Source organism: Hemitrygon akajei, chromosome 22 (assembly GCF_048418815.1).
Source record: "Hemitrygon akajei chromosome 22, sHemAka1.3, whole genome shotgun sequence".
Classification (NCBI taxonomy): domain Eukaryota; kingdom Metazoa; phylum Chordata; class Chondrichthyes; order Myliobatiformes; family Dasyatidae; genus Hemitrygon; species Hemitrygon akajei.
The window spans coordinates 54509178-54631073 of NC_133145.1; the positions used below are offsets into that span (position 1 = coordinate 54509178).

General features: G+C 45.0%; 2 protein-coding genes across 6 annotated transcripts in view; one reads left to right on the top strand and one right to left on the bottom strand.

Annotated features, from left to right (window-relative positions):
• Positions 1–8912, top strand: part of tha1 (threonine aldolase 1) — a 121984-nt gene extending 113072 nt beyond the window's left edge. For both annotated transcript variants that reach the window (XM_073026254.1, XM_073026255.1), the window contains one exon: positions 4915–8912. In XM_073026254.1, coding sequence (XP_072882355.1) covers positions 4915–5207 — 293 coding nt within the window. In that variant the 3' untranslated portion in view covers positions 5208–8912. The remainder of the gene's footprint in view (positions 1–4914) is intronic.
• Positions 8913–14699: 5787 nt separating this feature from the next.
• Positions 14700–121090, bottom strand: tmem235b (transmembrane protein 235b). 4 transcript variants are annotated; one of them, XM_073026260.1, is made up of 5 exons: positions 120801–121090; positions 63020–63100; positions 56537–56674; positions 36265–36365; positions 15913–16029 (listed from the first exon to the last, which is right to left on the bottom strand). In XM_073026260.1, the coding sequence occupies exons 1-5, from the start codon at positions 120982–120984 to the stop codon at positions 16021–16023; spliced, it is 513 nt and encodes a 170-aa protein (XP_072882361.1). In that variant the 5' UTR covers positions 120985–121090; the 3' UTR covers positions 15913–16020. The 4 variants fall into 4 exon arrangements, with proteins under 4 accessions (XP_072882358.1, XP_072882361.1, XP_072882357.1 ...); XM_073026257.1 differs by lacking the exon at positions 36265–36365 and having other exon boundaries at positions 14700–16029; positions 120801–121085; XM_073026256.1 differs by lacking the exons at positions 15913–16029; positions 36265–36365 and adding an exon at positions 52753–53073.
• Positions 121091–121896: the final 806 nt, after the last annotated feature.

Sequence of the window (121896 nt, forward strand, 5' to 3'; positions counted from 1 at the left end):
GGCGGGTCATTTTGACCATTTGCCCATACTGTCTAGTTCCAGTGGAGCGCTCCATTTGAATCCTCCAATACTGCCCCGTCGATCCATTCCAGATCCGAATCTGGGTGAAATAAATATACTTACTGTTATTTTCAGTTGCAGTCACGGAGTCACACAGAATGGGAATGGGCCCTTTGCTCAACTGGTCTCCGTGCCAACCAAGCTAGTCCTATTTGCCCACGTTTGGCCTCTAAATCTCTCCTATCTAGATACCTGTCTAACTGGCTTTTAAATGCTGTTGATTTACAGCACTGTGCTGAAGTCTAGGACACATTAACTGTATATAGCAAGGGTACGTAAGACTTTTGCACAGTACTGTATTTGTCAATGTGGAGTGGGGAGCGAGTTTGTAAATCTGCCGGGAACGGGGGATGTTGGTAATGGCGAGGGTGGAACGCCGCAGGTGGGTGTGGGACAGGTGGTAGAGAATGAGTGCCAGTGCAGGGGGGTAGTCTGGGTGCAGACACACCCAGCCATAAGACACCAAGCAAAATCATTTGATTCCAAAAGATTAGTTTATTGATCATTACACAATGTCTCTCTGGTGCTTCCCACTCCCTCCCCTCTCCCTTTCCCTTTTCCCAACCATGATTACTCTCTTCCTGCTCCCTTCCCACTCTCAGTCTACAGTAGAGACCCATTTCAGAATCAGGTTTATCACCATTCATATATGTTGTGATATTAATTTTTGTTTGCAGCAGCAGTAACAGTGCAATACATAAATTTTACTACAGTACTATGCAAAAGTGTTCGGCATCCTAGCTATACAGTTGAAGTCAGAAGTTTACATACACATTAGCCAGATACATTTAAACTCAGTTTTTCCACAATTCCTGACATTTAATCCGAGAAAACATTCCCTGTCTTAGGTCAGTTAGGATCACTATTTTATTTTAAGAATGTGAAATGTCAGAATAATAGCAGAGAGAATGACTTATTTCAGCTTTTATTTCTTTCAGCACTTTCCCAGTGGGTTAGAAGTTTACATACACTTTGTTAGTATTTGGTAGCATTGCCTTTAAATTGTTTAACTTGGGTCAAACGTTTTGGGTTGCCTTCCACAAGCTTCTCACAATAAGTTGCTGGAATTTTGTTCCATTCCTCCAGACAGAACTGGTGCAACTGAGTCAGGTTTGCAGGCCTCCTTGCTCGCACACGCTTTTTCAGTTCTGCCCACAAATTTTCTATCGGATTGAGGTCAGGGCTTTGTGGTGGTCACTTCAATACCTTGACTTTGTTGTCCATAAACAATTTTGCCACAACTTTGGAGGTATGCTTGGGGTCATTGTCCATTTGGAAGACCCATTTGCGACCGAGCTCTAACTTCCTGGCTGATGTCTTGAGATGTTGCTTCAATATATCCACATAATTTTCCTTCCTCATGATGCCATCTATTTTGTGAAGTGCACCAGTCCCTCCTGCAGCAAAGCACCCCACATGATGCACCCCCACATGAAGCATGATGCCCCCACCCCCATGCTTCACGGTTGGGATGATGTTCTTCGACTTGCAAGCCTCACCGTTTTTCCTCCAAACATAACGATGGTCATTATGGCCAAACAGTTCAATTTTTGTTTCATCAGACCAGAGGACATTTCTCCAAAAAGAAAGATCTTTGTCCCCATGTGCATTTGCAAACTGTAGCCTAGCTTTTTTATGGCAGTTTTGGAGCAGTTATGTCCATATGTTCAGGTTATGTCGATATAGGACTCGTTTTACTGTGGATATAGAAACTTGTCTACCTGTTTCCTCCAGCATCTTCACAAGGTCCTTTGCTGTTGTCTGGGATTGATTTGCTCTTCTGCGCCAAAATTACGTTCATCTCTAGGAGACAGAATGCGTCTCCTTCCTGAGCGGTTTGACGGCTGCGTGGTCCCATGGTGTTTATACTTGCGTACTATTGTCTGTACAGATGAACGTAGTACCTTCAGGTGTTTAGAAATCGCTCCCAAGGATGAACCAGATTTGTGGAGGTCCACAGTTACTTTTTCTGAGGTCTTGGCTGATTTCTTTTGATTTTATTTGTAAACCTGACCCAGTGGAGTTGTGACATAGTCAATTAAAAGTGAAATAATGTTTGTAAACAATTGTTGGAAAAATTACTCGTGTCATGCATAAAGTTGATGTCCTCAACGTCTTGCCAAAACTGGTTTGCTAATATGAAATCTGTGGAGTGGTTAAACAATGAGTTTTAATGACTTCAACCTAAGTGTATGGAAACTTCTGACTTCAACTGTATATACGAGCCTAAGACTTTTGCACAGTACTATACCCTGCCTCAACCCAATCCTCTTGACAGCTCATTCCATATACTAATCGCTCTCTGTGTGAAAATGTTGCCCCTCAGGTTCCTAATAAGCCTCTCCCCTCTCACGCTAAACCCATCTCCTTTAGTTCTTGAGTCTGCAACCCTGGGAACTACTGTAGACTGTGTAGATTCACCCTATTAAAATGATTTTATACACACCTCATTCTGCTATTCTCCAGTGTAAAAATATCCTACCTATCAACCCCTCTCTTAAGCTCAGTCCCTCAATTCCCGGCACCATCCTCATACTCCTACCATCATTCTGTACTGCCTAGTTCTTGATCCCTCGTCCAATGTGAACAGCTTCTACCTATGCTTCTTCCAGCCTTCACGATTTGAAGCATCTCTGCCAGATCTCCTTGCAGCCTCTGCTTGTCTGGTTTATCAGCATTACCGCAGTCTCTCATCCTGACCTGCTGAGTTCCTCCAGCATTATGTGAATGCTGCACCTTCAAGCTTTGCAAATAGTGCCTTATACACAAACCCAAATCTTTGATGAACGTTAAGAAAACACAGGACCAACACCCGATGAAACTTGAAGCCATGCTGCCGTGGACAGATTTAAAGGACAGAGTGGTCCCTTTTCTTTTGCCGAGTTCTGGAATCTTTCCTGCACCCTTATCAACTCCTTACACCTTTCCTGAAGTGTGGCACCCAGAACTGGACGTGGTACTCCACTTGAGACCACACCAGTGTTTTATAAAGGGTCATTGTGACTTCAGTCTATTGAACAGGCCTGTGTTAAGGGCAAAAAGTGAAAACTTTAAAGGCAACATGAGGGGAAAACTTCTTCACTCAGAGGGTCGTGAGAGTGTGGAACGAGCTGCCAGCGCAAATGGTGCATGTGAGCTCGATTTCAACATTTAAGGGAAGTTTAGATAGGTATGTGTTTGGTAGGGGTTGGAGGGCTGTGGAGGTGCAGGTTGATGGGAGGAGGCAGTTTAAGTGGCTTTACATGACCAGATAGGCGGTAGGGACTGCTTCTGAACTTTTTTTTTCTATGAACTCTATTGAAATCCCAGGATACCATGTGCTTTGTTTAACACCCCCTCCTCCCAATTAAAACAATCTATTCACATATATCCCAGATTTCCCTCCTGTCCCCTTCCAAAGTGTCCCCTCTGCTCATTCCTCCTATCAGATTGGAAGTATGTTATGTTTCTCAGTATTAAATTTCATCCACCACCTATCCACCAACTGCTCAGAGTCTATTACTGACCTTCTCATAGCACCCTACCCCTCCAAGATGATAAATACAAGAGATTGTCCAGATGCTGGAAATCCAGAAAAACATGCACAAAATGTTGGAGGCAGCAGTTAAGGAGAGGAATATGCTGTCGATGTTTTGGGCTGAGACCCTTCATCTGGACTGGAAAGAAAGGGGGAAGAAAAATATGTTGGAAATTACCACTTGTTCTCCTTATCTGCTCATCATCTCTCTCTGGTGCCGTCCTGCTTCCCTTTCTTCCATAGACTACTATGCTCCCCTATCAGATTCCTTCCTCAGCCTTTTACCTCTTCCACCTATCACCTCCCAATTTCTTACTTCATCCCACCTACCCAGCTTCCCCCTCACCTACTCTCACCTGCCAGCTTGTATTCCTCCACTTTCTTATTTTAGTTTCTTTCTCCTACCTTTCCCGTCTGTATGAAGGGGTCTCGGCCCAAAATGTCAACTATTCATTCCTCTCCTCAGTCCTGTCTGACCTGCTGAGTTCCTCCAGCGTTTTGTGAGAGGTACGCTTTCAAGATTTGGAAATAGTGCCTTATATACCAAAATCCAAATCTTTAATGAACATTAGGAAAACTGGGACCAATTCCTGATGAAACTTGAAGCCATGCTGTTTAGGAGAGATTTAAAGGACAGAGTGGTCTCTTTTCTTTTGTTAAGTCCTTACTGCACCACAGTACTTACACCATTAGACTGTAAGACATCGGAGCAGAATTAGGCCATCTGGCCCATCGAGTCTGCTCCACCATTCCATCATGGCTGATTTATTATCCCTCTCAACCTCATTCTCCTGTCTTCTCCCCATAACCTTTGACACCCTGACTAATCAAGGACCTGTCAACCTCCACTATATACCCAATGACTTCACCTCCACAGTCGTCTGTGGCAATGAATTCCACAGATTCACCACCCTCTGGCTAAAGAATTTCTTCCACATCTCTATTCCAAAAGAATGTCCTTCTATTCTGACGCTGTGCCCTCTTGGTCTTGGCCTCCCGCTCTGAAGGAAAACTTCTCCAAGTCCACTCTGCTTAGGCCTTTTACTATTTGATGTGTTTCAATGAGATTCTCCCCGTCCCCCATTCTCCTATACTCCAGTGAGTACAGGCCCAGGATTATCAAATACTTCTCATCTGCTAACCTTTCATATCCGGGATCATTCTCATGAACCTCCTCTGGACTCTAATGCCAATACATCCTTCCTTACATAAGCGGCCCAAAACTGCTCACAGTAATCCAAATGTAACCTAACCAATGCCTTATAAAACCTCAGCATTACAAGCATTATTTCTTTGCTTTTATATTCTGGTATTTAATTGGCCTATTTTGATTTCAGGTATTAAGATGTACGCTACACCCTTCTGTGAGGTCGATGTGGATACTGTGGAGACAAACATCCTAATGTTTACCATCAAAGACCCCAGAGTTTCCCCCGAGGAATTCTGCAGCAAGATGGAGGAGGTGTCCAAGGAGGAAGAGGTTGTGACGGGACATGGTGTGCGGGTGCTAATGCTGCCAGTGTATGGACGCACGCTGCGTGCTGTGTGGCACCTGGATGTATCGGAGGAGGACACCAGCCTGGCCTTGGGGAAGCTGCGTTTTGTGGTCAAGAAACTGGAAGAACAATAAGCCAAAGGCACCACATTTTAAGCGCTCCATCATGGGAAAGAGTACTGTATGTCTGTTTTAGTTATCAAGTCTGGCACTCTGTGTACGATGGCAATTGTTGTCGAGGATCACATTGCAATGTGAACAAGCAACAGCTAAATCGTGGTAATGTGAAAGTACGTGAAGTAATCACTGACATTTCTTGAATTGAGCTCAGTGAACTTTTAAAGTTCAAATTAATTTATTATAAATTAGTAAAGTACATGCGTACCATCCCAACCGCTCAACAGACGACGCCATTGCCACCACCCTCCACCTGGACAAAAAAGACACATACGTACGAACGCTGTTCATAGACTTCAGTTCAGCATTCAACACAATCATCCCTCAGAAACTGATTGGAAAGCTGAGCCTATTGGGCCTGAACACCTCCCTCTGCAACTGGATCCTAGACTTCCTGACTGGGAGACCTCAGTCAGTCCGAATCGGGAGCAGCATCTCCAACATCATCACACTGAGCACGGGGGGGCCCCCAGGGCTGCGTGCTCAGTTCACTGCTGTTCACTCTGCTGACCCACGACTGTGCTGCAACACACAGCTCGAACCATATCATCAAGTTCACCAATGACACGACCGTGGTGGGTCTCATCAGCAAGAACGACGAGTCAGTTTACAGAGAGGAGTTGCAGCATCTAACGGACTGGTGCAGAGCCAACAACCTGCCTCTCAATGTAAACAAAACAAAAGAGATGGTTGTTGACTTCAGGAGGGCACGGAGCGACCACTCCCCGCTGAACATAGACGGCTCCTCGGTAGAGATCGTAAACAGCACCAAATTTCTTGGTGTTCACCTGGCGGAGAATCTCACCTGGTCCCTCAACACCAGCTCCATAGCAAAGAAAGCCCAGCAACGTCTCTACTTTTTTCGAAGGCTGTCCTGTCCTGTTTATTATTTATTGTAATGCCTGCACTGTTTTTGTGCATTTTATGCAGTCCAGTGTAGGTCTGTAGTCCAGTGTAGCTTTCTCTTGTTTTTTTTTTATTATGTAGTTCAGTCTAGTTTTTTGTACTGTGTCATGTAATACCATGGTCCTGAAAAACGTTATCTCATTTTTACTATGCACTATACCAGCAGTTATGGTCGAAATGACAATAAAAGTTGACTTGACTTGATATGTCACCATATAGTACTGTGAGATTAGTTTTCTTAATCCTTCTCAGTAATATAACAGAATCAGTGAAAAGCTATGCACAAAGACTTACAAACAACCAGTGTGTAAAAGAAGACAAACTGTGCAAATACAAAAATAAATAATAAACAAACAATACTGAGAATGAGAGTTGTAAAGTCCTTGAAAATGAGTCCATAGGTTGTGGAATCAGTTCAGTGATGAGGTGAGTGAAGTTATCCACGCTGGTCCAGGAGCCTGATAGCTGAAGGGTAATCACTTTTAATGAACCTGGTGGTGTGGGACCTAATGCTCCTGTACCTCCTTCCTGATGACAGCAGAGAGTATGGACTGGATGGTGGAGGTCCTTGATGACGGATGCTAGTTTGTTATCCACCCTTACCTTGTAGATGTTCTCAGTGGTGGGGAGGGCTTCTCCTCTGATGGACTGGGCTGTATGCTTTGACAAGAACGTCTGTGCTTTAGCTGTGTCAGAGAGTTCCAAATGTACAAGGGTCTCACTCCAAGATGCATGAGGTTTGACTAGTAAATCTGAAACACACTTACTTATTTCAGTTTATCTGAAATAAAACTGATTTTATAGACTCGCTTCGTACTTTCGCAAAGCCCACAGGCTGAAGATCGCTGCAGTATGAGGATCACAGTGTCCAAATCAATACAGTGTTGTGCACCGTTGTGATGAGTCATCATACCCCAGGGTGTAGTCACACAGAATGAAGAGTCCTTGTCTCTCTGCTGCACATCTAGTACTGTACTGTGTTTTAAAGTTAAATCATTCATCTCCCCACTTTGCAAGATGAGAAACTGAAAGGAGTCAATCTATTACTGACAAAAGTACATAAAATATCTAAAAGCCTAGTTTAAGTACTGTTTTTTTAAAAATCAATTTGAAGCCTTCTTTAAAACATTTGAACAAAGGGAACAGAATCATATTCCTCAGACAGAAGAGATTCTGCAGATGCTGGAAATCCGGAATAACACACACAAAATGCTGGAGGAACTCAACAGGTGAGGCAGCATCTGTGAAGAGGAATGAAGTGTTGATATTTCAGGCCAAGACTGGAAAGGAAAGGGGGAGAAAAGCAGAATAAGAAAATGGGGAATTACGGTGTGAACTTTCAAGTTAATGTCTAATGGTGCTCGGGTATCTTCTCATCCCGTCTGTTTTTATTTCAGCTCTGTGAACTTCCTGCTGTCCCTACACTCCTCAATTCCTCTATTAAAATGTTTATTTATCTGAATGAGGTGAATTAGTCAGGCGGTGTGGAATGTTCTGACAATCTGGAGCAGTTGCACCAAGCTCTGCCTCTGTGTGAGCACCACACATTATCATTTTGACCAGCCCCTTCTACAGTCATGTTACTGCCTGTGCTCAGTATGGTCAGTAATCTGCTTCATTACATCAGTGGCCAATTCATTAGCTACACCTGCTCGTTAACGCTTGAATTCTGCATTTTGAAATTTGCAGGATTTTTATGAAAACCCATCTGATTTGCTAATGTTCTGTAGGGAAGGAAATGTGATGTCCTTACCCAGTCGGATTTGTCCTCTTGAAGTTGCTGCCCAGAGAGCCCACTTTAGGGCAGTTAAGAACGGGTCACTAGCCACTGCAAATGCTCATTGGGGAAGGGAAGGTCTACAGTTCAGGATCCTGTTCCCACTGGACACTGAGGGAGCAGGCCCTGTGTAGCATGTTCTCCATTGCTTCATGAATCCACTGTTTAAGGAGGAAACGGTTATAATGATATATCAAAGGACAATGCATTGAATTCATAATACATTGAATGTAGAGAAAGATGTGCCTCAGTTGTATTTACCTTATATATTATGAATGAAGTTCTCTTTTAAAATTGAGAAATTTCAGAAATATTGGACCTGCCCATGATGCCCATATCCTAAGTGTCTTGTTTGTCTTGGTAATGGCAGGATTCTTAGTAGTGTGGAGGGCCAGAGGGATCTTGGGATACATGACCATAGATCCCTCAAGGTTACCATGCAAGTATGGTGTATTCACTGAGTTCAAGAGCCATGATTTAATGCTACAGTTCTGTAAAACACTAGTTAGACCACCCTTGGGGTATTGTGTTCATTTCTGGTTGCCTCATAATAGAAAGGATGTGGAAGATTTAGAGAGGGTGCAGAGGAGATTTTCTAGGTGTCACAACCATGGACTCTGCTGTACGTTTAACGCGCCCATAAAGCCAGGCTGTGGAAAAGATTCAGCAATCTCGCTCATGAGTATGCAGATTCCAGCTAATTACTGTTCCATTCTGGTGGTATTTAACTCCCTCCTTTTTGTTCCAGTCCTATTGAGACTTGACCAAAAGCACAGCAACATTTACGCTCGCTGCTTACCCTCATCCTTGTCCATGAAAGAGGACTACCATTTCGACAGGTACTGTAAAGGAGCAGTTTCATGTAGTATTTAGTTATTACTTCCAGCCGCAGTGTTGGCAGTTAACTTTCAGTTTGAGAGCTGGCTGCCCGGTTAGCCTAGCATTTATTGGTTGTCTCATTAAAGTCAGTGAACTGTCAACCCGCTTCAGTGTCTCTCTCTCCACGCTTGGCCATATCCAAAAGTTTTGACACCAGGATGCTGCCTGGACGAGACAGCATGTCTCTATGAGAAGAGGTTGAGCGAGCCCAGGAGCGAAGGAGGATGGGGGGGAGGGGGTGACTTGATAGAGGTGTATAAGATGATGAGTTACATAGATAGAGTGGACAGCCAGAGACTTTTTACAAGGGTGGAAATGACTGATACAAATAGGCATAATTTTAATGCGATTAGAAGAAGGCATAGGGGGAATATTGGAGGCAGGTTTTTTGAACAGAATGGTGGGTGTGTGGAATACTCTGTCGAGGTGATGGTAGAGGCAGATACATTAGGGAGATTACAAAGATTTTTAAGTAGGCACATGGATGAAAGAAAAATGGAAGGCTATGTGGGAGGGAGGGGTTAGATTGATCTTGGAATAGGTTAAAGGGTTAGCACAACATTTTGTGCTGAAGGGTCTGTACTGTGCTGTACTGTTCTGCGGTCTATATGTGCACCATTCAGGATGAAGTACCTTATAGCTGGTACCATCATGCAAAGATTGGGTCGGAAATAATATTAATGTTACTCTGTCGCTTCCCCACTGCGACGCTTTGTTTTGACCAGGTGGTTCTTTCTTTCATCCTTCCAACAACTGATTGTAACAGAGAGCAGGCACTCATTAACCCAGCAGTGGGGGTGCTGGATTTGAACGTCAGAGTTAATCAGTGTGCTACCTCAATAATTGCAGTGCTAGTAACTGCAGTCCTAATTGTACGTCTGTGGTTGGGTGTTCCTGCCTTTGATCATTGGTGGTTAGAATAATTGACACTGCTCGTGTTCTAAAGCAGGCAGTGTGGCATGCACATCGTGCTCAGGAGCGGCTGTGTTACACAGTGACGAAACATCCATTGTTCCTCACATTCCAGAATCGTAAAGTAATGCAGCATGGAAACAGGGCCCTTCAGCCCAACTCACCCATGCTGACCATGGTACCCACTAGGCTAGTCCTACGTGCCCACATTTGGCCCCTAATCCTCTAGAGCAGGGGTACGCACCCCTGGGATCCATGAACCCCTTGCTTAATGGTATTGGTCCAAGGCATAAAAAAAGTTGGACCCCCTTGCTGTAAACCCTTCCTGTCCACACACATTAAATCTTATTGTACCACCTTCTGGCAGCTCATTCCATATATGCTCCACGCTCTACCTGAAGAAGTTGTCCCCTACTTAAGTCCTTGTAAAATTTTCCACTGCCCACCTTCAGCCTACTGTATCCCCACTGGTTTTTACTTTACCTTCGCTGGAAAAAAGACTGTATTCACCCTATCTGTACCCATCATGATTTTATACACTTCCATAAGATCACCTCTCAATTCCCTACATTCCTGGGATTGAAGATCTAGGCTGCCCGACGGCTTCCAATAACAGGCCCTCGCATCCTGGTTGCATCCTCCTAACTTTTCTCTCCAATCTTTCTGGTCCTTCCTATTACAAGGCATCCAAAACTGTACACAAACTGCCTGGCCTGCTGAGTTCCTCCAGCATTTTGTGTGAGTTGCTGGGATTTCCAGCATCTGCAGATTTTCTCTTGTTTGTGTTCACAGTACTCCCAAGTGCGGGCTCATCAACCTCCTGTATAACTGTGGTGAACTAGATATACCTGTCTGACTGCTCCTGTGGCTCCTCCCACAGACCCCTGTATAAAGGCGACTGTGGGCTGCTGCTCTCCCTCATTTTCCCCCAGGATGTAGTGTTGTTTATTCTTCCAGTCAATAAAAGCCGATATCTCGCTTCCTAAGTCTCAGCGTGAGTTATTGATGGTGCATCAATAACTGTAACACAAACACCAATATGGTCATTGCTCTGACTCAAACACCTTCTTCACCAACCTTTTGTGACATCTATTTGTTAAGCAGAACAACAAATTACTTCCACCTGTCTAGGAGCTTTAGCACAAACAAAAACTGCTTTAAGGCTCTCAGAGTGATATTATCATCAAAAGCTAAGCTGGGGCCTAGCTGGAGTTTGAGGCCCAGAGTTCAACGTCCTGAGATTGGCAAGGCCTGAAGTCGATACTGAAGGTCGAAGCCCGAAAATCAAACACCAAATTCAGTGAGGCCGGATGGTCAAAGTCCCTGGGGTCAGCATGTCTGGAAGTCAGAGGCCCCGACGTCTGTGAGTTTAGCCAGCCATTTGAGGTTGGAGGCCTAAAGGCGCTGTGTGCTGGAGTTGGAGGCCTCTCTGTATATGTGAATGTGTGGGTGAAAAGGAGGAAAATAGCCTTTTTTGCTAATGTCTTTCATTTTTATTGCTATTTTGTGTCACTTGTGTTGTTCTGCTGAACTTGCTGTGTTGGCGCCAAAACCGTTGTGGCTTCCCCCAGCACGTCCTCAAGTTGTGTTGGTAGTTAATGTAGTTTCACTGTATGTTTCTGCGTACAGGTGATAAGTAACTGAACCTAAATCTGAATCTGCAAAGTTGATACTGACCCACATAAGGAGGAGTGAGGGAAGATGACCAAAAGCTTTTTGATCATCTTTAAAGGATTGAGAGCTGGGATAGAGTAAGGTTTATGCGGAGAAGCCTAAGGCCAAGGATTGTGTCATCCAAAAGAATGTTCTCCAAAGGAGGTGCATTTAGATCTGGGAATGAAGGAGAGCCTGGAAATACGAGACCAGAGAGATCTTGGAGAGATATGGGGTTGACAGAAATTCCAGAGGTAGGAAAATCATTACGGGATTTGAGACATTACTTAACCAGGAGTGTCTGTATGTGAGGAAGTACAGATATGATGGGGGCAGGGGTTTTAGATCCAGACACCAGGAAAGTTTCCCATCAACACAAGATTCTGGAGGCACTGGAAACCTGGAACAGCAAAATGCTGGAGGAACTCAGCAAGTCAGGCAGCATCTTTGGAGAGAAATGAAGAGTGACTGTTTCAGCCCCAGGACCTGCTCCCTTCCAGATCTGATGAAGATTCTAAGCCCAAAACATCAGTTGTTTATTTCCCTCCACAGACTGCTGAGTTCCTCCAGCATTTGATGTGTGTGGTGCTCTTTTTATGCTCTTTTCATTCTTTGGTGTTTCCAAATCTAAGCAATGCCCATCTTCCAGCAGATGGCTGTGTGATGATGCAGATCTTTTTATTTTCCTTTCAGCCAGCTGGTGAATACATAGGGGAATCTAACCGTCATTTCATGTGGATGAATATCTTCTTCCAAGATAGCAGACTGTGTTGTTTATTGGTGCAAAACAACACATTTCACTGTATGTTTTGGTGTACATGTGACAAATAAAACTAATCTTTATCTTCGTTATGGGTTTATCAAACAACAGTCTTGTGCAATTTTGTAAAGCTGTTTGGGAAGTATGTGTCCAAAAGGCAAAAGAAGGTTCGGCCTTGGCTCATAGAGGGTTAGGAGGACAGATGAGGCATCGTTGGTCAGCCAGGTACATGACCATTCTTCTCTGGGGTTCGTTGCCTTGTCATGGTGGAAAGGCTTGTGAGTTCCTGAGATCCCAAGAGAAATTCCATCTGCTGCTTAGCTCTCAGTAGGGTCATCCATGGGAGTAAGGTAAAGGGAGAGGTTCCAGACAGAGTGATCCAACCAAGACCTTAATGGTGGGGCTGGAGGACAATTATGACACATCACAACGGCAGTCAAGAGCATGAAGAAGACCAAGGAAATCATTGTAGAACTCAGGAAGGTACAGATGAACCACCCCCCTCTGCGAATGTGTGGCTCCTCCATAGAGAGGGTTAAGTGCACCAAGTGCCTGGGAGTTCACATCACTTGGTCCCTTAATAAGACCTCCCTGAACAAGTAGGCACAGCAGCATCTCCAGTCCCTTAGGAGACTGAGGAAAGCAAGGCTCTCCCCGCCCCCATCTTAACTGCATTTTACAAGTGAACCATTGAGAGCATCCCGATAAGTTACATCTCCACCTGTTGAGGGAACAGCCGAGCATTGGACCAGAAGTCCCTACAAAGGACTATGAGAACAACTGAGAGGATCATAGGGGTCTCCTGACCATCCATCAGGGACATTTATCAGGAATGCTGCACACGCAGGGCCCTTAATATGCATCCATCCTGCATCCTCTTTGACTTTCTACTATCAGGCAGGAGACTCCGATGCATAAAAGCAAGAACAGTTTGGATGGGAAACTGTTTCTTCTCTCCTTTAAGCTTCTGAACTCCCTGCCACGTCACATTCAAAATGTCTCTAGTTAATCTGCTCTGTACCTTACAATATTTAATTTATGCACTTTGTTTATCTATGCGGGATCTATCTGTAGGTTTCATCCTTACTTTCATAAGTTATTATGTGTTACAGATACCACATTGCTTTTCACCCTGGTTTGCAGAAACATTATCTGGTTTGACGATATGCATGTATTTAGTTAAAGAACAATAAACTTGACTTGACTTGACTTGATAAAGGAGCAGAGATACAGTAAATGGACTCAAGTATTGACCTGGCTCTGCCAACTAGCCCCCAGAAGGTTGCAGGAATAATGTATCTTCAGCCTTACCTACCTTTGGTGATAAAGGTGACGGTTACCCAATTCAGATAGTAATCTAAGCTCTGCTTCCTCATAAATTATGCTTCACAGTACTGTTGTAATTTTATGTATTACTCTGTACTGCTGCCACAAACAAAAATGATTTTTGTGAGATATGTGAATGATGATATGGGTCACAACTGTGGACTGTTTGTTGGAAGGGGCAGGGAGGTGGGGAGTCATGGTGGGGAAAAGGGGAAGGGAGAGGGAAAAGAGTGGGAAACACCAGAGAGTCATCGTGTGATAATCAATAAACCAATTGTTTGGAATCAAATTACCTTGCCTGGTGTCTCAGGATAGGGTGTGTCTGCACAGATACCAACCAGTAACCCCCCCCCCCCCCAACTGCTCCAGCACTCCTTCTCTGCCACCTGTCCCACTCCCCTCCCTGCGGCGCTCCACCCTCACCATTCCCAACATCCTTTGCTGCCGCCAGATTTCTAAACTCACTCTCTGCTTCAGTACTGCCTTATGCATCCGAGCTCTATTATATATGTATATATGTGCCTGGGACTTTTGCACAGAACTGTACTCGGAATGCTCGTCAATGCAGAATGGCTACACATCCACGAGGAAAGTCACCAATTTGAGAAAACTTCCTCTGTTGCTTCTTGTACCCACTTCTTCCAAGCTGATGTCGGATGTATGGAACAACCCCTTGTTGGAATGTGGACAGTGAAAGTTCTCTTCACAAATCACCTTTCCTAGCAACCACAGGAAATACCAGATTCTGCCATGGACAGTCCCAAGCCTGCCTGCGAAAGGAGGTGGGCCAGGCATGGGGCCAGCAACCCCATCCCGTAAAAACCCAGTGCTACAGAAACGCCACCAGAAGCTCCAAAGACCTTATTCCTAGGAGAGGAAGGACCTTCACCTAGAAGGGGTATAAAGTGGTACGGTAAAGGCCGCAAGTTCATGGAAGCCACAGGGCTAATCACTTTCTGTCATCCAGTCCACCACTGTCGACTTGGTTTTTTCCACGGGGAAAGACCGGTAGACTGAGAGTCTTCTTCTGTGGAATATTTCCCATTACTGTGGGAATATTTCCCATATTAGAGTATGACCCTCATATTCTGGTCATTAATTACTTAAATCCTCTATCCCACACTCTGCTGTTAGCCTCCTACACTGTTCCAATGAAGCGCAGAACAAACTTATGAAGGAGTTCATTTTCTGTCTAGGGACATTACAAACTTCCAAGCTCATTACCAATTTCACAGTTTCAGTTATTCTAATCTCCTGCATTTTTTAATTTCACATTTCCAGCATTCACTGTAGTTTCATTTAATAATTTCAGACAATGATTTTTCTTTCTTCCTGTCCACCTTTTCCAGACTCTTGCCTTACACAGCATTCAAGAGGCCTTTAGGTGGACACATGAAGATACACAGAACGGAGGGATGAGGATCACGTGCAAGCAGAAGAGATTAATTTGGCATCGTGCTCAGTATATACATCGTGGACTGAAGGGTCTGTCCCTGTGCTGTCCTGTTCAATGTTCTGTGTTCTTGTTCAGCTTCCTTCACCTTGTCCTAACATGACTTAATCCCTCCTTCCTTCCACCCAACCATAATCTCTCCTTCCTCCAGCAACAACCCCTCCCACAACTACTCCCCAACTTTTCTCTAACTTCTATAACCTGTTCATCGCTGAACTGATGAGGAGTCAACAAACTGAAGCATTAAATCTGTTTTATATACAAGGATGTGACCTAGGAGCGAGAGTAGTCCTCTCAGCCTCTCAAGCCGGTTCTGCCATTCAACAAGGTCACGGCTGATCTGGTTGTAACATTAACTCCGTAACCTTTCACCCCTTTCTACCCTCCCTCAAGTTATTTCAGAAGTTCTGCTTACACTGCCTTTTGAGGAAAAGAGTTCCAAAGACTCATGAGCTTCAGCGAAAGAGACGATCCCTTCTTTTTAAGCAGGTTTGCTCCCCCACAGATGCTGCCCAGTCAGCTGAGCAGTTCCAGCAACTCCAGCGACATGCTTGCAGCCTCGTCTTTCTGGGAATGAAAATTCCTGCCGCTGTGACTAATTCCCAGAGCAGATGGCATGTTCTGAACTCAGTTATTTCCCCTGTCTGCCCCCGTACAATCCTGTTCAAACAGCTCTCCGTAGGCCTGAACAAATACTGCTCTAGCAGTCTTGTTATTATTTGCAAATTTCTGGTTTCACATTTGAAGGGGAGGGGAGAGAACAGCAGCATAAAAGTACAAGCAGTGCTGGATGCAACACGTATCCTGAATTTAGCTTATTATACACTGAGGCACAATAACAATACAACAACCTACAGCATTGCCGTACAATAACACTGAGTTCATATGACTGCAGACTGGTCTGGTTGCTCTACGGTGGTGAGTTTGGCAGCCAGAAGAAACAAAGCGCCAGACATCACTTCTAGGATGCAAGAGAGGCAGGCCAGGACCATGGACCAGCTGAAGCCGATGTGAACGTTGTCGAACACCTTGTCTCCGTAGATGTGCTTCGCGATGGCAAAGGCAGCCTTAGAGTAGGCGACGTAGACACAGATCCCAGCCAGGGTCAGCGCACCTGCAACAGAAAAGGACAGGTGAGGCTCGGACTCCAACCTTGGGCTTCAGCGGGTGGTGTTCTCAGCATTCAGCCAGAGGCTTGCCGGTCTGAATCTGTCTCCAGGTTCTGGTGCTCAGTGGTCCTGGCTTTTGGGGCAACACACCATCTGCTGGAGGAGCTCAGCAGATCGAGCAGCATCTGTGGGAGGAAAGGAATGGTCAACACTCAGGTCAAAACCCTGCTTCAGGACCAAGTTGTTGCACAGGGTGGAGATTTCTTTTGAGGGGTTGACCTGTTGCTCCCTTTAGTGAATGTAAAGGATCTTTTGTGTAGCTATCCCCAGTGTCCAGGTCAATATTCTCTTTCATCCATCAGTGTCACTGAATTCTGTTCTTGTCAACACATCACTGCCGCAGGATGAAGAGTCCTGGGAAACAGAGCTATTTTGAAATACTATCTGTTCAATTTACTCGGTAAAGCACTTTGGAATTGTAGGATGCACCAGCCAAATAAGACCATTAGACACAGGAGAAGAATTAGGCCATTCGGCCCATTGAGTCTGCTCCACTATTCCATCATGGCTGATTTATTATTATCCCTTTCATCCCCATTCTCCTGCCTTCTCTTCTTAGCCCTTGACACCCTTACTAATCAAGAACCTATCAACCTCCACTTTAAATATACCCACCGACTTGGCCTCCTCAGCCATCTGTGGCAATGAATTCCCCAGATTCACCACCCTCTGGCTGAAGAAATTCCTCCTCATCACTGTCCTAAAGGGGCGTCCTTGTATTCCGAGGCTGTGTCCTCTGGTCCCCGACTATAGGAAATATCCTCTCAACATCAACTCTTTCAGCTAGCAAACAAAGAACATTGGTGCTAAAGATCATTTGCCTTGGGCTGGCTTAAAAAGAGTGCGTTCCAACTTTTGCCCTGTAACATTAACCACACATAGGTATTCCCTCTTCTCCCCCTCTCTCACTGGGCAGAAAATACAAAAGCCTGAAAGTACCTGTCACCAGGTTCAAAGGCAGCTTCTATCCCACTGTTATAGGACTATTGAATGGTCCCCGTTATGATAAAATGGACTCTTAACGTCACAATCTACCTCATTATGGCCTTGCACCTTATTGTCCACCTGCACTGCCCTTTCTCTGAAACTAACACTCTTTTCTGCTCTCTCTCATTGTTTTCCCTTGTAGTACCTCAAAGCACTGTTGAAATGATCCCAATGGATGGTATGCAAGACAATGTTTTTTGCTTTCTCATGGTACATGTGTTGACAATTTACCAACTGAGTTCACCACCTCAGCATAATCAAACACTAGAAGTGGCTGTTGGCTCTCTTTCTTCAGTCTCCGAAGGTTCAAGTTCCATTCAACTAAGCACAGAAATCTTTGGGATGAGAATCATCTTCTACCTCCTCCCTAAAGGTAGTAACAAGAAGAGGGCATGCCCTGGGTGGTGGGTATCCTTAATAATGGATGCCACCTTTTTGAGGCATCGCCTTTTGAAGATGCCCTTGATGGTGGGGAGGCTAGTGCCCATGATGGATCGTTACAGCCTCTCCTCCATCTGCCCATCGTTCCCCCTTCCCCCAATCCCATCTGGTTCCATCACCTTCCAAACTCTGTCACCCCCTTCCTCTCACTATCTACTCTCTGCCCTCTAAGTCCTGATTCAGGGTCTCGGCCCAAAATGTCATCCATCCCTTAGTCTCCGCAGATGCTGATTGGTCCTCTGCGTTCCTCCATCAGCTTATCTTTTTCTCTCACTCAGCATCTGAAACAATATCTCCACCTCGCTGACAATCAACACTGCCACATCTCAGGGATGCCCACTGCTCTATTCTCTCTGCACCCATGACCGTGGGGCTAAGCGTAGCTCAAATGCCATTTATACATTTTTGGCTGATACAACTATTGTTTGCAGAATTTCAAATGGTGATGAGAGGGCAAACCGGATATTGAAAGGACTAGATAGGAGGGGATAATTCCTATGGGGGGTTACCCAGAACTAGACAGCACAGCCTCAAAATAGAGGGGTGACCTTTTAGAACAGAGGCAAGGAGGATTTTTTTTAGCCAGAGAGTAGCGAATCCGTGGTATTCTCTGCTACAGACTGTAGTGAAGGCCAAGTTCGTGAGTTTATTTATGGCGGAATATGATAGCTTCCTGATCGGTCAGGGCATCAAAGGATATGGCAAAAAGGTAGGTGTATGGGACTGAGTCAGATTCGGGATCAGCCATGGTGAAATGGCAGAGCAGACTCAATGGGCTGAATGGCCTAATTCTGCTCCTGTGTCTTATAGTGTAGAGGAGCAAGATATTATCAGCTAGTTGAGTGGTGTTGCAACAACCACCTTGCGCTGGATGTCAGTAAGCCCAAAGAACTGATTGTGGACTTCAGAAAGGGTAAGGAGGGGCACACACACTGGTCCTCATAGAGGGATTAGAAGTGGAAAGAGTGAGCAGTTTCAAGATCCTGGTTGTCAATAATTCTCAGGATCGAACCTGGACCCAACATACTGAGGCAGCTACAGCTGCGGCTATATTTCATCAGGAGCTTGAGAAGATTTGGTATGCTCTACAAAAATGCTCAGAACTTTCTGCAGATGTACATTCTGACTGGCTGCATCACCGTCTGGTATGGGGGGGAGGGGGCAACTGCGCAGGATCGAAGTCAACTGCAGAGTTGTAAACTTAGTCACCTCCATCACGTCCACTAGCCTCCGCAGCATCCAGGACATCTTCAAGGAGTAGTGCCTCAGAAAGGCAGCGTCCATCATTAAAGACCCCCCTCATGCAGGTCACGCTTTGTTCTCACTGACCATCAGGAAGGAGGTACGGGAGCCTGAAGGCACACACTCAGTGATACAGGAACAGCTTCTTCCCCTCTGCCATCTGATTTCTCAATGGATATTCAACACATGAACACCACCTCACTACTTTTTTTTAAATTTCTAGTTTTGCACTACTTATTTACAAAGTAATTTAACTATTTAATGTAAATACACTAGCTGTAATTCAGGTTTTTTCTCAATTATTATGCATTGCACTGTACAGCTGCCACAAAGTCAACAAATTTCATGACATATGCTGATGATATTAAACCTGATTCTGGCTCTCATCTCTGTTTCCTTGTTTCTACTTTTTCCTTTGTTACCCTGCCAATAATGAAGTGTGACAGATGTTTGCTTTATTCAAATGCTGTTACAGTGCCCTGTAGAGCCCTTCTGTAACACAGTATCTGGGAATTCATGAAACCTATCGGGTCAGAGACTCTCCCTGAATTTTGAGGCCTTTGTAGGGATAACCAGCCAGGGCCTGTATCCAGAGAGAGGTCAGCACACTTGAAAAGTTCCCAGTTTCGTGATCTGGGAAATGCCAAATCCTTGCTGGCAAATCATAGGCTTTACTTGGAATCTTTGGAAATGTTTATGAAAGATTTTCCAGTGGCTTTGATAACTGGAATCTTCTGAGATGAATGTTGAGGGAAGGAATTTCCAATGTTACATCAAACTTTCTCCGTAACCGGCTGGAGATGAGCAGAAATCTGTAGCAAGTGTCTGCGAGACTGACAACAATTCCACCCCCCCCCCCATCTGCCTCCACCCCACCCTTCCTTCCCTGCAGAATTCCCAGAATGAATATTAGGGATTCTCCAGCCAATGAGTGAAACCTCACAGGCCTGCAGTGTTTGATTTAATCTAGCGCTTCAACCCGTGACTCACTGCCTACAGTTTCTCAAGAATTTCTTTGTCTTTTGTGTATCTGTCTCTCTTGTTCTATCACTCCCTGCTGTTTGTCACGTGGTGCCCCTGAAAATTCTCTCCCTCTCTAATCCTCCTTCAATTCCACACCACTCAGTCTCAAACTTCTCCCTCGTTCTCTCTCTCCACTTCCTCTGCCTCCCTCTCTCTACCCTCCCTCTCTCCCCTCTCTTTGCCTCTCTCACTCCCCTCCCTCTTTCTTTCTCTCCCCTCCCTCTCTCTCCCTGCCCTCTCTCTCCCCTCGCTCTCCTCTCTCCTCTCCCCTCCCTCTCCTCTCTCCCCCCTCTCCTCTCTCCCTGCACTCTCCTTCTCCCAACCTTCTTTCTCTTCCTCTCTCTTCCCCTCCCTCTCTCTCCCTTCCCCCTACACACACACACCTTGCAATAAATCATACTAAGACTACGGATGCTTTTGCCGTTTGTGACGTTACAGATGTTAATTAGGCAATAAGATCAGTTGTTTGTGGACCATAATGTCTGCCTCCACCTATTCCCCTTCACCCACCATAGCACTTATGGACTGAGCCCGAAGATTCGTAGAGTGCAGAAACAGGCACTTCGGCCTACTGAGTCTATGCCAACTATCAGGCAAACATTTACATCAATCCTTCCCACATTCCCAATTTGCCTCAGATTTTACCGCTCACCTACACACCCAGGGTAATTTACAACATCCCAGTTAACCTACCAGCCTTCACCTCTTAGGGAGTGGGAGGAAAATGCTGTTTCCATGGGAAGCCCATGAGGCCTTTGCGAGAGTATGCAAACTCTACACAGACTGCAAACAGCAGCACTACAACATGAAAAAACACACACAAAATGCTGGAGGAACTCAGCAGGCCAGGCAGCGTCTAGGAAAAGAGTACAGTCACCGTTTCGGGCTGAAATCCTTCGGCAGGACTGAAGGAAAAAGCTGAGACGTGTGGTGATATCACGTGCAATGATGTGCCAGTACATGATCGGACAGAGCACTATGAGCAGGATTGCCAGAATGTTCCAGCACATGGCTTGGTTATGACGTGTTTGTTTATTACTGTAGATAAAAGTTCTCTAATTCTTACAGAATATGATTCTTTACTGTTAATCCACGGTACGTTTAAACAGAAGTAACATAACAAGGAGAAGGTTTAAAAGGTGGGGGGAGGAGAGGGAGAAACACAAGGTGAAACCGGGAGGGGGAGGGATGAAATAAAGAACTGGGAAGTTGATTGGTGAAAGAGATACAGGGCTGATAGGAGAGGACAGAAGGCCATAGAAGAAAAAAGGGGAGGAGCACCAGACAGAAGTGATAAATGGGCAGGGAGTTAAGTGAAAGAGGGAAAAGGGGATGGGAAATGGCGAAGGAGAGGGTGTGTGGGAGGTGTTACAGGAAGTTCGAGAATTCATGGATGGACATGTCGGAATGGGAATGGGAAGTGGAATTAAAATGGGTGGCCACTGGGAGATCCAGCTTCGTCTGCCGGACTGAACATAGGTGCTCGGTGAAACAGTCTCCCAATCTCCGTCAGGTCTCATCGATGTACAGGAGGCCACACTGGGAGCACCAGACACAGTAAATGACCCCAGCAGACTCACAGGTGAAGTGTCGCCTCACCTGGAAGGACTGTTTAGGACCCTGGATGTTAGTGAGGGCCCTACAAAATGGATAGGTGCTGAAACAGTGGGCCAAATGGCCTATTCCATACTGGATGACTCTATAAGTTACAAATTTAATGGTAATCGGGGACGGAAAAGTAATGGCAACCTTGTTAGTGATGTTCAGACAGTGTGAAGCAACAACCTTGCTGACCCCACTGTTCCTCCAGCAGATGGAATTGAAACCTCTTGGCTTTTGATGGTGGGGACGCTTGTGCCCATGGTAGATTTCTCCCACCTCATCTGGTTCCACCACCTCCCAAACTCTGTCCCCCCTCCCTCTCACTATCTTCTCTCTTGACTCCAAGTCCCGATTCACAAAGCATCATCCATCCTTCACCTCCACAGATGCTGCTTGGCCCCCTGAGCCCCTCCAGTAGTTGAGCTTTTACTCTCTTTCAGCACCTGCAGTTCTTTGTGTCTCTGTCTTCTCCATTGTTACACCATCAAATAACGACCCACCGAAGTTTGGTAGATGCTTCAGCCCCCACGTCCCATCACACTGAAATTCCGAATTCCCTTTCCCACTTTCCCATTTTCCATTCTTCCTGTCTAACCCCAGTCTTACCCCCACACCTTAGGTTAGTAGTCCCCTCCTATCCCGAGTTAGAGAAATTTTCAAAGCCTCACTCTCGAGACTCAAACCACGCAATCTACTTTAAGCTTCTCTGCAGCACCTTTGAAGCAGTTGTTTTTCAGATAACCTACTCATTGAATCATACAGTAGGGAAACGGGCCATTCAGCCCATCTTATCAATGCCAACCAAGATGCCCATTTAAGCTAGCCTCATATGCCTGCGTTTGGTCCATATCCCTCGGAACCTGAACAAAGTTCAAAGTAAAATTTATTATCAGAGTACATACATGTCACCACATATAACCCTGAGATACTTAGCAGATCTATCGAACAGTAACTGTAAACGGGATCTGTAAACTGTAAACATCAGGAACTGAAAACTGTAAGCAAACTGTGCAAAACCAGATAATAAATAAATAGCAATAAATAATAAGCATAAAATAACAAGATAATAGAGTTCTTAAGTGAGTGTAGCTATCCCCTTTTGTTCAGGAGTCTGCTGGTTGAGGGGTTGTAACTTTTCTTGAACCTGGTGGTGTGAGTCCTGAGGCTCTTGTACCTTCTACCTGACGGCAGCAGCGAGAAAAGAGCACGGTCTGGGTGGTGAGGATCTCTGATGGCAATGTTTCATGTAGATGTGCTCGATAGTTGGGAGGGTCTTACCCATGATGTACTGAGTTAAATCCACTACCTGTTGTAGGATTTTCTACTCAAAGGCATTGCTGTTCCCATACCAGGCCATAAGTCAGCACACTTTAACCACACATCTGTAGGCTATTGACAACATGCCAAATCTCCACAGACTACTGAGGAAGTAGAGGCGCCATGTGCTTTCTTTGCAACTATACTTATATGATGGGTCCAGGACAGATCCTCTGAGATAGTGACACCCAGGAATTTAAAGTTACTGACCCTCTCCACCTCTGATTCTCCAAAGATTACTGGCTGATGGACCTCTGGTTTCCCTCTCCTGTAGTTCACTATCAATTCCTTGGTCTTATTGACATTGAGTGAGAGGTTGTTGTTATTTCATCACTCAGCTGTGTGCAATAGATGTCGTAACTACAGAGCTGCCCAATTGTCTTTTAAGATTTAGATTTGTCGTTGTACTTTGTCTGGCAGTCCGTTCTATATACTCGCCTCTCTCTCTCTCTCTCTCTCTCTGTCTATATATATATATATAGATAGATGGGGGGGGGGGGGAGGAGGGAGGGAGATAAGGTTCCAAAGACTTTTGCACAGTACTGTAGTACTTTTATGTATTGCACTGTACTGTTACCACAAAAAAAAACCAAAATTCATGACATATGTGAGTGATGATAAACCTGATTCTGATATGGGTCTCTATTGTGGACTGAGAGTGGGAAGGGGGACAGGGAGAGGGGAATCATGGTTGGGAAAAGGGGAAGGGAGAGGGGAGGGAGCAGAAAGCACCAGAGAGAGCTTCTGTAATGATCAATAAACCGACAGATTGGAATCAAATTGACCTTACCTGATGTCTCAGAGCTGGATGTGTCTGCACCCACACTACCCCACCTCCCTGGCACTCCTTCTCTGTCACCTGTCCCACACCCCTCCCACAGCACTCATCCTTTGTTCCTGGCTGATTTACAAACTCACTCTCTGCTCCACGTTGACAAATGTCTAAGGCACCCCAGCCATATACGTATATGTGCCTAAGACTTTTACACAGTACTGTATGTACATTATTGATTACTGGTGCCCAGGGAAAAGTCTGTGTGCATTCACATGTTTAAATGAGACCTTTCCTGTTCTCTCTGCTGGATGTAGGGAAAGACCAAACAAATTCTATCCATATCCTTCGAGCGAAATCCTAAAGCCAGTGTGGTGAACTAGATATACCTGTCTGACTGCTCCTGTGGCTCCTCCCACAGACCCCCTGCTGACTGCTCCTGTGGCTCCTCCCAAGACCCTGCTGACTGCTCCTGTGGCTCCTCCCACTGACCCCCTGCTGACTGCTCCTGTGGCTCCTCCCAAGACCCTGCTGACTACCCCTGTGGCTCCTCCCACAGACCCCTGTATAAAGGCGACTGTGGCCTGCTGCTCTCCCTCATTTTCCCCAGGATGTAGTGTTGTCCTTCAGTCAATAAAAGCCGATATCTCACTTCCTAAGTCTCGGCGTGAGTTATTGATGGTGCATCAATTTTATTGACTGAAAGTTACAACATGGAAACCGCTTTACGCCCAGAACGCCTAGACTTGGACCCCCGAGACCCTGGAGCAGCTCTTGCCTTTGATCACTGGCTGGTGTGCTTCCAATCGTACTTAGAGGAGGTTCGTGCCACCGATTCGGCTGTTCGGCACAAACTTCTCTTCTCGAGGGTCGCCCCAAAAGTTTATTCGTTCATCAGGGACATATCCACCTACGAGGAGGCGCTTGCCGCCCTCCGAAGACAGTACCTGTGGCCAGTAAATCCAGTTTATGCACGGCACCGCTTGGCCACGCGAAAACAGCGGCCTACGGAGTCGACTGCTGAATTCCTCAGCGAGCTACAGATACTGGCGCGGGACTGTGACTGCAAAGCGCTCACAGCGGAACAGCATAAGGAACTCTTGGTCCGAGACGCTTTTGTGACTGGGGTTCGGTCAGTGTGTATCCGCCAGCGGCTGCTGGAAAAAGCTGATCTTACCTTACGCTCTGCGATAGAGACGGCCAGTTCGATAGAGGCTGCGCAACTGTACGCCGAAGAAGTCCAACCGAGCCATTCCCCGGTTCCGAGCGAATTCGCCAACGCCGCAGCCAGTCGCGGTATCTCAAACCCCACGAATTCGCCAGGTATGAAACTCTGTTACTTTTGTGGGCTTCGGAAACATGCCCGGGAACTCTGTCCGGCGCGCGAAGCGACTTGTTCCAGCTGTGGGAAGAAGGGCCATTTCGCCAAGGTCTGTAAATCTAAACCGCGCCCGGGGTCGAGCAGCGCCACGTCTGAGACCTGGGGGCCGCCATTTTGCATGACCGGATGTGGACAACCATCTTTGCCGGCGCCACCTGGCCCCGCCCCTACCTACCCGTGTGCGACCTGGGAGCCGCCCTCTTGCATGCCCGGATGTGAGCGGCCATCTTTGCCGGCGTCACCAGGCCCCGCCCCCGCCTCGCCATCTTGCATGCCCGGATGTGAGCGGCCATCTTTGCCGGCGTCACCTGGCCCCGCCCTCGACACGCCCCGTTCAACGCTGGCTTCCGTGACCCTCGATCAAAGCGCTCCGCACCAGCTCGCAAGGTCGATGATGGACATCCTGGTGGAGGGGCACAGGACTCGCTGCCTGTTTGACACGGGCAGCACTGAGAGTTTTATTGACCCGGCCACAGTGAAACGCTGCGGACTCGTGACACGGCCGGTCCGTCAGAAGATCACCTTGGCTTCAGGGTCGCATTCCACAGACATCCGGGTGGGTTGTGTAGCGACATTGGTGGTGCAGGGCACAGAGTATCGGAACTTTGCGTTCCTGGTCATGCCTCGACTGTGCGCACCTGTGCTATTGGGGCTGGACTTCCAGAGCCATCTCAAAAGTGTGACTATGGCATATGACGGGCCCCTCCCACCACTCACTGTCAGGAATCCTCAGTTTGGTGGGACTTCGCCATATACTCCGTTACCACACGCACATACACCCCGAACCCCACATCCCGCCCAGCACCATGCCGATAGCTGTGCTGCTGACACTATTTGCAACCTCTCCACCCTCAAGATCCCTCCCCCATCGCTGTTCACCAACCTGACCCCCGACTGTAAACCTGTGGCAACTAAAAGTAGGAGGTACAGTGCGGGGGACAGGGCCTTTATTCATTCAGAGGTGCAGCGGCTGCTCAGGGAGGGGATCATTGAGCCAAGCACAAGCCCATGGCGGTCCCAGGTGGTCGTTGTTCGGACTGGGCAGAAAAATAGGATGGTTGTGGACTACAGCCAGACCATCAATAGATTCACGCAGCTTGACGCGTACCCCCTACCCCGCATCGCGGATATGGTCAACCAGATAGCTCAGTACAAGGTGTACTCGACAATTGATCTGAAATCCGCTTATCACCAGCTCCCCATCCGCCCAGAGGACCGCCCCTACACCGCCTTCGAGGCGGGTGGCAGGCTCTATCACTTTCTGCGCGTCCCATTTGGTGTCACAAATGGGGTCTCAGTCTTCCAGAGGGAGATGGACCGGATGGTGGACCAGTACAAACTGACGGCCACATTTCCCTATCTAGATAACATCACCATCTGTGGTCGCGACTGGTCGGACCATGACGCCAACCTCCAACGTTTTTTCCAGGTGGCCGATGCTTTGAACCTCACTTATAACAAGGACAAGTGTGTGTTCAGAACCACACGGCTCGCTATCCTTGGGTATGTCGTGGAGAACGGGGTCATTGGCCCTGACCCCGACCGTATGCGCCCCCTGTTAGAACTCCCTCTTCCCACTACTCTCAAGGCCCTCCGGCGGTGCCTGGGTTTTTTTTCCTATTACGCCCAATGGGTTCCCCATTACGCAGACAAGGCCCGCCCCCTGGTCGAGTCTGCCACCTTTCCCCTCTCTGCCGAGGCCCGCGCGGCCTTCAGCTGCATTAAAGGGGACATTGCCAAAGCAACGATGCATGCGGTAGACGAGACCATTCCCTTCCAAGTAGAGAGTGACGCCTCTGACGTCGCGCTGGCTGCTACCCTCAATCAAGAAGGCAGGCCAGTGGCGTTTTTTTCTCGTACCCTTCAAGGCTCTGAACTTCGGCACTCCACGGTGGAGAAAGAAGCCCAAGCCATAGCGGAAGCTATTCGGCACTGGAGGCACTATCTCGCCGGCAGAAGGTTCACCTTGCTGACCGACCAGCGCTCGGTTGCGTTCATGTTCAGCAGCCAACAGCGGGGCAAAATCAAAAATGATAAAATTTTGCGATGGAGAATAGAACTCTCCACCTATACTTACGATATCCTGTACCGGCCTGGCAGGCTCAATGAACCGTCTGATGCCCTATCCCGGGGACCGTGTGCTAGTGCCCAGCTCGACCAGCTGTATGCCCTTCATGCCCAACTTAGCCACCCGGGGGTCACCCGGTTTTATCACTTCATTAAAGCCCGGAACCTGCCATACTCCCTGGAGGACATCCGGACGATGACCAGGGACTGCCAGATCTGCGCTGAGTGCAAACCGCACTTCTACCGTCCTGACACTGCGCAGCTTGTCAAGGCCACCCGCCCTTTTGAGCGACTGAGTATTGACTTTAAGGGCCCCCTTCCCTCCACCGACCGCAATGTCTACTTTCTCAGTATTATTGACGAGTACTCGCGATTCCCCTTTGCCGTTCCCTGCCCCGACACTACTACCACGTCGGTCATCAAAGTCCTGCGCCAGCTCTTCACACTGTTCGGATATCCCTGCTATGTCCACAGTGATAGAGGGTCCTCCTTTATGAGTGACGAGTTGCGCCGGTTCCTGCTTGCTAGGGGCATAGCTACTAGTCGCACCACGAGTTATAATCCCCGGGGGAATGGCCAGGTGGAGAGGGAGAATGCCACAGTGTGGAAGGCCATACTTTTAGCCCTTAAGTCACAAGGGTTGCCGGTCTCCCGATGGCAGGAGGTCCTCCCTGAGGCACTCCACTCTATCCGCTCCCTGTTGTGTACGTCCACTAATGCCACCCCTCACGAACGCTTATTCTCTTTTCCCAGGAAGTCTGTCACTGGGACCACCCTGCCAGTTTGGCTGACGTCCCCGGGGCCAGTGCTGCTGCGTAAACATGCGAGGAGTAATAAGTACTCACCACTGGTCGAGAAGGTTCACCTCCTGCATGCTAATCCCCAGTATGCTTACGTGGTCTTGCCTGATGGGCAGGAGGACACGGTCTCTGTCCGCGACCTGGCGCCCGCCGGAGCAGCAGACCACTACCCCGAGCACTCCACGGTAACTATGCACCCTGTACCCGAGGTGACTCCGCACGCACCGTGCCCCACACAGACTCCGTATGCGTCTGTTCCAGGGCCCTCGCTCACACGCGAGGGGTCCCTGACACCTCCTGTTGGGACAGAATTAACCCACTCTCCGCCTTCGGAGCACACACCACCTCCGGCACCTGTGCCGTCATCACCTCCGGCTCCTGTGCAATTGCAGCCGGAGCTACGTAGATCGCAGCGAACGATTCGACCACCTGATCGACTTAACCTGTAAATATGCTTGGGAATTTTTTTTTAAACAAAGGGGGGGTGAATGTGGTGAACTAGATATACCTGTCTGACTGCTCCTGTGGCTCCTCCCAAGACCCTGCTGACTACCCCTGTGGCTCCTCCCACAGACCCCTGTATAAAGGCGACTGTGGCCTGCTGCTCTCCCTCATTTTCCCAGGATGTAGTGTTGTCCTTCAGTCAATAAAAGCCGATATCTCACTTCCTAAGTCTCGGCGTGAGTTATTGATGGTGCATCAGCCAGATAATCTGAAAATCGGGAAACCTCAGGTGCTGGATGTTTGAAATAAAATTGAAAATGTTGAATGCGGTTTGCGTCAGACAAAATCTGTAGGAAAAGAGACCAAGCTAACCTCTGAAAACATTAACTCTTTCTCTAGCCACAGAAGCTGCCTGACCTAAGGAGTGCTTCCAACATTTTAAACCACAGAATTTATAGTTCATTTATTTAGAGATACCGTGTGGTAATGGGCCCGTCCGGCACAACGAGACCACACTGCTCGATTACACCCGTGTGACCAATTAACCAACTCACACTTTGGGAGCTGGGAGGAAACCGGAGCACTCGGAGGAAACACATGTGGTCTTGGGGAGAACGTACAGACTCCTTACAGGCAGTGGCGGGGAATGAACCCGAGTTGCTGGCGCTGTATTAATTTTACGCCACCATTATCACTTATCACTTATCTCACTGCCGTTTATAGACCCTGCACCACACACAGATCAAGTGTCGGAATTCTGTGCCTCACGGTAGCAGTGAAGGTGTGTGCGTCTGTAAAAGAGAAAGGTGGGGAAGAGAGGGAGAGAGAGGGAGAGAGGGAGGGAGAGGGAGAGGGAGGGAGAGGGAGAGGAGACAGCAATGAGGTATGAGCCAAATGTAGTTGACTATGTGTATCCGAGTCGCATTGTGTGCCTGTAATGATAAAGCTGGTGGTAGGGCATTAAATAATAGGTTTAATTCACAGTTGGCATTCAAATATTGAAATCTGAGATAAAAACAGAAAACACTCAGCAACTCAGGCATCATCATTGATGCACCATCAATAACTCTCTCTGAGACGTGAAGTCGAGATATCGGCTTTTATTGACTGGAAGAAAGAACAAGCAGTAGTTGACCACCATACTACATCCTGGAGAATGAGGGCCGGGCCCAGGCCTCAATCGCCTTTATACCGGGGTCTGTGGGAGGAGCCACAGGAGCAGTCAGCAGGGGGCATGTCCAGACAGGTATATGTAGTTCACCACAATCATAATTTTGGAACAGTGAGAGTGACTGTAACAAAATTAGCAATGGATGCAAGCTGACAACTCTCCAACTGAAGCTAGTCTAACACTAAGGATGATTAAAACAAAACACAAAGCCAACAGCTGAAGATGGAATATTGTGAGAATTTTGTGGGTTATTGGTTACAAATTCACTTAATTACAAATGATAATAGTTTTACAAATGAGCGTGACACTTGAAGATTTTGCTGACAAACCTTGTAAAGCATCATATCTCATCTGTGTGAGATAAATAATTGCTGCTCACGGCGGCTTTAATTGCTAGACGTGGCGATAACATGTAATGTACTGGGACAGCAAATACACACCAAGGGCTCTCGAATGCATTGCCTCAGTCCCCATAATCATGTCAGAGTATAAACATCTGCGCAGATAGTCCTACAGTGATTTTGAAATCACTGCCCAATGTTCAGTGTTTTTGGACATCTATGAAACTGAAAACAATTCACCATCAAAGTGGAGTTTTTAATATATAATGATTAATAATATATTAGTGGTAGCACAGAAAGATGCCAAGTACTGTAAAACAATAACCTGACATTTCGGTCTATAGCCTTTTCTACTGCCAGGATGAGACCAGTGTCAGGATGGAGGAGCAATGCCTCATATTCCGTAAGACCATTAAACATAGGAGCAGAATTAGGCCATTTGGCCCATCAAGTCTGTTCTGCTATTTCATCATGGTTAATCCATTTTCTTCTCAGCCCCAATCTCTTGCCTTCTCCCCGTATCCCTTCATGCCCTGACCAATCAAGAATCTATCAACCTCTGCCTTAAATATACATACAGACTTGACCTTCAAAGATGCCAATGGCAATGAATTCCACAGATTCACCATTCCCTGGCTAAAGAAATTCCTCCTCATCGCCATTCTAAAAGGACACCCCTCTATTGAAAGGCTGTGTCTTCTGGTCTTAGACTCTCCCATCATAGGAAACATCCTCTTTACATCCACTCTATCAAGAGCTTTCACTGTTCAATGGGTTTCAATGAGGTCACCCCTCATTCTTCTGAATTCTAGTGAATACAGGCCCAGAGCCATCAGACACTCTTCATATGACAAGCTGCTCAATCCTGGAATTGTTTTCATAAGCCTCTTTTGAACACTCTTGAGTTTTAGCACATCCTTTCTAAGATAAGGGGCCCAAAACAGCTCACAATACTCCAAGTGAGGCCTTACCAGTGCTTTATAAAGTCTCAATATTACATCTTTGCTTTTATAGTCTAGTCCTCTTGAAATGAATACTAACTTCACATTTGCCTTCCTCACCACAGGCTTAACCTGCGGATTAACCTTTAGGGAATTCTGCACAAGGACTGTCAAGTCCCTTTGCATCTGTTTTATTTTGTATTTTCTCTCCATTTAGAAAATAATCAACCCTTTCACTTCTTCTACCAAAGTGCGTGACCATACACTTCCTGACACTATATTCCATCTGTTATTTCTTTGCCTGTTCTCCTAATCTGTCTAATTCCTTCTGTGGCCTCTCTACATCCTCAAAACTACCTGCCCCTCCTCCTATCTTCACTTTATCTGCAAACTTTCAACAAATTATTAACATATAACATAACGTAAAAAGATTGGTCCCCACACAGACCCCTGTGGACACCACTAGTTACTGGCAGTCAACCAGAAAAGACTCTCTTTATTTCCACTCTTTGCCGCCTGCCAATCAGCCACTGCTTTATCCATGCTAAAACCTTTCCTGTAATACCATGGGCTTGTAGCATGTTAACTAGCCTGGCACCTAGTCAAAGGCCTTCTGAAAATCCAAGCACACAACACCAACTGACATTCTGTCTGGGTAGCCTCCAGCATGAACATCGATTTTTAAAACTTCTGGTAATTTCTCCCTGCCTTCCTTTTCTCTTTTTTCCATTCCCTGTTCTGGCTACCATCTTACTCCTTCTCTTTTCCTTACCTGCTTATCACCCCTCACTCTTCTCTTACTAACAGGGTCCACTGTCCTCTCCTATCAGGTTCCTGCTTCTTCAGCTCCTTGCGTTCTCCACCTATCACCTCCCAGCATCTTACTTCATTCCAGCCCTCCCCCACCCACTTAACTTCCCCCTCACCAGGCTTCACCTATCACTTGCCAGCTTGTTCTCCTTCCCCTCATCCCACCTTCTTATCCTGCTTTCCTCCCTCTTCCTTTCCAGCCCTGATGAAGTGTCTCGGCCTGGAGCATTGATAGATAATTATTTCTCTCCCTGACCTGCTGAGTTCCTCCAGCATTTTGTGTGTATAACTAGCGACTCAAGGGACTGGTGGCATTTATCACTGCTCTGGCAATTTTCCAAGTTGCTGAAGATCAGAATTTATTGGAAATCCTGAAAGCTAATCTTGCTTTACAGTGTTTCTTTCTCTTCATTCTTATCACCATTGGTCCCAGACTGTCCTCATATTCTTGTTAGGTACCACCACCACTCCCCATCCACCTCCACACCTCAAATGGCTATCCTCCATTTGCCACAGATGACAGTCAGTATTTGACTATTCCAACACACCCTCCTGGGCTGCCTCCCTCATTCAATTCTCAATGAACTCAGTCATTCAAAACTCCTGACCGACCTCATGTTACACCAGCCCTCAGAGCTTCTTCAGAGCCGTCCCTCTCGTTCAGTGGGTTCTGAATTGGCTGCCATTGAAAGCAGCATCCACCATCAAGGACCCCCACCATCCAGGCCATGTTCTCTTCTCACTGCTGCCATCGAGCAGGAGGTACAGGGGCCTTAGATCCCACACTACCCGGTTCAGTAACAGTTATTACCCTGCAACCTTCAGGCTCCTGAACCAGGGGTGGATAACTTCAATTACCCTCAACTCTGAACTGTTCACACAAACTGTGGACTCACTTTCAAAGTCTCTTCAACTCATGCTCACAGTATTACTTCTTGCTTAATAATTTATGTTTTTTAATTTATGGTTTGTCTTCTTTTGCACATTGGTTGGTTGTCAGTTTTTGTGTGTAGTTTTTCATTGATTCGATTGTATTTCTTTGTTTGATTGCAACTGCCTGCAAGAAAATCAATTTCAATTTAGACTCAAGGTAGGTCACAGGTTCACAGAAGGTGCCATCTGGTTGGCTCTTCTCTCAACCCTGGAACATCTGGACTGCAAGGATATATACATCAGGATACTGTATAGACTACAGCCTGGCATTCAATACCATCATCCCCTCAAAACTAATCAATAAGCTTCAAGACCTTGGCCTCCATACTCATCTGCTTTAAGGAGGCTTCAATTATACCGGTGTCTAAGAAGAACGCGGTAACCTGCCTCAATGACTATTGTCCAGTAGCACTTATGTCCACAGTGATGAAGTGTTTTGAGAGGTTGGTGATCAACTCTTGCCTGAGAAGCAATTTGGATCCATTCCAATTAGACTACCAGCACAAAAGGTCCACAGCAGATGCCATTTCATTGGCTCTTCACCTAACCCTGGAACATCTGGACAGCAAATGTACGTACATCAGGATGCTCTTTATCCGCTACAGCTCAGTATTCAATACCATCATCCCCTCAAAGCTAATCATTAAGCTTCAAGATTTTGACCTCAATATCTCTTTATTCAATTAGATCCTCGATTTTCTCCCATGCAGACCCCAGTTAATTCAGATTGGCAACAACATCTGCTTCACAATCTCCATCTGGGTGGCTAAGCACAGCTCCAATGCCATATTTAAGTTTATTGATGACACCACAGTATGCCCGCAAGACAGTGAATCTCAGTATTGTATATGGTGACACATGTCCTTTGATAATAAAATTTCTTTCAACTTTGACACAGTGAAAAGCTCGTCTTGCATACTGCTCATACAGATCAAATCATTACACAGTGCATTGAGGCAGAATACGGTAAAACAGTAACAAGGCAGAATAAAGTGAATAGCTATTGATTGAGTGCAAGCACAAGATCATGATGAGGCACGGAGATGGAGGGGTCAAGAGTCCAATTTATTGTACTAGGGAACTATTTATTCGTCTTATAATAGTAGGGTAGAAGTTGTCCTTGAGCCTGGTGGTACGTGCTTTCAGGCTTTTACATCTTCTGCCTGATGGGAGAGGGGAGAAGAGTGGATACCTGGGGTGAGTGGGGTCCTTGATTATGCTGGCTGCTTTACTGTGTCAATGAGTCCATGGAGGTGATCTGTGTCCTCAAATCTCTGCAGCTTCTTGCTGTCATGGGCAGAGTAGTTGCCTCACCAAACTGTGATGCATCCAACAGGATACGGTGCATTGATAAAAACTGGTAAGAGTTGACGGGGACGTACTGAATTTCTTTAGCATCTTCAGGAAGTAGAGGCATTGGTGAACTGATTGTCCTTAAACTGATAACCATCTATATTTCTCAAGGTACATCAGCTAAAGATGAATTAGAGAAAGTATGGCTTTAATTCACCGATGGGGAACGTAAGCCAATTTCAGTGGTGGAGTGTTCGAGATGTGTACCACACTGCTGTAAGGCGCAGAGCAGCCTAGAGTGTCTGTGACAACCATCGAGCACTTAATCCAACACTGATCCCAATTTATTCCCACCAACTTCCTCCAGTATCGATCACTCTCCTACAAACGAGCAACAGGTTACAATGACCAACTAACTTACCACCCACATCTCTGAAGACCTGTCCTGGGCTCAACATTTTGATGCAATTATGAAGAAGGCATCCCAGAAGCAATATTTTATTAGGAGTTTGAAGAAACTTGGTATGCCACCAAAGACTCTAGCAAATTTACGCTAGAGAGATCTCAAACTGGTTGCATCACCGTCTGAAATGCACAGGATTGGAAAAAGCTGCAGAGGGTTGCAAGCTCAGCCAGCTCCATGGTGGGCACTGGCCTCCCCGCCATCGAGGACACCTTCAAAAGACGATGCCTCAAAAAGACAGCATCCATCATTAGGGACTACCACCATCAGGGGATGCCCTCTTCTCACTGCTACCATCAGGTATGAGATACACACTCAATGTTTTAGGAACAGCTTCTTCCCCTCTGCCATCAGATTTCTGAACAGTCCATGAACCCACGAACACTAGCTCATTATTTTAACTCTCGTTTTTTGCAATACTTATTTTTCATACACACAATGGGGCACCATGTCAGGGTAGTGGTTAGCACAACGCTACGCAGTACCTGTGACCTGGGTTCAATTCCCACCGCTGCCTGTAAGGAGTCTGCACATTCTCCCTGTGACTGTGTAGATTTCCTCTGAGGGCTTCAGATGCACAGTCCAAAGACACAATGGTCCGTAGGTATATTGGGGATTGTATATTATCCCGTGATTAAACTAGGATTAAATTAGGAGATTGCTGTGCTGTGAAGCTCAAAGTGCCAGAAGAGCCTGTTCCATATTGTATCCCAAAAATAAATAAATAATCTAGTATATTTACCGTATATATGATGTATAGTATACACCTATGTCTATACTGCATAATGTATAGTATATTTTATGTATTGCCTGTACTGCTGCCACAATACAACATAGTTCGGTGATAATGAACCTGATTCTGATTCTGATACCAGCACATCTCCATGGTGTGAGTTTGCATCACCCTAGGGAAAATACATGCAGTCACAGGGAGACCCTGCGAACTCCACCCAGACAGCACCAGCGGTCAGGATTGAACGCGGGTGGTTGGAGCTGTGAGACAACTGCTCTGTCAGCTGTGCCACAGTGCCAACATACTAATCCAATATACATCTTCAGAGTCATTCATTCCTTCCCTACAGGGGAATTCCTCCTTCGGAATCATTAACGATGTAATTTTGTAAAACAAATCTCAAATAATTTGTGCTTCAGAATCGACCTAGTAGTAATTACTTTGCTTTGTAGATAATTGAGACACAAGAGACTGCAGATGCTGGAATTTGGAACAACAACCCAATTATGCGTGATTATTTGGTTCATCCTATTAGACGAGGGGGCTCAGTGGCTTTGCATGATTTAACTGGGTGGGGTGAGAGGGTGCAGCAGCCTGAAGCACTAAGAAGGGAAGATCAGACATGTCCCACTAATGGACAAACACAAAATGCTGGAGGAACTCAAAGGATCAGGCAACATCAATGGAGGGAAATGGACAGTCAGAGTTTAGGAGACAAAATGTCTCGACCCAAAACATTGGCTGTCCATTTCCCAAACACAAGAGCTGGAAATCCAGAATAACACACACAGACCAGGGTTACACGCTCTTTATTCCTTTTCACAGATGCTGCCTGACCTGCTGAGCTTTGGGTCCAGAACCCCCATCAGGACTGGAAACGAAGGGAGGAGACAGCACTGTATGTGCAGATTTGTACTACAGCATCTGCAATCTCTTGCGTCCGAGATGCAGGTATGGAGATTGGAAAAGCATTACATATTCAGCCATGTAAACTTACACAAAGTGACACCATTTAGAAACAGCAAGTAGAAAGAGATTGAATAAATACTTCATCAGAACCTCAGGGAGGGAATAATTTCATACATAATTTTTTAACGAAGCATTTGGCTCAAACATGTTTTTCTCCTCCATCTCGTAACTCCCTCAAGATCTCTCGCCCATAGACTATTCTCCATAATAGTTCATTCTATTTCTACGTCTCACTGCTCTCTGGTAAGGTTGCTATGCTGTAAGTCCTCGACTGTGGAAAGATAAAAGATGCTAATTCAGCACTTCAGAATCAGAACTGGACATTATCACTGATAGATGTCATGAAATTTGCTGTTTTGTGGCAGCAATACAGTGCAATACATAAAATACCATAAATTATAATAAATATTAGAACATAAATAGCTCCATCATGGGCACTAGCCTCCCTACCTTCAAGGACTTCTTCAAAAGGCGGCATCCATCATTGAGGACCCCACCACCTAGGACATGCTCTCTTCTCGTTACTGCCATCAGAGAGGAGGTACAGGAGCCTGAAGACATAGACTCAACATTTTAGGAACAGCTTCTTCCCCTCTGCGATCAAATCTCTAAATGGAAAATGGGCCATTAACACAACACTTTTTTCTCTCTTTTTGCACTACTTAATTATTATATTCATTTATATTTCTTATTGTATATATACGATAGGATATATAGTATATTTTATGTACTGCACTGTACCGCTCCTGCAAAACAACAAATGTCATGACATATAATAATATGTCATATTATGACATCTGATGAAGTATTTATTCAATCTCTTTCTACTTGCTGTTTCTAAATGGTGTCACTTTGTGTAAGCTTTTTTTACAGAAGCTCATTCTGTAAAAGGGCTGGATGGTTTAGAGTTTGTGAAATGTGTGCAGGATAGTTTTTTGCAACAATACATAGAAGTACCAACTAGAGATGGGGCAGTGTTGGATCTCCTGTTAGGGAATGCGATAGGTCAGCTGACAGATGTATGTGTTGGGGAGCACTTCGGGTCCAGTGATCACAATAGCATTAGCTTCAATATAATTATGGAGAAGGACAGGACTGGACCTAGAGTTGAGATTTTTGATTGGAGAAAGGCTAACTTTGAGGAGATGCGCAGGGATTTAGAGAGAGTGGATTGGGTCAAGTTGTTTTATGGGAAGGATGTAATAGAGAAATGGAGGTCATTTAAGGGTGAAATTATGAGGGTACAGAATCTTTATGTTCCTGTTAGGTTGAAAGGAAAGGTTAAAGGTTTGAAAGCGCCATGGTTTTCAAGGGGTATTAGAAACTTGGTTTGAAAAAAGAGGGATGTCTACAATAGATATAGGCAGCATGGAGTAAAGGAATTGCTCGAGGAATATAAAGAATGTAAAAGGAAACTTAAGAAAGAGATTAGAAAAGCTAAAAGAAGTTACGAGTTTGGTTTGGCAAATAAGGTGGAAGTAAATCCGAAAGGCTTCTACAGTTATATTAAAAGCAAGAGGATAGTGAGGGATAAAATTGGTCCCTTAGAGAATCAGGGTGGTCACCTATGTGTGGAGCCGAGGGAGATGGGAGAGATTTTGAACGATTTCTTCTCTTCGGTATTCACTAAGGAGAAGGATATTGAATGGTGTAAGGTGTGGGAAACAAGTAAGGAAGTTATGGAACCTATGACAATTAAAGAGGTGGAAGTACTGGCGCTTTTAAGAAATTTAAAAGTGGATAAATCTCCGGGTCCTGACCGGATATTCCCCAGGACCTTGAGGGAAGTTTGTGTAGAGATAGCAGGAGCTCTGACGGAGATCTTTCAGATGTCATTAGAAACAGGGATTGTGCCGGAGGATTGGCGTATTGCTCATGTGGTTCCATTGTTTAAAAAGGGTTCTAGAAGTAAGCCTGGCAATTATAGACCTGTCAGTTTGACATCAGTGGTGGGTAAATTAATGGAAAGTATTCTTAGAGATAGTATTTATAATTATCTGGATAGACAGGATCTGATTAGGAGTAGCCAGCATGGATTTGTGCGTGGAAGGTCATGTTTGACAAACCTTATTGAATTTTTTGAAGTAGTTACGAGGAATGTTGACGAGGGTAAGGCAGTGGATGTAGTCTATATGGACTTCAGCAAGGCCTTTGACAAAGTTCCACATGGAAGGTTAGTTAAGAAGGTTCAGTTGTTAGGTATTAATGCTGGAGTAATAAAATGGATTCAACAGTGGCTAGATGGGAGATGCCAGAGAATAGTGGTGGATAATTATTTATCGGGATGGAGGCCGGTGACTAGCGGGGTGCCTCAGGGATCTGTTTTGGGCCCAATGTTGTTTGTAATATACATAAATGATCTGGATGATGGGGTGGTAAATTGGATTAGTAAGTATGCTGATGATACTAAGGTAGGAGGTGTTGTGGATAATGAGGTGGGTTTTCAAAGCTTGCAGGGAGATTTATGCCGGTTAGAAGAATGGGCTGAATGTTGGCAGATGGAGTTTAATGCTGAGAAGTGTGAGGTTCTACATTTTGGCAGGAATAATCCAAATAGAACATACAGGGTAAATGGTAGGGCATTGAGGAATGCAGTGGAACAGAGAGATCTAGGAATAACAGTGCATAGTTCCCTGAAGGTGGAGTCTCATGTAGATAGGGTGGTGAAGAAGGCTTTTGGAACGCTGGCCTTTATAAATCAGAGCATTGAGTACAGAAGTTGGGATGTAATGTTAAAATTGTACAAGGCATTGGTAAGGCCAAATTTGGAATATTGTGTACAGTTCTGGTCACCGAATTATAGGAAAGATATCAATAAATTAGAGAGAGTGCAGAGACGATTTACTAGGATGTTACCTGGGTTTCAGCACTTAAGTTACAGAGAAAGGTTGAACAAGTTAGGTCTCTATTCATTGGAGCGTAGAAGGTTGAGGGGGGATTTGATCGAGGTATTTAAAATGTTGAGAGGGATAGATAGAGTTGACGTGAATAGGCTGTTTCCATTGAGAGTAGGGGAGATTCAAACGAGAGGACATGATTTGAGAGTTAGGGGGCAAAAGTTTAAGGGAAACACGAGGGGGTATTTCTTTACTCAGAGAGTGATAGCTGTGTGGAATGAGCTTCCTGTAGAAGTAGTAGAGGCCAGTTCAGTTGTGTCATTTAAGGTAAAATTGGATAGGTATATGGACAGGAAAGGAGTGGAGGGTTATGGGCTGAGTGCGGGTAGGTGGGACTAGGTGAGATTAAGAGTTCGGCACGGACTAGGAGGGCCGGAATGGCCTGTTTCCGTGCTGAGATTGTTATATGGTTATAATAATAAACCTGATTCTGATTCTGAAAAACAAGACTAAGTAATTTCTAAAAGAGAGCTAAATGTGAGGTAGGTTCATGATCTGTCCAGAAATCTGAAGGCAGAGAGAAAGAAGCTGTTCGTGAAACATTAAGGAATGTACTCAGGCTCCTGTACCTCCTCCCTCATGATAACAATGAGAAGAGGACATGTCCTTGGCCGTGAGGGTTTTCAGTGATAGGTGCTGCCTTCTTGAATCATTGCCTATTGAAGATGTCCTTGAAGGTGACACTTAGAATATTTCATATTTTTCATGCACCAAACCTTATGCAGCAGTCCTAGAGAGGTTTATATTGGTTGATTATTGGGGGCTGCCAGACTAAAATGAGTAGGAATAGTGTTTTTTTTTTAACATTTGACCAGCTTTAAACTCCACATGCAGCTTTTCATTGCAACTGAAATGGCACTAAACACCACATCCTCCCACACTCCAACCTTACTAGCACCAAGCAATCAGTCTTTTATATCGCAATTACTTGTATTTTGTTTTTCATAGAATTGCTCTAATGTTTATATTTATTGTGTTTTTTTAATTGTATTCTCTATGCCTACATGTTGTGTTTTTATACTGCATCCGATCTGGAGTAACAATCATTTTGTTCTCCTTGTGTTCTGAAGAATGACAATAAAGCACCTTGAATCTTACTGGGTCTGCAGAGAACAACTATCTCTAGTGCAAGTACACTGTTCCCTTTGATCACCATGGTTATGCTACGACAGCCACGGAGAAGACAAAAGGGAAGCTAATGCCAAGGAAAGAACTCTGATTTATTTTTTACATGGATTTACAATTTTGCTCCTTGTGATTTTTTTTCTCCCCCGATCTTGTCCACTCCTGAAGGCAATGGGTATATTACCGAGGGCTGATGCCAGAGAGTGTGTGGCATCTGATTATCAGAGCGACACAAAAGCCCCACATTGTCCTAGTCTGACCACAACTAATCAACTTGCAGTAGAAGACCCACAGCAGTAATTACAATGTGGAGTAACACACACATAAAATGCTGGAGGAACTCAGGCAACATCTATGGAGAGAAATAAAAATTAGTGTTTCAGACCGAGACCGTCATCAGGACTGGAAAGGAAGAGAAAGGAAGCTAAAAAAGAAGGTGGGGGTCTGGCTCCATACTATACCTTCTCTTCTCATCACCTCTCTCTGATATCTCTGCTCCTTTCCTTTCTCCCAAGGTCCACTATCTTCTACTGTTAGATTCCTCTTTCTTTAGCTCTTTACCTCTTCCACCTATCACCTTCCAACCCTCACTTCATTCCCCCTTCCCACACCCACACACCTTCCCCCTCACCTATCACCTCCCAGCTTGTACACCTTCCCCTCCCCCTACCTTTTTTTATTCTGGCTTCTTCCCTCTTCCTTTCCAGTTTTGAAGAAGGGTCTCATCCCAAAATGTCGACTGTTTATTCATGTCCATAAATGCTGCCTGACCTGCTGAGTTCCTCCAGAATTTTTTGTGTGGATTTCCAGCATCTGCAGAATCTTACATCATTACAATGTGGAGCTGCTTTCCTTTTTCCAGGTATGACAAAAATTTAAATAAGGCACCCTGGCTAAGATCACAGTGCTGTGCAAAAGTCTTTGCCGTATATATATATAGAGAGAGAGAGTCATAGAGAAGTACAACACAGAAATAGGCTCTTCAGCCCATCTAGTTCATGCTGAAACCATTTCAACTGCCTACTCCCATCGACCTGCACAGACCCATAGCCCTCCCGTCCAAGTAGCCATCCAAGCTTCTCTTTAACATTAAAATCAAGCTCGCGTACACCACTTGTGCTGGCTGTTCATTCCACACTCTCACGACCCTCTGAGTGAAGAAGTTTCCCTTCGTGTTTCCCTTTGCACCTTTCGCCCTTAGCCCATGACCTCTGTCTGCAGTTTCACAAAACCTTAGTAGAAAAAGCCTGCTTCCATTTACCCTGTCTATACCCCTCAAAATTTTGTATACCTCTGTCAAGTCTCCTCTCAATTTTCTCCATTCTAAAGAATACCGTCCTAATCTATTCAATCTTTCCTTATAACTCGGGTCCTCCAGACCCAGCAACATCCTTGTGAATTTTCTCTGCACTCTTTCAACCTCGCTCACATCTTTCCTGTAGATAGGTGGCCAAAACTGCACACAGTACTCCAAATTAGGCCTCACCAGTGTCTTATACTTCAAAATAACATCCCACCTCCAGTACTCAGTACATAGATTTATGAAGGCCAATGTGCCAAAACCCTTCTTTACAACCCTATCTACCTGTGATACCACTTTCAATTATGGACCTGGTTTCCCAGATCCCTTTGTTCTACCGCACTCCTCAGTGCCCTACCATTCATTGCGTAAGACCTACCCTGGTCGCTCCTACTGAAGCTCCTCCTGGTCGCATTTGTCTGCATCGAACTCCGTCTGCCCTTTTCAGCCCATTTTTCCAGCTGATGCAAATCCGAGCCATGATAGCCTTCCTCACCGTCCACTACACTCCCATTCTTGGCGTCATCCACAAATTTACTGATCCAGTTGACCACATTATCATCCAAATCGTTGATATAGATGACAAACAACAACGGACCCAGCACCGTTCCCTGAGCCACAGGTCTCCAGTCTGAGGGGCCACCCTCTACCACCACTCTCTGACTTCCCCCACAAAGCCAATGACTGTAAATCCAATTTACAACTTCATATATAGAGTAGCTAGGGTGCCTAAAACTTGACTTTATGTATTGCACTGTACTGCTGCCACAAAAGAAAACCCTCATGACATATGTGAGTGATGATAAACCTGATTCTGATATGGGGCTCTATTGTGGACCAAGAGTGGGGAATCGTGGTTGGGGAAAGGGGAAGGGAGAGGGGAGGGAGCAGGAAGCCCCAAGAGAATCATTCTGTAATGATCAATAAACCAATTGTTCGGAAACAAATGACCTGTGTCTCAGGGGTGGGTGAGTCTGAACGCATGCCAACCACCACCCCTGGCACTCCTTCTCAGCCACCTACCCCACACCCTTCCCATGGGACTCCACCATCGCCATCCCCAAACGCCTTTGCTCCCAGCAGATCTACAAACTCGCTCGCCGCTCCACATTGTCAAATACAGAGCCGCGCAGTAGACTTGAACCATGAATACACATGCCTAAGGCTTTTGCGCAGTACTGTCGCTCAGTCCTACAGATTGTGATCAGACGGGTCAGTATCACTCAGCTATTGAACTAGCAAGATACGTCAACCTAGTTCTTTTCTAGTAAGTAGCAGACATCACTGCCTGGTTTGGGAATTGCACCATCTCAGATCGCAAGACCCTGCAGCGGATAGTGAGATCAGCTGAGATGATCATCAGGGTCTCTCTTCCCGCCATTACAGACATTTACACTACACACTGCACCCACAAAGCTAACAGTATTGTGAAGGACCCCACGCGCCCTGACATAAACTCTCTCCCTCCTAGCATCTGGCAAAAGGTACCGAAGCATTCGGGCTCTCAAGACCAGACTGTGCAACAGTTTCTTCCCCCAAGCTATCAGACTCCTCAATACCCAGAGTCTAGACTGACATCTACATCATTTATTATTATATTGTAATTTGTCCTCTACTGTGTCTATTGTCTTGTTTATTAATTATTGTACTACCCTGCACTGTTTTGTGCACTTTATGTAGTCCTGTGCAGCTCTGTAGTCTAGAGCAGTTTTTATGCTGTTTTACGTAGTCTAGTGTAGTCTTGTGCTGTCTCACATAGTCTAGTGTAGTTTTGTGTTTCATGTAGCACCAGGGTCCTGGAGGAACGTTGTTTAATTTTTACTGTGTACTGTACCAGAGGTTTATGGTCGAAATGACAATAAACTTGACTTGACTTGAGTATGTTTATCTTGACTCAGTAAAAGTGGGCCGTAAAGCATCTAAGCCCTTTCCTACATTTTATAACTGGATTCAGATTATCAGCATTATCATTTTTTCATTCCTGCCTTTTTATTTGTATCATATTTGTCAGCTGACCTTTATTAAGCTCATTATACCAAGATATAGCCGACTCTAATCATCCAGTGTAAGGTATACTAATATTACCCAAAGATGGCGTTGCAGGTAGACAGGGGAGTGAAGAAGGCTTTTAGCAGGCTAGCCTTCATCAGTCAGGATACTGAGTTAATAGAATCATAGAAAAAACAGCACAGAAGCCGGCCCTTCAGCCCATCCAATCCATGCTGAAACTATTTAAGCTACCTACTCCCTTCGACCTGCACTAGGACCATAACCCTCCATGCCCCTACCATCCATGTACCAAATCCATACTTCGGTTAAATGTTTAAATCGAGCTTGCGTGTACCATTGGTGCTGGCAGCTTGTTCCACATTCTGAGTGAAGAAGTTTCCCCTCCTGTACCCGTTGAACTTTTCACCATTCACCCTTAACACGTGACTACTGGTTGTAGTCCCACCCAACATCAGCAGAAAAACCCCAGTTTTGGTGTTATCTGCAAATCTGTCGATCCAGTTAACCACATTATCAACCAGATCATTGATGTAGATGACAAACAACCAATGGACCCAGCACAGGTCCCTGCAGCACACCATTAGTGACAGGCCTCCAGTCAGAGAGGCAATCATCTGATGTCAGACCTATTGCCTATAGATTCCAGGTTTACTTTTAGAGCTTTTCTTGAACAGCAAAACAACATTGGCTATCCTCCGATCCTCTGCTATCTCACCTGTCATTATGGATGATTCAACTATCTAGTAGGGGCCCTGCAATTTCTGCGCTTGCCTCCCTCAAGGTCCAAGGGAACACCTTGTCAGGCCCTGGGGATTTATTCATGCTGATTTTTCTCAGGGTAGCAAACACCCCTTCCTCTGTAATCTGTACAGGGTCCATGAAGTTGATGCCGTTTTACCTCACTTCTAGACTCTGTATCCGTCTCCTGAGTAAATAGAGATGCAGAAAGAAAATTCAAGATCTCCCCACCTCTTTTAGCTTCACACATGGATTACCACTCTGATCTTCCAGAGGACCAGTTTTGTCCTTTGCAACCCTTTTGCTCTTAGTCTTAACATATCTGTAGAATGCCTTAGGGTTCTCCTTCAGCTTGTCTGCTAGGGCAACCTCATGCCTTCTTTTAGCCCTCCTGATTTCTTTCTTGTGTTCTCTTGCATTTCTTATACTCCATAAGTACCCATTTGTTCCTCTTTGCCTACACCCGCTATTCACCTTTTTTTTTCTTAACCAGGGCCTCAATGCATCTTGAAAACCAAGGTTCCCCAAACTTGTTACCTTCACATTGTATTCTGACAGGCACATAGAAAATTTCACTTTTGGAGGCCTCCCACTTACCAAGAACGCTTTTGCCAGAAAACAGCCTGTCCCAATCCACACTTGACAGATTCTTTCTGATACCATCAAAATGGCCTTTCGCCAATTTAGAATTTCAACCTGTGGACTGAACCTGTCTTTTGCATATGTATGTTACGTTGCAGTTGTGCAAGACATTAGCGAGGCTGAATTTGGAGCGATGTGTTCAGTTGGGGTCGCCCTCCTTTAGGAAAGGTGCCATTAGGCTGGAAAGAGTGCAGGGGAGATCTTCGGGGGTGTTGCCAGGACTGGAGTTATGGAGAGAGGTTGAGCAGGTTGGGAGTTTTTGCATTGAAGCAACTTTTTTCCACAGATGGGAGAATCAAGAACTAGAGGGTATAGGTTTAAGGTGAAAGTGGAAAGAATTAATAAGAACGCGAGGGGCAACTTTTTCACCCAGAGAGCTATCAGTATATGGAATGAGCTGCCAGAGGAAGTGGTTGAGGCAGGTATATTAAAAACATCTGAAAGGTACTCGAAGAGTGATGCACCATGAATAACTCTCGGAGACGGGAGGTGAACGATAGGCTTTTATTAGCAGCAAAAGGGAGCACGGCATCTCGGAGACTGAGGGAGAAGCAGTGCCTCCAATCGCCTTTATCCAGGGGTCTGTGGGAGGAGCCACAGGAGCAGTCAGCAGAGGGGTGTGTCCAGACAGGTATACATAGTTTACCACAAAGAGGTACATGGCTAGGAAAGGTTTAGAGTGATATGTGCCAAATGTGGGGCAAATGTGTCTAAATAAGATGGGAATCTTAGTTGGAATGGACCGTGTGGGCCGAAGGGCCTGTGTTTCGGTTGTATGACCTTACAATTCAATCTGAAATGATGTTTATATTGATAGTTCCCAGGAGCTTGGTGTTTCACCAGCACTTCCACTGTGTTGGATAACCTGTCCTCGCGTAATTATAAACACAAACAAAAGTCTGCAGATGCTGGAAATCCAAAACAACACACACACAAAATGCTGGAGGAACTCAGCAAGTCATGCAGCACGTTGGCAAAGAGTAGACAGTCGACGTCTTGGGCCGAGATTCTTCTTCAGGACTGAGACGGAAGGAGGAAAGTGCCCAAATAAAAAGATGGAGGAGGGGAAAGATGTGAGCCGGAAGGTGATAGGTGAAGCCAAGTGAGTGGGAAAGGTCAAAGGGTAGAGAGGAAGGAATCTGATAGTTGAAGAGAGTGGACAATAGGAGAAAGAGAAGGAGAAGTGGGAAGTAATAGGCAGGTGAGAAGAAATGAAAGGTAAAAGTGGGGAATAGGGGGAGGGGGGGTTAAATTTGTTCACCAGAAGGAGAAATTGATATTGATGCCATCAGGTGGAGGGTACCCAGATGGAACATGAAGTGTTGCTCCTCCATCTTGGCACAAGAGGAGGCCATGAATTGACTTGTCAGAATGGGAATGGGAGTTGTAATAATTATTATTGGAAACTGAGAATTATTATAAATAAAAATGATTGTAAAGGCCAACTATAGATAGCAGCCTACCATGACCGATCACACCAGAGCTGACGTGGTCCGTGGTCAGTTTCTGAATTTTATAGACAAATTAGCAGCTGAAGTTGACAACTGAAGTTAAAAATAAAGCATTATTTTTCTGTCCCTTCTTTATTTATAGATTATTGGGTAACATAGGTGGTCAAGCATTTCACTGGGATGGAAACAGTGGTTCATCTTCTGAAGGACCTGGCTTTCGATCACTCTTAACTTACGTCAGCTCAGTCCGATGGTCAGCTTATCACCTCTGAGACACAGAGGCTGTGACTTCAAATCCCACACCAGGCCCTGACACTTAGCAGCAGTGCAACAGGGTTGCTGTGCCCTTGAGGGTGTCAGACATCAGATGCAAAAGTTTCCACGGTACTTTTTTTTCTTCAGAGAACACAATGTTCATTGCGCTTCCGACCAAAAATCATGCCTTTAGGGAAACCACAAAGCAGATCGCCTAGTTAATCATCTCCTTGTTGTTTATCAATTTAGTTATTCATTCACAGGATGTGGTTGTCACTGGAAGTGCCTATATTATCTGCTCGAATGCAAAGTGCTGTTGCTCAAAGGGACTTAACATGTCTTTGCACACTATTCACTAAAAGCTAGCAAACAGGAGGGCAAATAGAATGGCAAATGGCGTGCTGACCTTAACCGCTGGGGGATTTGAGTACAAGGTTAAAGGATCGAGGATCACCTGTATTCGCCATATACATTTACACAAGTTTAAAACATTCATATAAAAGAATAAAGTTAGAGAGTTTAAAGTAAAGAGGCAAAGATGTGCAAAAAATACGTAAATACCAACACACAGAAGCTGCTGAAGGGAGGCAGCAGGTCAGGCAGCATCCATGGAAACGGACAAACAGCGGCCATTTCAGGTCGAGGCCCTTCGTCAGGCATGGAAAGGATAAAAAGGTGGGGGAAGGAGAGGGAAGATAGCTGGAAGGTGACAGGTGAAGCCAGGCAGGTGGGAAAGGTAAAGGGCTGGAGAGAAAGGAATCTGATAGGAGAGGAGAGTGGACCACAGGAGAAAGGGAAAGAGGAAGAGACCTAGGGAAGGTTATGGGTAGGTTTGAGGTTACCCAGTAAGTATACAAGATGTTGCTCCCCCATCCTGTGATGCTGCTGCCAGCAAGATTTCCACTGCGCCTGTGCATACATGTACTTGAGCCCTGACAATAAACTTGACGTGATTTTTGTTTAACTTTTGGCCTTGGTGAATGGCAGACCAGGCCCCTACTCTTGCCATTAGCACTTCTTCTGTTTTAATATGAGGTCCCACCAAAGCTTAAACATCGCATCAGCCATTCCTGCCTGGTTAGGTGAAGCATCCATCCACAATATATGTGTGGTGAACTACATATACCTGTCTGGACACGCCCCCTGATGACTGCTCCTGTGGCTCCTCCCACAGACCCCGGTATAAAGGTGATGGAGGTCTGAGCCCGGCCTCTCAGTCTCCAGGATGTAGTATGGTGGTCACTCACTGCTTGTTCCTTCTTCCAGTCAATAAAAGCCGATACCTCGCTTTTACGTCTCAGAGTGAGTTATTGATGGTGCATCAATATGAAAACTAGAGTGAACTGTCAGGTCAGCAGGAAAGGCCATTGGCTGCCGCCTACCATCACTCCAGGACCTCCTGGTGTCCAGTACACAGAAGCAGGCAGGAAAAACTTTTACGGACATTACCCACTCAGCCAGCTTCCTTTTCCTAAAGCTCCCTTCTGGAAAGCGCTATTTGGCTATTAAAACTGAAACCTCATGCCATCTTAAAAGTTTCTTTCCCCAGGCAGTTAATCTGATCAACCATTCTAGTTAGCCACCCCACCCCACCTCTTTCTATTAGCTCCATCACTACTCTGCACTGTAAACACTTTAAACCACTTGCATGGGCCGCAGTCGTGCCTGTCTTTTTGTTGGCTACATAGAACGGTCCATGCTTCAAGCCTTCCCTGATAATGTTCCCCAACTCTTCTTCCAGGACACTGATGATTGCACTGGTGCTGCTTCATGTATCCATGGTGAGCCCGTCCATTTCCACCCTACCACCCTACCCTTAAATTCATCTCTGACACCTCCCTCCCCTTTCTCAGCCTCTCTGTCTCCATCTCTGCAGACAAACTGTTGACCAACATCTTTTATAAACCTACTGATTCACACATAGCTATCTAGACTTTTCCCACGTGTAAGAATGCTATTCATTTTTTGGTTCCTCCGTCTCTGTATCTGTTCCCAGGACGAGGCTTTCCTTTCCAGGACATCAGAGGTATCCTCCTTTTTCTATGAAAGGGGTTTCCCTGCTGAACACTGTGGGCATGGCACGCTGGTGCGGGGATGTATGGTGACACTTGTGGGCTGCCCCCAGCGCAGCCTTAGGTTGTGTCTCTTGTTAATGTAAATGACACATTCCACTGAATATTGTGAATGAATAATAAATGATGAATGAATAAAGCTGAATCTGAGTCTGAGCGATTGGTGCAGAACTTGCTGGCCTTCAGCAGTAGATCGTGCCCAAACAGCTGTGGTCACTCTGAACGCCAGCACTACCCAATCTCTTGCCTTTCAGCACATGCTCCGCTCTTCAGTTATGTCCAACAAAGTGGAAATACCACTCAGAAGACCATAAGACATTGGAGCAGAATTGGACTGTTTGGCCCATCAAGTCTGCTCTGCCATTTGATCTAGGCTGTTATTATTCCTCTCAAAAATAAATCAGTCATCATGGAATGGTGGAACAGACTCGATGGGCTGAATAGCCTAAATCTGCTCTTATGTCCTCTGGTCAACTCCATTCTCTGGCCTTCTCCCCATAATCTTTGACGCCCTTATTAATCAACCTATTAACCTCCACTTTAAATATACCCAATGACTTGACCTCTACAGCCATCTGTGGCAATGGATTCACCACCCTATGGATAAAGAAATTACTCCTCATCTCTGTCCTAATGGGACAAATCTCTATTCTGAGGCCATGCCCTCAGGTCCTAGACCGCCTCCCCCCCCCCCCCCCGCCCCCACTATCAGAAACATCCTCTCTACGTTACTCTGTCAAGGCCTTTCGATATCAGTAGATTTCAAAGTGAGCCCCCGCCATTCTTCTAAACTCCAGCAAGTTCAGCTGCTGAGCCATCAGACAGTCCTCATACATTAATCCTTCATTTCCAAGGTCAATCTTGTGAACTTCCTTTGGACTCTCTCTACTGCCAGCACATCCTTTCTTAGATAAGGAGCCCAAAATTGTCCACAACGCTCCAGGTCGTGGAGAAAATGCCGTAGAAAGCCTCAGCATTACATCCTTGCTTTCATATTCTAGCCCTCGCGAAGTGAATGCTAACACTGCATTTGTCTTCCTCACCTGCAACCCAGCCCTCTGAAAACCTGGTGTGTTGTGTACTGTTTCGATCCTTTTTCCTCAAGGCTGAAAGCTTCAAAGTAAATTTATTATAAAAGTTTGGATGTGTTACTGTATACTACTTTGAGGTTAATTTTCTTGTGGGCATTTACAGAAAAAAGAAATACAAAAGAATTTTACAAAATAAATTTATTCATAAACAGACAAAAACCATTTGCTTTTGCAGGGCATTACACGTACAAAATGCTGGAGGAACTCAGCAAGTCAGGCAGCATCTATGGAGGGGAATAAAGAGCTGACATTTCAGTCCAAGACCCTTTAACAGGACTGAAACATCAACTGTTTATTCCCCTACATCAGTGGTTCCCAACGTGGGGCGTATGCCCCACAGGGGGGTAATTTGATTTTTAAGGGGGGCAATTCGAGAATGAGTTATTAACAGTGAATTTTTTCTAGTAAGTCTGTGTGAGTATGAGTGTGTGCGCGCGAGTTAATACATGTGTATATACAGTATGCATACATAAAAATACTTGTGTGTATGTACATGTGTAATTGCGTATGTACTGTATATACAGTGTATCACCATCATTACAACCATCAAATGGCTTTCATAATTAAATTAATGAATTGACTGACGTAGGAAGGAACGAATGAACAAGTCCAAACGCGTAAGAAACTCGTACGAGGTCGCGCCAATGCTGCTTTTTGCAGTAGCTTTCGGTTCTTGGTGGTGTGAAGGTGTGTACATTGCGTCATCTCTTTTAAACGGTGTATCTGTCTTTGTATGCTGTAGAAACGAATCGGCATTGTTTTATTTATTTATTATTATTATTTTAATATCACTTAATGTTCTTTTTTTTACAATTTCTTAGTAATTTCTTCCTCAGAACTTTAACAGTCCTTTGGTTCTTTTATTTTTCTCTTTCATGAATGCCATGTTCTTTGGAAGCTTGTTTAAACCAAGTTAATGGTCTTTTAGGCTTCCTCCAGGTGAATAGGAGTTCACTTTTTGAATAATAAGAATTATATATCACCACAGGGGGCATCAGGATTTTAGAGGTGATTAGGTGGAGCATGGCCAAAAAAATGTTGGGAACCACTGCCCTACATAGAAGCTGCCAGACTTGCTGAGTTCCTCCAGAATTTTGTGAGTGTTGCTTAAGGTTTCCAGCATTTGATGAATCTCCAGTCCTGGTGAAGGGCCCTGGCGTGAAACGTTGACTCTCAATTCCTCTCCATAGATGCTATCTGACTTACTAAGCTCCCCCAGCACTTTGTAAGTGTTGCTCAATATTTCCAGCATCTGCAGAATCTCTTGTAGTTACTTTTGCTTTAGACAGGGGGCAGCAAAGATTCACCACCCTGGGATGATGGGTCTGTCACATGGGCAGTGATATAAGAGCAGCTGGACTTCTTCATAGATTGAAAGAATGGGACATGAATTCATTGAGACTACAACATATTTAGACGACTCAGCAGGGTAGATGCAGAGAGATTGCTTCTCTTATCTAAGACATCTGAAACTGGATGTCACGGTCACAAGATAAGAGAGACATGGGGAGGGGTTGCAAAACTTAGTCACTGATTCCATTAGAGATGGATCAGCTTCTGAATCGAGAGAGATGATGAGAATGGGTCTGACGTTGTTGAGGTGGAAAATTGGACACAGTTTTGATGCATCAAGTCAAGTCAAGTCAGTTTTATTGTCATTTCAACCATAACTGCTGGTACAGTACATAGTAAAAATGAGACAATGTTTTTTCAGGACCATGGTGTTACATGACACAATACAAAAAACTAGACTGAACGACATAAAAAACAACACAGAGAAAAAAAACTACACTAGACTATAGACCTACCCAGGAATGCATAAAGTGCACAAAACAGTGCAGACATTACAATAAATAATAAACAAGACAATAGGCACAGCAGAGGGCAGTAAGGTGTCAGTCCAGACTCTGGGGATTGAGGAGTCTGATGGCTTGGGGGAAGAAACTGTTACATACTTTGGTCGTGAGAGCCCAAATGCTTCGGAGCCTTTTCCCAGACGGCAGGAGGGAGAAGAGTTTGTAAGAGGGGTGCATGGGGTCCTTCATAATGCTGTTTGCTTTGCGGATGCAGCATGTAGTGTAAATGTCCGTAATGGAGGGAAGAGAGACCCCGATGATCTTTTCAGCTGACCTCACTATCCGCTACAGGGTCTTGCGATCCGAGATGGTGCAATTTCCAAACCAGGCAGTGATGCAGCTGCTCAGGATGCTCTCAATACAACCCCTGTAGAATGTGATGAGGATGTGGGGTGGGAGATGGACTTTTCTCAGCCTTCGCAGAAAGTAGAGACACTGCTGGGCTTTCTTTGCTATGGAGCTGGTGTTGAGGGACCAGGTGAGATTCTCCACCAGGTGAACACCAAGAAATTTGGAGCTCTTAACGATCTCTACCGAGGAGCCATTGATGTTCAGCGGGGAGTGGTCGCTCCATGCCCTCCTGAAGTCAACAACCATCTCTTTTGTTCTGTTCACATTCAGAGACAGGTTGTTGGCTCTGCACCAGTCCGTTAGCCGCTGCACCTCCTCTCTGTAAGCTGACTTGTCATTCTTGCTGATGAGACCCACCACGGTCTTGTCATCGGCAAACTTGATGATGTGGTTCGAGTTGTGTGTTGCAGCACAGTCGTGGGTCAGCAGAGTGAACAGCAGTGGACTGAGCACACAGCCCTGGGGAGCCCCCGTGCTCAGTGTGATGGTGTTGGAGATGCTGCTCCCGATCCGGACTGACTGAGGTCTCCCAATCAGGAAGTCTAGGATCCAGTTGCAGAGGGAGGTGTTCAGGCCCAGTAGGCTCAGCTTTCCAATCAGTATCTGAGGGATGATTGTGTTGAATGCTGAACTGAAGTCTATGAACAGCATTTGAACGTACGTGTCTTTTTTGTCCAGGTGGGTTAGGGCCAGGTGGAGGGTGATGGCAATGGCATCATCTCTTGAGTGGTTGGGACGGTATGTGAACTGCAGAGGGTCCAGTGAGGGGGGCAGCGGGTGCCTCATGACGAGCCTCTCCAAACACTTCATGATGATGGATGTGAGTGCAACGGGATGGTAGTCATTTAGGCAGGACACTGAAGACTTCTTCGGCACAGGGACGATGGTGGCAGCCTTGAAGCACGTTGGAACAGTGGTGCTGCTGAGGGAGATGTTGAAGATGTCAGTGAGAACATCTGCTAGCTGGTCTGCACATCCTCTGAGCACTCTACCAGGGATGTTGTCTGGTCCAGCAGCCTTCCGTGGGTTGGCCCTGCACAGGGTTCTTCTCACGTCGGCCACGGAGAGACACAGCACCTGGTCATTTGTAGGAGAGGTGGACTTCCTCGCCGCCACCTCATTTTCCGCCTCAAACCGGGCGTAGAAGTTATTCAGCGCATCTGGAAGGGAGGCATCACCCGCACAGTCAGGTGATGTTGTCCTGTAATTGGTGATGTCCTGGATGCCCTTCCACATGTGCCGTGTGTCACCGCTGTCCTGGAAGTGGCTGTGGATTCACTGGGCATGTGCACGCTTTGCCCCTCTGATGGCTCGAGACAGTTTGGCCCTTGCTGTTGATAGGGCTGCCTTGTCACCTGCTCTGAGGCAGAGTCACGGGTCCTTGGCAGCGCACGATGAAGAAAAGAGGGAAAATGGCCAACTCCTGTGCCTATTTCTTCTGCACTCTGTGCATCCTTTTCCCTAATTGTCCCTGAGGAGAGGAGAGAGTTAGGAATCAACCACACGGATGAGTCTGGAATCATTTGATTCAAAGCAAGAGGAACTGCAAATCTCCTTCTGTGAATGGTTGGTGAACTAGCTGGGTTTTTACAATTTGGTAGTTTCGTGCCTAGTGTAATGAGACCATATTTTTAATTCATATTTTACATAATTACTCAGGTGGGATGTGAACCTAGGTTTCTGGATAAAAAGTTCCAGTAACTTTGCTAGAATATAACCATATCCATATTTGAACAATGATTATAACAGTGCAGATCTCAGAGAAGCTGAATCAGGGTGACTTCCTGGTTTCTATTACCCAACGGAATCTAATTAACACTCAAAAGGAAAGATTGAATGTCTGTGGGTCTTGAGTGGACAGAATCTTTGCTGTACTTACCCATAACTTTAAGATCAAAACAAACTTGCTGGGTAGAAAGAGTTTCGGGATACTTGTGGACACGCCATGTTGGTGCCGGAAGTATGACATCACTTGCGGGCTGCCCCCAGCACATCTTCAGACTGTGTTGGTGGTTGATGCAAAGTGACACATTGCGTTGCATTTTTAATGTTTCTACGTACGTACGTCAAATGAAGTTAATCTTTAATACCACTAAGTAAATATTTTCCCAAACTCAGTGTAGTAAACAGGGATTGACTACCAGAGTGACTACCTTTGGAAACAAAGCAAGTTTACAACCTTAGACTTGCTCTTCCTTCTGGTGGCAGCAAGATAACCCTCACTATCCCCCCCCAACAACTCCCTCCATCCACCCTCACATTTACATCTACCTTTGATGTAGATCCTACTCCAGGAAGCTTTCTTGTAAAGGGATCTTCGGGCCTCTGCAGGGAGCTGGACAGTGTTGGGCTCCAAGGTTTTTAGAGTATCTGAATTGGTTAATTGCTGTTTAATGAATCATTAATTGTTTGGAGTTCCCTGTGCTTTTCTCAAGTGACTTGCTCTTTGTAATATGGGCTCCTGGTGCCTCCTGTTTAAACGAGTCCAGTTTGTTTTGATCAGCTCAAGGATTTTGTGTTACTTGTATCATTTAAGCAGACACCCGATCAGCGCTAATCACTGGGTCCTAATTTTGAGAATGTTACGTTTTACAGAGTCGCTCGGCCAAGCTGTCAATGTTCTGTTGGAATTGTTATGAATAAACTCAGGTCACAATCTCTGCAATGGAGTCTGTCTTTCCTCTGCACTTGGGTTCCAACGTTGCCAGCGCACGTCGTGAAATTTCAGCTTTGTAACTTCAGGAATTTTCTCCGTTGAAAAGAGAATGAGTTTTACTCTGAATAGAACAGAACAGCACAGCAGAGGCCCTTCAGCCCACAATGCTATGCCAACCCTTTAATCTGCTCCAAGATCAATCTAATCCCACCCTCCAATATAGCCCTCCATTTTCTATCATCCATGTAGCCAAGAGTCTCTTAAATGTCCCTAATGAATCTGCCTCCATTACCTCACAGACATCCCCTCTCACACACCTACCACTCCTTGTGTGAAAGCCCTACCTCTGATATGCCCCATTATATTTTCCTCCCATCACCTTAAAATTATCCCCTCGTAATAGCCATTTCCCCCTAGGAAAAAGACTCTGGCTGCCCTCTTATCATCTTGTACACCTCTATCAAATCACTCCTCATCCTCCTTCGATCCAAAGAGCCCTAGCTCGCTCAACCTATCCTCACAAGATTTGTTCTCTAATCCAGGCATCGTTCTGGTAAATCTCCTCTGCACCACTTCTAAAGCTTCCACATCCTTCCTATAATGAGGCAACCAACGCTGAACACAATACTCCAAGTGTGGTATAACCAGTGATTTTAGAACTGCAACGTTACCTCATAACTCTTGAACTCAATACCCTTCTGACAAGAGTCAACACCTTCTTAAACCACCCTATCAGTTTGTGCTGACACTTTGAGGAATCTATGGATGTGGACTCCAAGGCCCCTCTGTTCCTTCCATTAATTGTTAAGAATCCTGCTATTTACACCGTATTCCACCTACAAGTTTGAATAATGGAGCGTCTGTCTCCCAGTGGGATTGGCTATCATGCTTCAGTATTCCGAGCTTGGCAATAAACATTGAATCTTCCCTTGTCTATGTAACAAGGGAGTTGAGGAGGAGAGGGATTTCAGGTCTTGCTATCATTCACTTCCCACCTCTGAAGCAGAACTGTGAAAGGCTGAGGGAGCATCAACATTGTCTAGGTTATGTTGTAGCAGGAGAGTGGCACAGAAGCACTGAGATTAACATAATGCTACCTCAGCACCAGTGATCAGCAACTGGGGTTCAATTCCCACCTCCGCCTGTAAGGAATGTGTACGCTTTCCCTGTGACTGCGCGGGGGTTTGCTCTGGGTACGCCGTCTTTCTCCCACTTCCGCGCAGGTTAGAGTTAGTAAGTTGTGGGCATGCTCAGTTGGCACCAGAAGAATGGAAACACTTGCAGGCTGCCTCAGCTCATCCTCAGACTGCGCTGGTCATTGATGCAAATGACGCAGTTCACTGCAATGCACAGTACATCTTTAAAACTTTCAGAAAAAGCAACTGATGGAAGTTACTGAAGGTGGTTTATTAGGAATTTAACGTCAAAGCTTTTGGTGCCTTGAATTGTGTGATTTCTGTTCAGTCTATACCGTGGAACTCATGAAGATTCACTCAAGCATTGAGAAAGTCCAGTGAAAAGATAGGAATATCTCCCTGCTGAAGTATAACATCATAAGCACTGCACAAGTTAGGGATCTGCACTCAGAGGCCACATTATTAGGTACCCCTGTACACCCGCTCGTTAATGCAAACCTTTAATCAGCCAATCATGTGGTAGCAAGTCAATGCACTAAAGCATGCTGGCATGGTCAAGAGGTTCAGTTGTTGTTCAGACCAAACATCTGAATGGGGAAGAAATGTGATCTAAGTGACTTCGACCATGGAATGATTGTTGGTGCCAGATGGGGTAGTTTGAGCATCTCCAAAATTGCTGATCTCCTGGGATTTTCACACCCAACAGTCCCTAGAGTTAACAGAGAATGGTATGAGAAACATAAAAACGTTCCAGTGAGTGGAACTTCTGCGGGTGAAAACATCTTGTTAAAGGGAGAGGTCGGAGGAGAATCGCAGGACGGGTTCAAGCTGACAGGAAGGCTACAGTAATTCAAATAACCACACGTTACAACAGTGGTGTGTAGAAGAGTAACTCTGAATGCAAAACATGTCGAACCTTGAAGTGGACGGGCTACAGCAGCAGACGACCACAGGCATGATCTCAGTGGCCACTTTATTAGGTACAGGAGACCTCTGTACATAATATTTCCCATTACACCTTTAGTGAGAGTTGAATCACAACACGACTATAAAGCTAAATGAGTGAGGTCAAGGAAAGAACGAGTTTATAACAACCATATCTACGAGTGTCAACAAAATCAAAAGGAGTTAACTACTCTTACCTCCAACGAGGAAGTAGGAGCCCGTGAACAGAAGCAGGTAGAGGCCATTAGCTAGAGAGCTGATCAGTCCACCAATCCCTCCGAGCACCAGAAGAACCAGGCTGAGGGGCAGCAAAATGACGAACACCTTCTGCATAACTGAGAAGAGAAAGAGGGAGAGAGACAGACAGATAGAAGGAAAGTGAGAGAAAGGAAGAGAGCTCAGCCGGTTAACAATGCTGAAGACTTATATACAGTACTATTACTATTATTATTTGTTTTTTTTTAATATTTCCACAGTCTGTCTTCTTTTGCACATTAGTTGCTTGTCTATTCTTTGTTTGGGTGTAGCTTTTCATTGATTCTTAGGTATTTCATTGATCCGCTGTGAATGCCTAAAGAAACCCACGTGGTCACGGGAAAAGGTACAAACTTCTTCGTGCCGCCGCCTGTAAGGAGCTTGTACGTTGTCCCTGTGACTGCGTGGGTTTCCTTCGGTGGCTCCAGTTTCCTCCCACAGTCCAAAGATGTACCGGTTGGTAGGTTAATTGCTCATTGTAAAATTGTCCCATGATTAGGCTAGGATTAAGTCTGTGGATTGCTGAGCAGCTTGGCTCGAAGGGCGGCAGGAGCCTATTCCGCACTGTAAAAGAAATAAATCTCAAGAGAGCATATGGCGGCACGGTAGCACAACGGTTAGTGCATTGCTTTACAGCACCAATGTCCGGGGGTTCAATTCCCACCGCTGAAGTCTTCAATTCCCACTCCCAAGCAGTTTGTACTTTCTCCCCATGACCATGTGGGTTTCCTCAGGGTGTTCCAGTTTCCTCCCACAGTCCAAAGATACACGGGCAGGTTGATCAGTCACAATGGGTGTAATTGATCACTGCGGGATCATTGGGGAGGAAGCGTCTGTTGCCATGCTGTATCTCTAAATTAAAGAAAGTTTTTAAAAAGTATATGGTGACATATACGTACTTCGATAATTTTTTTAAACTCGGAATCTAGTGGTCTCAAGGTTTGGATCAATTATCTCACACAATGGGCTATAAATCCAGCTTCTAATTCAGGCAGAGTAACAATTGGGATGTGAAGTCTTTCTTCAGTGGAGTCCAGTATTTCATCATTTCCTTACAGATATATTTAACTTCGTCCCATTATTCTTACATATTTTGTTTTTCACTTGATCAAGATGTTGCCGCAAATCAGTAGAGTAAGACTAGTAGCTTTAAGATGTATTTAAAATAAATATGCTCAGTGCAAAGGGTTGAACAATGTCAAAGGTTTTGGAAATTAGGAGATAAACAAGATAGAACATAGAACATAGAGATTTACAGCACATTACAGGCTCTTCGGCCCACAATGTTGTGCTGACCATATAATCTGCTCTCAAAGCTGCCCAGACTTTCCCTATTGCATAGCCCTCTATTTTTCTAAGCTCTATGTACCTATCTAAGAGCCTCTTAAAAGACCCTATTGAATCTGCCTCTACCACCTTTGCTAGCAGTTCACACAGCCACCACTCACTTACCCCTGTCATCCCCCTTGTACCTACTTACAAGCACTTTAAAACTATGCCCCCTTGTGTTAGCCATTTCAGCCCTGGGGAAAAGCCTCTGATATCCCCGCGATCAATGCCTCTCATCGTCTTATACACCTCTATCAGGTCACCTCTCATCCTCCGTCACTCCAAAGAGAAAAGGCCAAGTTCACTCAACCTATTCTCATAAGGCATGCTCTCCAATCCAGGCAACGTCCTTGTAAATCTCCTCTGCACTCTCTCTACAGTATCCATGTCCTTCCTGTAGTGAGGCGACCAGAACTGAGCACGGTATTCCAAGTGGGGTCTAACTAAGGACTTATATAGGTGTAACATTACTTTAGTTAGATACAGGACAGGATATTATTGACTTGTGAACATTAAATAGTTTTAAGAGAAAACAGGTTCTTATTTCCAGATGTGTCCTGACGGAGGTCATGGTCCAAAATGTCAATGAGTCCACACCATGCAATTACACCCATGTAATCAATTAACTTACTAAACTGTATGCCCTTGGGATGTGGGAAGAAACAGGAGCATCCGGGGGAAACCCATGTGGTCACGAGGAGAATGTACAAACTCCTTACAGACAGAGGTGGGAACTGATCCGATCGCTCTTGCTGCCAAGCGTTATGCTAACCGTTTCGCTACTAAGCTGCCCCTGTTGAGACTGTGAATAAAAGCCACCAGAGAGACACTGAAGCCAGTTATATAGAAACCTTTATTCAGCACAGCCAACAGGCGTTCTCATGGGGACACACTCGGTAGAGGCTCCCTGACCCAGTATTACATCACATTTTTATATGCTAACGAACAAAGGACAATTTCTATAGTTACAGTGCATTCCTTTGAGTTGTACATAATCTTCAGACACCTAGATCTTCATACCAACACACCCAAAATGAGTATTAATCAGTCTCTCTGAACTGCATTCATGCATATCCAGACATCTCAGGTGAATGATGTGTTTCCAGGCTTGCAACCAACTCCGGTCTGCTGCTCCAGGAGGATTATTGTCACGAGCTGCATTTTAAATTCAATCTGCAATCTGCATTCATATCTGAAGACTGGTTGCTATGGAAACTAATACATGCTCTATTCCAAAACTCCAGAATACACCGCTATCAGATCTGTGTAGATTGCCTTGCGATGCTTTCAGTGCCAACACAGCAAGCCTGCAACTCACTAACCCACAACTGTACGCCTTTGAATGCGGGAGGAAGCTGGGGCGCCAGGAGGTAACCCACACAGTCACAGGGGGAATGCACTGGCAGTGACAAGTATTGAACCCCAGTCACTGATCTCTGGTACAGTAGGGCTATGCACTAACTGCTACGATACCTTGCCGTAATGTCTCAGCCCTTTGTGTAGCTGCAAAAATGTCAGAGACAAAGCAAACAGAGCCTGCGCCATCTCATCGACTGGGCATTTAGATCTGTGCTTCGAAGAGAAAAGACGAGCTGCTCCTTGATTAGCGGTGTCAATGAAAAGAGTTCATGGGCAAATTGTTGGTCATTAGGTACCCTCACAGAAGCTTTTACAGAGCAACTTCTGCCCTTAATTCAATGCACTTTATGAACAAAACATAGAGTATTGCTCCTGAAATTTCCCAATTGTATTTCTGAAACGGATGTGTAATGATAACCTAATAATACTTTGGAACATTATAATTTATCTTTTTAAGATGAAAGACTTGCAATTGACATGGATGTGAGGAACTAATGGAAAACGGTTGTTTTTACAAAATCTCAGTGCAAGTTCAAGTGGGTTCAATTTCAAGGTTTGATTCTGCTTAAATGAAAATCAAATAAACTGCAGATGCTGGAAATCTAAAATATAAGCAAAAAGTGTTCAGAATACTCTACTGAAATGTGAAATATTTCTCTTCCCAAAAGCATAGCCTGTTCTGCTGAGTATTTCCAGGAATTTCCACTTCAACATTATAGGGTATTGAACATCACACCACAATACAATCCACAATATTGTACCAACCTTTTAACCTACTCTAAGATCAATCTATCCCTTCCCTCTCAAATAGCCCTCCATTTTTCTTTCATCCGTGTGCCTATCTAGGGGTCCCTTAGGTGCACCTAATGTATCTGCCTCTACTATCACCCCTGGTGGTGTATTCCAAGCACCCACCACTCTATGTAAAAAACATTCTCCTGACATCCCCACTATACTTTCCTCCAATCACATTAAAATTATGAGATAGAGAGATAGTAAAACATTAGGAATGCATGAGGCAATTCATCCCCTCACATCCATTTTACACTCATAGCTGATCTGTGGTCAAACACCTTCCAAAACAACTCCCACAGGATGCTGGAGGAGCTCAGCATGGGTCAGGCAGCATCTATGGAAAGGAGCAAACAGCCAACACCTCAGGCCAAAACCCTTCTTCAGAACTGAGGGGGAAGGAGGAAGATAACAGAGTATAAAGGGGAAAGAGGCTAGCTGGAAGGTGATAGGCGAAGCCTGGAGGATGGGAAAGGCTGCGGTCCGGAGTAGAAGGAATCTGATAGGAGAGGAGAGTGAACAATAGGAGAAAGGGAAAGAGGAGGGGACCCAGGGAGAAGTAATAGGTGAGAAGAGGTGAGAGGTCGGAGTGGGAATAGAGGAAGGGGGGGGGGGGGATATTTGTTCACCTTCCACTTTTCTTGGTCCCAAACCCTTCATAACCTTGGTCAGCAAATAAATAAACTGTTGAATTCAGTGAATATGGTAGCTAGGACTTTCTACCTTATCAAGGATTCAGAGGTGACTTTATAGAGCTGTATAAAATAATAAGGGGTATAGATAGTCTTTTTCCCAGTAAAGGGAAACTAAAAATTAGAAGGCATTGATTTCAGGTGAGAAATGAAACACTTAAGAGGAACCTGATTGGCATTTTCTTTACAGAAAGAGTGGACCATATATGGAAAGAGCTGGCAGATGAAATAGTTGATACTGTTACAATAACAGCGTTTAAAAGATATTTATTAAAGTACACGGGTAGGAGGCCTTTAGAAGGATATGGATAAAAACACTGGCCAATGGAAATATATTGGTGGGCACCATGGCTGGCATGGACTAGCAGGGCTGAAGGGCCTCTCCACCATTGAGCTCATCCAAAGGAAGTGCTGCCATAAGAAAGCAGTGTCCATCAGCAAAAACCCTCACCATCCAGGCCATGGTCTGTTCTCGTTACCATCATCAAGCAGGAGGTACAGGAGCCTCAGGTCCCACACCTCCAGGTTCAGGAACAGTGATTACCCTTCAACCATCAGGCTCCTGAACCAGCATGGACAACTTCACTCACCTCAACACTGAACTGATTCCACAGCCTACAGACTCCCTTTCAAGGACTCTGCAATTCATGTTCTCAGTACAGAATATACAGTGCTAAAACCAGGATTCCTAGGACCTTTGCACAGTACTGTAGTAATTTTATGTGTTGCACTGTACTGGTGCTGCAAAAAAAAACAAATTTCATGACGTGTGTGAGTGATGATAAACCTGATTCTGATATGGGTCTCCGTTGTGGACTGAGAGTGGGAAGGGGGCAGGGAGAGCGGAATCATGATTGGCAACAGGGGAAAGGAGAGGGGAGGGAGTGGGAAGCACCACAGAGACATTCTGTAATAATCAATAAACCACTTGTTTGGAATCAAATGAGCTTGCCTGGTGTCTTAGGGTTGGCTGTAACTGCACCCACGCCAACCCCCATCCCTGACACTCCTTCGCTGCCACCTGCCCCACACCCCTCCCGTGGCACTTTGCCCTCGCCACTCCCAACATCCTTTGCTCCCATCAGATTTACCAATTTGCTCTCTGCTCCATGTTGACAAGTACAGTATTATGCAAAAGACTTCAGCCCCTGGCTGTATATTTGTGCCCAAGACTTTTGCACAGTTCTTTAGGTCACGACATATGCGTTGAAATTTGTGAAATGAGCCTGTGCTGCCCAATTACACCCATGTGACCTAATGTGATGGCTTGGTAGCATAGCACTTTACAGCACAAGTGATCAGAAGATAGGGGTTCAATTCCCGCCGCTGTCTGGAAGGAGTTTCTACGTTCTCCCCATGACCATGTCAGTTTCCTCTGAGTGCTCCAGTTTCCTCCCACATTCCAAAGACATACGCTTAGGGTTTCTAAGTTGTGGCCATGCTATTTTTACCAGAAGTGCAGCAATACTTGCTGGCTGCCCCCAGCACACCCTCAGACTGTGTTGGCCATTGACACAAACAACGCAATTCACTGTATGTCTCAGTGTTGTACACATGACAAATAAAGATAATTTTTAGTCTTTATATACCTTTAACCTACTAACAAGTTCTTGGAATACGGGAGGAAACCAAGGCACCCAGAGGAAATCTATTTAGTTACGAGGAATATTCTCAGACAATTCATGTTCAAATTTTAGTTTATTGTCATTTCAAACGTGTACGTGTAGACCGCAAAATGTTCCTCCAGACCAAGGTGCACAACACAGTACATATAACCCACACACAACACATGAAATAATATTACCACAAATAAATTAACAAATATAAAATATGTATATTTATATTGACATTTAACCTAGACCATTGACCCTGGGATGTGAATTTGCATCTCACCATAGAGGTCACACAATTTAAATTCAAATGGAATAAAGCTAGAATTAAAAAGGAAGTCTTGCTTGTCAAATTGGTCTTCATAAAAACCCAGCTGGCTCAGTTATGCCCTCCGGAAAAGGAGATCTCCCATCCTTGCCTGAATGCAATGAATCTTGCTGTGACCCGCAAAGATTAGTCTCTTCTCTCTGAAACGCCTCATTAGTCACTCCGTTCAATGTGGGATGGCCCATCTTCCATGGATGACTAGGAACTAAATCTGACCATGGAGCGAACACACACACACACACACACGCACACACACACACACACACACACGCACGCACGCGCGCACACACACACACACAAAATGCTGGCACTTACACAGTAGGTGTTGCTGGGACTCGGGCACGCTTTGTCTCTCCTCACCAAAGGGGTCTATCAAAGCAATGCAAGCATTTTTACCTGGGAAAAAAAAAGTAAGACGATGTTACACAGTAGGACCGAGCTTTTCTGTAGATATTTCCTTAAAAGAAAGAAGACATTGTACAGTATCTTTATATCTGTTTATGTACATTAAATAAACACATTCATCAGTGTAACACCTAGCTCTGTTCCACAAAACACAAGAATTAAAATTTAGAGGGCTGTTAATATGAGTGTCATAGTTACAGCATTCTAAAATATTACAACTAGTATTCAATATACAGTGTCACAAACCATCATATTGTACAGCTCTCCAACTGGGCTTTTACTGGGGCCTGACATCTAGACTTAAGGTGAGAAATGGTGAGAACCATTCGAGCTTTAGAAGGGACCACAGTCACCCAAGAGGTAGTTTATTACCTCTCCTTTACACTGAATGGCATTTCCACCAGTATCCTAGTACTTCCTATTGATGAGAAATTAGAGCGTATAATTGCCAGGGTAACCTGATTAATTTACAGCGTGGTAATTTACAGAGAATCACTCACTACCTGATCAGTTCAAACGAGGGGTGTGATCGAATACTCTCCACTTGCACATCCACAGTCCTCATGTTTGATGACACACTTAACCAGCAACACCATCTCACCACCTGTGGTAGAAATGGTTAAAACTAGTGTATGATGGGATACTTGACCATTCTGGAGCAGCTGGGCCTAAGACCACTGATGTGTGTCAAGAATAACCTTGGATGATAAGTGCAGCACCAGGATCTCCAATAAATAAGATACTAGGCCACTGGAAGCAGGAGGGAGGGTGTCTCTGGGGGTAAATTATGAGTCCTGATAACAGGAAGAACTGTTAGACTCACACTGAGAGGTAATTGACATGTCTTTTAAACAATTGATCGTGTACTGACCGAGGGATGCCAAACAAAGTTATTTGAAGTTGTTTGTCTTGCTGTGTAAATATGAGCTCTGTACAACCTAAAAATCAGAGTTCTGATGGCAGTGGAGACTGCTGCAGGCTCTCCATGATATCATGTTAATAAACTCTTAAAACAAAACTCGAAGTCACTCTGCTGTTCTTAGTTAGTGTTTCCATGTCACCGCCTTAAGTATTCAACCTCGAATGTTGATACATGATGCTGTTGTCGTCACCGATGAACTGGACTCTAAAATATCATACTCATTCCTCAACCATACTTTATTTACTCGTGCACAAGGAGAACAGCATGGTCCTGTCACCCACACTGTTCTGAAGTCTGAACAGAGATATTTTTATACAAAATTGACTGTCAGTTACAGATTTTGACCATTTTGTAAACTGTCCATGTTTGAATTCCTTATTGGCAAGATCAATCAACATTCACAATATAGGTGTTAAAAGTCAAGATAAACTACAAGCTAACAACTGATAATACTCTGAAGTTAGTGAAGTAATTCTCCCTTAGTTGGTGTGTGTTCAATGAATCCTTCCATCGCACCCTTTCCTCATCAAAGTTCAAAGTACATTTATTATCAAGGTATGTATAAATTATAGAACTTTGAGGTTCATCTGCTTACAAGCAGCCACAAAACAAGGAACCCCAAAGGTCCTTTTAAAAAGGACCCAACAGCCAATGCACAGAGAGAAAAAAACAAATCATGCAAACAATAAAGCACGCATCGGCATTCCGAACGAAATTGAGCCCATAAGCCCGAAGCCCGGAGCCCGGAGCAGCTGGAGCAGGCCCATAGTCTCAGTGTTGAGGAGAGCAGAGTAAAACGCGGAGCAGGACCAGCCCTGATCCTCACTTCCGAGCCTGACACCCTGCCCTTTCAGTCCATCCGGCCTAGCGTCTAACTTGTCCAAGCACCAGGTCATTCCCCTGCTCTAGGACCCGGGCCTCACCACAGCAATACTTTCTGCGCTGGCCCGTACTTGACGTTTCCAAATCACACTTGCACTTAGATGGATCCAACCTTGGCTCCGAAAAAACTCCAACTTTTCTCCGCTCTGCTCTCTCCAACACCTTCGCTGACTCTGACCTTGTCTCAAACATGGCTTGACCTCACTCCATCCGCCTGACCTCGCTCCAACTCCATCTCGCACCTACCCAACTCAACCCTTGGATCTGCTGCATCTTCGCTCATCTCTTCAGTGTTTGCAGTGGTTGTTTACCACAGATTTCCACAGAAAAGTATTATTAATAGAGTATTTAGCCGTATTTCTTGCTTTGAAAACTGCCAGTAAGCTGTCTCTCCTCCAGTAGAGCCATCTTAAACCAGATGATGAGGCAACTATGGGTGACAAAGGAAGTCAAAGGGAGCATTAAAGCAAAAGAGAGGGCATATAATATATCAAAATTTGTGGGAATGTAGAAGATTGGAAGATCTTCAAAAAACAACAGAAGGCAACTAAAAAAACACAAGGATAGAAAAGATGAACTATGAACGTAAGCTAACGAAAAATATCAAAAAGGATACTAAAAGATTTTCAGATATATGAAGAGTAGAAGAGAAGCACAAGTGAATATTGGACCGCTGGAAAGTGATGCTGGAGAGGTAGTAATGGGGGACAAAGAATTGGAGAGTGAACTTAATAAGTATTTGCATCAGTCTTCTAACAAAGAGTACACCAGAAATTTCAGGACTGTCAGGGTGTAGAGTGAGTGCAGTGCTATTGCTAAGGAAAAGGTACTTGGGAAGCTGAAATGCCTGAAGATAGATGTCAACTGGACCAGATTGACTACATCCCAGAGTTCTGAGAGAGGTAGCTGAAGAGATTGTAGAAATATTAGTAATGATCTTTCAAGAATCATTAGATTATGGCATGGTTCTGGACGACTGGAAAATTGCGATGTCACTTCACTCTTCAAGAAGGGGTGGAAGCAGAAGAAAGGAAGTTATAAACCAGTTAGCATGACTTCAGTGGACGGGAAGGTGTTGGAATCCATTATTAAGGATGAGGTTTTGTGTTACTTAGAGGCACATGATAAAGTGGGCCAATTTCCTTAGGGGAAATGTTGCTCGACAAATTCGTTGGAATTCTTTGAGGAAATAACAAGCAGGATAGACAAAGGAGAGTCAGTGGATATTGTTTACTTGGATTTTCAGAAGGCCTTTGACAAGGTGCCCCACATAAGGCTGCTTAACGAGTTAAGAGCCCATGATATTACAGGAAAGGTTCTAGCATGGAGAGACCAGTGGCTGACTGGCAGAAGGCAAAGAGTGGGAATAAAGGGGGCCTATTCAGGTTGGCTGCCAGTATTCCACTAGCGGTAATCCACAGAGGTCTGTGTTGAGACCGCTTCTTTTCACACTATCTGGCAATGATTTGGATGGCAGCATAGATGGTTTTGTGGACAATATGAAGATAGTTGTTGTTGAGTGTTGAATGCAGGTAATGTTGAGGAAGCAGGGTAGTCAGTCTGCAGAAGGACTTGGACACATTTGGAGATTGGCACAGCCTCAGAATAGAGGGACGTCCATTTAGAACAGAGACGAGAAGGAATTCCTTTAGCCAGAGGGTGGTGAATCTGTGGAATTCATTGTCATGGACGACTGTGGAGACCAAGTCACTGAGTATATTTAAAGTAGAGGCTGACAGGGTCTTGGTTAGACAGGGCATCAAAGGTTATGTGGAGAAGGCAGGAGAATGGGGTTGAGAAGGATAATAAATCAGCTGTGATGGACTGGCAGAGCAGACTCGATGGAACAAGTTGATTGCTTGGCCGAAGGGCTGAATTCTGCCCCTATGTCTTATGGTCTAACTAACAGCACGGCAGGAATGCTCACAACTCTCAATCTCATCTTCAGCGAAAAGTCTTCTCTGCTCCTTCCTATAACATACTCCCTATAGAAAGTGACATTCAGTTTCTCCACTGAAAATCAGGGTGCTCTAAAATCAGACGCTCTGCAGGTCTGAAAATTGCAGCAATGCAAGGGTTAAAATAACATGCTAACAGAAAAGAGTGAGGACACTTTCTTCACTACGTCAACCGTCAAGATGATTAGCTGACAGGCGGCGTGCAGACCTGGCGCAGTCACCCAGGCTGAACACAGCCCTTGAAAGCCTAATCCTTGTACAGCCTTTCTGCTGAACCCTGCAAACCAAGGTCACTGAGCACACCAAGACAAGATGAAGATGCAAGCAAATGATTCTAGGGCAACCTTTACTATTTGACAGTTATCTTATTAATTGTCATGTATTATTGGCCTTTAACACGTAGATTTAATTGGTTAATGACACCTGAAATATGTATTATGGCAGGTCATGCCTTAGCAACTCGTCTGAATTTTTGACAAGGTGATGACAGAGATTGATGGGGTTAGGGCAGAGGATGTTGTCTATACGGATGTTAGTAAAGCATTTGACAGAAGTCCCTCATGGGGAGGCTAATCCAGAAGATTAAGATGCAGGAGATCTGAGATTAATTGGATGTTTGGATTCAGAACTGGCTTGTGCATTGAAGGCAGGGTGTGGTGGTTGAAGGGATTTATTCAAGCTGGAGGTCTGTGATTCGTGGTGTTCCACCAGAGAACCGGGCTGGGACTTTTGCTGTTTGTGGTCTACGAATGGCCTGGATGAAAATGTAGATGGGTGGGTGGGTAAATTTGAGGTTGGTGGAGTTGCAGATGATGTAGAAGACTGACAAAGAATACCACCAGATATACTGTAGATCGGTTGCAGATATGGGCTGAGAAATGGCAGATGGAGTTTAGCACCTTGTTGAGGTGTTGCACCTTGGAAGGGAAAATTCAAGGAGACAGTTAAGGGGAAGATCCTTGACAGTGTTACTGAGCAGAGAGATCCTGGCATCCAAGTTCATAGCTCCTTGAAAGTGGCTACACAGGTCGATAAGTTGCTCTATGGAATGCTTGCTTTTACTTGTTGAGGCACTGAGTTCAAAAGTCAGGAAGTTATGTTGTAACTTTATAAAACTCTGGTTAGGCCACATCTGGAGTATTGCATACAGTTCGGGTTGCCCCACTGTAGGAAGGACGTTGAGGCTTTGGAGAGGGTGCAGAAGAGGTTTACCAGGATGCTGCCTGGTTTAGAGGGCACGTGCTATCGTGAAAGGCTGGATAAACTTGAATTGTTTTCTCTGGAGCGCCGGAGGCCGAGGGGAGATCTGATCGAGGTTTACAAGGTTATGAGAGGCACAGACAGAGTGCACAGAGAGTATCTGTTTCACAGTGTTGAGATGTCTAATACCAGGGGGGATGCATTGAAGGTGAGAGGAGGTAGGTTCAAGAGGGATGTGAGGGGTAAGTTTTCTACTCAGAGAGCCATGGATGCCAAATGCCTGTTAAGGTATTAGAGGCAAATACATTAGAGGCTTTTAAGAGACATTTGGATAGGCATATGGATGTAAGGAAGATAGAGAGATGGTGTTGGTTGGACGGATTCATGTTTGGGTGTTTTTGATTTACTTTTTAGCTGCTTCAGCACAACATTGTGGGCTGAATGGCCTGTTCCTGTGTTGTACTGTTCTATTGGTACTTAAATGTGCAAATAATGGGATTCAGAAGTGCACATCAATATTTTATACAGCTAGTCAATTTCTGCATAAAAATGCCATTTCTTTTTTCAGACTTCAGATCAGTTTGGTGACAGGGACAACGCTGTGCTTCTTGTGCACAATTAATATGTGAATGGTCTTATACAATCAGTAACGCTCACCAACGCCTCTTCTGTCTGACGTGAGCTAGACTATGCACATCTGTACTTACGTCCTTCTACAGATGTGCAGTGGAGAGCATACTGCATCACTGCTTGGTACAGAAAATGCTCTGCAGCAGATAGGAAGGCTTTACGACGGGTAGTCAAAACTGCCCAACACATCACTGACACCAGCCTACCCACCATCAGGGACATATATACAGAAAGATGCCGGAAAAGGGCCAGTAACATCATGAATGATATCACCCAACCTGCTCATGGACCTCTTGTCCCACTCTCATCAGGGAGGAGGCTACAGAGCATCCACGTCAGGACCAGCAGACTCAAAAACAGTTAATTTCCCCAAGCAGTAAGGCTGACCAACACCTCCACCCACTAACTCACCACCAATATTTTATCATTTCCTGTCAGTCACCTAATGTACAGACACTCCTGTGCCTAGCATCACTTTATTGACATACAATCTTGGTTGCAAGAACATGAAAACAGATTATTATCTGAACGGTGGCCGATTAGGAAAAGGGGAGATGCAACGAGACCTGGGTGTCATTGTACACCAGTCATTGAAGGTGGGCATGCAGGTACAGCAGGTGGTGAAAAAGGCAAATGGTATGTTGGCATTCATAGCAAAAGGATTTGAGTACAGGAGCAGGGAGGTTCTACTGCAGTTGTACAAGGCCTTGGTGAGACCGCACCTAGAATATTGTGTGCAGTTTTGGTCCCCTAATCTGAGGAAAGACATTCTTGCCATAGAGGGAGTACAGAGAAGGTTCACCAGATTGATTCCTGGGATGGCAGGACTTTCATATGAAGAAAGACTGGATCGATTAGGCTTATACTCACTGGAATTTAGAAGACTGAGGGGGGATCTTATTGAAACGTATAAAATTCTAAAGGGATTGGACAGGCTAGATCAGGGGTGGGCAAACTTTTTGACTTGTGGGCCACAAAGGGTTCTAAAATTTGACAGGGGGGCCGGACCAGGAGCAGATGGACGGAGTATTTTAGTAATACACCTCATAAGAGAAAATAAAATATCATGGGATATGTAGAAAACATGTGCTTTAATTTCAATTGAAAATGAACAAATGCATTACAACAAAATATCTGTCTTTGAAGTCCCATGGTATTTAGCTATTTATTGAAATGACTTTTAAAACACTGAACATTAAATGAATAAAATACAGCTTTTTTTAATAGTAACAGTTATTATTTTAAAGCACTGAAAATTCTGTTATCCTTCAAGATATTATCATCATCATTCTCCTCCTGACTGTCTTTATTTCAAAAACGGTAGGAGATGCAACAGGATTAGGGTTAGCGTTAGGGTTTGGATTAGGGTTAGGGTTAGGGTTAGCGTTAGGGTTTGGATTAGGGTTAGGGTTAGGGTTAGGGTTAGGGTTAGGGTTAGGATTAGGGTTAGGGTTAGGGTTAGGTTTAGGGTTAGGGTATGGGTTAGGGTTAGGGTTAGGGTCAGGGTATGGGTTAGGATTAGGGTTAGGGTTAGGGTTATGGTTAGGGTTAGAGTTAGGGTTAGGATTAGGGTTTGGGTTAGGGTTAGGATTAGGGTTAGGTTAAGATTATGCGGGCAGTGGGTTAGGGTTAGGGTTAGGGTTAGGATTAGGGCAGGCATGGGCCGTTAAGCTTTTTAATCCGGCCCGCAGAACTTGATGAAATTATATTAATAAACCTTGTTAACACCTCAGATCCATCCTGAGAATCGCCACAACAAAACTAAATCCAGACTTTGATGCGCTGGCTAAAAAGAGAGACGAACAACACTGTTCCCACTGAAATTAAAAATAAGTTTCTTCGTTGTGTTATGTAAAAAATGCATTTGAAAATATTTTTTTCAATAAGCCTTACATGTTACATGTCATTTCTGTTAAGTGATGGACATGAGTAGTGCGCAGGTGCACGTACGTTCTCAAAATAAAAAATGCGCTCCAGATCAAATAACGCGCTCCGCATACTGGCGCGCTGTCACTGTTCTGTCAGTGACACTGGTCTTTGTTGAGTTTTGGCACAGGGGACAATTGAATAAGAAGGAGCAGGACAAGTAGACCTGCATCTCCTACCGTTTTTGAAATAAAGACAGTCAGGAGGAGAATGATGATGATAATATCTTGAAGGATAACAGAATTTTCAGTGCTTTAAAATAATAACTGTTACTATTAAAAAAAGCTGTATTTTATTCATTTAATGTTCAGTGTTTTAAAAGTCATTTCAATAAATAGCTAAATACCATGGGACTTCAAAGACAGATATTTTGTTGTAATGCATTTGTTCATTTTCAATTGAAATTAAAGCACATGTTTGCTACATATCCCATGATATTTTATTTTCTCTTATGAGGTGTAATACCAAAATACTCCATCCATCTGCTCCTGGTCCGGCCCCACTGTCAAATTTTAGAACCCTTTGTGGTCCACAAGTCAAAAAGTTTGCAAACCCCTGCCCTAACCCTAACCCTAACCCTAACCCATACCCTAACCCATACCCTAACCCTAACCCTAACCCTATACATCCATCGGTCCAACACTCAAACCTAATCCTAAAGTCCAAAAGGGGCACACACACCCACAAACCCTAGGCACTTCCCGATTAGCCCTGGCTTCAGCCCCACAAACCCTAAACACACCCCGATTAACCCTTGCTCTCCCAGCCAAACATATACATCAACCAGGCCTACACTCAAACCTAATCCTAAAGTCCAAAAGGGGCACACACCCCCACAAACCCTAAGTATACCCTGAGTAATACTTGTTTAAATCACCATAAACTGGATATTCTGTGTTAAGAGGAGCAAGTTTCAATAAAGGCAAGTGTTGGACCTGGTTAATGAAGGCGTGGGCCAGTTCAAAGTGGCAGGGTCGCGTGAAATTGAATCACAAGTGGCGAGATCAAAAAGCACGAGGGGGCTTTTTTGCCCACTGCCCGCATAATCTTAACCTAACCCTAACCCTAACCCTAACCCTAACCCTAATCCTAACACTAACCCTAACCCTAACCCTAACCCTAACCCTTTTTTGCCCACTGCCCGCATAATCTTAACCTAACCCTAACCCTAACCCTATCCCTAACCCTAACCCTAACCCTAACCCTATCCCTAACCCTAACCCTAACCCTTACCCTTACCCTAACCATAACCCTAACCCTAACCCTAACCCTAACCCAAACCCAAACCCAAACCCAAACCCAAACCCTAACCCTAACCCTAACCCTTACCCTAACCCTAACCCTAACCCTAACCATTTCTAAATTTACAAGCAGCTGCCAGGCCATTATTTCCACTTGACATGAGATCGAATTTGTTGATCTATTAGATGGGTGCTGTGACCCAAGACTTTATGTTGCCTGAGTAATTCTGATGGGAAAACGATGTTGAGATGGCAGAACAGGTTCAAGGTGCTAAATTGACTACATCTGCCCCAAAGATTAGTACTTATTATAGAACCCAAGCCTCAAAAATGCACCTCCAGTTTTTTTAAAATTTGGGACCATTTCCAGCTCCAGTTTTTTTTATTTTACTTAGACAGACTGCATGGTAACAGGCTCTTCCTGCCCAATGAATTGAATTGACTATATTTCGTAATCCTTCACATACATGAGGAGTAAAAATCTTTATGTTACGTCTCCATCTCACTGTGCCGTGTGCAATCATAGTAGTTTATAATGAATAGATTATTTATCTATAGGTTGCCCAGTGGGCCCATACTGCTCAATTATACCCATGAGATTAATTAACCTACTAACCCATTTGCTGAGGGAGGAAACTGAAGAACCTGGAGGAATCCAAGTGATCATGGAGAGAATCCTTACAGACAGCGTCAGGACTTGAACCCAGAGTCACTGGCCCTGTAATAGCATTGCGCTGACCACTGCGCTGCTGTGCTGCCCTTCTCTTCACACAGAAATTTCTTCCCCTCGGTCACCGAGCTGCCCATCAATCATGAACTGTATTGAATCGATTGTGAGTCTGTGGCAGGTGCGCAGGCAGCCAATTGCTCGTGCAGTGAAGGGCCCTCCCTTTTCAAGTGCGTGTTGATGCACCATCAATAACTCTCGGAGACGTGAGGGGAGATAGGCTTTTATTAGCTGGAGGAAAGCACTGTCAGCAGCAAGAGACCATCACACAACATCCTGGAGACTGAGGGAGGAGCAGTGCCTCCAATCGCCTTTATACAGGGGTCTGTGGGAGGAGCCACAGGAGCAGTCAGCAGGGTCTGTGGGAGGAGCCACAGGAGCAGTCAGCAGGGGGTCTGTGGGAGGAGCCACAGGAGCAGTCAGCGGGGGGTCTGTGGGAGGAGCCACAGGAGCAGTCAGCAGGGGGTCTGTGGGAGGAGCCACAGGAGCAGTCAGCAGGGGTCTGTGGGAGGAGCCACAGGAGCAGTCAGCGGGGGGGGGGGGGACATGTCCAGACAGGTATATGTAGTTCACCACACCTGTGCTTTCGTCTCATGGGCTCGGTTTGTTACCCTCCCCCACACTCGTACATTAGCGTACTGATATACTACTCAGTTGTCGCTCTTCCAAAAGATCAGGGCAAATGCTAAGCACTGGGATTGATTCTTGATTAGTAAAGGGCGTCAAGGTTTATGGGGAGAAGGCAGGTGAATAGGGTTGAGAGGGATAATAAATCAGCCATGATGGAATGGTGGAGCAGAATAAATGGGCAAAATGGCCTAATTCTGCATCTATGTCTTGTGTACTTATTGTACACATTGTACTTATTGTGTACAGTTCTGGTCACTGAATTATAGGAAAGATGTCAACAAAATAGAGAGAGTACAGAGGAGATTTACTAGAATGTTACCTGGGCTTCAGCACCTAAGTTACAGAGAAAGGTTGAACAAGTTAGGCCTTTATTCTTTGGAGCGTAGAAGGTTGAGGAGGGACTTGATAGAGGTATTTAAAATTGTGAGGGGGATAGACAGAGTTGACATGGATAGGCTTTTTCTGTTGAGAGTAGGGAAGATTCAAACAGGAGGACATGAGTTGAAGGTTAAGGGGCAAAAGTTTAGGGGTAACACGAGGGGGAACTTCTTTGCTCAGAGAGTGGTAGCTGTGTGGAATGAGCTTCCAGTAGAAGTGGTAGAGGCAGGTTTGATATAGTCATTTTTTAAAAAATTGGATAGGTATATGGACAGGAAAGGAATGGAGGGTTAAGGGCTGAGTGCGGGTCAGTGAGACCAGGTGAAAGTAAGTTTTCGGCATGGACTAGAAGGGCCGAGATGGCCTATTTCCGTGCTGTAATTGTTATATGGTTATATGGTCTTATGTTGTGGTCGGATTACTGTTAGAATCAGCATTTTTGTCAAATCAAGGCCCTCTCATGTAATTGAGTTTGATTTAGGGTGATACAAGTGCATTAGTGAATCAGAATCAGGTTTATTATCACAGGCATGTATCGTGAAATTTGTTTTGAAGATGAAGCACAATGGAAAATTACAATAAGAAAGATATTAAAAAATCAATAAATCTAATTCTGCTCCCAAGTTTTATAGTTTTGTGTGTGAAAGAGATATTACACATGCCCAAGCTGGTTTACCCACCACATAGGGTCAGAAAGCAGTGATCGGCATTGCTGATCCTAGCCGATTCTGTGACTCTGAAAGGCTAAAGATTGACTGCCTCGGGAACAATCAACGATCCAGCAGATAAAACTCATTTCAAACCTGGACCGTTGCATTTGTTTTCTTTTACGAACAGTTGCGGAATGAAGTGGGATCACAACAGGGAACGGATCGCAGCTTTTTAAACAAAGCTGAACGACGACAGCTATATGAAAGTGATTAATCCAGGCTGTCATTCCTGTGGCATTATCTCAGCACGAGCTCTGAGATACCATTTGCTTTGTAACTAAAAATAATATGGGGAAGCAGTCACAGAATTAAAGATTTGTTCCACAGAGACGGTGCAAGCCATCTTGCAATGCTCGCTGAAAAGGAGCTGACCAACCAGGTTCTGATCTGTGGTCTAGTAATGTGCAGTTCCAAGGAATTTTTTAATGTAATGTCTGCTTCTATTCTCCATACTCTTCAGTTCTAAACTCCCACCATCTGTAGAAGAAAGTGTTTTTCTTCCTTTCATCTTTAATGATTCTACAGATTACCTTTTTGTCACTGATACCTGGTTATTGTAAGAGAAATAGCGCTTTCTTATCCTCTCTATTAAGTCTCCTCTCATCCTCCTCTCTACGAATAAAAATGGTCTGAAATTATCCAATTTTCCCTCATTGACTTTTACTCACAGCTACATCATAGTCATAGAACCCCACAGCACCAAAACAGGCCCTTCGGCCCATCTAGTCCATGACAAGCTGTTATTCTGCCTAGTTTCATTGACCCGCAACTGAATCATAGCCCTCCATGCCCCACACATCAACTTCCTCACCAAACTTCTCTTAAACATTGATAATCGAACCTGCACCTACCACTTCCACCAGCAGCTCATTTCACACTCACACTGTGAAAAAGTTCCCCCTCAGGTTTCTCTTGAACATTTCACCTTTCACCCTTAACCTAGGACAAGGGTGTCAAACTCATTTTAGGTCACGGGCCAGATTGAGCAAAATGCAGCTTCATGCGGGCCGGATCAGTCGGACGCGTGCGAATGCAGCTTTCGTTGCCTCCGTTTTTTCAGCCTGCTCTCATGTGTCTCAGTCTCTGCTATAACTACAAAGTGTTTCACTTTACAAATTCCGTTTCTTATGAAGAAGACTGCCGAATAAACACTAAAAACCCTGAAAACCTGGTACCTGAATAAACTCAGCATTAGCCATTTCATAATCCATAGGCGCTTCGATTACTGGGGCCAGCTTTAATAGTAATTAGATATTATCTCGCGGGCCAAAGATAATTCCACCGCGGGCCTTGAGTTTGACATATATGACCTAGGACCTCTAGTTCTATTCTCACCCAATGGGCTCAACAGCCTCTCTGCTGTTCACTCATCCCTATTGTTTGACAACCAGGACTGTCAATGTTGTTCACTGATTATTGCTTCAATGAGTTCTAGGGTGACCTTCCTACATTTTTTCCTCTGCTTCACACAATAAAGACACGAGGCGGAAATACCTCCCTGCCAAAGGAAGTGTAAGGCGCTCCGTCCCTCCATTAGCCTGCAGGTCACCCTTGGGCGAAGTGTGGTGTTGCCCCCCAATCAAGGTCACATGAAGCCCTAGGAGTAGTTGGTAGACCTACTCCAATGAGTAGCTGGTGTATGTCTTAAGTCCTGGTTCTGCGACCACTGAATCCAGGCAGACAATCTCTGAAATGTATTGATAACGGCAGGGGACACCCATCTTGTAAAGACACTGCTCAGATGAAGACAATGGCAAACCACGTCTGTAGAAAAGTTTGCCAAGAACAATCATGGTCATGGAACCATGATCGCCTATGTCATATGACACGACACATAATGAACAAATGCACACCGTATGCTTTTTAATTAGCCAGTCTCCTTATCTTGCCACTTACGGTGGGGGGGGGGGGGGGATCTGGACCCCTCTACTCCATTGCACAATTATTGATTACTGAATTTGTAATTGATTTGATATTGTCACATGCAGCACGATACAAGGGAAAGATTTGCTCTGCAGGTTTTGATCGTTCCAAACATCAGTACATTGAGATCGTACGAAGGAAAAGCAGCAACGGAATGCAAAATATAGTACAGTGCAGGCAGACAATAAGGGGCAAGGCCATGACGAGGTAGATCATGAGCTTAGGAGTCCTCACAGGACAAGGGCAGCAGAACAATTTAACGCTATTATAGCGCTAGTTCAATTAGCGCCAGGTCAATGTTCAATTCCCATCACGAGATGTAAGGAGTTTGGAGGTTCTTCCCATGGCTGCGTGTAATTCCTCCACGTGCTCTGCACATTCCGAAGACATACAGGTTAAGGTTAGGGATAATCACCGGAGATTCTGCAGATGCTGGAAATCCAGGGCAACTCACTCAAAACGCTGAAGGGACTCAGCAGGTCAGGCAGCAGTCAACGTTTCAGGCCTAGACCCTTCATTGGGGTTAGGGATTTCTGGGTGTGTTACGTTGGCACTGGAAGCATGATAGCACTTGCAGGCTGCCCAGTACAATCCTCACTGATTTGATTTGCAGCAAATGACATATTTTGCTGCATGTGACTTAAAATCTTTTCTTCTTCAATCTTACTGTATTAGGTAACTGCTCAAGGGTCTTATAATGGCCTCAAGCCTTGTGGTATATGCTTTCAGGCTTTTGTATCTTCTGCCCAGTGGAGGGGGCGGGGGTAGAAGAGAGGAAGTCCAGGGTAGGTGGGAATCCTTAATAATGCTGGCTGCTTTTAGAGGAATGGAAAAGTGTAGGCAGAGTCCAAGAGGGTAGGTCAGTTGGCATGACATGCTAAGCTGTGTCCACAACACACTGCAGTTTCTTGTGGTCTTGGCAGAGCAGTTGCCCTATCAAGCCACAATGCATCCGGATAGGACAGGGTGGGATCTGGCTATGATTCTCCCTCACTATCAAGCACATGACCAATTTATTGATAATCAAACACCCTGCTAAAACCCATATAGACTGCATCAAGCGCGCTCACCGCGTTCTCCACCCTCAAAAATCCAGTCAGTGCAGACTGGCAATGGTATTTAACCAACCTGCTCAATATGCCTGAGTTCCAGTGAACGCAATTAAAACCCTCACAAGCCACCAGCAATTGTTCAACAGGTCTTCATCCCTTGCCCTTGGTAATGACCTTGAACTTTTTAAGCCTGCTCTGTTAATATTTTAATCATTAATGTTTCTCACACTTTACGGCATGTGCAGGACACTTTAACTTTCAATAAATTGTTATTCTCTAAAAGTTAAGAGAACAGAATTGCCATGGAAAGAGAACCATCAGACTAGCTAGCCAAAGAACTGATTAACACTTAAGACAAAAGTTTAACTGCCATGAGGGCAGCTGTTTTTTTCCAAAGTGTATTTGCAATGTTCTGCCTCAAACCTTAGTAATAAAAAACTGTTGTATTCCACCTTGAAGCAAATCCACCTCAGAAATAAATTAAGCCATGAAATATTTAATCTCAATAAACCCCCAGGAAACGGAATACTGTGTTTAATAATATCCCACTCAGAAATGACAATCGAAGAGTAAAGAGTGTAGTCTACATTCACAAACATACATCTTTTATATGATTTGTTGCTGTGAAGAAAATATTAACCAAAATAATGGACAAACTAACATATCTATTTCTTTGCTCCTTTTCTCTCCTCTCCTCTCCTGAGGGTATTCATTCCTGATCAAGGTATTTTGAGGGACTTTTGCTACTGCTCGCGTGGTGGGGGAGTGGAGGGGGATCTGTTCTGCTGCCGCTTGTGCATTCGGAGGGGAGGAGGGCTTTGGGAGTCTGATGTTTCTATCATTCATTCCATGGGGTTCTTGTTTTGTGGATGTCTGTGAAGAGTAAGAATTTCACACTGTAAACTGCATACATTCTCCGATGTTGAAATGACTCACTTGAACCACTTGATTTGACATGCCTTCAGAAACTCCGTAAAATATAGGAGCAGATTGATGCTATTTGGCCCATCGAGTCTGCTCTGCCATTTTATTATGGCTGATCCATTTCCCTCTCACCTTACATGCCCTGACTAATCAAGGATCTATCTACCACTGCCTTAAATATACCCTCACTGTATGATGTTACATAGTGAACATCAAGCATCCATTTGCACTAATCCCATTTTATCTTCCCTACAATCAGAATCAGAATCAGGTTTAAATTACTGGCATATGTCATGAAATGTGTTGTCTTTGTGGCAGCAATACAATGCAATACATAATGATAGAGGGAAAATGTGAACTACAGTAAGTATATAGCTGTCAGATGGTGCAGTGGCATCTGACCATACTTCCAGGTGAATGGTCCCGGGTTCAAATCGGGTCAGCTCCTTGCACACTTTCCATCCGTGCTGGGCTGAGCATCAGGATAGCAACTTGGCCTCATGAAAAACAGACAAGTGCTAAAGAAACGGAAAGGTTGCCATCTGGTGCACCACACAGCACGGAAATAAGTAGCGCAAAAATAAAAAAGTAGTGAGGTGGTGCTCATGGTTTCAACGTCCATTCAGAAATCGGATGGCAGAGGGGAAGAAGCTGTTTCTGAATCATTGAGTGTGTCTCTTCAGGCTTCTGTACCTCCTGAGTGATGGAGGTCCTTAATGATGGACACCAACCTTTTGAGACATCGCTCCTTGAAGATGTCCTGAATACTACAGAGGCTAGTGCCCATGATGGAGTTGACTACATTTACAACCCTCTGCAGCTTATTTTGATCCTGTACAGTCGACCTACCCCGCTTGTGGTAGGTGATGCAAGGTACTCAACAAAGCAGTCCCACCAATGTAGAGGAGGCCACATCTGGAGCACCAGACGCAGGGAGCAATTAACTTGCTGACTGGCACGTTATTCTGAATGTACCAGGACACTGGAACATTTGGTGGGGGAGGCGGGTGATATCTACAAAGTGATGGGGAGATTGGGCAAGCTCCACATAGACAGCACTAGAGGTAATGATTAATCTGGGTCCCTAGGTGCCTTGGTTGTCAGGGACAAGTTGACCTATATTGATCCATTTCTGTGCAATATGACCCTATAACTGTATAACTGCAGGACAAGGGCTCTACTAGCTGCACCACTGTGCCAAAAAGTCTCTTGGATAAACTTCCTGAACTGAGGTGATTTATCAAAATTTATAAACACCATTAACACATTTCATTATGGCTGTGACCATTGGTCAGTTCGTACTTTTCCACAGTCGTCCCTCCAAGTTGGGAGATTATGGTTTGAAAATACACTATAAAGATCACATCATGGTATCTGGGCTAACACGCCATTCTGGTGCTGAGGGAGTGATAGATTGTCAGAAATATTCCCAAACACTAACCATCTGCTTCCTCAGCGTAACCTCTTTAATTTCACAATGTGCAGAACGTGTAGCTAGTGTGAACCCTGGACTTGAAACAAACAATCAAAATAATTACAGGAGCTGCATAAGATCCAAAGTTCAATGTAAATTTATTATCAAAGTACATGCATGTCACCGTGTACAACCCTGAGATTCATTTTGTTGCAGGTAATCACAGTAAATACAAGAAACACAATAGAATCTATGAAAGATTGCACCCAACAGGACTCACAACTACAAATGTGCAAAAAACAAACAAACTGCAGATACAAAAAGAAACAGGGAAAAAAATAATAATGACAATAATAAATAAACAAACAATAAATATCGAGAACATGAGATGAAGAGTCCTTGGAAGTGAGTCTATAGGTTGTGAGGACAGTTCATTGATGGGGCAGGTGAAGTTGAGTGAAGTTATATCCACTGGTTCAAGAGCCTGATGGTTGAGAGGTAATAACTGTTCATGAACTTGGTGGTGTGGGTCCCAAGACAAGAAGAGAGCATGTTCTGGAAGGCGGGGATCCTCGGTGATGGATGCTGCTTTCCCTGTGACAGCGCTCCATGTAAACGTGCTCAATAGTTGGGAAGGCTTTACCTGTGATGGACTGGGCCATATCCACTACCCCTTTTGTAGGATTTTCTGCACTAGGGCTTCGGTCTTTCCATGCCAGGCTGTGACACAACCACCACACATCTACAGAAGTTCGACATAGTTTTAGGTGGTGTGCCAAATCTTCGCAAACTTCTAAGAGAAGTAGAGACACTGCCATACTTTCTTCATAATGGCACTAATGTTCTGGACCCAGGACAGATCCTCTGAAATTATAACATTCCAGATTTAAAGTTGCTAAACCACTCCACATCTGATTCAGAATCGCCCAATGAGGACCGGCTCATGGACCTCCAGTTTCCTGCACCTGAAGTCAATAGTCATCTCCCTGGTCTTGCTGCCACTGAGTGAGAGGTTGCTGTGTCACCACTCAGTCAGTTTATCGATCTCCCTCCTACATGCTGATTCCTCGCCACCTTTGATTCGGCCAATGACAGTGATGTTGCCAGCGCTGGAAGCATAGTAGCATAGCGGTTAGTACAACGCTTTACAGCGCCAGCTATAAGATCTGGGTTCAATTCCTGCCACCGTCTGTAAGGAGTCTGCACATTCTCCCTGTGGCTGTGTGGGTTTCTCAATGTGCTCTAGTTTCCCCTCACAATCCAACAGATTAATAAATTGTGAGCATGCTATTTTGGAACCAGAAACGTGGCAACACTTGTGGGCTGCCCAGCCCAATCCATGTTGATTTGATTTGATGCAAATGACGCATTTCACTGTATGTTTTGATGTACATGTGACAAGTGAAGCCAATCATCTCTTATCTCACGGTGAAGCTCACTAGCGTGTTCTTCTGCTGTGATAAGAATTCTTAAACCACCAGTTTCCAGGAAAAAAAAACACTAAAAATCCTTTAAATTTAAAATGTTAAGTGAAAATTAAGTGTTAAGTGTTAAGGTCAGTGGGACTAGGCAGAAAAATGGTTCGGCACAGCCAAGAAGGGCCAAAAGGCCTGTTTCTGTGCTGTAATGTTCTATAGTTCTATGGTTCTAAAATGTAGAAAACAGCCAGTAATTCAGGTAAAACAAATGTTATTATTTCAGAGCACGCATACACACAATGCTGGAGAAACTTAACAGGTCAGGCAGCATCTATGGAGAAGACTAAACAGTCAATAATTTGGGCTGAGACCTTTCATAGGTTTAAGGTCCCAATGAAGGGATTGGACTTAAACACGACTGATTATTTCTCTCCACACGATGCTGCCTGACCTGCTGAGTTCCTCCAGCATTTTGTGTGTGTTGCTTTAGATTTCCAGGATCTGCAGAATCCCTTATGCTAATATTTCATGTGGTCTATTTTGATGAACAATTATGGGTCTGAAACCTTAACTCTTTTTCTCTTTCCACAGATGCTGTGTGACCTACTGAGTATTTCAGCATCTTCAATTCCCAAGATGAACACAAACCAAATGACCTCAGGGTGGGATTGACACCACTGACAATGAACCAGTTATTTCAAGATTGATTGGCTGGTGTTTGTTATAAAGAGAGACTGGATTGGCTGCTTTTTGTTATAAGGAAAGGCTGGATTGGCTGGTTTGTGTTCCCTGGAACTGAGGAGTGACCTGACAGAGGTATTAAAAATCATAAGGATTCTTAGGATTAACCGTAAAAATCTTTTTTTTCCCCTCAGCAGGTCAGCAATCTGTCTTTTTCAAAAGCTCCCTTCTGGAAAGCACTATAGCTTTTATTAAAACAAAATCCACACCATTTTAAAAGTTTGTTCCCCCCAGGCAGTTAATCTGATCAACCATTCTATTTGACCCCACACTGCCCCCTATCTATTACCTCAGTAATTGCAATGCACAGTAAACATTTTAAACTACCTCATATAATGCTGTTTACATTGTAACGCTGGTATTTATGTATTTATGCACATTTTATTGCAGATACATACTTCTAACAGAGATACTTAAAATGTTCTTAGCAACAAGTGAGGTGTCAGAGGATTGGAGGAGAGCTAATGTTGTTCTGGTGTTTAAGAACGGCTTTAAGGATAAGCTGGGAAATTATGGGCTGTTATGCCTGACATCAGAAGTGGGTAAGTTATTGGAAGGTATTCTAAGCGACAGGATTAGATAAATGTTTGGATATACAGGGACTGATTAGGGATAGTAAACGGTTTTGTGCATGGTAAGTCATGCCTAGCTAATCTTATAGAGTTCTGTGAGGAAGTTACCATGAATAATTTGACGAGGGCAAGGCAGTGAATGTTGTCTACATGGACTTTGGCAAGGCCTTTAACAAGGTTCCACATGGGAGGTTGGTTAAGAAAGTTCAGCCGCTCAGCATTCAAGATGTGATACCAGATTGGATGAGATATTGTCTTTGTGGGAGAAGCCAGAGAGTGGTAGTAAAGGGTTGCCTCTCTGACTGGAGGCCTGTGACCGATAGGGATTGGTGCTGGGTCCATTATTGTTTGTCATCTCTATCCATGATCTGAATGTAGTTAACTGGATCAGCATATTTGTGGGTAACTGCAAGATTGGGGGCGTAGTGGACATTGAGGAAGGCTATCAAAGCTTGCAGTGGAATCTGGACCAGCTGAAAAATGACAGATGGAATTTAATGCAGACAAATGTGAGGTGTTGGACCAACCAGAGGAGGACTTGTACAGGGAGTGGTAAGCCACTGATGAGTCCAGTGAACAGAGGGATCTGGCAGTAAAGATCCATAATTCCTTCAAAGTGGTGGCACAGCTAGATAGTGTCATAAAGAAAGATCCTGGCACATTGATCTTTATAAAACAAAATATTGAATATAGGTGTTAGGATGTTACGTTGTAGTTGGTGAGGCCTAATTTGGAGTATTGTGTGCAGTTCTGATGACCTACCGACAGGAAAGATATCAATAGCATTGAAAAAGAGTGCAGAGAAAATCTAGAAGGATGTTGCCAGGACTTGAGGTTCAGAGTTACAGGGTGATGCACCATCAATAACTCACTCTGAGACGTAGGAAGCGAGGTATCGGCTTTTATTGACTGGAAGAATGAACAACACTACATCCTGGAGAATGAGGCTGGGCAACAGGCCTCAATCGCCTTTATACAGGGGTCTGTGGGAGGGGCCACAGGAGCTGTCAGCAGGGGGTCTGTGGGAGGAGTCAGCGGGGGTCTGTGGGAGGAGTCAGCAGGGGTCTGTGGGAGGAGCCACAGGAGCTGTCAGCAGGGGTCAGTGGGAGGAGCCACAGGAGCAGTCAGCAGGGGGTCTGTGGGAGGAGCCACAGGAGCTGTCAGCAGGGTCTGTGGGAGGAGCCACAGGAGCAGTCAGCGGGGGGGGGGTCTGTGGGAGGAGCCACAGGAGCAGTCAGCAGGGGTCTGTGGGAGGAGCCACAGGAGCAGTCAGCAGGGGTCAGTGGGAGGAGTCACAGGAGCAGTCAGCAGGGGTCTGTGGGAGGAGCCACAGGAGCAGTCAGCAGGGGGTCTGTGGGAGGAGTCACAGGAGCAGTCAGCAGGGGTCTGTGGGAGGAGCCACAGGAGCAGTCAGCAGGGGGTCTGTGGGAGGAGTCACAGGAGCAGTCAGCAGGGGGTCTGTGGGAGGAGCCACAGGAGCTGTCAGCAGGGGGTCTGTGGGAGGAGCCACAGGAGCTGTCAGCAGGGGGTCTGTGGGAGGAGCCACAGGAGCAGTCAGCGGGGGGTCTGTGGGAGGAGCCACAGGAGCAGTCCAGACAGGTATATGTAGTTCACCACACAGGGAAAGCTTGAATAGGGTTAGACTTTATTCCCTGGAGCATACTATAGGAGAATGAGGGGAGATTTGATAGAGGTATACATAATTATGAGGGCTATAGACAGGGTAAACGCAAGCAGGCTTTTTCCACTGAGGTTGGGTGAGACCAGATCATAGGTTAAGGGTGAAAGGTGAAATGTTTAAGGGAAACATGAGGGAGAACGTCACTCAGAGGGTGGTGAGAGTGTGGATCGAGCTGGCAGCAGAAGTGGTGAATGCCAGTCCAATTTACACACTTAAGAGAAATTTAGATAGGTACATGGATGAGAGGGGTAGAAAGGACTATGGTCCTGGTGCAGGACGATGGGCGTAAGCAGATTAATAGATCAGCACTGACTAGATGAGCCAAAGGGCATGTTTTTGTCCTGTAGAGTTCTATGACTATGACTCTATTATTTTTGATAGTCTGGGATTGCTCAGTCAGAAATATATATTTTAAAAGACAAAATGTATTTTGTATTTTGCAATAATGTTGATCCTTAAGAACAGAGAGCATAAGTTTAAGGTGAAAGGGATAAAGGGGATCTCCGAGGGAGGAGGTTGATAGAGGTCTAGAATGTGCTGTCTGAAGGGGTGTTAGTAGCAGATGCTCCCACAATTCGCCATTGTACTGCCAGATTCAGCTTAAGTCACATTATTAAGTTTGCAGGCGATACCACAGTGGTAGGCCTGAGTCAGCATACAGAGAGGAGGTTGGGAGGGTTGTCAGATAGTGTGAGAACAACAACCTGAGTCTCCGCATGGACAGGGCAAAAGAGATGATTGTGGGCTTCAGGAAGGCATAGGTCGTCAATGGATCTGCTGTGGAGGGAGTGAAGAACGCAGAATTCCTTGATAGGCACATAACAGACGATCTAACCTGGACCCGCAACACCTCCAGGAGGAGAATGAGGCAGGCAATGCACTCCACCCTCATTCTAACAACTTTCTACAGGTGCACCATTGACAGCGTCTTGTCGCGCTGCATCATTGCGTGGTACAGAGGCTGCAAAGCATCAGGCCGCAGAACCTACTGAGGATACCGCTGAGAGGATCACCGGGGTCTCCCTCACCCCTACTAGTGACATAGGGTCCTCACCACCCATCCCACAACCTGTCGGACCCACTCCCTTCAGGGAGGAGGTACAGAAGCATCAGGACTGGGATTGCCAGACTGGGTAATAGCCTCCTCCCTCAGGTGGTGAGACCAATGAATGCCCTGCCATCACCGAGGTCTCGTCACTAGGACAGTGAGCTGTTTATTGTGTACTGTACTTTTAACGTTTAAACCTATTAACCTAAGCTGCATGCGTTTTGAATTACATTTTATCAACTTGCTTATGGTAATATTTTGGTTTATGTGCCATGTGTGTTATATGATTTGTGGGTGAACCGTGATCCTTTAATTTGGTTATATTCAATCTGGCTACACTCAGATGACAATAAACTGAACCTGAATTTGAACAACTTTTAAGAAGTATTTGAATCGCCAAGGTCTAACAGGACATAATAGGCTCTATCACATACTATGACACAATGACTCCCAGGGATTTCCCTGAACCATCGATGTTCTCTCCTATAGCCCAAAGAATGTGGGGCTGATCACCTCTGAGTGCCATTTCGGTTCTCCTTATCATTACTTAGCACTATTTATCTATTTTGTAACTTATGGTAATGTTTATGTCCTGCACTATACTGATGCCTCAAAAATAATGAATTTCACAGCGTATATCAATGATAACAAACCTGATTCTGATCTGATATTCTCACTCTAGTATTTAGCTGATGACAGGACCGTGATGTGCCATGCACATCGCATTCAAAATGCCAACCTGTGGGCAAATGTAAGACCCAGGTGCTTTCTTGCTTATTTATTTATTTGTCTGTTTATTTATTTGATCTAATGATATATCAGAGCATAACACTTCTGGCCCTTTGAGCCATGTTGCCCCAGTAACCCCTGACAAACCCAATTAGCCCTAATCTAAGCACGGGGCAATTTATAATGACCAATTAACTTAGTCGGTACACAAAAATACAACTGCAGATGCTGTGGATCAAAGGATACGTACACAACGCTGGAAGAACTCAGCAGGTCAGGCAGCATCCGTGAGAAAAGAGTAGCCAATGTTTTGGGCCGAGACCCTTCATCAGGAAGCCTGATGCTGCCTGACCTGCTGAGTTCTTCCAGTGTTGTGTACGTAACTTACTTGGTAGGTCTTTGGACTGTGAACGGTAACCGGGGGACTCAGAGAAATCCCACGTGTTCCACAGAACTCCTCATAGAACGGTGCTAGAACTGGACTCTGAACTGCAGAGCGCCTTGAGCTGTAACAGTGACGCACCAACCACCACACTACCGTGATACCCAAAGTAATTACCTTAGCAACAAACTCTTCTCGGGCTTCCAGCCGGGGACAGGTATCTGTTATAACTGATGTTTTGATGACAATCTCTGCGATCTTCTTCAGGGATGATGCCTGGGCAATGTCTAGTCCAGTGGTATCTATACCCACTGTAGTCCGTCCCTCCTGATTGACTAGTCTTCATCCACTCTCCCACCTTGTTTACCATCGAATTCCAGTTCTTACTTAGAGCGAGACCTTCGTCTTTGTTAAAATCCTTTTCCTCTAGTTTTATTTCAATGGCTTCCTTTACCAGGCAGTCCCAAAAGCCATTGGCGCAGCCCAGTAGCTTTGTGCCATCAAAGTCAATCCTACGGCCATTGTGAACGCAGTGTTCTGCTACCGCCAATTTCTCCGGATACACCTCCTGTGCTCCTCGATGGGGGTTTCCACCACGTGTCGCATCTGGCCGATACACGCTGCTCCGCATTCACAGGGAACCCTGTAAACATCAGCTGACCTGAGTCCCAGGTCATCTTTGACCTGCATAAACTCTGATTTGAGCTTCCTTATGGGCTTGTGGATGGTATTAACCCGGTATTGTTTCAGGATGCAGGCGATCGTTCTGGAAACCATAGGGAAGACAGGCAGTAGCGATGGGATCCTCCTCATTGTTAGGTTTCCAGCTTTTTCCGTCGGCCCTTTTAAGAGCCCGACTGATTTCCTTCACCTTGTAGCCATTCTGAAGAAACATCGTATATAATCGTCTTACTTCCTCGGGGAGACTCTCCAGGTCCGAAATAGTTTTCACACGGTTAATCAACGTAGAAAGAACTTCTCAATGTTGGGAGGCATGATGGTAGCTGTTATTCTTGAGGTTTAAGTCCGTGTGAGTGGTTTTCCAATAGACCCTATGCCTGAGGCCACCGTCTGGTTTCCATCGTGTTACAATGTCCAGGAATGGGAGGCAACCTTTCTTCTTCATCTCCATCTTAAATTGGATGCTTGGATGTTTACTGTCCAGATGGTTGTGGAACTGTTGGACTGCCTGGAGTTCATGAGGCCACACTACGATGGTGTCATCGACGTACCTGAAGTAGCATTTGGGGCGTAAGAGTGATGGAGGATCGAGGCGCCACTGAGCAGGCACGTGGATGTCAGCGAGTCACACCAGCGGGAAGAATTTTAAAAGAATACAGCTTTATAGAGCGGGCAACAGAGAAGAGGGAGTCAGAGTAGGAGGGCTTTGGCTCAGTAGGGCTCAGACAATAACGGGTCTAGGGGAGGTAAGTTACTTGTGAAGAATAGGAATAGGAAATATGTCTGTGAGGCCGGTGTTCTGTACTGGGTGTCGGATGTGAGATGTCCAGGAGACTCCCAGCCTCCCGGATGGCCACATCTGCGCCAGGTGTGTCGAGCTGCAGCTCCTTAGAGACCGGGTTAGGGAACCTCGATGACCTTCATCTGGTCAGGGAGAGTGAGGAGGTGATAGAGAGGAGCTATAGGCAAGTAGTCACACCGGGGCCCTGGGAGACAGATAAGTGGGTAACAGTCAGGAGAGGGAAGGGCAAGAGTCAAATACTAGAGAGTACGCCTGTGGCTGTCTCCCTTAACAATAAGTACACCTGTTTGAGTTCTGTTGGGGGGCGGGGAGTCTACCTGGGGGAAGCGACAGTGGCCGTGCCTCTGGCACAGAGTCTGGTCCTGTGGCTCAGAAGGGTAGGGAAAGGAAGAGGATGGCAGCAGTGATAGGGGACTCTATAGTCAGGGGGTCAGACAGGCGATTCTATGGACGCAGGAAAGAAGCACAGATGGTAGTTTGCCTCCCAGGTGCCAGGGTCTGGGACGTTTCTGATCGCATCCACGTTATCCTAAAGTGGGAAGGTGAACAGCCAGAGGTTGTGGTTCATATTGGTTCCAAAGACAAAGGTAGGAAAAGGGAGGAGGTTCTGAAAACAGACTACAGGGAGTTAGGAAGGACACTAAGAAGCAGGACCTCAAAGGTAGTAATCTCGGGATTACTGCCTGTGCCCATGACAGTGAGTATAGGAATACAGTGGATAAATGCGTGGCTGAGGGATTGAAGCGGGGGCAAGGATTTAGAGTTTTGGATCATCGGGACCTCTTTTGGGGCAGGCGTGATCTGTACAAAAAGGACAGATTGCACTTGAATCCAAGGGGGATCAATATCCTGGCAGGGAGGTTCGCAAAGGCTACTGGGAAGAGTTTATACTAGAATTGCTTGGGGGTGGGAACCGAACTGAAGAGACAGAGGAAGGGACGATTGGCTCACAAATCGAGAAAGCTTGTAAACAGTATGAGAGGGAGGTGATAGAGCAGGGATATGCTCAGACTGATGGTTTGAGATGTGTCTATTTTAATGCAAGGAGTATCGTGAACAAAGCAGATGAACTTAGAGCGTGGATCAGTACTTGGAGCTGTGATGTTGTGGCCATTACAGAGACTTGGATGGCTCAGGGACAGGAATGGTTACTTAGAGTGCCAGGCTTTAGATGTTTCAGAAAGGACAGGGAGGGAGGCAAAAGAGGTGGGGTGTGGCACTGTTGATCAGAGATAGAGTCATGGCTGCAGAAAAGGAGGAAGTCATGGAGGGATTGTCTACAGAGTCTCTGTGGGTGGAAGTTAGGAACAAGAAGGGGACAATAACTCTACTAGGTGTTTTTTATAGACCACCCACCAGTAACAGAGACATCAAGGAGCAGATAGGGAGACAGATTCTGGAAAGGTGCAATAATAACAGGGTTGTTGTGGTGGATGGGAGATTTTCATTTCCCCAATATTGATTGGCATCTCCCTAGAGCAAAGGGTTTAGATGGGGTGGAGTTTGTTAGGTGTGTTCAGGAAGGTTTCCTGACACAATAGGTAGAAAAGCCTACAAGAGGAGAGGCTGCACTTGATCTGATATTGGGAAATGAACCTGGTCAGGTGTCAGGTCTCTCAGTGGGAGAGTATTTTGGAGGTGCTGATCACAGTTCTATCTCCTTTACCATAGTATTGCAGAGGGATAGGAACGGACAAGTTAGGAAAGCGTTTAATTGGAGTAAGGGGAAATATGAAGCAATTGGGCAGGGACTTGGAAGCATATATTGGGAATAGATGTTCTCGAGGAAATGTAAGGCAGAAATGTGGCAAATATTCAGGGGATATTTGTGTGGTGTTCTGCACAGGTATATTCTAATGAGACAGGGAAAGGATGGTAAGGTACAGCAACTGTGGTGTACAAAGGCTGTTGAAAATCTAGTCAAGAAGGAAGGAAAAGCTTATGAAAGGTTCAAAAAACTAGGTAATGATAGAGAGCTAGAAAAGTATAAGGCTAGTAGGAAGGAGCTTAAGAATGAAATTAGGAGAGCCAGAAGGGGCCATGAGAAGGCCTTGGCGAGCAAGATTAAAGAAAACTCCAAGGCATTCTACAAGTACGTGAAGAGCAAGAGGCTAAGATAAGAGAGAATAGGACCTATCAAGTGTGACAGTGGAAAAGTGTGTATGGAACCGGAGGAGATAGCAGAGGTACTTAGTGAGTGCTTTGCTTCAGTATTCACTACGGAAGAGGACCTTGGCAACTGTAGGAATGACTTACAGTGGATTGGAAAGCTTGAGTATAGACATTAAGAAAGAGAATGTGTTGGAGCTTTTGGAAAGCATCAAGTTGGATAAGTCACCGGGACCAGACGAGATGTACCCCAGGCTACTGTGGGAAGTGCGGGAGGAGATTGCTGTGTCTCTGGCGATGATCTTTGCATCATCAATGGGGATGGGAGAGGTTCCGGAGGATTGGAGTGTTGCAGATGTTGTTCCCTTATACAAGAAAGGGAGTAGAGATAGCCCAAGAAATTATAGACCAGCGAGTCTTGCTTCAGTGGTTGGTAAGTTCATGGAGAAGATCCTGAGAGGCAGGATTTATGAACATTTGGAGAGGCATAATGTGATTAGAAATAGTCAGCATGGCTTTGTCAAAGGCAGGTCGTGCCTTATGAGCCTGATTGAATTTTTTGAGGATGTAATTAAACACATTGATGATGGTAGAGCAGTAGATGTAGTATATATGGATTTCAGCAAGGCATTTGAAAAGGTACCCCATTCAAGGCTTATTGAGAAAGTAAGGAGGCATGAGATCCAAGGGGACATTGCTTTGTGGATCCAGAACTGGCTTGCCCACAGAAGGCAAAGAGTGGTTGTAGGGTCATATTCTGTATGGAGGTCAGTGACCAGTGGTGTGCCTCAGGGGTCTGTTCTAGGACCCCTTCTCTTTATGATTTTTTATAAATGACCTGGATGAGGAAGTGGAGGGATGGGTTAGTAAATTTGCTGATGACACAAAGGTTGGGGGTGTTGTGGACAGTGTGGAGGGCTGTCAGAGGTTACAGCGGGACATCGATAGGATGCAAAACTGGGCTGAGTAGTAGCAGATAGAGTTCAACCCAGATAAGTGTGAAGTGGTTCATTTTAGTAGGTGAAATATGATGGCAGAATATAGTATTAATGATAAGACTCTTGGCAGTGTGGAGAATCAGAGGGATCTTGGGGTCCGAGTCCATAGGACACTCAAAGCTGCTGCACAGGTTGACTGTGTGGTTAAAAAAGCATACGGTGCATTGGCCTTCATCAACCGTGGGATTGAGTTCAATAGCTGAGAGGTCGTGCTGCAGCTATATAGGACCCTGGCCAGACCCCACTTGGAGTACTGTGCTCAGTTTTGGTCACCTCATTACAGGAAGGATGTGGAAACTATAGTAAGGGTGCAGAGGAGATGTTGCCTGGATTGGGGAGCATAACTTACGAGAATAGATTGAGTGAACTCAGCCTTTTCTCCTTGGAGCAATGGAGGATGAGAGGTGACCTGATAGAGGTGTACAAGATGATGAGAGGCATTGATCATGTGGATAGACAGAGGCTTTTTCCCAGGGCTGAAATGGCTAACATGAGAGGGCACAGTTTTAAGGTGCTTGGAAGTAGGTACAGGGGAGATGTCAGGGGTAGGTGTTTTTTACGCAGAGGGTGGTGAGAGCGTGGAATGGGCTGCCGGTGACGGTGGTGGAGGCGGATATGATGGGGTCTTTTAAGAGTCTCCTGGATAGGTACATGGAGCTCAGAAAAATAGAGGGCTATGGGTAACCTTAGGTAATTTCTAAAGTAAGTGTATGTTCAACACAGCATTGTGGGCCGAAGGGCCTGTATTGTGCTGTAGGTTTTCTATGTTTCTAACTCGAGCCCTCTTCTTAATGTCCTCCATGTAGAAATTACCAATAGCCAGTGGCAAGGGTGATCCTTTGGCCACTCCGTCCGTTTGTTCAGGGTCATTCTCCTTATAGGGGTGGAAACCTGCATCAAGGAGCAGAGGAAGTGTGACTGTTTGGGCTACCCAGGGAAACTGGCAGAAGCACAGCATTGCATTCGCAATGGTCATAGGATTGACTGTGACAGCACAAAGCTACTGAACTACCCCAATGGCTTTTGAGACCACCTGGTAAAGGAGGCTATTGGAATAAAACTAGAGGAAAAGAATTTAACAAAGACGAAGGTCTCACTCTAACTGGAATTTGATTATAAATAAGTTAGGAAAACGGAAAACTGATTGGATGAGGACTAGCCAATCAGGAGGGACAGACTACAGGGGTACAAATACCAGTGGACTGGACATGCCCAGGCATCATCCCTGATGAAGATGGCAGAGTTTGTCATTGAAACCTCGGTTATAATCGATACCTGTACCGACTGGAAGCCTGAGAAGAGTTTATTCATCATGTACACCAGGAAAGCACTAGATCTTTAATTACTTTAGCTTGACTGCTGAAGTAATTGGCCAATTAAAAGATAAAATGGTTCCATAATTTAATTAATATCATCATCTTTCACTTAATCTAGCAATATATCCCAAGGCATGCCAAAGAAAAACTGATGTTAAACCACAATTAAATTTTAATCCACTGTAAAAAAAAAAGAAACTAAGTCAGTTACTAAGTTTAAATAATAAATTGTAAAAGACAGTAATGCATTTGAACAGTTCTACAATGGGTCAATCAATTTTCAAAGAAGGAACAGTCAGTTAAAATGAGAGATATTAACATAATTTTCCTGTAAATTGTATTTCATACATCTCTTCTTTTCTAGTTACAGCACAGACTAAGGCAAACACACACACACACACACACACACACACACACACACACACACACACACACACACACACACACACATACACACACACACACACACACACACACACACACACACACACACACACACACACACACACAATGCTGGAGGAACTCAGCAGGTCAGGCAGCATCTGTGGAGGGAAATAAAGGGTAAATTTTTAGGGTCGAGACCCTTTATCAGGACTGGAAAGGAAGGGGGCGGAAGCCAGAGTAAAAGAGTATCAGAGCTGGCAGGTGAAAGGTGGATGCAGGTAAGAGAGGAAGGCAGGGGGCAGAGGAGAGAGGAGAAAATAGAATAAAGTGAGATGTTGGGAGGTGGATAAAGGACTAAAGAGAAAGGAATCTGCCTGGAGAGCATAACGGATCATGGTATAAAGGGAAGGGGGCAGGGAACCAGAGGGCAGAAGTTGAAAGTTATGGGCATATCCTGAGGGTGAGGGGGGAGGTGGGAAAGGGAAGGAGTGATTTTGATCAGACATCATTTGAGGCAGTTGGGTATTTAGGGATGTAAATGCTAGATCCATGATCATTGATATCAGCGACTTTCTTAATTTGCAAACATGTTTTTTTGTAAGCAGCATTTGCCTGTGTAGTAACTGAAAGGTGACTTTAAAAGATCTATTCTATCCAAGAGAATTGAAAGGCTAAAAGCACAGCTTGGCAGTAGACGTAGCGTATTCTGCCTGGAGATGAGTTGGCCAGTGCTGCTCTGCAGGTATCTGTTCTGGGACCCCTGCTCTTGGTGATTTGTATAAAGCACTTGGATAAGGAAGTGGAAGGGTGGGTTAGTAAGTTCGAAGATAACAGAAGAGTGTTGTGGATAGTGTAGAAGGAACATTGATCGGTTGCAGAGCTGGGCCGAGAAGTGACAGATGGAGTTCAATCTGGAAAAGTGTGAAGTGATTCACTCTGGAAGGTTGGCCTTGAAGGCAAAGTACAGGGCGAATGGCAAATTTCTTAGCAGTGTGGAAGAACAGAGGGATGTTGGGGTCCAAGTCCACAGATCTCTCAAAGTTGCCGTGCAAGTTGATCAGGTGGTTAAAAAGGTGTAAAGTGTGTTTGGCCTTCATTAGTTGGGAGACTGAGTTCAAAAGTCATGAGGTAATGGTGTAGCTCCATAAAACTCCAGTTAGACCACACTTGGAGTATTGTGTTCAGTTCTGGTTGCCCTATTATAGGAAGGATGTGGAAGCTTTCGAGGTGAGGAGGAGATTTATCGGGATGCTGCCTAAATTATGGAGCATGTCTTGTGAGGAAAGGTTGAGTGAGCTAGGGCAAAGGGAGTGAGAGGTGACTTGGTAGAGGTGTACAAGATGATAAGAGACATAGATAGAGTGAACAGCCTGAGACGTATTCTCAGGGTGGAAAAGGCTAATATGAGGGGGCCTAATTTTAAGATGACTGGAGGAAAGTATGGGGGTTGTCAGGGGTAGTTTATTTTTACATAGAGTAGAAAGTGTGTGGAATGCACTGCCAGAAAAGATGGTAGATGCAGGTACATTAGGGATTTTTAGGAGACTCCTAGATTGGCACATTGTTGAAAGCAAAATGGAGGGGTATGTAGGAGGAAAGGGTTAGATTGATTAGAAGGTCAGAACAGCATTATGGACGGAAAGGCCTCTACCGTACTGTACTATTCTATGTTCAGTAAGCTGGTTTTGGTCGGTATACTTGCAAATTCTGTGATTTGAATAAACTAGCTATACACTCTTAAATATGGTCTGTTGCCGCCCTCACCTGCATCTCCTCCATTTCTCAAATGTCCGTGCTCACCCCATCTTTCCGTCACCATAACAGGGATAGGGTTCCTCTAGTCCTTACCCACCACCCATCAGCCTCCCCATCCAACATATTATCCTCTGCAACTTCTGCCATCTCCAAGGGGATCCTACCACTAAACATACCTTTCCCTCCCCATCTCCTCCGCTTTCCATTGGGATCACTCCCCCTGTGAATCACTTGTCCATTCGTCCCTCCCAGTGCTTGTCCTTGCAAGCAGCCAAAGTGCCACACCTGCCCATTCAGCTCCTCCCTCATCTCCGTTCAGGACCCCAAACAGCCCTTCCAGCTGAGGCAACACTTCACCCGCCAATCTGCTTTTGGATCTGGCGCTCCCAAAGAAGCCTCCTCTACACTAATGCGACCCGTTGTAAATTGGGGGACCGCTTTACCGAGCGCACCCCTCCTCTAACCGGCAAAAGCAGAACTCTACAGTGGCCAAACATTTTAATTCCCATTTCCATTCCCATTCCCGTTCCAACATGTCGGTCCATGGCCGCTTTTTGTGCCCCGATGAGACCACTGTCTGGGTGAAGGAGCAACACCTTATCTACCGTCTGGGCAGCCTCACACTGATGGCATGAATATTGAGTTCCCCTTCGGGTAAAAAAATTCCTTCCCCTTCCCCTCTTCTTCTATTCCCCACGCTGGCCCCTTACCTCTTCTCACCTCTCCCTGGGGTGCCCCTCCTCCTTCCCTTTCTCCTATGGTCCACTCTCCTCTCCTATCAGATTGTGAGAGTGCGTGGGTGTGTGAGTATGTGTGTGTGGGTGAATGTGTGTGTGATAGTATGGATATCTGTGAGTGTGTCTACGATTAGGTTTGTGAGTGTGTGAGAGAGAGTGTGGATGTGTGTTAGTGTGAGTGACTGATTGTGTGTGAGTGTGTGAGTGAGTGAGTGAGTGAGTGTGTGTGGGTGTGTACGTGCAGTTTTATGGGTGGGGATGAGTGTACAGGTGGGAGTGAGTGAGTGTGTATTCGGTAGTGAGTGTAGATATGGGAATGAGTGAGATGTGCATACACATGCATGAAGGAGCAAGTATGCGTGGGAGTGAGAGTGAGCGTGTGTGTAAGTTGGCATGGAGTAAATGTATGTGGGTCTGGGAGTGAGCGTGCATAAGACCAGAAGACACAGAAGCAAAATTAGGCCATTTGGCCCATTAAGTCTGCTCCGCCATTCAATCATGGCTGCTTTATTTTCCCTCTCAGCCCAATTTTCCTGCCTTCTTCTGTAACCTTGATTACACCCTGATTAATCACCTCAGCTTTAAATCCGTAAGGAGACGCTGTATGTCCATCCCCATGGAATGCGTGGGTTTTCCCCGGGTGCTCCAGTTTCCTCCCACAGTCCAAAGCTGTACCGGGTAGGTTAGTCGGTCATGGTAAATTGTTGCGTGATTGGGGTTGTGGGGTTGCTGGGGTATAATGGCTCAAACAGCCAGAAGGGTCTGCTTTTCCCTCCATCAATATATATATAAATATGCATTGATTTCCAAAAGTCCACCACCCTCTGGCTAAGGAAATTCCCTCTCATCTCTGTTGTAAAGAGACATTCTTCTATTCTAAAGCTGTGTCCGCTGGTCCTAGACTTTTCACATTCCATCTACATCTTTCAATGTTCAATAGCTTGGAATGAGATCCCCCACCCACTCGCCATTCTTCTAAGAACTTCTATACTTCCATGTGTGAGTATGGATGTTAAACTGAGGTTTGTGAACGAGAGAGAGAGAGAGAGAGAGAGAGAGAGAGAGAGAGAGAGAGGGCGAGAGAGAGAGAGAGAGAGAGAGAGAGAGAGAGAGAGCGAGAGAGAGAGAGAGAGAGAGAGAGAGAGAGAGAGAGAGAGAGAGAGAGAGAGAGAGAGAGAGAGAGAGAGAGAGAGAGATTGTCAAATGGTCTCCAATCTGCTCAGATCCATGATTCCTTCTTCAGGCCTGAGTAGGGCGCTAGAGAGCATTGGGCTACAAGATTTTTAGAGCACTTGAATTGATTTACTGTTGTTTAATTACAGTCGATAATCATTTAGCGTTCCCATTGCTTTTCTCATTATTTATAATGTGGTCTCCTGGTGCCTTCTGTTAAAGCTTGTTAAGTTTATTTTGATGGGCTCAGGGATTCTGTGTTACTTGCATTATTTAAGCAGACACCCGATTAGCGCTAATCGCAGGGTTCTAGTTTTGAGAACGTTACTTCTCGCAATGTCCCTTTGGAATTATTATGAATAAACTTTCATCCCTGTCTCTACATCGGAGTCTGTCTTTTCCTCTGCTCCTGGGTTCCGATATTCCCAGCACACACCATGATTGGTATCACCCGACACCTCATCCAATCAGCCTGTTTTAGTACCTGGTGTGTAGCAAGCACTCCATGTTAAAAATAATTCACACACAAGAACCTTCCATGTCTCAAAACTGGAAACCTCTGAGCACAAGGAAACGCCAGAAAGATTAGTGTATCTGTTTCTATTTCTTAACCAAGTGATGTAATGTCATGAGGCTACAATTAATTTGGTCCTTGGATCACTCTTGAGGATAAAGATAATTGCTATTCTTCATTTACTTAAATGCATCAACAAACAGCTTCAGGAACCATGGGGATAATGAATGGTTGCTGACCATTTATAACTGTTCCTAATGAATGATATGCACTGTAGCCAAACCAGTGAGTAAGAAAATAGCTCTATAAAAACCTCGAATTGATGAATCATTTTACCTGACCAATGGAGCTGATTGCAGAGGGTTCTATTTCCATTTAGACAATAGACAATAGGTGCAGAAGTAGACCATTCGGCCCTTCGAGCCTGCACCACCATTTTGAGATCATGGCTGATCAATTACTATCAATACCCGGTTTTTTCTGACACACACAATTGTTTTACAGCTGCACAGGCCGAGCATAACTTTGAACAGGAAATTTTTACACGGCCTGAAGATTGCGCGGGAGTTCAAATAAATTTTTTTTTGCAATATACATACTATGAATATTTAGCATTAGTAACTGCGCGCCACAAAGGCTGTGTGTACGGGAGCATTTCAGTCACTCTGCAGCCGCATAACCCGGTAGCTCAGAACACACGCACACGCTACAAACCTCCATCAAGTGAAATATTTTTCCATCTCCAAAATGTAACCATCCTTTTACTGAGAGTCACAAGGTCAGAGCCACATTAAATTCAGACAATATGATTCTGAGAATTTTGTACACCATGTTCCTACTGAAGTTACTAGTAACTTCATTGCATTTTTGTTGAACATTTCCTCTAAATGACTGCACGTAATAAGCCCTGGTCCAATCGTGCTGATGTCAAGGCCAAGAAGGCTCGCCCACACCTCTAATTTCACCGTCGACCCTCAACACTTTTAGTCAATGCATCCTACCTGAGCAGCTTGGCACGGCAATCGTTCTGCCCGTGACTACAAGAATCTGCAGAGAGTTGTTGAAACAGCTCAGAACATCACACAAACCAGATTCCCCTCCATGGACCTGTCTATTCTCCTCACTGCCTCGGTAAAACCTCCGGAAAAAATCAACGATCCCACCCACCCCTGACATTCCCTCATCTCCCCACATCTCACGTCCCCGCCTCCCACTGGGCAGACATTATAAAAACCTGAAAGCACAAACTATTGAACAGTTTGCTGGTATGAGTAACCTTTGACCTCAATCTTCCTCACTATGACATTACACTTTACTGTCTACCTGCAGCCACTTTCCACTGTAACACCTTATTCCGCAATCTATCACTTTACCCTGTACTACCTCAACGCACAGTTATAATGAACTAATCTATATGAATGGGATGCAAGACACATCTTTCACTGTACCGTGGTACTTGTGACAATAATAAAGCCATTTATCAGTCTACCAGCTTTCATTTAATTGAGTTGAATTCTATAGAATTGGCAAAAAAGTCCCAGTAATTCCCAAGGGAAGAAACAATTCATCCCAAACACAGGGGCAAGCAAGCACAAGACCCTTGTGATTAGAAATCAGCATCACTGCATTCAGGGAGAGTACAGGGACAGGCAACAACCCTGTGTGCTCATGGACACTATGAGACAAGACAGGCCTTGTGGGTTCAGGGACAATGTAGAGACAGGGGCTCAGAGAGTTCAGGGACAGTGTAGAGACAGGGGCTCAGAGAGTTCAGGGACAGTGTAGGGACAGGGGCCCAGAGGGTTCAGGGACAGTGTAGGGACAGGGGCCCAGAGGGTTCAGGGACAGTAGAGACAGGGGCCCAGAGGGTTCAGGGACAGTGTAGAATACAGAGATCCTGTGGGTTTTGGGACAGTGTCGGACACAGAGATCCTGTGGGTTTTGGGATGGTGGAGGAGACAGAGATCCTGTGGGTTCAGGGACAGTGTCGGAGACAGTGATCCTGTGGGTTTTGGGACAGTACAGGAGACAGAGATCCTGTGGGTTTTGAGACAGTACAGGAGACAGAGATCCTGTGGGTTCAGGGACAGTGTCGGAGACAGAGATCCTGTAGGTTCAGGGATGGTGTAAGAGACAGAGACCCTGTGGGTTCAGGGACAGTGTCGGAGACAGAGATCCTGTGGGTTTTGGGACAGTGTAGGAGACAGAGATCCTGTGGGTATTGGGACAGTGTCGGAGACAGAGATCCTGTGGGTATTGGGATGGTGGAGGAGACAGAGATCCTGTGGGTTTTGGGATGGTGGAGAAGACAGAGATCCTGTGGGTTTTGGGACAGTGTTGGAGACAGAGATCCTGTGGGGTTTTTGGGACAGTGTCAGAGACAGAGATCCTGTGGGTTTAGGAACAGTGTAGGAGACAGAGATCCTGTGGGTTTTGGGATGGTGGAGGAGACAGAAATCTACCAGACCACCCTTCTCCCACACTGCCCTTCCATGCATGGGTTTCTGTCTCACACTCCACCATTAACAGAAAGAGCCTGCTGTCTCCTGTGCAGTTTCCTGAGCACAATGGTGCCAAATTCCAATAATAGATGGAACAACACGGACTGATAATATTCACCCTGAGTTCTGACCTTGGCCGAGACTTCCCCTTGAAAATTACTGGTGTAATTTTGTCCTTTTCCACTTGATACTTCTCCTGTCAGAATTTGATTAAACGTGCTTGTTTAGAAGCTGTGCCGGACAAAATGTGCAGTTAGCAACAATATTTTCAGGAACGAAATGTACAAAATCTTCAGAACAGAAAATGAAACTCAAGCAGACAGGAAGCAGCATCAGACATGAGATTTGCTACTCCACATCCCCTCCTCCCTTGGAGGCATTCGGTCTCTACAGAGTGACATCGGACTTTGTAAGGAGATCGCGTATAAAAGAGTGCCACGTCTTCCAGTTAGAGTGAAAGTCAGAGATTGTAAGATTAGGGATTCCTGAATGTTAGAAGAGCTTAGGAGAGACAATGGCGCCTAACGGCAACTCCTTTGCTCGCATCTTTGGAAACAGCTCTATTTCCATCTTTAATATCTTTATTTTTCCCTTTCAGTAAGTACGTGGTCGGCACAGCATTGTGGGCCGAAGGGCCTGTATTGTGCTGTAGGTTTTCTATGCTCCTGTGCCCAGCACCATATTATGTACATATAATCAGTCTATGTATATAAGCAATTCGTATGTACAGTATATACAGCCACACCCAACAGTTACTTGTACATTGTGTTCATAGGATTGTTTATTCATTTCTATTTATTGTGCTTTTATGCTTATTGTGTGTTTTTAAGCTGCATTGGATTCAGAATCACAATCATTCTGTTCACCTTTACACTCATCTACTGAAGAATAAACAATCTTCAATGGTGATAATAACTGGACAGAATCTGCTCTTGAGCCTTTGTAAGAGTTCTCAGGTTTTTGTATCTCCTGCCCAGTGAAGGGGAGTGCAAGCAGGTGAGTGACCGAGGAGGCTACTCTTATCTACCTTTTGAGGCCGGCTGGTGGCGTAGTGGCATCAGTGCCGGACTTCAGAGCAAAGGCTCCAGAGTTCGAATCCAGCCGGGTCCAAAAACCTAGACAGAGATGGGCTCAAGGTTTCAGATGCCCAAGACACGCCATATGATGAGCAATCGCCAAAAAGATCAGTGCAAAAAGCTTGTCATGACAGCGCCCCAACTCTCTCCCTCCCTCTCTCCCTCTCTCACACACACACACACACACACACACACACACACACACACACACACACACACACACACACACACACACACACACACACACACACACACACACACACACACACACACACACACACACACACTTTTGAGACTGTCAAGAAGCCTTTCATTAAATCAAAATCTCTATGAAGTGGATAAATATAAAGTACTTGACTCCAACCTAGACCCTAGACATCAGATTTGAAAAGAAAGAAATTAAACTTTTTTAGAAAAGAAATAAAAATAAAAGAAAGAAAACTCGCAGTACTAAGCAAACACAAGGAAATCTGCAGATGCTGGAAAGTCAAACAACACACACAAAATGCTGGTAATGCTGGTGGAACACAGCAGGCCAGGCAGCATCTTGTGTGTGTTACTTGCATTAATAAAGTGCTTTTCCGGATGAAGATGTGTTATGATGAAGATGTGCTCTGTTTCCATTGACTGAAACACTCTCATCACTGACATTCATGGAAATCTCAAAGTTGGAAGAACCATTCCAAAGCTTAATATATTCATACTCATAAAACATAACGATCAGTAAATATCCCTAACTGTCCTATCATCTTTCCTGATTGCATCCTGTCCCACCAGAGCTGAGGGCACAGTGCTCTAAAGTCGAGTGAGAAAGATTTTGGATGCCTTCAGTGCCCTTAGGTTCCTCACCAGCAGCTTCAGGAACATTACTCTGCAACCATCAGACTCATGAACCTCACCTCAACTCTGAACAAATTCCATCACCTACAGACTCACTGTCAAGGACTCTGCAATTCATTTTCTCAGTATTACTTATTTTATCTGCATAATTTGTCTCCTTTTGCTCATTGGTTGTCTGTCAGTCTTTGTTTATGTACAGCTTTTTTCAAAAATTCTATTACATTTCTCTATTTTCCAATAAATGCTTGCAAGAAAAAGAATCTCAAAGGAGTATATGGTGATATGTACGTGCGTTGATAATAAATTTACTTTGAACTTTGAAATAAACAGTTGATATTTCGAGCTGAGACTGGGATGGAAAAGGGGAGAAGCCAGATAAAAGGGTGGGGAGAGGGTGAAGTATGAGCTGGTGGTTGTTTCTTTACTTTGGCTTTGCATCACTGCCTGATATTGAAACACCAATGCCCTTGAATGGAAGATCCTATATAAAAAAAGTAGTGAATGTGGCCAGGACCATCACAGGGAAAGCCCTCCCCACCAGCATCTACCATCAAGGAGCCCCACCGCCCAGGACATGCTCTCTTTCCGCTGCTGCCATCAGGAAGGAGGTTCAGAAGCCTCAAGATTCACATCGCCAGGTTCAGAAACAGTTATTACCCCTCAACCATCAAGCTCTTGAACCAAAAGGGATAATTTCACTCAACTTCACTTGTCCCACCATTGAGATGTTCCCACAACCAGTGGACTCACTTTAAAGACTGTTTATCTCATGGTCTCAATATTTATCATTTATTTATTTATCATTATTATTTTTTTTGGTATTTGCACAGTTTATTGTCTTTTGCACACTGGTTGAACATCCAAGTTGGTGCGATCTTTCATTGATTCTGTTATGGTTATTATTCTATAGATTTATTGAGTATGCCCACAAGAAAATGAATCTCAAGGTTGTCTATGGTGACATATATATACTTTGAAAATAAATTTACTTTGACTGATTCTTGTCAACTATGTCTCTATATTGTAGCGTCTTCTGTGTTCAGCACCACATGAGGAAGCAGTGTTATCAAAGGTACAGGACTGCATTGCTCTGAACTCTTGCTTCCAGTCCCTCCACTGTCCAGAATGTCGTGATGTTTTCCTGCCATCCTCTCCCTCCTTTTGTAGCACCTGGAACAAGACTTAGTCCTTCCCCATCACTCTCTCTCTACATCCTTACTAGCTTATGCCTTCAAAAACTTTCAAAGCAGATTGAAAGAGTCATCATCATCATGTGCTGTGTTGTATGCCACAGGTGATCATAATCTTCCATCTGACTTTAATCTGAGAAGTTCTAATCAGTTCTTCAAAACTTTTGCCTGTCCATCCCTTGATGTAACTCATGAATGTCATGCACTGTCGAGCACCACTTTTTCTTCCATCAGTTTTTCCTGTCACTGCAAGATGTTCCATCTTCTCTTTCCTCAGTACATGTCCCAGAAATTCCAGCTGCTGTTTCCTGACTTCTTCTTCCGGCTTTTCCCAACACTTCCTGATTTTTTACTCCATCCTTTCATGATATATTCATCACTCGTCTCAAAACTCACATTTCTGCAGTTTTGAGTCTTCCCTCATTTTGCTTTGATGTGGTCCCACATTCACTTCCTTACATCCAATCCTCTGGAACCTCTCCCGTCCTCACTGATGATGCAAAGATCATTGCCAGAGGCTCAACAATCTCCTCCCTCACTTCCCACAGTAACCTGGGGTACATCCTGTCTGGTCCTGGTGACTTATCCAACTTGATGCTTTCCAAAAGCTCCAGCACATCCTCTTCCTTAATATCTACATGCTCAAGCTTTTCAGTCATCCCTACAATCGTCAAGATCCTGAGAACATCTGTTTCCAATTTATGCTTCCAAGTTCCTGTCTGATAGACTCATATTTCCCCTTACTCCAATTAAATGGTTCCCTAACTTGTCTGTTCCTATCCCTCTCCAATGCTGTGGTGAAGGAGATAGAATTGTGATCACTATCTCCAAAATGCTCCCCCACTGAGAGACCTGACACCTGACCAGGTTCATTTCCCAATTCCAGATCAAATACAGCCTCTCCTCTTGTAGGCTTATCTACATATTGTGTCAAGAAACCTTCCTGAACACATCTAACAAACTCCACCCCATCTAAACCCCTCACTCTAGGGAGATGCCGATCAATATTTGGGAAATTAAATTCTCCCACCAGAACAACCCTGTTATTATTACATCTTTCCAGAATCTGTCTCCCTGTCTGCTCCTCAATGTCCCTGTTACTATTGGGTGGTCTATAAAAAGCACCCAGCAGAGTTATTGACCCCTTCCTATTCCTAACTTCCACCCACAGAGACTCTGTAGACAACCCCTCCATGACTTCCTCCTTTTCTGCGGCTGTGACACTATCTCTGATCAACAGAGCCACACCCCCACCTCTTTTGCCTCCCTCCCTGTCCTTTCTGAAACATCTAAAGCCTGGCATTTGAAGTAGCCACTCCTGCCCCTGCACCATCCAAGTCTCCGTAATGGCCACAACATCATAGTTCCAAGTGTTGATACACACTCTAAGCTCATCTGCTTTATTCATAATATTCCTTGCATTAAAATAGACACATCTCAAACCATCAGTCTGAGCGCAACCCTTCTCTATCACCTGCCTGTCCTCCCTTTCACACTGCCTCCAAGCTTTCTCTATTTGTGAGCCAACCTCCCTTTCCTCCGTCACTTCAGTTCGGTTCCCATCCCCAAGCAGTTCTAGTTTAAACTCTCCACAGTAACCTTAGCAAACCTCCCCGCCAGGATATTGGTCCCCCTGGGATTCAAGTGCAACCCGTTCTATTTGTACAGGTCAAACTTGCCCCAGAAGAGGTCCCAATGATCCAGAAATCTGAATCACTGCCCCCTGCTCCAATCCCTCAGCCATGCATTTATCCTCCATCTCATTCTATTCCTATACTCACTGTCACGTGGCACAGGCAGTAATCCCGAGATGACTACCTTTGAGGTCCTGCTTGTCAACTTCTTTCCTAACTCTCTGTAGTCTGTTTTCAGGACCTCCTCCATTTTCCTACCTACGTCGTTAGTACTAATATGTACCATGACCTCTGACCTCCCACTTCAAGATATCGTGGACGCGATCAGAAACATCCTGGACACTGGCACCTGGCACCTGGGAGGCAAACTACCATTTTAAATAATAGTATTTAAAAGCAATACTACTTTTATGTCCTGAAGCCATAACAAACATCTATTAAATCAAGTGAAATACTTCACTTAATTCCATCTATCAGCTATTTAATTCAAGCATGTGCAGTCATAATCGTGGATCCTTCCTTCATTTCTGCAAGAGGATGCGATTAAAATTATCCCTGAAGCAATTAAATTGGCAACCGTAGTACTGTTCATTAATGTTACACCTATGAACACATTTGTCATCTATATAAAGCTGTGTTTCTGTTAGACACCTGTAGTCTATCACCTCAGCAAAATACTGTTTTATTCTATGTTACAATTAAACAAGGATTCAAGTTTGTAAATCTCTCCATACCCAACTCCCTTTCTTTTGATGAATCAGCACTGGCAAAATGTCTAGGCCATTATGTCCAACATGTATTTAGATTATACTTTTATTAAAGGAAAATATCCCAAGGCTATTTGCTGGAGCATTACTAAAACAAAGACAGCAAGTGAATCAATGTGGGAGATTCAGGGAAACGTGACAGTAGGAGTGGACAAAGTTATGTGTTTTAGACCACAGAACATAAAGCATAAGAGTAGAACTGGGCCATTCAGCCAATCAAGTCTGCTCTGCCATTCCATCACAGCTGATTTATTATCACCCTCAACCTCATTCTATTGACTTCTCCCCATAACCCTTTGGTAGGTCCTTTCACTAATCAAGGGCCTATCAACCTCTGATTTAAATATACTCAATGACTTGGTCTCCACAGCCGTCTGTGGCAATGAAATCCACAGACCCCCCCCCCACACCCCACCAGCCACTGGCTAAAGAAATCCCACCTCATCTCTGTTCTAAAGAGATGCTCTTCTACTCTGAGGCTGTGCCCTCTGGTCCTAGATTCCTCCACTATAGGAAACGTCCTCTCCACGCCCACGTCCTTTCAATATTTGAGAGGTTCAATGAGATCCCTGGATCAAAGGCATCCTTAATGACTGACGTTGCCTTCTTGAGGCAGTGCCTCCTGTGGAACCTGTACCTTAGATGCACTATCCACCCCTCCTTCAGCCTCTTGTGTTCATGTGTGCTGGAACTGCTTAACCAGTTCATGATGCAGCCAGTCCAGCAGATACTTTCAATACTGTACCTGCAGCTGTGTGTTAAAGTACATGCCAATATCCTTCAGCTCCTAAGAAAGTAGAAGCACTGAGTCTTACTCAGAGCATTTAATCAGACTGGGAGACCGTTTCGCTGAACACCTATGCTCTGTCTGCCAGAGAAAGCAGGATCTCCCAGTGGCCACACATTTTAATTCCACGTCCCATTCCCATTCTGATATGTCTATCCATGGTCTCCTCTACTGTCAAGATGAAGCCACACTCAGGTTGGAGGAACAACACCTTATATACCGGCTGGGTAGCCTCCAACCTGATGGCATGAACATTGACTTCTCTAACTTCCATTAATGCCCCTCCTCCCCTTCTTACCCCATCCCTGATATATTTAGTTTTTGTTTCCCCTCCTCTTTTTTATCTTCTCTCTCTCTGCCCATCACTCTGCCTGTTCTCCATCTCCCTCTGGTGCTCCCCCCCCTTTCTTTCTCCCTGGGCCTCCTGTCCTATGCTCTTTTCCCTTCTCTAGCTCTGTATCCCTTTCGCCAATCACCTTTCCGGCTCTCAGCTTCACCCCACCCCCTCCGGTCTTCTCCTATCATTTCGCATTTCCCCCTCCCCCGCCTACTTTCAAATCTCTTTCAGTTAGTCCTGATGAGGGGTCTCGGCCTGAAACGTTGGCAGTGCTTCTCCTTATAGATGCTGCCTGGCCTGCTGCGTTCCACCAGCATTTTGTGTGTGCTGATTGAACCTGATTTAACAGTGGAGACGTAGCACCACGGCACAGTATGTGCCTTCCCACTCGGTGACATAGACTCCCAGCCAGCCACTCTCACTGTTCCCGCTAAGCTGCACTGGGGCACGGCCGCACAGTAACCGAAATGCCCCCGCACATGTCACCTTTGTTGCTGCACAGCTGGAATAAAGCCAGATGAGAACAATTCTACGGAACATGAAAGATTTTCCTTGTTGTACAGTATTTCATCAGACCCTTCAACGAATAAAGAAAATCAAAAGTATATGACTTTTCGCTGTTTATTCTAAATATTCATGGCATGCGTAATACAGAAAACAACATTTGAAGTGCCGCGCCGTGCTCAGAGCAGAGGTTGATGCGCACAGCTGTAAAAAAATATAGAGGGAATTAGAGTCCACACTGAACCTCCCAGGCCAGCTCCATCCCATTAACTTGCATTGGCTTCTCAGGAGTGGGCGGGGAGGGAGCTGAAAGCAAACCTGATAGTTGTTTATAGGAGCAGCGCGCTCAAGTTTCTGAGGAACTTAACAAGTCCTCTCATGGTCCTCCAGCATTTTGTGAATGCTGTTCTAGGTTTCCAGCATCTGCAGAATCTCTTAAGTTAGAAAGCCGTAAGATCATAAGAGGCATACATAGAGCAAACAGCCAGCATCCTTTTGAAACAGAGGATATGGTCCAGGAGCAGGTCGATGGGACGAGGGAGTTTAATAATTCAGCATGGACTAGATGAGCTGAAGGGCCTGTTTCTGTGCAGTGAATCTATGGTCAAAACGTCCAAGACCCGAGTCTGTGCTCTTAAGCTAGAGTGTTTTTGCTGATTAACTGGATTCTGAAAACCCACACTCATTCCTCAATCCCACTCTGTTTACTTGGGAACACGGAGAACAGTGTGGCTCCTGTAATCACACTGTTCTGACTAACAAAGAAAGTAATTTTTATACAGAATTGACTAGCTGGATACGTATATTCACCATTTTGGTAACTTTATGTATTTTCAAATTCCTTATTTGCACAATTAATCATTCACAATGCAGTCATTAGAAACTACAAGCTAAGAACCAGCGATACTTCAGATTTAATAAAGCAACTGTTTGCTGGTTGGTGTGTGCTTTGCATCCTTAGCTTGTCTAATGGCTCAAGCCTCCTGCTGTGCAAAGGGGAGCTATGCTCTTCAAAGACCTTTCTTGCCAGGGTTGACTGCACATGGTCTGTAAACTGTCCTTACCTGGACATTTACACTACACACTGCATCCACAAAGCAAACAGCATTATGAAGGACCCCACGCACCCCTCATACAATCTCTTCTCCCTCCTGCCATCTGGGAAAAGGCTCCGAAGCATTCGGGCTCTCACGACCAGACTATATAACAGTTTCTTCCCCCAAGCTATCAGACTCCTCAATACCCGAAGCCTGGACTTCAACCTTGTCCTACTGTCCTGTTTATTATTTATTGTAATTCCTGCACTGTTGTGTGCACTTTATGCAGTCCAGTGTAGGTCTGTAGTCTAGTGTAGCTTTCTCTGTGGTTTTTTTTATTACGTAGTTCAGTCTAGTTTTTTGTACTGTGTCATGTAAACCATGGTCCTGTAAAACGTTGTCTCATTTTTATTATGCACTGTACCAGCAGTTATGGTTGAAATGACAATAAAAGTTGACTTGACTTGACTTGATTATCTTAGCCTTGCCTTGCTGTAACTTCGTAAGAGGAGGAAAGTACAAAGGGGACGTGTTGAGCAAGTTCTCTTACACAGACAGTTGTGGGTGCATGGAATGCTTTGCTAGGATTGGTGGTGGAGGTAAATGCGATGAGGGCAGTCAAGGGGCTTTTAGTCAGGCTCATGAATGTGCAGGAGATGGAAGAATAGAGACATTGCATAGGAAAGGCGGTTCCAGGTGTCAGGGCTTATGAAGTGTGTGAAGTTACCACTTCTAGAGAGAAGGTTCTTGGGAAACTGAAAGGTCAGAAGGTAGATAAGTCACCTGGGTCAGATGGTGTCCACCCCAGCATTCTGAAAGAGGTGGCTGAAGAGATTATGGAGGCATTAGTAATGATCTTTCAAGAATCACTAGATTCTGGAATGGTTCCAGAAGACTGGAAAATTACAAATGTCACTCCACTCTTCAAGAAGGGAGAGAGGCAGAAGAAAGGGAACTGTAGGTCAGTTAGTCTGATCTCAGTGGTTGGGAAGATGTTGAAGTCGATTATTAAGGATGTGGTTTCGGGGTATTTGGAGGCACATGATCAAATAGGCCGTAGACAGCATGGATTCCTCAAGGGAAAATCTTGTTGGACAAATTTGTTTGAATTATTTGAAGAAATAACAAGCAGAATAGAGAAAGGAGAATCAGTTGATGTTGTGTACTTGGATTTTCAGAAGGCATTTGACAAGGTGCCACACATGAGGCTGCTTAACAAGCTATGAGCCAATGGTATTACAGGAAAGATTCTACCATGGATAAAGCAGTGGCTGATTGGAAGGAAACAAAGAGTGGGAATAAAGGGAACTTCTTCTGAATGGCTGCCAGTGACTAATGGTGTTTCACAGCGGTCTGTGTTGTAACCGATTCTTTTTACATTATATGTCAATAATTTGGATGACGGAATTGATGGCTTTGTTGCAAAGTTTGCAGACGATATGAAGATAAGTGGAGGGGCAAGTAGTTTTGAGGAAGTAGAGAGGCTACAGAAGGACTTCGACAGATTAGAAGAATGGGCAAAGAAGTGACAGATGGAATACAGTGTAGGGATGAGTATGGTCACGCACTTTGATAGAAGAAATGAAAGTGTTGACTATTTTTTAAATGGAGACACAAAGGGACTGTGAGAGTCCTTGTGCAGGATTCCCTGAAACTTAATTAGCAGGTGAGTCTGTGAAGAGGAAGACAAATGCAATGCTAGCATTTATTTCAAGATGACTAGAATATAAAGCAAGTCTGTAGTGATGAGACTTTATAAAGTACTGGTGAGGCCTCACTTGGAGTATTGTGAACAGTTTTGGGCCCCTTATCTTAGAAAGCATTCGTTGAAACTCAAGAGGGTTCAAAGGAGGATCATGAAAGATTCCAGAATTGAATGGCTTGTCATATGAAGAGCATTTGATGGCTCTGGGCTTGTATTCACTAGAATTCAGAAGAATGAGGGGTGACCTCATTGAAACCTATCGAATGGTCAAAAGCCTTTATAGAGTGGATGTGGAGAGGTTGTTTCCTATGGTGAGAGAGTCTACGACCAGAGGACACAACCTCAGAATAGAGTGATGTCCATTTAGAATGGAGATGAGGAGGAATTTCTTTAGTCAGAGAGTGTGGATCTGTGGAAATTGCTGCCACAGGCGGCAGTGGAGACCAAGTCTTTATGCATATTTAAGGCAAAGCTTGATAGATTCGTGATTGACAGGGTATGAAGGGATACGGGGAGAAGGCAGGAGATTGGGGCTGGGAGGAAAATTGGATCAGCCATGATGAACTAGTGGAGCAGACTCGATGGGCCAAGTGGCCCAATTCTGCTCCTATACCTCACTGTATTATGGTCTGAGAGTTTAGTTGAGCATTACCAATGTAATTAGTTCAGCACAACATTGTGGGCTGAAGGGCCTGTTGCTGTGCTGTAATATTCTATGTTCTATTGAAGATATTCCCTATTTCTACCAATTCAATTCCTCACCCCCAACTTCCCCTGCAATTTAAAACTAACTTGTATTCTCTATTAAACACAAGAAAATATGTAGCTGCTAGAAATCCAAAGCAACACACATGAGCTGCTGGAGAAATTCAGCAGATCGGGCAGCATCTATGGAAATGAATAAACAGTCAACATTTGAGGCCGAGACACCTTCTCAGGACTCAGCATTCTCTCTTGCCCTGTTCTGACAAAGGGCCCAAAGACCGGAAAAGTTCTCATTCAACAGATGCTGCCTGATCTGCTGAGTGTTTCCAGTAGTTTCTGTTTTTATTCCAACTAACTCACTGGTACTTTGGAGTAAGTCTGTTGCGCAGGAGCAATTAAGAAGTCCTGATCACCACGTAACTTCACCCTGTGGTCTCCTCAACTCAAAAAACTGAAAATATCACCAAAGAAAAAGCAAAGGGAAAACAATTAACCAGCAATTAGCTTGGAAATTAACAATTCTTTTAAAAAGTGTAGGTGGATAGAGTTGATCCTCCCTACTGGTTCAAATACATTAGGTTAGAGGAGGACACTTGTGGGAGAACTGAAATACAAAATGATAATGTTGACGTCAAATTGACATGATACACTGGTTTTCATCATGAACTGTGTGCTCCCCGAACAGTCACTGTACATAGGCTCGAGCTAGACCTGCATGCCATTTATGTGTGTGCACATCATTAGTACTTAACACTCAAAAGAATAGAAAAAATTCCAACTAGACGTTTTTAGTGCCACAAACAAGTGTAACAGACGGAATACAGTATATGGTTGGCCCATTTCTCAGCAAAGAGAAATCAGGTAGATTTCATCAGCTGTTGCACACTCACCATTGGTGAAACATCGCAGCTTAACAATTCACGTCAGGATTCTGCTCGGAAACTGAGCTTGCTGTTAAAAGTTGCAGCAATGTATATAAGGCCAGGCAAATGCAATCCCGATAAGGTCACCAGTTATATCATGATCATTGTTAAACTGCAGACCTATACTAATCCATGAGAGATGCAACTGCAGTTTATCTTTGACCAACCCTTCAACAAATTTCTAGTGCATACACTGGATTACCTTTTGCCCTTGTATTGGATACATTTCTTTGAATTGGAGTTTTTCCTAAAAATAAAACAAAGGATTTCATTGCTTCTAGTGTGAAATGACTCCCATGATGGCCAGGCTTATGATTTACTGGATGCCATTCAGACCTGTTAATGCTTTCTACCATCTCTTATTCTTTAAGTATGATCTTGGCAATTGTAGGGATGACTAGCAGCAGACTGAAAAGCTTGAGCATGTAGATATTAAGGAAGAGGACGTGCTGGAGCTTTTGGAAAGCATCAATTTGGATAAGTCAACAGGAACAAACAGGATGTACCCCAGGTTACTGTGGGAAGCAAGGGAGGAATTTGATGAGCCTCTGGCAATGATCTTTGCATCATCAATGAGGACAGAAGAGGTTCCGGAGGATTGAAGGGTTACGGATGTTGTTCCCTTATACAAGAAAGGGAATAGAGATAGCTCAGAAAATAATAGGCCAGTGAGTCTTACTTCAGTGGTTGGTAAATTGATGGAGAAGATCCTGAGAGGCAGGATTTATGAACACTTGGAGAGGCATAATATGATTAGGAATAGTCAGTATGGCTTTGTCAAAGGCAGGTTGTGCCTTACTAGTCTGATTGAATTTTTTGAGGATGTGACTAAACACATTGACAAAGGTAGAGCCGTAGATGTAGTGTATATGGTTTTCAGCAAGGCACTTGATAAGGTATCCCATGCAAGGTTTATTGAGAAAGTAAGGAGGCATGGGATCCAAGGGGACATTGCTTTGTGGATCCAGAACTGATTGCCCACAGAAGGCAAAGTGTGGTTGTAGATGGGTCATATTCTGTATGGAGGCCAGTGACCAGTGGTGTACCTCAGGGATCTGTTCTGGGACCCCTCCCTTCTCTTCCTGCTTTTTATAAATGACCTGGATGAGGAAGTGGAGGACGGGTTAGTAAATTTGCTGATGACACAAAGGTTAGAGGTGTTGTGAATAGTGTGAAGGGCTGTCAGCAAGACATTGATAGGATGCAAAACTGGGCTGAGAAGTGGCAGATGGAGTTCAACCCAGATAAATGTGAGGTGGTTCATTTTGGTAGGTTAAATATGATGGCAGGATATAGCATTAATGGTAAGACTTGGCAGTGTGGAGGATCAGAGGGATCTTGGGGTCTGAGTTCAAAGGACACTCAAAGTGGCTATGCAGGTTTACTCTGTGGTTATTAAGGCATGCGGTGCGTTGGTCTTCATCAACCGTGGGATTGAGTTCAATAGCTGAGAGGTCGTGCTGCAGCTATATAGGACCCTGGTCAGACCCCACTCGGAGTACTGTGCTCAGTTCTGGTCACCTCACTACAGGAAGGACGTGGAAACCATAGAAAGGGTGCGGAGGAGATTTACAAGGATGTTGCCTGGATCGGGGAGCATGCCTTATGAGAATAAGATGAGTGAACTCGGCCTTTTTTCCTTGGCGTGATGGAGGATGAGAGGTGACCTGATAGAGGTGTTCAAGATAATGAGAAGCATTGATCATGTGGATAGTCAGAGACTTCTTCCCAGAGCTGAAATGGCTAGCATGAGAAGGCATTGTTTTATGGTGCTTGGAAGTAGGTAGAGGAGATGTCAGGGGTAAGTTTTTTATGTAGAGAGTTGTAAGTGCGTGGAATGGGCTGCTGGCAGCAGTGGTGGAGGTGGAAACGATAGAGTATTTTAAGGCGCTCCTAGATAGGTACATGGAGTTTAGGAAAATAGAGGGCTATGGGTAAGCCTAGGTAGTTCTAAGGTAAAGACATGTTCAGCACAGCTTAATGGGCTGAAGGGCCTGTATTGTGCTGTAGGTTTTCTATGTTTCTATTATGATCTGCTGAATATATTCAGGAAAACCAGGTTCAAATTGACACACAATCTGATAGGGTAATTAAGAATGTGTATGGTGTGTTTACCTTCATTAGTCGGGGTTTAAGTTCAAGAGCCACGAGGTAATGTTGCAGCTCTATAAAACCCTGGTGAGACCACATATTGTGTTCAGTTCTGGTCACCTCATTCTAGGAAGGATGTGGGGGCTTTCAAGGGGATACAGAGGAGGTTTACCAGGATGCTGACTGGACTAGAGGGCATCTCTTATGAAGATAAATTGAATGAGCTGGGTTTTTTTACTTTGGAGTGATAGAGGATGAGATGTGACTTGATAGAGATGTAGAAGATGATAAGAGGCATTAGGGACAATGAAGAGTCTCTTAGTTAGGCACATTGATAAAATATAAACCACTATATCACAGTACAGGCCCTTCAGCCCACAATGTTGTGCTAGGCTTCTAACCTACTGTAAGATAAATCTATTGCTTCCCTCCTAAAGGCCCTTTTTTCTATCATCCATGTGCCTAAGAGATTCTTAAGTGCCCCTAGTGAAAGAAAAATGGAGGGCAACGTTGGAGGCAATAGTTAACTTCATCTTGGAGTAGGTTAAAAGGTCAGCACAACACAGGGCCTGTACTGTGCCATGTTCTATGTTAGATGAGGGAGGTCTATAATTTGGCCCAGCATCATTGAAGGAACAGTGATATATTTCTAGGTCAGGATGGGCTATGGCTTGGAGGGCAACTTCTATATACTGGTGTTTACCTATCCAGAACATCGTCCACCTTAGTTTGATCTGCAAACTAACCAACCCACACTCCCACTTCCTCATCCGAGTCATTTCTAAAAATTACAAAGAGTACGGGTCCCAGAAAAGATTCCTGTGGAACATCACTGTTCACCAACCTCCAAGCAGAAAATACTCCATCTTCTACTATCCCTTTGCCTTCTGTGGACAAGCCAATTCTGAGACACTCAGCCAAGTTTCCATGGACCCATGCCTCATAACCCTCTCGATGAGCCTTCCATGGGGAACCTTGTCAAATGCCCAACTAAAATCCTATACACCAGATCCACTGCTCTACCTTCATCGACTTCTTTTGTAACCATCTCAAAAACTCAATCAAGCTCATGAGACACGACCTGCCTTCCACAAAATCAAGCTGATGATCTCTAATAAGACTGCTCCTCCAAAGGTTTGTAAACCCTGTCAATAAGAATCCTCTCCAATAGTCTGTCCGCCATTGACATCAGACTCACTGGTCTATAATTCTCAGGATTATCCCTATTAACTTTCTTGAACAATGGAACAACATTGCCATCCTCCAATCTTTTGGAATCACTCATGTGACCAGGTTGGATGCAAAGATCATTGACAACATCCCAGCAATCTCTTCCTTCACTTTCCATAGTAATCTGGGGCATTTCCTTTCTGACCCCAGGAACTTATCTATCCAAATGTCTTTCAGAAGGACATTCCAACACTACCTTTTCCTTCACCTCAACGTGCTCCAGGACATTAGCCTGTTCTACGCTGACCTCACATTCGTCAAGGTCAACCTCCATGGTGAACAATGAAGCAAAGTATTCATTAAGGACTGCCCCTAACCTCTCCTACCCTGAGGAAAAGGTTTCACCCTTCATCCCTGTGCAGTCCTACCTTCACTCTAGTCATCCTCTTGTTCTTCAGTAAGTCTAGAATACCTTGGGGTCTACCTTTATCTTCATCGCCAAGGCCTCCTCGTGTCATTTTCTAGCTTCTCTAAGTCCCTCTCTGAGCTCCTTCCTAACTACCTTATAATTTTCAGGATCCCTTCCTGTTCTTTAAGAATGCCTCCCCTTAACTAAATCTTCCACCTTGCTTGTCAACCATGATTCCTTTATTCAACCTGTCTCATGGGACAAACCTATCCAAAACTCCATGGAGTGCATCCTAAACAACCTCCACCCTGCTACAATGCATTTCCCTGGGAACATCTGTTCCCTATCTATGCGCCCACTTAACACTGCTATAAAATACTCCCCAATGTCGGCTGCTCCCATCTTTATAAATGGCAATGCTAGAAGTCGGAGTTTCGTGGTCATTCTCTCAATTTTGATGTTGTTTTTCCTTATTTCAAAATTGAAATAATTGGCCATCTTCCCTTCAGGTCTGTTTGAGTGCCACTGCGCGAGAAGGTTTCAAGAAGGCAGCTCCTCGCCACCTTCTCAAGGGCAACTAGGGATGGGCAATAAATGCCGGCTTAGCTGGCGACGCCCACATCCCGTAAATGAATAATAATTTTGTTTAATAGTCACCCCTGCAGATTCACTTTAGCAGCTCCCCGGTGGATCTATTTCAGGTCCTCTTTAGCAGCTCCCTGACTGATCCCTTCCAGATCCGCTTTAGCGGCTTTGGATCTCTTCCAGGTCCGCTTTAACTGCACCCCGATTGTCCCCGTTCAGGTTTGTTTGCGGCACCGCGCCATCGCACTTCGCGATCTGTTTTTTGCTAGTCTCCGATGTTAGCCACTTTTAGGATCTCTTTAGCACCGCCTTCAGTTCCGCTTTGGCGACGCCCTGATACTGTACCTCCTTCTTAGCGCCTCCGCTGCGTCGCTCTTTCAGTTCCCCGATGTACCCTCATCAGGTGCGCGCCTCAGTGTTACCCTCATCGCCCTTTCGGCTTCGTCTCTGCGGTCCCCGGTGTAGCCCCTTCAGCAGCCCAGCGCCATCACACTTCCGGGTCCGTTCCAGCGGGAATCTGGCAACGTTTCACTGCCTTTTTTTTCCACAACTGCTTGGACCAACCACCGCTCTGAGCAGAAAGTTGTTGATACGGCCTGAAAACTTCGCGGCACTTTACAAGTCTTTTTAGTGACATGCATACATTGAAAATTTAAAATGAAAATCCAGTATCAGATATTTTTGAGTTTATTTATTAATTGAATTGTGTGATTAAATACAACAAAAAATCTCTTACGTTTTGTAAATTTTTTTCTTGTCTCTTTATTACAAACCTGTTGTTTATAAGCACTGTACAGATTAATTTCGCATCCAGGTGCAAGATACCATATAACCATATAACAATTACAGCACGGAAACAGGCCGTCTCGGCCCTTCTAGTCCGTGCCGAACGCTTACTCTCACCTAGTCCCACCGACCTGCACTCAGCCCATAACCCTCCATTCCTTTCCTGTCCATATACCTATCCAATTTTACTTTAAATGACAATACCGAACCTGCATCTACCACTTCTACTGGAAGCTCGTTCCACACACCTACCACAACGTCCTAACCCTCATGAGATCATCCAAATTATTTCAGTCTGTTTCTGGATTTATAGTTGGTGGAATTCCAAGACTGGATCCACGTTCACAGTCAGCACTGGAAGCTTGAAATGTTCCAAGGATGTCAACAAGAATTGACAGTTCTTCAAATTCTTCTTTTCTAAGCTCGTAGTTCAACATATCAGTGGACATCTTAACTGAGCCCGTCTTAACCTTCTCAGAAACGACAAATTTGAAATCACGGTAATGCTGCGATATCTTCGGGGCACCGATTTCGTCATAGTTCGTCATAGTAGTTGAGGATGTTTTTGTCAAATCCCTCTCTCACCTAGAGGGGGTCAGTTGTGCTGTGAGGATTACATTCCTTGACTTCTCTAGTGCCTTTAACACCATCCAGCCCAAGATCTTAAGGCACAAACTAACGGAGATGGGAGTAGACTCTCACATGGTGGATTGGATAGTAGACTACTTGACAGATAGACCTCAGTATGTGCGGTTGGGAGACTGTAGGTCTGACACGGTGGTCAGCAGCACAGGAGCGCCGCAGGGAACCGTACTCTCTCCGGTCCTGTTCACCCTGTACACATCAGACTTCCAATATAACTCGGAGTCCTGCCATGTGCAGAAGTTCGCTGATGACACGGCCATAGTGGGGTGTGTCAGGAATGGACAGGAGGAGGAGTATAGGAAACTGATGCAGGACTTTGTGATATGGTGCAACTCAAACTACCTGCGTCTCAATATCACCAAGACCAAGGAGATGGTGGTGGACTTTAGGAGATCTAAGCCTCATATGGAGCCAGTGATCATTAATGGAGAATGTGTGGAGCAGGTTAAGACCTACAAGTATCTGGGAGTACAGTTAGACGAGAAGCTAGACTGGACTGCCAACACAGATGCCTTGTGCAGGAAGGCACAGAGTCGACTGTATTTCCTTAGAAGGTTGGCGTCATTCAATGTCTGTAGTGAGATGCTGAAGATGTTCTATAGGTCAGTTGTGGAGAGCGCCCTCTTCTTTGTGGTGGCGTGTTGGGGAGGAAGCATTAAGAAGAGGGACGCCTCACGTCTTAATAAGCTGGTAAGGAAGGCGGGCTCTGTCGTGGGCAAAGTACTGGAGAGTTTAACATCGGTAGCTGAGCGAAGGGCGCTGAGTAGGCTACGGTCAATTATGGAAAACTCTGAACATCCTCTACATAGCACCATCCAGAGACAGAGAAGCAGTTTCAGCGACAGGTTACTATCGATGCAATGCTCCTCAGACAGGATGAAGAGGTCAATACTCCCCAATGCCATTAGGCTTTACAATTCAACCGCCAGGACTTAAGAACTTTTTAAAAGCTATTATTAATGCTTTTTGAGATAGTGATTTAGACGCATATCATATTTTTTACTGAGTTAAGTATTGTATGTAATTAGTTTTGCTACAACAAGTGTATGGGACATTGGAAAAAAAAGTTGAATTTCCCCATGGGGATGAATAAAGTATCTATCTATCTATCTAACATTCTCTTTTCCAAATTCAAACTTATATTAGTGGCAAAGACGGCTATGTGCGCGGGAGCGTTTCGGTGACCGCGCGGCGCGCACCCGCGCAGCTTATGGGGTACCCCAGACTCTGGTGTTGAACTTCACTGGAACTGTGCAGAGGACCGTAGTCCGTGTTGGAAAGCGATGGGATATGTTAACCGCTTCTCATCCCCATCAGAGCAACAAAACGGTTCATTTGATGTTCGTATTCTATCCCACCATCTTTTGCATCCATTAGTTCATCCGTCACAGTTTCCACCGTCTTTAATGGCATCCCGCCAACAGATACGTCTTCTCCTTCCTTCCTTCACTCCCAGCATTGTGAAGAAGCCATTCCCTTCACTACTCCCTTATTTGCAATTCCGCCTCATCTATCCTCTCACGCACAAGGCACAACACATATTATTTTACCTCGTCCCTTCCGGGGTCTCCCAACCCGGGGTCCAACGGACCCTTCGGTTAATGCTAGAGGTCCATGGCGTAAAAAGATATTGGGGGACCCCTGAGACACCACCCAACGTTGCAAGCATTCCTTCTGGATAAAGCAGTAGTTCAGTCTTCTTCCCGTCTAGTGCACTACCTCCCAAGCTCATGACGGTGGTCTCCTCTATGCTGAAGCAGCCAAGGGTGACTGTTGTGCCGAGCATCTCCGTTTAGTCTGCAAAGGCCATAGCGACCTTTCAGTTGCCCGTCACCCGCCCCTCTCAGTCCCACTCTGAAAATATTTTGTGGAGAATTAAAGGCGGTGGGATTGAGCGCATCCATTGAGGAATTTGAATGCAAATGGGTGCTGACATCGCTACAACACTGTACGCATTGTTTATGTCAGCGCCAGTGTATTTAACCGTTGTATATTTAAGTAAGCGTTAAGTATACTTAAACATGGTTTATGTCAGCCTGTTCATCTACAGAATAATTTTTGTTCTGTTCATATCATTGTATTAATTGTATGTGCTGTGTGTGATATATTACTGCGGTCCCAGAGAAAGGTTGTTTCCGTTTAGGTGTGTGCATGTCTACGGGTGAATGGTAATGAACTTGATATTGGGACTACCTACTTCAACGCTTTCTGACTGGGCAAGAAGGTAGCTAGTGGAGTACAACTCGAGAACGTGTGAAATTATCCACGTTGGGAGCTTTTACTAAATGGTGAGACAGATACTGAGATCACAAGTAGGGCTGTCCTTGGACTCAAAAAACAGACAAGTTAATAATCTGCAGCGAAACCAAAGTGATTAGGAGGAATATTTTAATTTTTATCCTAACTGTAGGCTGTAGATGTTTTGTGGCATCTGTCCAAGATTTCACAGCTGGGGTTCCATGCGCTGTTTTCATCTCCTTTGCCATGAGGAAGATTCACTTCAAACGCTGGCTGTTAATTTCCCCCCACAGATGCTGTTTGTTTCTCTTTCGCTCCAGATTTCCGTAACTGCAGTCTTTTCTGTCTTCAATCGATTGTTTTCTGTGACCGGAGGACTATCCAGTCAGCCGGAATTAAGCGAAACAGGCCTTCGGCGTTTGTAAGAATGGGAGCTGATCTTATTGAAACAGACACAACTCGCAGAACATTAGATTGTTCCCACTGGCGGGACTGTCAACAGTCAGAGGTCACGTGCGTAATGGTCAACAGCTTACCCTGGGCCAAATGAGGGGAAATGTGCCGTGGGACGGCATGGTAGTGGTTAGTGCAATCGCCGCACAGCGCCAGAGATCGGTACTTCCGCAGATGACCGTGGAGTTTCCACGTTGTCCCCGTGATTGCATGGGTTCCCTCCGGGCGATCTGGTTTCCTCCCAAATGCCGAGGTCCTACCACTGGGGTTGGTGAGTTTTGGCAACATGCCCCTGAGGGCCGAGCAACACACACAAAACGCTGGAGGAACTCAGCAGCCCGGACAACCTCGCTAGCTCTCGAGGTTGGTCGTTGACGACGCATTTCCCTGTGTTTCGGCAAACAAAGCTAATTTCAAAAAAACTCCGGTGTATAATCAAACCACATAGAGGCTGAGGCTGAGAAGCAGATTTAAGAGCGAAATCAATAGCTGGGCATGAAGGGAATCGAAAGATGCGTGAACAGAACTGGATTGTGTTGTTGTTGGGAAAGTTCTTCTCGAGCAGATGCGAAGGACCCTCCTTAAGCAGAAGCTGAGAGGTTTTGTGCCTTCTCCCTCAGACCTTGAGCAATACGTTGGTGAAAACGGCTGTCTGGAACCACAGCTGGAATCAGCCGTTCAATGCTAAACCTGTAGGTTCCTAACACCGAGCAAGGCAAAGTGATTAGGAAGAATAATTTATGGGCCTCAAATTGTGTGCTGAAGCCTCATTTCAACAGGCACGCTTATTACTACCTACCCCATACCTGTTTTGATCCATTACCCACTGAGAGTTCACTTACTTCATAATTGGTCTACTGACTCCGGCTGTGTTTCAATGATTAATGGTCCAGGGCCATCAGACCATTATATCACGATCAACGTCGTGAAATCTTAATTGGAATCCAGCATAAATCCCCGCGTGAGAAACCCTGGCTTCTCCTCTCCCATTCAAACCGCCGCTTGCTCAGTCTCACCCTCCCAGTGGCGTCCGGCGTTAATCAGCAGTGGTTTCTTGTCCAATGGATCGTGTTTTTTATATACACTCGTCCCAAAGATACACAGGGAAGGGGTAATCTGCCTCGTTAATATCAGAACTGTTGCGAGAGCGGCTGACGATAGGATTCGGAGCAATCTTTGCCGTTGTTACATTACTCAACAAATTCGTCAATAGCTGTTCGGTATACTAGTTGAAATTTCCTGGCTTGATCCTTCGCGATTAAGGGGAGGTAAAATTCTGTGATTTAATCCCGATTGGCGACGGGATTCACCTGCGAATGGCCCGGGTTTATATATCTCTGTCTTTCGGGAGCGCTCTCGCCGCTGCTGATAAACTTCACTGATCATACATAACGTCAGGGAATAAGATTCTGAATTTCAACATGCAGAAAGGGAACGGCAGCCACTGGTAATTAATTATCTCTGAGAACCCGTACTCACCTCGGAAGATTATTTTCCACAAAATTCCCTCCCATTAACAACATTAGAGCTAGTCCGGACAATGCCGCGGAAAGTCAACTCCGACAACACACTTCGAGACTAAGGAACTATGGCAAATTTTATAAAATATTATCGATGCTGTTATAAGCGGTTCCAGCAGAATAAAAGGAAATACTCGAGGAAATACTCGGCAATTAAGATTCTGAAATACACATCAATGCAATAACGTCACAGTGACTGCTGGTTAGTCGGATATCGCTAGGATATTTTACCTTCGCAGATTCTCCACAGCCCAGAATGGGAGTTTAAATCTTCCCAGCCCTCCCCATTGTTGTAACGGGAATCCGACACGTCGATAACGTACCAATAATCCGTGGCGATCGCGACCGTCAGGAACACGAAACTTAGGAGCCCCGTTAACCCGGCGGTCACGCAGACCGTTCCGAGAGCCATCATACCGAGTCTCGCAGGCTGTGTCGGGCGAGATCATTTTGTTGGCTTGAGACCACCCCTCCCCACACCCGCTGCATTTCCCCGTCGGCTCGCTTCCTCCTCTGATCGATCGAATTTCCCAACCCATGCAGGAGAAAGGGACAGGGCTCAAATGAAAATTACTTACCAAATGATTATAAATACCCCGTCCTTTCCCTCACTTACAAGTTTTGGGACATCTACATTATTCCTCTTGCTGGATATCAGCGTCAAGATCAGTTCAGATGATCTGAACGAACCGAAAGCTTTGAGAGTCCCATCTGGAAGGTTGTCCCTTAGGGGCATGGGGTGGGAAATTCGATCGATCAGAGGAGGAAGCGTATATGACAAGAGTATTTATTCAGGTCGCTAACATTAGTCATACGTCGGCCATGGGTCCCGGGGCAAGGGCAGCAGGCCAACCCCATGAAGGATCTGGGTCCGAAACGTCGACTCTTTATTTCTCTCCATAGAGTGAGTGTGTGTGTGTGTTTTTTTTTGCTCCGGTTCCGATACAGCTCGGTACCCCGGACATCTAACAGGCTGCGGACACTGGAATCAGGAGCCACAGGCAATCTGCAGGAGCGACTCAACGGGTCGAGCAGCGTCTGTGATGGGAAAGGAATTGTCGACGTTTTAGACGGAAACCCTATGGTAGCTCGTTGTTTTACGGGTGGTTCATTGCAACCTAGAGATTTTCACTGTCAGTCACCCATGGAAAAGAAAGGGCTAAAAGCATTTTTTAAAGAAGAGTTGTCTCCGGTTGTTGAGGTCTCCGCTTCAACGTAACTGTGTAAAGCGTGTTCCCCATTTCCCTTTCTCAGTGTCCTTAACCGCCGGCACCGACAGAACTTTACAATATGATCAGATTAGATTAATACCACATGCCATAAGATA

Bases quoted from the DNA above. Each gene is read 5' to 3' on its own strand.
- tmem235b (XM_073026256.1), bottom strand. From the start codon at position 120,984: ATGATGGCTCTCGGAACGGTCTGCGTGACCGCCGGGTTAACGGGGCTC. The intron at 63,101-120,800 runs GTAAAATATCCT...TTTTTTTCCCAG, and splicing joins GCTGTGGAGAATCTGCGAAG to GTAAAAATGCTTGCATTGCT. The intron at 53,074-56,536 runs GTAAGAGTAGTT...TCCTCTCCTCAG, and splicing joins CTCCTACTTCCTCGTTGGAG to GGACAATTAGGGAAAAGGAT.